Raw genomic sequence first — 144,179 nt, forward strand, 5'->3', positions numbered from 1 at the left:
CTCACACACGACTGTGTTGCATTATTACTGTCAGATCCAATATAGTAATCACAGCGTCATCTTTTATTTTCAGTCTCTTTGTCTGTGGGTGGGTTGTACCAACAGGGATTAAATTAAGCTCAATTTAGAGCTAAACTAGGATTTGTTGATAGGCTTTTCCCGCGATTTGGTTTAATGCATTTTAAATCGAGTTGTGTTGCACCAATTAATTTTAAACCCTCACACTCTGGCTCAATTCGCTTTATTTTTCATTTTTAGAAATAAACACCCCTCTGAGACCTGACGACACACTGTTTTTATCTCTGTTCACTCATCTGCATAGTTTAATTGTAGGTGCACTTTATTTTATTTAAACCTCCTCACATGCAAGTTTAAAATTACTCCATAATTGAGATTTAAATCTGAGTTTAATCCTAACCCAGGATTAAAGTTAATCTAACTTAAATATAAATTAAATCCAGGATCAAAATGATGGTTTAAATGCTTATTTTTAAACAAGGTTTAAAGTTTGGTGCAACAGAATTATTAGATAAACCTTGATTTAATCTAGATTTAAGATTAATCCTTGTTGGTGCAGTGTCTGTCAACTGTGTTTTGTTTCAAAATGAATATGCAGTAAAATTAAGCGATCTGGAGCTGCATTAAAAATAAAGTTCATGGCTTTGGAGCAAAAAAAACTAATATTTGATATAATTCACATATAGGCTAGGCTATTATGATTAAAACTGAGAACTAGTTAAAATGCTGTCAGTTCCACTCTATTTCCCAACAAGCCAAACATAGCCAACGTGGCTGGTCGAATTTGAGAGTAGAAATCCTTGTATATCAAAGCGGCTTGCCGCCAGCCGGCCGCGGTCCATAGGCGGAGGCAACCGCCAGAGAAAATGAAGCCGGCGGCCCGCCGGCTAGTCGGCCGCGGCATCTCGCAAGAAATGGGAGTGACGTATTCGGCGGCAAACGTTTCATCACCGCCAGCGGGACGCACCTATAGAAGCCAAAAAGAAGCCGTGCCGATATTTTTTGCTATCTGGGTGAATGATTCGTCACTCAGTCTGCATTCGCTCAAATAGTTGTAAAACGCGGGCTTTAGCGGTTGCTACGCACTTGATTATAGATAAAATAAGATCTCTTTATACACGTTGTGTTGTGTGTAACTTCACCCATACGCAGCAGTGATAGCTACTGGAGATTCATTTTACTGACTTGACGACTTTGAATTCCATTCAGTCATTTCGTTCATTTAGCCTACTGGTAGTTAAATATATTTTTTCAATGGCTAATTTCTCCGAACACGTCCACATATGTAATCTTTGATCATATTCCGAATTAGGAAGATGCAATACAATTGTTCAAGGTAATGAAAAAGCACAAGTTTTTCCAATAATGGAAGAATGTGTAAAAGTAAGGTATTTTGGGTAAAATAATATAAGTAATCATATAGTTTCTGTATTTTTAAAATGAACATATTTATTGAACAAAAATGAATTATTTTATGTATCAAAAATTTTACAGACTTTATTAAAGTGATTGTTTTGAACAAATTTAGACATTATTAAAAACATTATTTTCTTAAATCATACAGTGTAACATGGGAATAATGAAAAGCAAATTTTTCATTTGAATTAATGATTCAATGAATCAGTCATTAAGACAGACTTGGGCTGCCACCTAGTGGTGGTTTTAGACGAGCCTAAAACCAAAAAAAGCCCCAAAATTAGCAAGATATCTTCTTATCCTTGTCAAGAAAAATCCCTAAAAATATATGTAGCCTATATTTTTTTGTCAATATTGCATACCCCTAATTTGGCCTTCTATTTGTTTGTTTGGTCATGAAAATAAAAAATAAAAAAAACATTTTAGGCTACAAGAAATTTGGAACGATTTAAAGCCAGAATAGGTTTAGTCTATTTAAATATATCTCCTTCCAACCTACAGTAGGCTATTCCACAGTCAACACTTTTTGGGTGTATATAATATTTAAAAAAAAAAAGTCTTATTATATATAATATTAAAAAAATTGTAATCATTATTTTTCTCTCATACTTATATTCCATATATAGTAGTTATTGGGTAATTAAAACAAACATGATGACTAAAAAAAGAGAGAAATACATTTTAAATCTCATGTCGGAGTGACGGCTAGCCTAATACTTAGCCTATATGTAGCTCAATACAGTGCATAATAAACACAAAAATTAGATTATATTTTGTCTGGTAAACTATATCGTTACCAGGACCAGCAGCAAAGAGACACATGTGTTTTCTTTGAGCTTTAATAATTTTTAGAGTATAAAGCTATGAATTAATGTAGTTTAAGTTTCAATTGCAAAATCTAAGTTGTCTAATGGGACTTTTATTTTGAAGTGTAGCACCGCAGGCGGGATTTGCTGAGGGAAATGGGTGTAATCGCAAATATGTTTTGCATCTAATGAATACAAGTTCTTACTAGTAATAATACAATTGTAGAGCTCTATAACTGGAATTCTTACTAGTAAGAATTGCATTAAAGAGCTCTCTAATTGGAATTGTTACTAGTAAAAACTGAATTATAGAGCTCTACAATTCAGTTGTTACTAGTAAGAATACAATTGCAGAGCTCTATAATTCAATTAGAGAGCTCTCTAATCATAATTGTTACTAGTAATAATTGAATTATAGAGCTCTCTAATTGTAATTGTTACTAGTAATAATTGAATTGTAGAGCTCTTTAATTGAATTGTTACTAGTAAAAATATAATTACGACGAGTAACGCTGGAACGTTTTTATGCTGAAACGGCCTTCCATATTGTTACTAGTAAGAACTGAATTAGAGAGCTCTCTAATCATAATTGTTACTAGTAATAATTGAATTATAGAGCTCTCTAATTGTAATTGTTACTAGTAATAATTGAATAGCAGAGCTCTTTAATTTAATTGTTACTAGTAAAAATATAATTACGACGAGTAACGCTGGAACGTTTTTATGCTGAAACGGCCTTCCATAAATTTGTACTAGTAAGAACTGATTTAGAGAGCTCTCTAATTCAATTGCAGAGCTCTGTAATTGAATTAGAGAGCTCTGCAATTGAATTCTTACTAGTAATAAATGAATTAGAGAGCTCTCTAATTGGAATTGTTACTAGTAAAAACTGAATTATAGAGCTCTACAATTCAGTTGTTACTAGTAAGAATACAATTGCAGAGCTCTATAATTCAATTAGAGAGCTCTACAATCATAATTGTTACTAGTAAAAATTGAATTATAGAGCTCTATAATTGTAATTGTTACTAGAACAAATTAAATTATAGAGCTCTGTAATTTAATTGTTACTAGTAAAAATATAATTACGACGAGTAACGCTGGAACGTTTTTATGCTGAAACGGCCTTCCATAAGAGCAGACCATGAGAGATCTTTAGTGATGTGAACACCAAGGAACTTAAAGCTTTTGATCCACTCTCCACAGGTGTCCTGTCAATGGTGACAGGGTGTGTTCTCTCTCCTTTCCCCTGAAATCCACCACCAGCTGCTTGGTGTTGATGATGTTGAGTGTGAGGTGGTTCTCCTGGCACCAGTGTGTTTCTTGAAGCATCTCTCTACATTTACTCTTCCAATGTAGTCTAGAGGATTTATAAGAAAACTGTTACATACACAAGGTTTATATTACCTTTATTAACAGTATACATGCATGCACAGCCATGTGAATACTATTCTTGTTGCATTTTGCCATCAAATACCTATTAAACAGTTATCACCTGATATACAGTGTGTTTAAAGGTTTCATGTTTCTACAGGTCTCCAATTCTTTTTGGAATGAAACAGACTTTATACTTAATTTTGTTACTTTACTGAAATGAGGCAGCTGACAAATGTAGCCTCCAAAATGAGACACAGGTCCTGATAAAAACTCACCTGCCTGTAGACTCAGCTGCGTTCGAAACCGCATACTCTCTTGAGTAGGTAGGCTACTCATTTTCAATAAGTAGCCTACTTACTTAACGAGCGCTAAAAGAGTAGGTACTATGTTGCCTGATCTCGTTAAGTATGAATGCGATCAGCACTTTATGCACCTTGTTGACGTTATCATGTGACCTACGACGTTATCTCAAGCGCAACGAATTGAAAGATATGAGTGGCAGGTTTAATTCATCGATCTATAAATATCTTAATATTGATTAAACTTGCTAATTTTGTGGTCTTGTTGAAGAAACAGTTGCCCATTTATTTTGTGATATTAACCCTACTAATCTGACCCATTTTATCCTTTCCAAAACCCAAAATCGTGATCTCTTGGATATGTTGTTAATTTCTTTATTTTATATGCAAAAAATTTCATCCACAAGCAAAATTGGCCTAAATCTCCTTTATATTTACATTTTACTCCTGTTTCATCCCTCAAACTTATGAAATAACATTTTTATTGCATTATGATGAATTATTCAAAGATATCTAACCTTGTTATTGTTTTTTCTTTGTACATAATGTATGCAAACCCATGATATTTGTTTTATCATTATGATTGTTAAAGACACAACCATGTAATTATAAAATAAAAGATATGAGTGACAGGTGCAGTAACAGCTCAAAGCATCAGTAACTCCACAGCCCGACCTGTGCGGTTTCCCTCAGTGTCTGCACAGACATCTTTCAGCTGCTCGAAGATCTCACCTTTGGAGAAAACTGTTGATTTTACTGTTGACTCGAAAAATGTAAGTATCACTATTCAAAATTAAGATTACCCCAGATTAAATTGCATTGCTAGCCCACTAAAACACTTACAATAATAATGACAAATGCTGATCAATACTTAATTATATAACTTTTTCTTTTTTACTGAAAATTATATTGTTTTAGTAAAACAAGCAAAGTGCAACTTGTCATACTCATATGACATAGCGATGCATGAATACACACTAGACAAATGCAGCCGATGTGAATACCAATTTTCAGTCAAGCAATGAATAAATGCATTTAATAAAATATTTTATTTACTGACAACAATAGGAAACATGAATTAATGAGTAAAAGAATGAATAAAAGTAAACATCACAAATGAATAAGTCACCAACATGAAACAAAGCTTTATTCAAACGTTTTGTTCTAACAAACCATCACACATTTACAGGCGGTGAAGCCCACATCTGCTGCCATCTCAACACAGCTGTGCCAATTCTGTGGCTTTATGTTGATGAAGCAGTTGACCACGTGAACACCTTCGCCTGTCCTATAGCCGTCCCTCATGTCCCTCCTGAACCCCACAACCCTGAAGCAAGAGTGAGAACGTGTGGGACAATCTCTGACTGCTGATGTCTGCTCCAAACATCTGTGTGCCTGCTCTCCATCAGCATGACTACTTAAAACGTTTTACAATTCATGTTGTCAGCATCCCATTTCTTGCCATATTTAATTTAATATTTTTACAATTACATGCTATTTGTATTGTAGCTTTATGACTTTTGTGGTGTAGTGGGCTAAACACTGAACTGATAAGCAGAAGGTTTCTGCTTCGATCTCCGCAGCCGTCACCACCAGTGAGTCCTTGAGCAAGGCTCATCCACAGAAGCTCTGCAGCAAATGCACAGACATCAAGAAGCTTCAAGTGCTGAAATAACTCTGTTTGAAATTAAAATAAAATACAACTTAAGATTTAAATTGATGTTTTATTAATTTCTGTAGTATACTCAAAGCCTTTGATGACAGGCTTCCTTCATCACCCTCTCTCCAGTCTCCACCAGATAAACACACACGTGCTCTTCTGCCCCTGTAACATCAGACAACTTTCACGTTACCTGGATCTTAAACAACACCTTGATAAAAGCACAAAAGTTTATGTGCTCAATACTACATTTAAATGTTGAGGTAGTTGCTGATGTGTTAATGTTCCTCAATTCATCAACAGTACTAATGGACAAATAAAAAAGATAACTTATGTTTAGTTACTTTATGTAGATTTATTAACATTACTGACGTTCATGTAAAGTAAGCAGTGTTGACAACAGAACTCTACATTATAGCACACACACATCACTCTGATCAGATGTCTATTCATGCTGTGATGTCATCTGCAATACTTAACGAAAATGTTCCTGTCAAATGTTAAATAAACATTTAGGAAACGTCTATATTGCATATGGTTAAGAGTGCATTCACACCTTTTCTTTAAACAAACGTTTATCAGGTTCTTGTACACAGTTAAAGTAATGCTTTCAAGAAAACGATGATTAACAAATCTTCAGAAGTAGGCTATGTGTGCTTAATGAAGCACGACTGGTGCGTTAACTATATGAAAATTAAATGTTTTACAGCTATTTAATATCTTTAAAATATCAATATTTAATATATATTAATGTCTTAAAACCAACAGTTTCCTCGTCGGTTGTTAAATAGCCTATGTGAAATTGAAATACAATTAACAGCGGTTCAGTTTGTTGTACTTACACTTGAAAACAGCTGCGTCTCCGACATGTTCGAAAATGATGATTCCCCATGGCCTCATGGGATATTAAAGGCTGCGTCCCAATTCGCATACTATCCGTACTAAATAGTATTCGAAAAAAAGAATTAGTATGTCCCAAATCTTAGTATGTTGAAAAAAGTATTCCAAAGATTCCCGGATGGTTTACTCTTTCCGGTCAGAATCCGAAGTGCAGATCGATGCGCACTCTAATCGATGCGGCTGATATTGCCCACAACCCATTGCGAGATGGACGAGGATTCGATTAGAACTACAAACGCGGATAAAAAGTGTTAAAAAACTACAAACATGACGGTTACGCGAGTCTGACGGAGAGGATTAGATAAAGTGGTTTGAGTGAGCAATTATCAGTATTTAACCTGACGAAAAGATATTTATTCAATATTATCCACTATATTTCTCTTTCAGCGGCATTGAGAAATTTTGTAATGATACGTTTGGAAATTAACTTTTATTAACTTTGCAAACACATGAGAGGAGTCTCTGCATTAAAGACCCACGAAAGGCAGATCAACGAGCGACTACATTTCTCTCCGATACGGTAGGAAATTAAATTGAAAGTGGGGGATTTGAACTGTGACGATGATTGACAGGGCAGTTTAAACGGTGACGGGACGCGCGTAACAGAGTCCGTTAAAGATGACGAAGTAGTATGTCCCAAAGCTCGCATAGCCTACTCTTCTGCTACACACTCAAAACTGCAGGCGATGCGAGTCGCATCTCAAACAAGCCTAATTTCATTGGTTACAGTGACGGGTTTGTGACAGGTTTAGAGATCAGTAGGCTTGTTTGAGATGCGCCTCGCCTGCAGTTCAGCCGAGACTAGGCGGCTGCAGTGAGAGGAGGAGTGAAAAAAGTGCAGGCAAGCCGGGCAGTTCTCTCTTCTCGTAGTGGATCCGACACCTGCGAGATCAAAGGCGGATATCGCGGGATTCACACTCGTGCGCTTTGTTGCTGATAAACTGGATGTCATTTAACTCATGTTACTTTTATATGAAAATAAATATTATGAACAAGACACCCAAAGTTTTTGTTATTTATTTCCATTAGAAAGACGTGTTTATCAATCATTTTTACTTTAATTAGGCCTACATACCCAGATAACAATTTTTGGTTCCCAGAACAGACATCCTAACGTTCTCTATTGGTTAGCCAGGAAAGTTTTCTTTACGTAAATAGAACGTTCCCTGTTGGTTTGGAGAACGTTCCCCTAACCTTCCCAAATATACGTTCCCCTAACCTATTTACTCCGATATAATTTACCCTGCTGTGCGTCAGTAATCGTCCAGCAATGCCGCGTCCCATATGGTATAAGCGGCATGGAAAACGGATGTCTTCAAACCATGTCTTGTTTTGAACTTATTTAATCAATATAAATAATTCAAGCACATAAACCTTCATATGGAGGATTAAATAAAATTGAATTATGCATTAATATGCATTTCGTAACTTGTATTACTGACGACACCTAGCCTACTACCACAACCAGGTTTTACGTTTAAGTGCCAAATAACAATGACTTCAACACAATATGTGGTTTTAAAACATGAATTTTATTCACAGACATTAATAATGAATAAAGATTACTTTAACTGGGATAACTGCATTAGTTTCTTACCACTGAATTAACGGAACGTAGCCTACTTCTCTCTTCTGGTCAGTACCATAGACCGTAAAAAAAAATAGTACTGTTAAACCAAATCTCCTCGGTTATCATGTTGTCTTCAATTACTTGTCAAATCTCTGTGAAATCACACTATTTACACCGGTATATTTATTAATTATAACCCATTATTAAATAAAGATCGATAAACTAATGTTAGTTAGTCAGTAAAAACGAAATGACCGTTAATTTTTAAATTACGCGAGTGCGCGTCTTTCTGTGGATGACGAAAGAAAGCGCGTGCTGGAGAAGCGCGCGCAGATCAGAGACGCGCAGTAACGAAATATACAAATAAACCTGCGTATATATTATAAAAAAAAATTATCTAAAAATAACCTGCAGGGAACGTTCTGGGAAGGTTATCTTTAGGTTATAAAATAAACCCCAAAAATAACCTGCAGGGAACGTTCTGGGAAGGTTCTCTTTAGGTTATAAAATAACACCTCTAAAATAACCTGCAGGGAACGTTCTGGACTCAGGACTAGGCAACCAACTAAACGACTTTTATTGGTCCATCGTGACCAGCGCTGAGAAAAGTAACTGGAACCACATCGCTAAGCTTCTGCTAAAGCCCACTCATTTTCCACCGGCCTTTGTTTGATGCGCATTGATTCTAACTTTTATTATATTTATTTGGAAGGGAACACGAACACATCATATATATTTTTAGCACTTTATTACTAGTACATGGATAAAATATCACAGCCCAGACAGTACGTTTTTTACGTTACAAGAATTGCCCAATCAAATATCTCCTTATGGCGTCACACGTGTATAGCCGCCCTCATTGGCTAAGGAAGGACTTGTGTGGGCAGTGTACAGCACAGTTTGAATTCGTTCGTGTTCGTGAAAGAAGACTTCCTAACTACGACATTAAGTGCTGGTAAATATTATGTTATTTTTGTGTATTTTGACGATTTTGCCTGAAATAGAGAGAAAGTATATGGTGTCGCGCAGTCGCTGTTCATTTATTCATTTTAACAGTTGTAGTTTTGCATGCTTTGCATGTGAACTGAAGAATACGTTTTCGAAGGTTAATTTGAGATCGGCGCTTTACATTTACGTATTGGTTATTTACGGTTAACTTACCTACTTATATCGTGGATTAAACATTTTATGTGCGTTTGAGAATACTGTGATCTGCATCATTTGTCACGCGACCAACAGTTGCATTTGGTTTGTTGCAGTCTAGTGCTGTTGATCTAATATTGTGTGGCCATGCGGCACAATAAATCGGCACACAAGCGAAAGCCATCGACCCCCAGACGCAGATCTCCTCCTGCACCACCGTTAACAGCTAGAACCCGCCGCACCAGCGGACCCTCCGGTGAGCTCTCATATTGGACACTACAAACATGTATTCATGCAGTTTATGGAAAGGTGGGTTGGCTTAGTGGTTAAATGCAACTAGGGCTGCACGATTTGGGGAAAACATCTAATTGCGATTATTCTGGTTAAGATTGCGATTTAAAATGCGATTATTATTATTTATTTATTTATTTTTTACAAATGAAAAGTGTGTATACATTTTTTTGTTTATATATTAATGTGACTAATAATAATAATTATGATTATTATTATTGCTAAATAAAAATAAGAAATATTACTATTACAATAACATTCATTTTAAAAAATAGAGCATTTAAGAATAATTATAACAGTATAATAATAATATTTATATTTTACAGAAAACTAAAAATTATGGGTTACCTGTTAGTATGCAGACAGCCTATGACTAAAAATCATTAGAAAGGTCTAAGGATTTATTGTAAAAAACAATTATTATTATTATACAAATCTGTGCTTTTTATCTGTGATATTAATTTCTTAAAGTCTATGTCTTTAATATGAAATATGAGCCTCTTATGCATCCACTGTGGGGATTAAAACTATTGTACATTGAAGAAAAACATATGGATTGTCATATAAATTTATTTAGTGAGAAGTTTTATTTTTCTTATTTTCTACCCAAAAGTTTCATTCATACTGGAGGCCAGAGGGCGCCCTCGAGCAGAAACGGCACATTTGCGCCAGAGAAGTAATCATTTGTTTTCAGGAAATCCCTTACGAAATCCCTAATGTGAAGCTGGCGCTGTAGGCTGAATAAAACGAAGATAGAAACGCTTTGACTGATTAAACATTAAGATAATACTTCTGTGATATGGTGTATTGAGTTCTTCAAGCCTTCTCGGGTATTTTCATAATAATAAAAGCATGCAGTGCTGATTGACATTCTGTGATAAGCCACATCAGCTCGACTGATGTTTTAAATATGAAGTGAGTTAAAACGTGTTATTAAATGTTGTATTTGGTTGGACAACAGGTTTATGAATGCATTAGTTTGTGAAGATGTTTGACACGTTGCTTAAACTCGCAGTGCTTTCAGACGGAGCAGCGTTTACTCCTGATCACAGATCCGCTCTTCACTGACACGCTGGGCATTTATTTATTTAATTAAAATCGCAGCCTATGCGCTTTCATAATCGCACATAAGCCAAATCGCAATTGCGGTTCGATTTCGATTAATCGTGCAGCCTTAAATGCAACTGTCATTAGAGGGCTCTGATAATGTTATTATCCATGTTTTACACCAGCCATGTAAAAATTCAAGAGAGTAGCAATTTTATAGTTAGGCTAAAATATAACTCTATAATGTGATGTTAAGATTCTTCAATCGCAAGCAAATTTGTTCTCTGGTATAACTGGTGAGGGTTTTTTCTAGTGTGTATTCCATAAAGCAGGCTATGCTACATGCCTATGGAGTTAGGTTTGTGTTTTGTGACAAATGTTTTAAATGTAACTTTTCAAGAAACTAATACAAATATAAACAAAATACTCCTAGAAATTGAAATATAATTTGGCAGGCAAAATGTTTTACTGTTAAATACACTGCATTATTTATATTTACTAACTTTTTTCTTCTCTTCCTTTCACTGATTTGGATCTGAGTTTTTATTTACTCTTCTGAAGTTTTTGATTTTGCTCCCTGAGGCTGCGTCCAAAATTGCATACTCTATTTAGTAGGTACTTATTAGGAATAAGTAATTACTTCATGACCGCTAAAAAAGTATGTTCTATATCAGATGAATGTGTGAAGTATGAATGTAGGGTGTCTCTCAATCAGCTCCCTAGTTCAGTAGTCAGGGCACTGATCAGGGAGTCAGCCATTTTAAGGGCTGTTGCAAGCACAGAATCCTTCCAGTGCACTGAAATGTTCGTTCCCTAAAAAGTCCCACAATGCACTGCAAAACCCTGGGTAAATCGATGCTCACTATGTTCCCGGAAGTTCTGAAGCACACAACTTAAATCACGTGAGCCAACTCCCTACACATAACGGCCGATGAAGACACTCAATATATATATATATATAGAGAGAAAGCATTATTTTATTATATTTCAGGATAAACATACATCGTAGACAGGTAATGAACACAATCTAGCCAACATTTATAATTTATTTACAACTGTTGCAGGTATATGTAACAAGCAGGGATGGAAATTAACTTTTTTGTCCACCGGCCACTGTGGCTGGTGGATTTCAAAATCTACCAGCCACTTTGTGAAAATGAATACGACAAGCTCTACAATACTTAAGCAGTTTATTTAATCTCAAGTCTCAATGAAATACTGACATTTTCTCTTTCTCTCTTATACACACACAAACCATGAACTGATATACATTTCATTAAATGTAGGGCAGATTAAACAAAAAACTAACATTCCTCCCCCATCCCAGTCCAATTTACTCCTGCTCATGCACCTGCCTTTCAGAGGTGCTTTCCTGAGCGTTCTTCTTCCCCTCCATGAACTGTGGCCTTCTAGGCTGGATGCTAGTCTGATGCCAGAGCTGGATAGCAGGGGTGGGATCATAATTCTAAATAGAGGGACTGGATAGCTGGACAGTCAGTAGGTCACAGAGGCTTCTTGATGTAAGATGCGACCTCCAGTCACTTTTCACTAACTTCATTTGATTGAAGCCTCTTTTACAGTCTGCAGTAGAGGCTGGTACAGTGAGAATGAGGTCAACCAGGCTGAGGATGTCGGGGCACTGCGTTTGCAAAGACCTGTTGATTTCTGGCCAGGTCTTCATGTGGAGACTCTCTCCCGTATCATACAGTCTGGTCTTGAGAATGGTCCACTGATCTGGGATGAGATCAACAGCGAGCGACCCCTGAGGATGTCAGGATGCTCTGGAAGTGTGTAGTTAATTCCTCCACTTCTGATTCACCAAATTCTGAAAAGAGACGGACATAATGAAACAACATTGAGTTATATGCTTTCTAGGGCTATAATCTCCCAGTCGATTATTAGTCGATACGTTCTGGCTCGACCAAAATTCTGATTGGTCGATTTTTTTTTTTGCAGCGTTCATTTCATCAGTTTTGCCGTGGTCATTTCATCAGTTTGGCCGCGTTCATTTCATCAGGTGGAAAGCACTAATTGCTAATGGGGGTGTTTTCAGAGCACCCCTGTGCTGTCACAGATAACAGTCGGTCTTCAGAACACCCCCCTTGTTTTCACTTCTTTTGGATTAGCCCAACCCACTGGAGAAGAGAGACAGATTGAAGTACGCTACTTTGCTGTATAGGCCTATTATTTATTTAATTGTGAGATGCTGCGTCCCAATTCGCATACTATCCGTACTAAATAGTATTCGAAAAAAGAATTAGTATGTCCCAAATCGTAGTATGTTGAAAAGAGTATTCCAAAGATTCCCGGATGGTTTACTATTTCCGGTCAGAATCCGAAGTGCAGATCGATGCGCACTCTAACGGCTGATATTGCCCACAACCTATTGCGAGATGGACGAGGATTCGATTAGAACTACAAACGCGGATAAAAAGTGTTAAAAAACTACAAACATGACGGTTACGCGAGTCTGACGGTTAAGTGGAGAGGATTAGATAAAGTGGTTTAAGTGAGCAATTATCAGTATTTAACCTGACGAAAAGATATTTATTCAATATTATCCACATTATATTTCTCCTTCAGCAGCATTGAGAAATTTTGTAATGATACATTACATTAACTTTGCAAACACATGAGAGGAGTCTAAAGACCCACGAAAGGCAGATCAACGAGCGACTACATTTCTCTCCGATACGGTAGGAAATTAAATTTAAAGTGGGGGATTTGAACTGTGACGATGATTGACAGTTTAAACGGTGACGGGATGCACGTAACAGAGTCCGTTAAAGATGACGAAGTAGTATGTCCCAAAGCTTGCATACTCTTCTGCTACACACTCAAAAGTATGTACTTTTTCTTCACAAAAAGAGTACATACTTTTAGGACGTAGTATAAGTAGGCGAATTGGGACGCAGCCAGAGTGTTTTCCTAGTCAGTCCTCTTCTACCATGTCAACAAAGACATCAGCAGTGTCAGTGTGGCAGCATTCTTTTAAAATAGAAAATGGCAAAAAAAGTCAAATGCAAATTTTGCAAGTAATATTTTGCATATCACAGCTCGACGACAAACATGTCATATCACCTAAAAACGGTAAGCTAACTTGTCTGCGTTAGGTTGCCCCGTCTGTTTTGAGTTGCCCCATCCCTTTTGTTATTGTGCAAACTGCTAATTTATTTCTAGTATTATTTATTGGATTTGGGCACTATTTTTTTTTTTTTTGGAGCCTAATGCGTGATGCGCTGTGCCCACTGTTTGTATTTGTTTTGAGCCTATGCTTTATTTTTCAGTTATGCACTTTATTTTGTTTCTGTTCTTGATCTGGCTTGTTTAATAAATATTAATTTTTTATTAAAGTGGACGTGCCTTTTGTGTTTAAGAGTAAAAGCTTTAAGTTAATAGTCTATTCGTGTCTCAGCCGCGAAGCTGAGCTGATCCTATGTTCGAGCTGCACAGAGCGGCTGAAATGATAGTGTCTGTCAGTTATTATAATACATATGACAAAAACTGTTGTCTAAATTATGTTGCATATTCCTCAAAAGTGCTTGTGATGATATCACTAGAGGACAACATAGTAACAGTTACTATATTTTCGGAAATCATAGGCTATGATATTGTGCAGGTGCACGTGATGTAACGCTGTCAGAGCCGTCAGACTCATTTCAGTCCAAAATAAAAATGTCTAAAACAATTATACTGCAAATATGCTGTTATACTGCAATTAGCCTACTAGTTTTTTATGTTTATTTATAATTCATTTAGGCAGACAACAAGGCCAAAAAGTACTGCGCACAGTGCACAGCTAATTCATTTAAAGTTTTTTTTTCCTAATGTCATTTTTAGTCGATTTTTAGTCGAAAATTTCGGGACCTCAGTCGACCAAGATTTTCTTTGGTTGATTACAGCCCTAATGCTTTCATGACTTTGTAGATTAAATGTTATGTATGAACCTAAACCACATACCTTTAGAGCGATCTGTGTCAGGCCAGCTGTTCAGATTCACTAACTTTGTAGCCTGGAGAATCGCTATGGTCATGTCGGTGAAGCGACTTTGCAGACTCTGGCAGAGTTTGTCGAGCAGCTCAAACTTGGCCTTCATGACACGGTTTAGGACGCGGTCATCATTCTCGTGCTGCTTCATACAGGCTTTTAGCTTGGGCCCAGGTCTGTGGTACATTTACATTAGTAAGTTTATTTAAGATATTCAGCTAAGCATTAACACAACTTTTCAGTTCTCACTCTGACACTCACCTGGTTTTGTATTTTGTGAGCACTGTTTGGGTGGCTGTCAGGCAGCTGTGTACTTCAGCCACTGTGATAGCTGAGGTTTGAAGAGTCAAGAGAGAGGCTGCTGAGGTGAGTCAGGCAATCATGCATGAAATTGCAAAACATGAAAAATGCTGGATCCCAGCAGGTTTGGAAGTAGTGGCATTCATTTTCTGCTCTTCTGCACTGCATTCACCCCTTCAGCATCTGGTGACTGAATCTTTATACAAAATCCGTCAAATCAATAAAGAAAAGTAATTAGTCAATTTATAATTTTTATACAAGTGTTTTATAAGTGTAAGTTAGTTTGATTTATTAAATTACACTGAACAAATTCCTGACAAACGGACCTTACATTTTAACTTAACATTCAAGTTCTCTACACTGTTATTGAGCCTACATGGTCTAGGTGCTGGGTAAGTCCCTGGTAACCTCTCAAGAAATGGTCAATGGCCCTAAAGATGTGAGAAACCCACCTGGTGCCTCCAACCCTAGTTGGTACAAGGGGATTCTGGCCCAGAATCTTGAAGCGGTGCTTTAGGTTTGCCCTGTTGAGAGCACTTTTACAATAGAATGTATGCAGCCCTGACAGCACATTTTCAATCTGTTTTGCCATAGATCAGCTCTTAATAGCATCCTTGAAAGCTAGTTCCAGGCGGTGTGCCATACAGTGAATACCCAGGACGTGCATGTTATTTCCTCTCAGCCTGCTCGCTACTCCTTTTACGTGTCCCTGTCATCACTGACGCACCATCAGTTGCACATGCCACCAACTTGGCCTGCCACTCTTCTCCACAGACCTCCCTCATCATGGTATCTATTGCCTGAGCGATGTTCTCACCGTCTGCTTTCTCCACATCCTGTATCCCTACAAAGTGGACCTCCACCTTGCCTCGGTTGCACAAGCGTGTATACAGCATTTCATTTCCTGTTCCATAACGGCAGTGTCAGTAGACCTGTCAGACATAATTCTTCTGACCTTATTCAGCATTTAATCTAAAATCTACTATTCAACATTTCATAGACAAAAAAAAAAAAATACTTACTTGCATTGCCATTTGTAATCTTGAAATGGCCTTCCTTTTTTCGCGATTGCGTGGGCATTCCTAAACAGTATTATCATCTTATCCAATTGGGCCATCTTCAGGCTGGTAAGTGCCTTCATGGCAGCCGTATTTTCCGGGGCTACTTTTCCCTGTGCTCTCTTTTTTTTTGCCTGGATGTGGCATTTGGATGATTCGTGGCTTCCAGTTTTAGGTTTTTAGTCACAACAATGAAACTATTAGTTTTGGCATCTTCTGAAGCGTGTTGACGACATACTGAGCAGAACATTGTCAGACTTGTCTCGTCGTAAACGAACCAATCGCGGGACTCCCCACTGTCTGCTTTTCTCCATCGTTCTTTAAAAAACTTTTTTTGATCTTCGCCTCTTTGTCCACTGGCTCCTCCTGAGATGTTTTCTTTAAGGACCTCTTAACGCCTGCGATGTAACTGCACATTTGTTTTTAAGGTGTGCCTCCTCTAAAAGTGTCCGACGTCCAGGTGAAACCGTATGCTATTTTTATTTACCCGCCACGGTGGCTGGTAGGTGAAGCGAGTTTACCCGCCACAACACAAAATCACCCGCATTTGGCTGGTGGTGGGTGCTAATTTCCATCCCTGGTAACAAGTAAAGTATTTATCATAATGTACTTTAAAGGGTTAGTTCACCCAAAAATGAAAATTCTGTCATGAATTTCTCACCTTCATGTCGTTAGTATCCTGTAAGACTTTTGTTCATCTTCAGAACACAAATTAAGATATTTTTGATGAAATCTGAGAGCTCTCTGACCTCTCCATAGACAGCAATTTAATCACCTCTTTCAAGGGCCAAAAAGGTAGTAAAACACATAGTTAAAATAGTCCATGTGACTACAGTGGTTTAACCTTAATTTTATGAAGTGACGAGAATACTTTGTGTAGAAAAAAAACAAATAAAAATAACTTTATTCAACTATTTCTTGTAGTCTATGCCATAGTGTCATAGTCGCGAGTTTGCCCATCAGAGTTCAGTATACAGTAGGCATGTGCCGGTATCAAATTTTCATGTTGCGATTAATTGCTGAAGCTTTTATCACGGTATACGGTATTATCACGATATTGAAATAAGTTGCAAAAAAAGTGTTGTCATACTATAACAGGTTAAATCACTTTCTTATAACAAAAGAACCAAACATTTAAATACAATAAAGCAATACACAAAAATGTATAAAGTAAACAAATATTTAAAACAGATTAAAGTGCAAAAGAATTATAAAGAACAATAGGTATGCTGAAATATACATTTAACTAAGATTAATACATGCTTTAGAAGTATTTTTCATTGTCAGTTTGTTAATGAAGGAACTAATGTTAAATACTGGAGCCTTGTAAAGTGTGTGATTGAACAACAGTCAGAACATATTCAAACAATATCTAGGGCATGTCATTTAGTCCAGATTAAAATATAAAATGCAAGTTTGAAAATTAATAGCCTTAAGTCTTTAAGTATTATGTATTAGGTTATGTGATTACTGGGGAAACGGCTGCATTTCTGCTGTTCCGTCAGCGCCCTCTGCTGTCGAAGAATGAATGTGCACTTCAGCGCATCTCATTCCACCATGTGCTCGGCTCATGCACGGTCTATTTACATCAGTGCGTTCCTCTTTGACGTGTTTTTCATTTTAAACGGTTGATGGGTAAAGTATTCTTAAAATTCATTCTAAAAATCTGAATAATTCGTAATAAATAATTATTAGCGGTATTTTGAAGTGCCCACGATAACAATATTGTGCATGTTCATTATTGCGGTATATCGTATTATCGTTTACCGGCACATACGCATCAGACCATGTCTTCTTGCTGCAGATTGTTTGTGTGTGACGGATCGATTCCTGCCACTGTTTTGACTCCTTACACATTTTATAAACTTTTCACGAGTTCTCAGCTGGTCACATACCATCATATGCAGGCAATGCACAAACAACAAGCACATTTATCCCAGCGCACAGCATTGTTTTGGATGTTTGTTAAGTTCTGTCATAAAAGCTTCAGGGTTCAGTGATAAAAATGCCAATCTGAACGCTTATCGGACCAGGGGCCTATACCATGAAGCTGGTTTAGCTGGCTAGCCAGATATGTTTAAGCTTAGTTTGTGCCAATCCTGGGTTTTATGTACCATTTAAAGTGGTTTGGCTTTTAACAGTGTTCTTCTCCATAGTAACTTGCGCTCCACTGCTAACCTGCTCCAGGGCAGGTTATGTTCTGGATAAGAGATCTCAAACTGATATTGGACCAATCAGCTGTGAGCAAAGTGACACACCTCTGATGCAATAAAGTCACTCCCCGTGTTTCTACTCCAAATTAAAGGTCACTACATAGAAAATGTTTTTTAAAGACTAAAGCATCTGGCTTTTAACAATGCTTATTTATAATAATAATTTTGAATGGTTTATCTATCATTTATGTAATTATTATACCCTTAATCAATTACACATGTATAATTTTAGTTAATCAACCATTAGTTAAAATGAATATAAATAGCCTATATAAAGGTCAATAAACAAATAAGCTTTCAAATCAGTAAATAAAGCTATAAAAATTACATGTGAGCTTAAATGTTCAATTCTCTCTATATATCAACTAAACTAACTTCATAACTTTTACTTGCATTGACGTAATACGATTTTTCTTAAAGTTGTTACTTTCATAGACAGCTCTTTTCTTCTTGCTGTGTAAATTTGTTTAAAAATTCTTGATATTTTCCAATCATGTAATATTCTGCAGAAGAGAGAAATTAATCTTGCTGCTTCTCTCACAAAAAGTGAATCTCAGTTTCACTGATCCACAGCATGTGATTGGCTGTTCACTACTGATGTCACAGCTAAACTCCTAAAGCCTGAGTTGACAGAGAAAGCTGATGATCAGCATCATGGGACCAACACTAATCCTGTATCCCTGAGTTTGTTAAACTACCATCATGGTACATGCCCCAGGACTAAATGGTTTTTTGTTTTAGTCCGGACCAAACAAACCAAGAATACAGAAGTTTGTTGTGCATAACCTCTATTGCCCTTGTCCCAAAAAGCTGCACGATTTTGGATAAATTGAGAATCACAATTTTTTTGCGTAAAATTTAGATAAAACAAAATAACATGCAAATTAGAGGTTTGAGTTAATTGCTTAAAAATATTTTTATAATAAAAATATTTTAATTTGAATGAATCAGTGTGTCACGGAGTCTCTCATTCATAAAGTTTCGTTATTGGATGAATCAGTGTTTGTGAATAAATCTTTTAAATGGATGATTCAATGAGCACGTTTACATGCACATCAGTTTGCTGATAACTCACAAAATCGGTTTATATGTTTTCAGAGCAGCCCTGTTTCACAGGTAACAGACTGTCTTCAGAACACCCCCATTGTTTTCACTTCTTTTGGATTTGCCCAACCCACTGGAGTAGAGAGACAGATTGAAGAAGGCTAGTTTTCTTGTATATTATTTATTTAATTGTGAGCGTGTTTTCTGCTCTTGATCTGGCTTGTTTAATAAATATTCATTTTTTTTTTTATTAAAGTGGACGTGCCTTTTGTGTTTAAGAGTAAAAGATTTAAGTTAATAGTCTATTCGTGTCTCAGCCGCGAAGCTGAGCTCAGCTGAGCTCCTATATATTCGAGCTGCACAGAACGGCTGAAATTATACTGTCTGTAGGGCTGTGCAATTAATCGAATTTCGATTTCGATTTTGGCTCCCAACGATCACCAAAATAGTACAATCGAGAAAAAACGATTATTTTGCCATGTTCAGTTTTGCAAGAACACTCTTATTTTGTCTTGCGTTCTGAATGAAACGCGCACATCCGCCCCTCCAGAAGCCACAAACGTGACTCCACAAACGTGTGCATATCATCCGCTGGAATTTAAAAACTCGGCGCGAGTAAAGATGGCAGAAGGAGGGCAGTTACAGCAGCGTTTGGTGAGCAAAAAAGGCAAAACCAACTCCGTTGTCTGGGAACAGTTTGGCTTCGAGGAATCAGACGACGAGCAGAAACATGTATACGTGCAAGATTTGCTACATGGTAGTGGCTGCAACGCAAGGGAACACTACGAATTTGTTTAACCACTTGAAAATTAAACACAGAGTGACCTATGACAATCTAATAAAGAAACAAAAACTGACGAGAGCAGGGGTGCCGTGTAAAAGTCCTTTAAATAATTTTTTTTCCTTCATATTTTTTCAAATAATTCTCTCTTTGTAAACGTTGTTCAATGCATGCGAGTGCTGCCGTATGTTTGAATATGACCAGTAATTTTCTCTGTCATCACCCGGGTGTAGAGCCAGAAGACACAAATGAGAAGAGCGCGCGCTGTGAGAACATTTGTCTCAGGCCCTGTACACATGAACACGGGTATTTTCAAAACCGCAGCTTTTTCTACGCGGTTTGGCTGTTCGTCCACATGCAAACGCAGTATCCGGTTACTGAAACCGGACTTTTTTGAAAACTCCGGCCAGGGTGAAGTTTTTTAGAAACTCCGGTTACAGCATTGTCGTGTAGACGGTGAAACTGGAGATTTCGGCTTGTGAAGTCGAAATGTGCGCCGTTATCGCTTTTGTTTATACATGAGTGAGTCTATGCAATGGCGGACGTAACTTTTAATAACTCTGCTAACAGTGCTTATTACATATATACAGATACATGCGCAGTTATCTCATTGTATTGCAGAACAGAGGCGCCAGAATACAATAATACAACATAGTAAGGCAAGTGTGTGAAGCTTCAGTCCACTTGAGCCCTGCCCCTGTGTATACAGTTAAAACCGTGCTTGTGTGGACACGATTGTTTTTTAAAACGGAGGAGGAAAAACTCTGGTTATAAAAATACCCGTGTACGTGTGGACTAGGCCTCAGTGCACTCATCCGAGAGTGCGCACACGTCTCACAGCGCGCAAATATTGAGTTCACTTTCAAGTCTCGCTCTTGAACGGACAAACTCACACAAAACGTATGTCAACGTCCATCTTGATGAGTATCCTAGCAGACATAGTCTGAATATGCCTTAAGTAAACTTTATACAGTCGAGAAAGACGACGCAAATCCGAGCATTAGGTCTCAAAGGGGCAGTAACATCAGGTCTTAAAGGGGCAGTAGCCTTTACTGCTGTCTGTTTAATGTCAAACAACAAAAGACAAGGACATCACTCACTGCTCTTGATTGAATAGCTTTTGTAAGTTTAATAGGATTAATCTTTAATTTATGCACTCAAATATGCAATATTATTTTATATTTGATACATTTCTGTACCTGAAAACTAATGTTAGACGTACCTGACTTGAAAACTTGAAAAGCATATCTAGCCGAACCATATTGTTGATCTTATTTATTTGTGGTTATCATTTTTACTGGAATACTTTTATACTTTGATTTGAATATATGTTATATTCTTTATTTTAATAGTTCAAAAAGTACAACAAATGTTACAATTTCAATTGAATTGTTGAAAGGTGTCTTTTTAATAAATGCAACACATTCCCAAAGTCATGTGAAATAATCGTGTTACATAATCGTGATTTCAATATTGACCAAAATAATCGTGATTATGATTTTTTCCATAATCGAGCAGCCCTAACTGTCTGTCAGTTGTTATTATAATACATATGACAAAAACAATTGTCTAAATTGTGTTGCATATTCCTCAAAGTTCTTGTGATGATATCTAGTTGACAACATATAGTACTATATTTTCGGAAATCATAGGCTATGATATTGCGCAGGTGCACGTGATGCAAACCGAAGAAGAGTATTAGCAACATATCAGTGAGAAACTTGCGGCTCATATATTGTCCTCTCATGCAGTTACAGATGCAGCCTTTTGACTGCACCACTAGTACTTCTGTTGCACGAGATGAGAGCACTTTTATAATTTTTTGGGGGGGTAAAAAAAAAAACATTTACTCCTCCCTTACTGCAAAATGCTCGATCTGTCTGAATGCGCTTAAATCCACAGTAAGGACGTGTACATGCACACTTCAATTCACAGTTTTCTCGTGACGTCACACCGTCATAGAAATGTCCACCTGGAAGGCAAAACCAGGCTTTCCTCCATTGACCACCAGTCATTTTTACCAGCTTTGTAATAAGTATTAATGTAGTAAGACAGTGATATTAAAATTCAATATACACCTTATTGAGGATGCATACTATGTACAAGGAAGCAGATTAACACAATATAAATGCAATGTAAGGTTTCTCCGGTTTTCATTTCCATTGAAAACCATTACTAAGAAAACGCATTTTGTTCATATTCTGGGCTCATCTGTTCGCCTGTATATAGTATGCTGAAATGAATTTGATCTTAATATCACTGTGTTAGTACATTTAAGGAACTTTAAGGATGGGTTGCATGAATAAGTATAAAGTATCTGTAGCCTGGCGTCGGTTCATTTAAATCTAACGTAAGTTAATTCTACGAAGTTAATCTGTGTTTAAAATTAAGTGGTGCAACACAACTCAATTTAAAATAAAACCCATATCAACAAATCCTTGATTAGTGTTAAACTTTGCTTAATTTAATCTTTAGTGGTGCAACCTACCCTTAGTTTTTTTCATGTTAAGCGTTTTAGAACGTCCCGCTGTTTTTAGTGATTAAAATATTGCAGAACACAAGTGCCAACAACTTAAATTGTGTTCACATTTTTGTTTTTAAGATGGAAATTTTGTTTTTAAAGCTGCTGTCCGTAACTTATTTTCTGTTCAAGATTTACAAAAATTATATAATGAGAATGTACAACATGAATCCATTTTCCAAACCGTGTTTTTGTCTTACCCTGAATCATTAGGGTACACTTACAATAAGTGTTTATATTGGGACTATTTCAGACCAGACTGGTAGGAACCGCTGCGGATGAGCACAGTCCCTGCGTGACTCGCCATAGACATAAACTGAGAAAAGTTACAGACTGCACTCACTGCAGCGTGAAGATAGAAACAGTACTATGGCTGTTTTGCCCTCCAGGCCTCTGCGACAGTCATGTGACTGAAAACTATGAATAGATCCTTGGTGCTGAGACTTTTTATCATGAATGCAATAAATATTTTGATTTATAGATTTTAATCTGCGATGACATAAAGTTTAAATTAGCAGGTTTTAGCAGGTGGCTGTACTGGGTCTAGGCCTTTGTATTCATCTGGATGATGAAGCTGCAAATGCCCCCTCATAGTTGTAGTGCTGCTTTGATATGGGAACTCACTATCGCACAGTTTGCATACCACTTTATCCTTTGGCAAAACACCAGCAGCAGCCGATTGAAACTATAGGCGCATAAAATTGGTGGGAATTGACTTTTTAGCTTTCGCAATGCCTATTGTACTTTCGGAATTCCTTTTCTGCTTGTTTGTGAGTTTTGTTACATCGATCTTTTTTATTTGTTTAATTCGTTTAAAATTAATAGTGTACATATTTGGTTAAAATCGATTTCCTATTTTTGTTTTGTTCGAAACTTGTGTTGGTTGATCCGATCGATTGTGCTATCGATTTTCGAACGTAAAGTGACAGCCCTAATCTTCACCGTCAATAGCCGTGTGGGCAGCTCGGGTGACCCAAGTTTGAGTTCCGGCTCATGGACTGGCTTTCCTGATCCCATCCCCCCTTTCTCTCTCCCACTTTGCTTCCTGTCTAGTCACTGTCCTATCATAATAAAAAGGCAAAAATAAATCTTTGACAATAAATAAAAAATAAATGTTCGATAACCTGTGGCACTTTGTTTTCACAAGTTCACACTTACAAATGATCGAATGGAGTAAAAAAAAGTTACGTGTTTTTGGCATGCTGTCCAAGGGGAGGCTCCGAGCTTGGAATTTTCCCCAAACCCAGAGTACTCCCACTCGTATCCCCGGCTGAGAATAGGAACCAGCCAAGAGTGAGAATTCGGGGTGGCAGAGGGATAACAGAAAATAGTTAAGATAACTTGTTGAGTCGTCTACTCTCGAGCTAGTTAGATAGACGATTTGAACATGCTCATCCCGAACTTTGTTTATAAAACATTATTTGTCACACATCTTTCGAGATACAAATATGTAAGAGACTGACAATTAGCCGAACATATACTTGTTTAATTAGAGACACTTGGCCTTCATTTTAAAACCTTTATTTGAATGATACCTCGTTCTACAATATTTCTATGATTAAATCACTGACAGAGACCCCTCTGTAGACTTAAAAAATAAGCTTTTCCCTGTCGTAATTTAAATCACAGTACCCGACACCAGTTATTTTGCCACAAGATTTTCTTTTTTATTATTTTATATGCCAGCATAGGAGAGAGAATTTTCTGGGAAATGGTCTTCATTTCAGCTTTATCTATCTTTCTGGACACTGGATTTTATTGGCTACTTAACCAGAAAAATTAATTACATTACCAGAAAACAGGTTGTACATCTAATATACTTCGTGCTTGCACACAGCACAATATACCCTTAGATGTATGCATCAGTGGAAACATAGAGAAACTTGCCTTATAGAGAACTTGTGACTTGTCATATGCATGGTAGGAAAACATCATGCTTCACAATTCTTCCTTACAAGGAAGTCTTCAGTCATGTGCATAATTGGAAAGCTTATGCTACATATTCCTGTGTTCAAAATGATCTCCTCTCTGTGTAACCCTCACACTTCTGTGCTCAGACTCACTCTGACTGAATAATAATGATGCAATTGATTATGAATTAGGGCTGCACAATATATCGAAATACCGCAAATGTACATATCGCGATACAGCGTTTTTCCTGGGTCAAAAATGGTCTTCGGTGGTGTCTGACAGACATGGTCATCCACACACACAGTAAAAAAGTACCCTACCCACGTGATCTGTGAGCGCAATACTGACAATACATTTAAAATAAATGCAAAGAAACCGTTTGTAATTTTTGCCTATCTTATTTTGACATCTGATATTATGTATGATCTCTACCTTGATGTTTGTTTCTTTTGATCCTCATTTTTTACACTTTTTACTGATAATTGTTTTGGTATAATCATATCAATATTAAAAAGTAGCATTAAAAAATGTACAAATAGCCTAATTTTCTACCATATACAATTTTGTAAAATTATCAGCTAGCTAACAACTTTGTTCTGGTCTCACCTAACTCCAGTCTACACTAAATTATATTTCACTGCACATTGTCAACATAAATAAGCTGAATGACTGTGGATGATTAAACTAATTCCTACTATCCGCTCTTGCTAAATGGGGTAAGCATACTTGTGTTCTCGTTTCAGATGTTCTGAGTAAATGAATAAACTGATTCGTTCGTTCAGTGTGGAACGGATCAGTTGTTCTAACCAGTCGCTAAAATGATTCGATTCAAAGGAGTCATTGGTTCGCGAATCTTACATTAGCAGACGCGTTGCGTGCGAATCCCGTCTGTTAGAACATCGCGAAAGATTTGTCAATACAGAATACACTTCATAACAGAATATAATGTTTTCCCGTTTATTGAAACTTATGTTTATGTCAGCTGGTCAGAGAAAAGTCAATGTTTTTTGAGCGCAGTTCACACTCAGCGGGAATTCAAGGAAAAAAAATATCCGAATGCGGCACGTGCAACATGGATTCGGTCTTCCGACCTTTTGATTTTGATTAATATGTGAAATATGAACCAATATGTGAAATATGAGAAGACATCGACAGAAAGAGAGAACGGTCGCGCGGGGGAGGAGTTCTCTGCTCGTTCTCTGTCACTCATTTAACACTGCCATATCACACGTGCAACAGTCATCTATTCTACACTCATAAATCACAATAACTCATCAAATAAGGCTTTGGCGGGCCAAAAATTTGTCTTGGCGGCCGCCAAAAAATTTTCAATGCAGGAAAAACCCTGCGATATGCATATCGCAACGGCACGCAATATCTGAATGATTTTAAAAGGCTACTTCAGCATTGTGAAAAGTGAAAATGTTTTAGGTTGACGCATATATTAGAGAATGGACTGGGAACACGACTGTTACTTATGTAACTTGCTTGATGTTAAATTTTGCCAAAAACAACTCTTTGCAGTTTCGCCCTGTCTGACACACCGAAACGTGCGCACTAGCCACCTCTCTGAAAGTGTTTGATCCCTTCAGTTTTGTTTTGTCTAGTTACACACTCAAACTGTCAAATAAACACAGTTATGTCAAAATGGCTGTCTTGATGAGTTATGTAAATTCAGTCGGTTATACTTTTAAGTGAACGATATCAGTTGGGGAAAGAAACCGAATGCGTGTCAATAGGATCCTGGCCTTAGGTCTTAAAGGGGCTATATGCAACTTTTCCCCCAAAATAAACATAACCATAGCCTTTTTATTTTACCATTTATGACTCCAACATCTCCTGATGAGCATACTGACACCATGTCCGCTCACAGTGGGTGCACATATAAGCCTGTATCCTATTTTGCCTATTTTCTGGCGGGTAGGTTTTTTCCCGCGCTGTCTGCGGATGTGACGTCACCACCGCTGCGAGAGCGAGCAGAAAATAAGAGCAGTTCTATTTTTGGCCACAGGTGTCAGTCGCGAGTTTAAATTTCAGAAAAACGCATATAGCCCCTTTAAAGTGTTCCTACTAAATGAGCTCCTACTTCAGAGGAAGAGTAAAAACCGGCACCCACCATTTTGGAAACCAAAAAGAATCCGTGAACAGACACTGATTATAACCTCTATGAACATGGAAAACAGAGATGGAGATGGACCTCTCAACCTTTACGCTAAGGAGAAAATCCAACGCAACTTTGAGGGGATAATGTGAAACATGATTATGTATTTCTGCTCTAACACAGTTTCAGCCAATCTCATGTTAATCTTGAGTACCTACAGAGTAGTATTGCATCCTTCATATCTCAAAAAAGTTTTATTCGATTTATAAAAGACAGATAAACTGTACCGACACTTTCCGAACAGCCGAACTCGTGGAGGAGTGCAGTGGGCGGAGCTAAAAGAGACAGACACACCTATGACAAACACAGGCAGGTTACTGTCGTGTCGTAAACTCGTGTGCACACCCACAAACCAGGCCCGTTGCGACAAGGCAGACAAACCAAGCAATTGCTATGGGCCCCGAGCTGGCCTAGGGCCCCAAGACAACGACAGGTTAAGAATAAAATGAAACCACAAACTGTGTGAGCGCCCCTTTGATAGTCAATGCAGTAAAGTGCAATGACACTGTTATCGGGATCCCCCTTAAGGGGCCCCCTCTCAGTAGTCGCTGACAGCAGCCAGCCAACCACGCGATCTCTGCTGCGGCAAAATACAAAACCTCCTCGGCAGTTATCATTAAGCGGAATTTTATGCTTCAGGGGCCGGTTGCATAAACTGTTAAGACTAGTCTTACAAGTTAGACATACATTTTTTTTTCTTTAAGACTGTTCATAATTTTTTTAAATCAGTTACATAAAAACATAGACTGTCCTAATTTGACACAAAAAGTAAGACTGAATGCCACTTGCCTAACTGCTAGTGGCTCATACTAGATCTTAAGACACTGTCTTAACATAATGGCTTAGTTTATGCAACTGGCCCCTGGAAGCCAGAAAAGAAAAAAGAGAAAGGAAGAGGAGGATAAAAAAAAAACAAGATAGCGGTAAGTGCTAAATTACACTGGATAAAATAGCTCTACTTGTCTTGTACAAAAACGATGTAAGTTTGCAGCAGGTAGGCTAGCAAAAATATGTTTGTTTGCTATCGTTATCTGCCTGACGGCAAATGCTGCTTGTAACGAACAGTTAGTGCAAATTTTTTCTCGAACGGACGGAATATGGTTACATACTGTAATATGTTTTTTAACGGGATAAGGAAGACGCAGATCTGTTCCAGAATCACTGTTTATCGTATTTAATGACATGACATTGCTATAGCTTTTTAATAGGTTTTGATGAAAGTGGCATAGCATGCTATACTAATTATTAATTGTGCTATGCATAAATAACCTGGAATAGTTAATATAGCATGCTGTATTAACTATTATTATGAACATTATTTAACCAGAAAGAGGCAGAGGAACATGATTTTTTTCATAGCTTATCTTAATGTGCTAGTGTCGGGATATACAGTAGTGACAGTTTATGCAAATATTACATTATTTTTTAGTTAATTTTAAAGTTACCAATGGCTCTTGAACAATTACTTTATTCTGTTGCAATTTTTACACTGTTACATTTTGAAGTACTGTATCAGGACAACCCACATGTTTTACTGGTACTGTTTATTAACTATTTAACAAGGTATTAGTCATCTGTTGCAACTTTATAATAACCATCCAGATAATGCTTATAGACAGTTTACAAACCAACTAGTAACCCTTTAGTATTCCCAAAGTGTTAGGAATATCTGGTCCGTCTATCTATGTAATGTTTATAGATGTTTAAAAAATGGTTTCTTAAAGGATTACAAACATTTTTTAATGATACAGTGAGATTTGTGGGATGTACATCCAGGGCACGAAGCTCCCATTCCACCACATCCCAAAGATGCTCTATTGGGTTGAGATCTGGTGACTGTGGGGGCCATTTTAGTACAGTGAACTCATTGTCATGTTCAAGAAATCAATTTGAAATGATTCGAGCTTTGTGACATGGTGCATTATCCTGCTGGAAGTAGCCATCAGAGGATGGGTTCATGGTGGTCATAAAGGGATGGACATGGTCAGAAACAATGCTCAGGTAGGCCGTGGCATTTAAACGATGCCCAATTGGCACTAAGGGGCCTAAAGTGTGCCAAGAAAACACCCCACACCATTACACCACCACCACCAGCCTGCCAGTGGTAACCAGGCATGATGGATCCATGTTCTCATTCTGTTTACGCCAAATTATGACTCTACCATCTGAATGTCTCAACAGAAATCGAGACTCATCAGACCAGGCAACATTTTTCGAGTCTTCAACTGTCCAATTTTGGTGAGCTTGTGCAAATTGTAGCCTCTTTTTCCTATTTGTAGTGGAGATGAGTGGTACCCGGTGGGCTCTTCTGCTGTTGTAGCCCATCCGCCTCAAGGTTGTGCGTGTTGTGGCTTCACAAATGCTTTGCTGCATACCTCGGTTGTAGGGATGCGCGGTATACCGGTACTGCAAAAATACCGGTATATATTTTATTTCAAACGGTACGATATCATGATTTTGCTCATTTCGGTATATGCTGCTGTTCCGAAGTTCACCGCTAGGTGGCAGCGCGCTACCCAAACTGACGCGAAACCGGCAAATGTGGCAACAGAACAAGATGAATACAGCAGTTGAATCTCACTCAACACGCACAAAACTCATTAATAAAGACGAGTAGACGTGAAATTTGGAATTACTTTGCTTATAAAACTGCTGAAGAAACATCAAACCTTGCCAAGCATCTGCCACTTAATTCCTGACTTGTAAGACATTAAGAGATCGACAGGTGAGTGCATAATTCTAACGATCTAATTTAGACATTTTTCTTTTAACACTGATTAACGCACATACATAAGATCGTATCGTTTAAATATAAAGAAATCTCCAGCATTCGTTTCAACCAGTGACGTTTAGACCTCATAATATTTGCACGCATACTATTGCACTATTTACATCCGCGAAAGACATAACCAACTGTGTTTATTTAACTACTCACTAAAGATTGACATTTTGACATAATTTTGTGTGTATTTGACTGAGGAAAAACAACTTAATTTGGAATGCGCGAGCTCTTTAGGCTTGTGTGTGTGTGTGTGTGTGTGTGTGTGTTTGTTGTTGGCATGAGCGCAAAGAAAACTCTCTCTCTCAAAGAGCTCTCATCCCATATGTATTACGAAATGCTATAAAATCGCTTGCATGTTCAAATTGGCGAGGTTTAAAAAGACGTGGGCAGTGATTTCCGTCAGTTGTCCCGCAACGGAAGCGAAAGTGTTGAATCTGAGTGCGCAGATTGCTTTTATAGTGCAGGTGCGATGTCTTTTCAAGCCAGAAGCAATGGAGACGCGCAGTAATGCTGAAATTACTTACAAAAAAGTTTCCAAATGACTGATTGATGTGACAATCTTTGTTGATTAATTTAATAATAAACATTTGCGGTAATTTCCCGCTTCATAAACCCAAAACTTGCGAGAGTGAGCAAAATTATGCACAATACCCGCATCAAAATTCAGACCCTGTATGGTATCGATTTAATATCGGTACTTCGGTATTAGATTGTGGTACCGTACCGAAGACAAAATTGTGGTATCGAGCCATCCCTACTCGGTTGTAACGAGTGGTTATTTCAGTCAAAGTTGCTCTTCTATCAGCTTGAATCAGTCGGCCCATTCTCCTCTGACCTCTAGCATCAACAAGGCATTTTCGCCCACAGGACTGCCGCACACTGGATGTTTTTCCCTTTTCACACCATTCTTTGTAAACCCTAGAAATGGTTGTGCGTGAAAATCCCAGTAACTGAGCAGATTGTGAAATACTCAGACCGGCCCGTCTGGCACCAACAACCATGCCACGCTCAAAATTGCTTAAATCACCTTTCTTTCCCATTCTGACATTCAGTTTGGAGTTCAGGAGATTGTCTTGACCAGGACCACACCCCTAAATGCATTGAAGCAACTGCCATGTGATTGGTTGATTAGATAATTGTATTAATGAGAAATTGAACAGGTGTTCCTAGGGGTGGGCGATATCTCGATTTAAAATATATCGAGATATTTTTTAAACACGATATGGATTTTGACATATCGTATATATCGATATATTGTTTCTATTTAATTCTGATTCCGCCACTTTGCTTGTTTGCCTTCTCTGTGCTGTGCTCGCCCCCGCTCGCTCGCCCCTGCCTCCTTGCTTTTGTTTTCCCTTCCCCTCGCATGTTGTCATGGCGGCGTCTGCAACCAGCTCGGAGGCTACAGAACTCGTCTTAAAAACAACTGGCTCCATTATATGGAGATACTTCGGTTTTAAGGCGTCGGACGAACAGCAGACTGATGTCTACTACCATGAATGCCGACAGTTGGTTCTCAAACACTTGATCCAAGATACAGTTTGCCTAGGCAGCATTACTTTGCGAGACAAGAACTCCCGCGACTGTACACTACGGAGAGAGAGCGGCTTGCTTGCTGGAGAAGGTTACTTACTATGGCCTTGATTTGAGTTGTTTTATTTTTGAATGAAAATTCATTATTTGCATATTTGCGTTTTAAAGCCTTGCGCGTAGGGCACCATGCGCTTTCCCGAGCGCGCGCACTAAAAGCCTGTCAAACAAGTGATTACTGGACTAAATATTACTGCGCTGTCAAATACACACAAGGTTAACATAAACACAGTCGGTTATGTCTAAAGTGAAAGTAAAATCGGCTTGTGTCTGTATATTAGATGCGGGAAAGTCTTACATTGACAGCAGGGCAGCCTAGTGAATAGGCTGCCGCTTGTCCTTAAAGGGACAGTTCACCTCTAAAATGATGTCATTATTTACTCACTCTAATGTTGTTCCAAACCGGTATTAATTTCTTCTGTTGAACACAGACAGCTGATGGTAGCGATTGACATTCATATTATTTCTTCCTACAATGGGGACCAGCAACTGGTCCAACAGAAGAAAGAACTTTATTCAGGTTTAAAACAACTTGAGCGCGAGTAATCAATGACAGAATTTTCATTTGAGTGAATTATTCCTTTAGTGGTTAATAAAATAACAAAAGACAAAGACAGAATCACTCACGGCTCTTGACTGAAAAACTAATACAGTAGCTTTAATAAGAATCAATGTATATTTTATAGGGAAGTCTATGTAGTGTTTTATTTTTACAATTCAATTTCATACTTAAATGCTGCTGTACAGCTCTGAGCTGCCAGTGTAAATCTTTATAAATATATATTTATTTTATATTATACAGTACACTAGGAATGTGTACAAGGCTTTTTAAAAGTAAAGTTTTAAGTTTAAGTAAGGTTTTTCAAGTCTTAAGTAAAATAAAGTATTTTATAGAGTATTGCAATAAAGAAAATAGTATTTTTTCCTCCTTAAGCTGTTGCTGTTCGGCTAAGAATAGAATAGCAAAAATCTGATGCGACTAGCCATCAGAACCGAACCGAACCGAAAACCGTGGTAAAAAAAACCAAGGTATGTATTGAACTGTGGATTAACTGTATTGTTGCATCCCTACTTTGTTCCTACATGAACTGCCTACCTCTTTGCACTTCAATAAAAAAAAAGACTTTGTGGTATTTGGCATATTTGTTTTTGCAGTAGTTTTTGGGGGGTTATTTTTCCTGTAAAGATAGAGATATATATCGTATATCGAGATATAGCAAAATATATCGAGATATATTTTTTGCTCCATATCGCCCAGCCCTAGGTGTTCCTAATAATCCTTTAGGTGAGTGTATATGCTCTATATTAGCCTATATATTCATTATATTCTACTTAACCTGTTGGTGATGTCTGGATTATTTCATGCATGTTAAATAAATAAATACACTGTATAAATTATTATATTTCAACAACGAATTGGAGAAAAAAACTATTTTATAATTAGATTTAGAAGTTAATGCAAAAACTGCCTTATGTGAAGTTTACATGTTTGCATACAATGTGTTATTTGAGTGTTGATTTTATTATACCTAAAAATAAATAGCAACTGAATTTAGGCTAATAGTTTGGGCTCTATTTTGTTAACCTTTAATATTAAAGGTCCCATGGCATAATTTTCATTTTATGAGGTTTTTCAATATTAATAGGAGTTCCCCTAGCCTGAATATTGTCCCCAAGTGGATAGAAATGTTGATCGGTGTAAACAGAGTTCTGGCTGTCTTTCTCTGCCCTTGAGAAAATGACAGGCCAGACTAGCCAATCCTGAGGTCTCCTGTTTTGACGTAAAAACAGGAACGGTTACCTCCCTTTCCTCCGCCCAGAGAATTTGGCACACCCATGTGAGCGCTATATTTGTTTGTCCTGGAGAGATCACGGCTTTTAAACGAGCGAGGCATGCCAGTTTCTCAGTGTTTTGATGTACAAATGAAAACAGCAGTCTTTTTTCAGTTCCTTCTGATCTGTGATCAGTGATTTCTTATGTGTAGCTAATTATTTATTATTCGTGCACACGCAGCGGCTTCTCTCTCTCCCGACAGAACGGTGTTTTCTATCTTGTGAGTCAGTGTTTTTGTACGTCCTCGTCGCGTCTATCTGTTCTAAAATGTGCATACAGTCGTTTCTGCTCAACATCAGCAGAGTAACATCTTTAGAGATAAACCTCACGCACGCCGAAGCTCGGGCTGCACTGGCCGGTCGGCCTTCAACATCACCGACCCCCAGTACTGCATCTGGCCCACAGCGGAGTCGCCATACGCGGCGTGAGACTAAGCAGAAGGGGGGTAACGTTAAGCGTGAGCATATCCGGGCTAGCCAGCTTAGCCCCACAAAAAACTGGATTACATTCGATTACTGCTGTTGTGTCTTTGTTTGCGCTGTGTACTCACTGACACTTTTCATATGATAGGAACATATCTAAAAATAATGCTATAACCAACACTTACTTGTGGTACACTGCGTGTGTTACAAAGTTGGTAATAAGGACGAAGAGGGACTCGGTGTGACTAGGACTCGTGTTTATTCAGAACTCTCAGTTACAAACACAATAAACTCATGCTGACAGCGCTCTCATAACTCAGTAGTTACTACAAATAACTTTGTTAGCAATCGCTCCGTTTCTCTCTTGTACATTAGTGATGTCCGGTTCACGAACGAATCATTCTTTTGATCTGGTTCTTTTTAGTGAACCGAATCAGTTCACCAAATCGGACTGAATCGTTCTAAACGGTTCGCGTCTCCAGTCAGCACTGATTTACTAAAGTTACTAACTTTCTGACATGAGTGACAGTAGGGCTGGGCGATATGGAGCAAAAGCTATATCTCGATATACAATATACATCTCGATATCTTTATAGGAAAAATAACCCCCCAAAAACAAATATGCCAAATACCACAAAGTCTTTTTTTTATTGAAGTGCAAAGAGGTAGGCAGTTCATGTAGAACCAAAGTAGGAATGCAACAATACAGTTAATCCACAGTTCAATTTCTAGTTCGGTTCTTTTTACCACGGTTTTCGGTTCGGTTCGGTTCTGATGGCTAGTCGCTTCAGATTTTTGCTATTCTATTCTTAGCCGAACAGCAAGAGCTTAAGGAGGAAAAAATACTATTTTTTATTGCAATACTCTTTCTTTATTTTACTTAAAAGACTTGAAAAACCTTACTTAAACTTAAAACTTTACTTTTAAAAAACCTTGTACACATTCCTAGTGTACTGTATAATATAAAATAAATATATATTGTGATATCGTGAGAGGCTGCACAGCTCTAAGCGGGACAGTTCAAGTAGTGCAAGGACACAAAGTTCAAATATAACCAAGGATTTTATTAAAGTTCTTGGGAATCAACAGAAATTCAAAAGTGTAACTAAGGTTCAGGTTGATCTTCAACAGTCAAAACTTAAACGATGCCTCTTCTGATGGTGAAATCATTATCCCGATTCCCTTAGGTAAGTAAACAGTCTTTTTCAACCTTACTTCAATCAGCGCTGCAGCCCGTGGCCATTTCGGCCGTAAGTCCTTCAACTGTCTGGTAAGTATTTCCAACCTTCAGTATTCCTCGTGGAAACGATACTTGAGCGATCTGGTCCTCCTCTGCAAAGACCACAGCCTGAAGCTTGTCTCCCAAACCTCACACACATTTACTGTGTCTCTGATCCTTAAAAAGCCCTTCAGCTCATCAGACTCTGATCAGTCCCAGGTGTGCGGGAATGTGGTGTATTGAGGGGTGGAGTTCCCGATTCCACCAGCAGATGGAGCCATAGCTGTTTGTGGTTGCAGCCATCTCAGGGGAATGTAGCGCCCCTCCAGGACACAGCCTCTCGTGACATCACAATATTTATAAAGATTTACACTGGCAGCTCAGAGCTGTACAGCAGCATATTAGTATGAAATTGAATTAATAAATGTAAAAATAAAACACTACATAGACTTCACTATAAAATATACATTGATTCTTATTAAAGCTACTGTATTAGTTTTTCAGTCAAGAGCCGTGAGTGATTTTGTCTTTGTCTTTTGTTATTTTATTAACCACTAAAGGAATAGTTCACTCAAAAATGAAAATTCTGTCATTGATTACTCACGCTCAAGTTGTTTTAAACCTGAATAAAGTTCTTTCTTCTGTTGGACATAACATATTTTGAAGAATATTGGAAACCAAACAGTTGCTGGTCCCCATTGTAGGAAATAATAATATGGATGTCAATCGCTACTATCAGCTGTCTGTGTTCAACAGCATTAGAGTGAGTAAATAATGACATCATTTTAGAGGTGAACTGTGCCTTTAAGGACAAGCGGCAGCGTGTTCACTGGCTGCCCTGCTGTCAATTTAAGACTTTCACGCATCTAATATACAAACACACGCCGATTTTACTTTCACTTTAGACATAACCGACTGTGTTTATGTTAACCTTGTGTGTATTTGACAGTATTAGCGCAGTAAGATTTAGTCCAGTAATCACTTGTTTGACAGGCTTTTAGTGCGCGCGCTCGGGAAAGCGCATGGTGCCCTACGCGCAAGGCTTTAAAACGCATGCAAATAATGAATTTTCATTCAAAAATAAAACAACTCAAATCAAGGGCATAGTAAGTAACCTTCTCCAGCAAGCAAGCCGCTCTCTCTCCGTAGTGTACAGTCGCGGGCAGGGTTGGGCATCGAGAACCGGTTCCAACTTGGAACCGTTTAAAAAATAAACGATGCCATTGGAATCGTTTAGAAATTTTGTTTTCGATTCCGATCATCGGTTCCAAACGCGCAAGTTTTCGGAAGTGCTTGCCGCGCCCGTTTTTTCTGTTGCAGCCATGGATCACGGTAAGCGGCGCTCAAAAGTGTGGCTTTATTTCACTTAAAAAAAAAAAAAAACCTGGGTCGGCACAGTGCAACACATATGACAATCTTATTTCTTGCACGGGAGGATGCACTACAAATATGTGGTGTATAAATTAACGAGTGTAGCGTGTTTGAAATGCTGCGCAGGTCTGTCCTCCTCGGGCAACCCTGCGCTAACCAACGTTATTAAAGGGATAGTTCACCCTGAAATGAAAATAAAGCCTTCTTTTACTTACCCTGGTGTTGTCCCAGTGCCCTATGTCCTATGACATTTAAAATACTGTTCCTGCACGCGCTCCTTCCTATTATGGCAGTGAATGGCAATCAGCTAAAACATTATAAAAAATAAACAAATGTATCACGCAATGATACAGGGAGACGCGCGCCATATGGAAAGTGTTCAGGGGGCACACTATAAGGTTTTGTGAGAAAGAAACCATACAATTCAGTAAAAACACTGAGCTCGGCCGTTATTCTGAGCGCGCTCCTCTGTGTGCACTATGAGCCGTCAGCAGCCGCCGGCGCTCATGCCTACTATAATAACTCGCACTGTTGTCATTGCACCCAGGATAAGCACACACACACATGCACCATTTTGAGAAATCAAGCTCAATAGAAAATAACGCGATTCTCGTCTTTTCTATAACGTATATGATAAGAAATAATACTAATAATATAACCTCCTTAAGTGAATATTGTGTACCGGTTGTCATGACAATATTGCACGAGGCTACTGCGGCTTGGAGTGCGCACACACAGGAACACGCGCATTTGAACAACAGCTGGGTGAGTAAAAGATGGCTTTATTTTCACTTCAGGGTGAACTAACATTATCCCACCTCGTCATAATCAGGTAAGTGATTGTAGTGTAATAACAAAGCCCTTGACCAAATTGCGAATTGTGGTGAACAACAACGTTACTGAAATTATTTTTCCCCCTCGTAGATAAATGGAGCTATACACAAATTGCCCACGCTAGTAGCAGTCCTAATATGACTGTTGTTAATGCTATTGTTAAAGGGTTAGTTCACCCAAAAATGAAAATTATGTCAGTAATTACTCACCCTCATGTTGTTCCAACCATGTAAGACCTTCGTTCATCTTCGGAACATAATTTAGTATATTTTTGATGAAATCTGAGAGCTGTCTCACTCCTCCATAGGCTTTCAGAGGGAATTAAACTTGATGGCCCAGAATAGTAAGTAAAAACGTAATTTAAGGAGTCCAAATGACTACAGTGGCTCTGTATTAAGTCTATCATGCAACGAAAATACTTTTTGAGCGGAAAAACAACAAAAAATAACGACTTTATCCCACTATTATTGTTGTTCAATTTGAGCCTCTGACGAGAGTTTGCGGGAGTGCCACGACGCATGCGCGAGAACTGAGATTACGGCATTCTTCTTCTACTACTACTTGTTACTGGCTGCTCACTCTTTCGGAGTAGGGTTAATCTCAGTTCTCGCGCATGCGTCGTGGCACTCCCGCAAACTCTCGTCAGAGGCTCAAATTGAACAACAATTCGACAACAAGCCTATGGAGGAGTGAGACAGCTCTCAGATTTCATCAAAAATATACTAAATTATGTTCCGAAGATGAACGAAGGTCTTACATGGTTGGAACAACATGAGGGTGAGTAATTACTGACAGAATTTTCATTTTTGGGTGAACTAACCCTTTAAGCCGGGACTCGGTGTGAAACTCCATTCACCTTTGTAGCAAAGCAAGTGAAAATGCCAGCGGAGAAAGTCCCAAAACTAAAACTCATTATTGAATCAAAATACAATTTTCCTCTGTGAAATGAGCCTGTGACATGTCGTGACTCCACCCCTCAAAGAATCGGAATTGAGAATCGAAAAGAACCGTAATCTAAACTAAGAATCGGAATCAGAATCGTTCAAATCAAAACGATGCCCAACCCTAGTCGTGGGAGTTCTTGTCTCGCAAAGTAATGCCGCCTAGGTAAACTGTATCTTGGATCAAGTGTTTGAGAACCAACTGTCGGCATTCATGGCAGGAGACATCTGTCTGCTGTTCGTCCGACGCCTTAACCGTTTTAAGTTTTAAGATTAAGTATCTCCATATAATGGAGCCAGTTGTTTTTAAGACGAGTTCTGTAGCCTCCGAGCTGGTTGCAGACGCCGCCATGACAACACGCGAGGGGCGGGGGAACAAAAACAAGGAGGCGGGGGACGAGCGAGCGGGGGCGAGCACAGCACAGAGAAGGCAAACAAGCAAAGTGGCGGAATCAGAATTAAATATAAACAATATATCGATATATACGATATGTCAAAATCCATATCATGTTTGAAAAATATCTCGATATATTTTGAATATCGAGATATCGCCCACCCCTAAGTGACAGCCCCTCCGACTAGAAATAGACTAATAACCTGAAGTATATGCTACTAACTACAACAGTTCACTGAACTGAGATGTGATGAGAAGTGATCTCCGGTCCATCCGTCTCTCTGGCAGCAGCCCGTGGCTGCTCGTGCCTGGTAGACCTCGTTAAACCACGCCCCCTCTGCTCATTTCAAATGCAAAGATGTCAGCCAATCACAACAGTGGGCGTTTTTACTGAAGTCTCACAGCAGACACACCTCTTGAAACAGGGCATTCAGCCACAGGGCAAACATCAGTATTGAAAAAATGCCTTTTATTTCTAAATTATGACATTTTATGATGTAAAAATCATACTAACAATATAAGTACACCTCAGGAAACATGCCATGCCATGGGACCTTTAATGTGCAAGTAAGGGCTCCCTATATAATTTAGGGATGCACCGGTTGACCGGCCAAAAACCGGTTTCTTTGTATTTTTCTGCCGATTTATCCGGAAGTGCGCCCGCGTGCACATACGCCAATATTGCAATCATTCGCGAACATGTCACTTGTGTGTTACAAACGGAACCTGGATAACTGAGGGAAGACACGAGATCCGCTGAAGGGAATGAAGACAACAATCGCTTTCCTGCACGAGCTGAAGTTGCGCGAGCTCAGCACAAGTGCAGATAGTGAGCGTTTGTTCAGCTCAGCTTCTCACATGTTGGAATCGGATGAGAACGAAACGGACTAACTTGTGAAAAAGCCGAAATGCTTCTTTTTGTAGCCTAAAGAAGAACATGCATGCACTTTAGAAATGAAATACTATCAGTTCTGTAGCCTATAGGATGATCATTTATATTTGGTAACACTTTAGAATAATGGTCATTAGTTAACATTAGTTAACTACATTAGTTAACATTAACTAATAATGAACTGCACTTATAAAGTGTTTTTTAATCTTTGTTAATGTTAATTTCAACATTTACTAATGAGAGAGAACTGCATTATTAAAATCTTGTTAACATTAGTTAATGCACTGTGAACTAACATGAACAAACCATGAACAGCTGTATTTATATTAACTAACGTTAACAAAGATGAACAAATACAGTAAAAAATGTACTGCTCATAGTTAGTTCATGTTAGTTAATACATTAACTAATGACCATTATTCTAAAGTGTTACCTTTTATTTTACCTTAAAATTACATTGACTAAATTTGATTTAAAAAGCACCTGCTGTAGCATCTTAGTTTTTTTCGTTGCACTAAACATTATTTGATTTAACATTTTGGAACAATTATATACTTTGGTTTTATTGAATTTCACTGGTAAAGACTTTTTTTCTTTACACTGAATTTAAAAACAAATGCTGATTTAAGTAACATCTTTGTTTGGATTGCAGAATATGCAGTTGTTGCCTTTAATTTCACCTTTCAGCCTTTTAATTTCCAATTAAATTTCCTGTTAATTTCAGATTGCGGACTTGTTTTCATTAGCCAAAAGCCAATTTAGCCTGTTAAATACCAAAGAAACATCTTGTTCATGTATACTTTCATTACTTTATTGTGTAAAAAAATAAATCGGAAATCTGAATCGGCCAGTTTTCTTGAAAAAAATCGGTATCGGAATCGGCCATGTAAAATCATGATCGGTGCATCACTAATATAATTTACAGAAATATCTTCAATAAACTTTTAGATATAATTTAATTCATTCAAGGACAGACACTTTTTTTCCTTCTTCAGTAAACCACTGTTAAATCTAAAAAGATATATCGTGCCGATATTTGCGGTTTTTACGTGTATTGCATCGGCCTATACAAGGCTGCTGCGTTCGCCGATATTTTTTCCCCGGCATTATTTACAGACAGGCGTCCACAGGCAGCTCTGTGTTGCTGGAGACTGCCCCTCCCCCACTAGCAGAGCTGGGGAATCTTCTCTTCAAGACAACGATACGTTTTAAACTTTCAAAGCATCTTTTCACTGTTTGACTTAGTTGAAATATTGCCATACACTTTGAAAGTGGAAACACGTTGCTCTATATGTGCTTGCAACTATAGCTAAGCAAGTTTGTGCGTCCAAATAGAAAACGCAAATGCTGAATGCCTCGTCTATAAAACTGCTTTCCATTGTATTTAGGGAGCTGCAAATAGCTAAATTGTAGGCTATCCGTATGCGTACGGTAGCTGTTACGAACACTGGTCATAGGATTAAGTCAGGGGTGTCCAAACTTTTTTTAAAGGGGGCCGGATTCGATGTTGTGGACATACCCGGGGGCCGGTCCCTTTTCTATTTTCTATTTTCTATAAATATATAAATATAAAATTTATATATATATGCTTGAAACAAACTAAATTATCTGCCAATGGATTAGAAAAATAATCTTCCAAAATCTTCCTTAAAGCAGCACTAGGTAGTTTTTGCTCTCGGGCTCCCCCTACAGTTGTGAAACAATATTGTCCTCTACTACTGTCGTAAACTGTCATTCTACATCAGCGGATGCATCGCACGTGCATTTGTTGACATGACAACCATGATAGCCCTGAACACTGCCGGAGTTCACATGCAGGTGTTCTGCTTGCGTCGCGTGTGAAATGTCTTCATCCCAGGTACAGTGGCATATGTTTCAGCATGTCGTATGAATATAATTTCATGGGTTTTATTTTTTTCAAACGCCAAATGATCGCGATGCTCACGTTTACAAGCCAGCGTCATTATAGTAGCCTAGTCTATTGGTTACCGTTTTACAGAATCTATATGATACTACAGTTCAATGTTTGAGTGGTAGGTAATAACCATATATCGTCAATATTATAATATCAAGCTACCCTAGATGAATCTGCAAATTTGAAAAATCGATTTGCATTATAGCTTGAGGAAAGACAAATAAACCAATATCACAGACATGTTAGGTATCCTAAAATATGATTTTGTATGTATTACGTATTTTCTTGCAAGAATGTAGCCCCTCCTCCTTCAGCTCACGCCCGCGAGCAAACGCTGGCCCAATGTTGATCCTCGTCCTGCCTTTAATCCGATCACTTTCTCGTTTCCTCTTTTTGCTTTCCTCCGACAAAACCTTTGCTTTCTTATTTTTCTGTGCTGCTTCGGCCATGACTATAACATTTGGCAAACAAATGATAGTTTGGCTCACACGTCCGAATTTAAGGAAGTGGGGGTGGTGGTGGAAGTGACGTATATGCTGTAAAGCAGTCGAATTTTGTAGTTCTTTTTTTTTCTCGGGTTACTACCCGAAACCCGAAGTTTAAAAGTACGATTAAAAACGATACAGACCCCTTCAGGCTATGGCAGACGTGTCATTCAACCTATTGTAAGTCGATGTATCATCACAAGAGTTTTGAAAATATATTATGAAGGTTGAAAAGTTACCTAGTGCTGCTTTAAAGATTCCAAACAGAAACATTATTTTTTACATTATATTCTTACCCCATTGGCAGATATATTTGCTTGTTTTAAACAAAAACTCACTTCAATTAAATTTCCCAGAAAACAAGAAAAAATATCTAATGTCATTTAACTTATCTCGTAACATCTTGATTTAAGAATGTTTAGATATATTTAGACTAGAAACAAGACAAAAATACTAAATGACAGCATTTTTTGCAGTGCACACAAGGCAAAAAGTACATACATACATATATATATATATATATAATATAAAGAATGGTATTTAGTCTATATACATATAAATACAAATGCACAAAACTGCAAGTTTATGACAAAAAATTGTCTGCAATTTGGCCTTTATTACTCATTTAATACATGTCTACATTACAAATTAAATAAAATTAGATATATTAACCTACATTTCTGACAAATTACCGGTTACAGGTGATACCACAGTAAACACATGATAAATTCGAAATGAGAATTGTTGTTTGAAAAGTATTTTGAATTGGCTCAGCTGATTTGCACATCAGTGTTGTTTATTAAGTCAGCGCTGTTTAACTGTCTTCAAACTGTCTTGCTCTCCCTCCCTCGCGCATATTAATCAAAATCAATTGAGAATTGACACGATGGTAAAGTTCGGAAGGCCGAAGTTTCACGTGGAGCATTGGGAGGTTTTTTTCCTGAATTACCACTGGTGTTGCTCTACAAGAGATTAAGTTAAGTGCACCTAAGCATTAAATGACTAGGTTGTAAATAGTTGGTTAATTTTAAAATTAAGTATAGTACAGTCAGTGTGCACTTTATTATTCTGCTTGCTTGTTGCTACTGTGTGCAATAGTGTAATTATTTTATTTAAGCTTAAAGGAGCTGTATGTAGGACTGTGGCCAAAACTGGTACTGCAATCACTTTCAAATGACTGTAGAGCGGTGTATCCCCTCTCCCCCTCCCCCTGACTCGAGGTTGCCAGCTAGGCTGCAGGATCCAGCAGGAAGGTAGGCTGCTACAAGGAGCTTTCAATGGCAAGTGACGAGTCGTACACAGTAAGTTTTTTTTTCTTTCTGTTAATTATGTTTATGCTTCAAGAGCGATGTTTTGTGAAGTAATTATGAATCGCAAAAATTTACTAATGGCGATTAACCAAATAAAATCGTAAATATGAACGCTCGTATGTGACAGTACATTCCCACATGAAAAAATACTATAGTAAAATTACAGCAAAGCTAAATAACATTAGCAATGGTCATACAGGTCAACTTTCAGCATGTTTTGTCCACTATATATGCGAAGAACGAATGAGGAATAATTTTTACTGAGGTAACGTTAGGCTACTGTCTCAAATACGTTTACACAGTGCTAATAGGCGTGCTAATGTTGTTTTCCTCAGCGTCCCAGCATAATGACAGAGAAACGGGCTCTGATAATGCATTACTAATGTTAGCAATGACGACTCGCCGGTTTTATTTACCAAACAATTCCTTAATGTTACCTTTTCAATTCAATGACCCACCTCCTCCATCTGCGCTAACCTAACGTTACTTTGCACGAACATGCATATCTTTGTTCGACTGTCATGAATATTTGAAATGTCCATTTACATTAAGTACAAGTTAGCCAAACATAGATGAACCTTACCTGTCCAGGAGAAAATTAGCAACGTTGGCATCAGTCTTCAAATTATTCTCCGTTTTCAGCCGTCTCTATCTTTCAAAGGCATCTCAAATCCTTGTTTTATTTCGGACACTGTCACAACGTTTTTCTGATTCATAACGAGGTCGTTTAGGTTTCGTAAAGTTAGTGGTAACTAGAGCAGAGCTGGCAACCCGAATGCAGAAACACTACTGACTTTGTGATTGGTAGACAGGTGGAGGGTGGCGCTTCAGGCCAAAACACAACATGTCAACATCAACATCAGTTGAGGGCTGCAACTTCACTTTTAAAATGACAATATCTTGGCCGGACAACCGTTGTCAGTGATATAAATATTTGAAATTAACATGATTTCTTAATGTCTAGTGACATATCAGGGCCATTTTATGATTAATTGAAATTAGTGCTGTCAAACGATTAAAATATTTAATCGCGATTAATCGCATTAATGTCATAGTTAACTCACAATTAATCACAATTAATCGCACATTTTTATTTATTCTAAATGTCCCTTGATTTCTTTTTGTCCCATTATTTTTTCTTATTTTAATGCTCTTATCAACATAGAAAAGTGGATCGGCTTGCTTTGTTCAAATGTTTGTTTTATTGAAAACAACATTGGCATACTTTAGTGTTCGATTTCACACCAACATTCTCACTTGGAGCAAATAATCTCACACAATGTAACACTGCCCATCAATAAAAGGGTGAAACAAATACTTTGTTGCACAAACAGCCCCTTCAACAGCCCTTTCTAAGGGATCAAAACAGGGTGATACAAAATAAAATTACAAAGTGCACATGCAAGGTAAACTAGGACTCCGCCTATAGTGCAGTTAAACCAGGGGTCGCCAACTAGCGGACTCCGGTCCGAATCCGGACCGCGAAGCCTTTTGACGTAATGAAACAGTTAACGTTGCAATGCTCAGTTACTACGTTCAGACCCAGACGCGCGGTCAAGCATGCAGTGAAGAAGAGACTGATGGTGCGTTCACACCGGACGCGAATGACGCGACATGCACGCCGCTTAATCCGCGCCGCAGAATGTCTATTTGCGTCTTTGCATTGACTTAAATCACTCGCGCAAAACGCTTCATTCGCATCTGGTGTCAGAGCAGAAAGCAGCGCTCAAGACAAGCACTTTTAGTTGAAGACCCCTGAGTTAAACCATGGCTTAATACGTTTCTCATTTCGGCGTCTCACGCTTGCCATCCACGTCTAATCTTTTAATGGCCCAAACGAGTGCGGGCAGCCGCAGCGTGCCTGATGTTTTGTTTCCGGTCTAGCTACATCCGGAGTGGTGTTGTAGTTTTTCTAACGTTACTAGTTGTTGCAACAGCATGTGAAAAAACTACAAAGTTTGTTAGACCAAAAAGAACGTTAATCTCGCGATAAAAAAATTGACGCCGTTAAAATAGGTTTGCGTTAACGTCGTTAATAACGCGTTTAACTGACAGCACTAATTGAAATACATCTCTTACATACAGTTCCTTTAAATATTTGTTTTCAGAATTTGTTTTCAGAATTTTAATTATTCTTAAATATTTATTTTCAGCTCTGAACTTTTTTTGTTCTACCTTACCTGTTTTTACTATTTCTTAAGTATAGTTTTTTTTTTTTACTACAATAAATGTTCCTTTTTTAAATTGAGACTTGTAACGTTATCATGATCATTGTGTCATTTTTTATGATGTAAATTGAGGGAGCAAAAGCAGTATCGGCTCAAGAAAATCGGCATCCCGTATCGGTCATTGGCTAAGACTGATGAAGAAAAATCGGTATCGGCATCGGCACTAAAAAAAAATCTGTATCGGTCGATCCCTAGTGTGCATATGTGTTTTGATCTGTATAGAGGGGAAGGGAAGGAGGCCTTCACAGGGGAGTCTAGTTGACATGGTCCACCATCTGATCTGGATCCGGTAGACTACAGTAAACCTCGGGATAAACAGAGAGACTAACATTAGCGTAGATGCCATACTTTTTATTTTATTTATTTATTATTATTTTTTTATTATTTTTTTTGTATTTGAAATAACAACAAAATACAAAACTAAAATAGCAGCAAAAATACTGATAAGCTAAAAGGACATAAATACAGTAAAAAATATTTTAGGGTAATGTAAAACGAACATAAAATAAACCATAGCAGCAAATTATCACATAGAATAGTACATCTTCAGTTTGAAACAAATATTTTAAGGCTTGGGCTGTTTTACTCCAAAAGGTAACAGTATGTATTCTAGCCCCATTAATCCTTGTAGTGCTGCATTCTAAGCAAATAGAAAGCAGCCAGAATCTTTTAAGGTGCCAGGTGTAAACCATTGCTGTAAAATAGTAAAACAAACTAATGTAAACTTATAAGAAGAATCATCATTTAACAACATAAAACAGGGATCAAGGTCAAACTGCAACTTTGTGATGTTTTTGAGCACCTGGGGTCGTATTCCAGAAACTTTCTATCTTAGGTCTTAACTTAAGATATGATAAGTCAATTTAGGATTTTTCACAATTTTGTATTACAGAAGCAAATCTTAACTTGATTTAGGATTCTTATCCTATCTTACAATATCTCATCTTATCTGTAGTTAGGAAATCATAAACCGTTCCATCGAGTTCGGTAATCAACTGTCAGGTCTGTTACCAAGCAACCAACAACACGCAAACTGCTTCTGAGGTAAACCTAAAATCAAAATGGATAAACAAGCTTGTAATTCCAGTGTGGCAGAAATTGAAATTTTTATAAGCTCTGTTGAAAAGTTAAAGCCTGTTTTATAAATTGCCTTTTGCAAAAAAAAGTATAAGGCGTTAGTCACTTGAAGAATGAACTGGCATAAAGTTGGTTTGACATTATTAGACATTCGATATGTGCAAATTTAGTCTCTAAAGTTACATACAACATTAGTATACACATTTCTAATTTCAGTAGCATTTGAACAGCTCTCCAGCTTTGAACATTTGTCAGCTATGATGCACACATTTGACATATTCCGTTCAAATGCTATTGAAGTTAGAAATGTGTAGCTACCACCAATGTCATATGTAACTTTAGAGACGGTCCATAAATTTGTAAATATAGAACGTCCAGCATCAAACCAACTTTATGCCAGTGAAGAACGACCGGTAATACTCTGTGACAGCTCGTTGGCCTCTGTAATGTTGGTCGCAATTCGTCAACTAACTGCAGAATCGTGTCATGGAAGTCTGTAATTATTTACAAGCATTTTATCATCAAATCACAGCACATCCTCTGGGTTCTCCAAAAGTACCATCCTCGCTGCTCTTCATCTTATATAATTAATAAATGTAACACTCTCTCGAAAAAGGATATTTATACTGTGATTTTTACTGTTGGATTTCAAAAAGGTTTGAAGTTAGGACACCAGTGGGGTTGTCCTAAAGTTAAGACTGCTTTTAGGATTTTTTGTCGAGTTATGGTGCGTTCACACTGGAAGCGAATGACGTGATTCGTCTTAAGTCAATGCAAAGACGCGAATAGACATTCTGCTTTTAGAATATTCCGTTCATGTTCCCGTTTTACATGTTATAGAACATGGCTCGATTAATGGTATGTCATTACGTCCCCATGCCACACTACGCTGTCCGACGTCCAATCATAGCGTGACTTTCGTGGGTCTGTTAAAATCAATGGGCTCAGGCAACCCGCTGTAACTCTATCTGCGGGTGTCGTTGTTGGACAGTGTTACTTTAAAAAAAACGAGTGATTATATACACACACACACACACACACACACACACACACACACACACACACACACACACACACACACACACACACACACACACACACACACACATGTTTGTTTTTGTGAAATGTGAGGACATTCCATAGGCGTAATGGTTTTTATACTGTACAAACCGTATTTTCTATCCCCTTACACTGACCCTGCCCCTAAACCTAACCCTCACAGGAGACTGTGCAGTTCACTTTCTGTGAAAAAAAACTTGTTCTGTGTGATTTATAAGCATTTTGAAAAGTGAGGACATGGGGAACGTCCTCATATTTCACCAAATGTGGCGCCATAGAGGAACAAAATGAATACAGCAGTTGATTCTCACTCAACACGCCCAAAACTAATTAATAAAGAGAGGATTGATGTGAAATTTGGAATTACTTTGCTTATAAAACTGCTGAAGAACCATCAAACCTTGCCAAGCATCTGTCACTTGCCATTCCTGTCTTGTATAAGACATTAAGAGATCGACAGGTGAGTGCATAATTCAAACGATCTAATTAAGTTAGACATTTATTTTCTTTTAACACTCGTCAACGCACATAAGATCGTATTGTTTAAATATCATGAAATCTCCAGCGTTCGTTTCAACCAGTGATGTTTAGATTTCGTCAGGTGAGGGGCTGACGGTATATCAATTTCGATTTCAGTATCAATAGCCTACTGTACATATAAGGAAATAAGGATATGTACGTTATTAACATTTTAAAATTTCTCATTTAAAGAAATCTAGTGTTTGATCATATCTAAATATTTATTAAAATGCTAAACTGCAATACTTTTTTGAGCAACTAGATTAGATACATGTATATTGATTAAAGAGCCATAAAAGGCACCAGTGGGTAATGGCATTACAAATGGAAATTATTATTTTTCGAGCCACAAAAATGCCTCTAATTTTCCTCTTTGAATAAGAATTCTCTAATTTAACATTAATTACTATACTAATTGTAATATAAATAAGAAAAATATTAGAAGAAAAATATTTTAAGTGGTCGTTAATGGACCATAATTATTGCACAAATAGTATTTAGTACCAAAATATCTCAAAATATTCAATAAATATTATTGAACTAAAATATAGAACATTTATTCAATTGAAAAATAGTTAAGGTGTATGGTCACATTTGACCATCAATGAGTATGAGTGTGACCAATTAGTAGGAATACCTGAGGGCTAAATGCAACATTATTAACATTTAATGTTAATGTTTTTTATTGTATCTCCATCACTCTCCATTATAAAACGATCCTGGTTGACGTAATAATCAATGCACACTATGCTGTACTGTTTACCAAAACTTGCTGCAAACACCTGTAAAGTGGAGCTGTTGTGTATCAAGCCATTCAAATGTATTGACACAGAGAAGAAGTAGAGAGCTCCGTGAAGCACGTGACTGCGCGCGCCACCGGGAGATGAGAGAGCATGTCGCAATTCCGTTTTTCAACACTCTGGCTTTAACGGTTATGCCATATTAATAATAATAATAATAATTAATTACATTTATATAGCGCTTTTCTAGGCACTCACTCAAAGCGCTTACCGGTATACATAGAAGGGGGGAATCTCCTCAACCACCACCAATGTGCAGCATCCACCTGGATGATGCGACGGCAGCCATATTGCGCCAGTACGCCCACCACACACCAGCTGATTGGTGGAGAGGAGACTGAGGGATGATACCAATCGTGTATATATATATATGGGGATGATTAGGAGGCCATGATGGACAGAGGCCAATGGGCAAATTTTTTTGGCTAGGATGCCGGGGTTACACCCCTACTCTTTATCGAAGGACATCCTGGGATTTTTAATGACCACAGAGAGTCAGGACCTCGGTTTAACGTCTCATCCGAAGGACGGTGCTTGTTACAGTATAGTGTCCCCATCACTATACTGGGGCGTTAGGACCCACACAGACCACAGGGTGAGCACCCCCTGTTGACCTCACAGGGCTCGACATTAACGCTTGTCCGGGACAAGTGGATTTTTTGAAGGGGCAAGTGAAAGAGAATTTTACTTGCCCGACGGACAAGTGTCCTGATAAAACATCATTAACAAAAATAACTAGAGAATCACCCAAATGCAAGAATGATTCTGCATTCATTACTGTAAGTGCCGATTGACAGTGAATGATAATGATGTATAATGAACTGACGGTAACTAACGCACTGTTGACGCTCGCGCAGCCTCTCCAGGAGAAATCGAGACAAATGTCCACCGCTCACACAGAGAAACTCAGTTACACTGCGGTAAACATGTAGAAATGTGGAGTTTATTTATATTTATAACATTATACAGTTGCAACGTCACATTACCAAGAGTGCTGTTTTCCTGAATAACATCACGACTGAAAATGACACTGATTTCATATGACAGTTCCATAAACAATGATTGACATTAAGTAACTTACATTTTAGATGCAATATTGAATGTTTTTGTTCTATTTCAGCAGCGAAAATAGTTCCAAAAGATCACAGCAGAACGCGTGTCACAGCAACAGCATGTTTGTGATTGATTCAGCGTTTTGAATGAATCGATAGAATCAAAGATTTAATGAACTATTCGTAAACGACTCCCTCATTCTTGAATGAATCAGCCGTTTCAATGAATCGCTCATTAAGACGGTCACCTGCTGCCACCTACTGGTGCTTTAGTTTCATCTTTCCAACATTTCTTATTTGTATATTCAAAAAATATTTAAAACAATCTCATAACATTATTTAATGCAGTTGTAATTTTTCAGTGTAAATTATTTAATATGACTGGTAACAGCCAGTGTCGTCTTCTAATTTAATTTATTGATCCAATTTAAGAATATAAAAGGAAATCTGAATCATAGCCTATATTTAATAAGATTAGGGGAAAAATGCCCTTTATAAAAGGTAAAAATATCACAAATATGCATATGTCAAAGCTGTTTCAGTCAGTCTCATGCCAATCTTGAGTACCTATAGAGTAGCACTGCATCCTGCATATCTCCGAAAAGTCTTTATTTTTATTATAATTATAAAAGGAAGATGCGCTGTTCCGAGTCTTTCCGGAAAAAGCCGTGCGGCTGGGGGCGTATCGTGTGGGCGGAGCTAAAGAATGTCGAGCGCGCGCCGCTGTTACTGTGTTGAGTGCGTCTGAAAGCTGCGTCATCCCTAAAAGCGGGGAAAAACTTTATTCAACATAAAAAATGGCTTTTAATCAGATACAGCCATACATCTATGATCCGGAATCAGACCCAGAGGCTGAAGTTGAACAGGAGCAGCAGCAAAAACGACTAGAGCAGGACGTCGACTATGTGGTATAAGTTACACTAACTATATAATATGCTTAGCGGCTTGTGTTATTTAGAACACCATGTCAAGCGCGAGTGTTACAATGTGTGTGTGTGTGTGTGTGTGTGTGTTTACGCGTGGTTTGTGAAGACATGATTTGTAGTAAGCGGACTGGTTTTGCGCGTCAGGCTAGTGTTTACATAGAAAGACATGGAATAGTAGCGCATTTGAATGAAGAACCGCGCTTATTTAGTTCAACATATTTCCCCATTCTTTGTGTATTGTTGTTTGGAGTGCTTTTACAATACACAAACATACACATATAGTGGCAAGCTAAACAAATGTACACACACTATACATCGCATGCTCCATTGATCAATACGTGATCATGTTTGGGCTTGATGGGCATAGGCAAAAACAGACATTTGAAGCAGTCAAACCTGCGGTTCCAACGTTGGGACCTTTATCGTTGGGACCGCTCCATCCTTCAGTATTAGGCGATCTGAAAATCCGGCGTCGAACTGGGCCTTGTTTATAAAACAATCGGCACCGAAATGCAGGGAACAGACATAAATATTTGCGCAACTCAGTTGTTGATCCGGAAAACCAAATTCCATCTGTACGAGCCAGCGCTCTGATGGGCGTAGCCTATTGCTTTCACGCTCTCTCTCGCGTGCGCTCTTCCGGTAGAATTGTCCGTACGGCCCATACAAGGAAATTCCGCCCTGTTGACGTTAAGCGGACCCATGATCGAAAAAAACTTTCCGAAACTTATGACTAACAGGAAGTACTAATTTTGGCAAAGAAATACTCCCATTAAACGTCCACCTTAGCTTATGAAACGGTGTCCATGTTTAGCATGGGAATCCAAGTCTTTAACAGTGCCAAAAGATCAGTATGCATGAAACAGCATTTCACCCCCCCTTTAAGAATAAATTTTATTTACAACACACAAAAAAAATCTTTTTTTTTCCGGACAAGCAAATTTTTTACTCGGACAAGTGGATGACAGATTTACTTGTCCGAAAAACAAGCACGTGAACAAGCTTAATGTCGAGCCCTGCCTCACTAACACCTCTACCAGCAGCTACCTAGTTTTCCCAATTTGGTCTCCCATCCAGGTACTAACCTAGCCTGGGAAAACCCAGACAACTTCCGGCAAATTTAGATTTGCTCTGCAAGTAGTCTGGCAAAGAGTCCATTCAAACCCATTTCTAAACCCTAGAAATCGCGGCACCAATTAGAAACGTTGGGGCGGGCTTTACACGATGACGACAGCGCAGCGACGTTGAAGGAGCAGATTTGCCGCTGCTGTGGAGCATCAATCGTTCGAATCAGCTATCGCGTCTGTTTTAAGCGATTTAAACTTCTCCTTTTCGTTAAAACCCGAGCAAAGAACAACACTCGAATCCTTTATATCTAAAAAAGATGTTATCGCTGTCTTACCGACTGGATTCAGCAAAAGTCTGATACCAGCTTGGCCCTTTGGTGGCTAAACGAATGGGTCTTAGCGAGAGCCCTCTGGTAGTGTTAATGTTTTACAAAATATAGTTTTAAGTCCTTTTCAGGAGTGAATGAAGTTGTTTAAAGCTCAAATCTGTGGTTTATTTATAAAGAGAGCGCCTTTTTTTAAAATTTGATCTGCCGTTTTCGGAGTTGTGAGTTCCAGTGGTTCAGCGGCGCTCAATCGATCATTGAGCCCGCCGAGAGGCGCCTTTCCTCGGCCAGTCCTTCTGCCGTCTGCCGCTGGCTCTGATGTCTCTGTAGTGGTTAAACCGTCTCGTCTTGTGTAGATCTAACGGCTGATCTTTGCTCTCATTAATCTATAATTTGTTCCTAGACAGATCGTTTTGTCTGAGGGCAAAGTGAAGTTTCATAACTTAATATTTTTAAGATATTAAACTTTACCGTTGTAGTCTCGTAGCGCTGACTTTGACTGAATTGCTTTATTTATTGTATAGCTTCTTATACCTTTTATTTATACTTTTATAATTGCTATTGATGATCACACATAAACTGACATTTAACAAAAAGAGACTGGGTTGTGTTTTGTCATATTTAATTTATTACAGTGATAATCATAGCCTATATTATGTGTGTGTGTTTTTTTAAATGTAAACGAAAAGAGGCTGGGTTTTTTATATTTCGTTTTGTTATAAACATGCATTGAAGATAATATGCATTGCCTGCACTACATATACAAATATATACTGAGTGATACTGTCAAGAGCATAGTAGGCGGACTAGTGTCCTCCCGTCCCCGGGAGTTCGTTCTCCGGAGTCAAACTTGGTAAGTCGGACGCAAGTCAGAAGTTCGCGTACAAAATATGTCATAAAACACCACTGCCTCATTTCATAAAAAAATAAAAATTAAACATAATAATAATAATAGCCACACGAATGTGGTTCAGGCAACGCGTAGCTAGGCCTACATTGATTATCTTATATATTTATAATAAAACGAAGTATAAAACACCCTGCCTCTTTTCGTTTACATTTTAAAAATAATATATTAAACATTAATATGAGGTTTAGGTAAGGTGACCAGATTTCTGAAATGGAAACCGTTGACATTTCCTATTTGAGAACACAAGTACAGACAATGACGAATATTGAGAGACGCCAGAGTTTCTGTGTCGCTCTGCATACGTCATCTCCCTCATCGCTCTGATTGGTTTTAGGTCTGTCCAATTGCGCCGAGAGGCATTTGAGCGACGCCCGTCATCAGGGGTGTGGGAAGTGGGGTGGTTTCAAAGGATTGCAAATGCAATGCAAATTTTAGTTCATTTTATTCATTTTTAGAATTGTATTATTTATTTGTAATAAACATTTTAAGTGGCCCATTAAAAAGTATTATTTATAAGTTGAATTATGTTTTTAAAACATACATGAGGTCATATTGTGACTGTTGCGGTGTGTGCGTTGAAAGAACTATTTCTGGAGATTCCGTTCATCGCCTCCGCCTCCATGTCATTGTCTGTTATAGGCTATTTGCTTATTATTTATTAAATCCAGGCAATTTGGTTGATAAAACATAGATTAAAATTAAGATACAATTTATACAAAACGAAATTCACTTTAAAGAAAGGCTTTCAACAAAACAAAACGTATTGAAGTGTTATTGAACTTTGCTGAAGACCCCCGTCTTCTGACATTATGCATCTTATGTGTCCTGTTCACTTTTCAATGTAAATGAAATACAAAAATAACATTATCATATTTAAACTGAAACTAATTACGTGTTTTAATGGCTACAAGTATAGCAGGCTACAGAGAAATGTCATGTCGGAGCAGGATTTGAGCGCACGTCATCTTACCGCTGAACGGTTTGCTCACATGCTCTGTTAAGGTAGGCAGGTCGCTGTACAAGCTCGTTTATTGTATATGACTGTGTAAACCTTTTATTTGAAGATTTAATGTAGGCCACAGTCCATTGCATTACGATTGCAAGAAGAATCAATATTGTGAAAAATGTGATTTGCAGTCAAATGTCCCGGTGTGTACGCTGTTTAAACAAGTGTTCTCACCGATATATTTGTTGTTCTTTCGTGTTTTATAGACTCGATTTGGGCTGTAAACAACCAAAGAAAATATTGGTCGACTGAAGTCCTGAAATTTTCGACTAAATATGACGTTAGGAAAAAAAACTTTAAATTAATTAGCTGCACACTGTGCGCAGTACTTGGTAGCCTCTTTGTCTGCCTAAATGAATTATAAAAAAACATAAAAAACTAGTAGGCTATTTGCAGTATATTAAATCGTTTTTGACCTGATTATTTTGCACTGAAATGAGTCTGACACACGAGTCTTTCGGCTCTGACAGCATTGCATCACGTGCACCATCATAGCCTATGATTTCCAAAAATATAGTACTTCTTGTTTACGGAGTTAGAGCGAGGAGATTCAAGAAAATGGCGGCGAATATAAATCCAGCACCTTCATGCTTAAAAGTTTACCGTTTCATATGAGAAAACTGGGTGCGTCTCAATCAGGTCCTGGTTCAGTAGTCAGGGCACTGATCAGGACATAAGTCAATGGGCTGATCCCTGATCTGAGCCCTGACTGAACTAGGGAGCTGAATGAGACGCGCACCCTCTATCATATCCAAGCGGCAACCTCCCGCAGTTTCTCTTGAAGCCAATACGGAAGTGTCTCAAACTGCCATTCATTGACTGACCGCTAGGGACAGGATCCAGAAGGGAGCAGAATCTCATTGAGCCCCATGTTAAAATGGCCAACTTTAGAGCAGAATAAAACATGTTTAGAGCCTGGTACAAATTGTGCTTTTGGTCTATACGGCTCATTTTGCCCTTCATGACAACTGTGAGGGGGGTGAATTTTTTTATAACTCATTCGTTTACATTATATAAAGCCTTAAAATTCTGCATAATTAAGGGCGTGGCCACTTAGAGTGACAGGTGGATAGCCATTTATCTGCTGTCTGTTAAGGCCAATTTCGTAGCCTACGCCGTAATGAGCATTTATACTTCTGCGCTGTTGTCTGCGTCAATGTGCAATTACACATGCAGACGCTAGTAGGCAGTGTCCTCGGGCATGTTGGTGTAATCAAGAGAACAGCCGAAGAAGAAGCAGCTTGTTGTGTAGCATCTGTACATTCATGTCGGATTATCAGCAGCAGTGAGAGAGCGGCTTTTCTTGCAGCTTGAGTTGTTGTATCTAATACAAATTAAGCATCTCTATTTGATTAGTAAAGTTAAATAAGGCGATCTGGCGCTGGAATGTGTTTGTGAAATCATGCTGAGCTCGTGGCCGCTGTTTTCAGCAGCGGTGGCTCGAGCAATCGATTGCTGTTGCGGAGACTTCATTCACGAAATATACCCTAATGTGTCCCTGTTCTTGATATACAATTACTGATTAACATCTTTGGTTTTAATGAGAAAATAAATAAACTATACTCAGCGGATCTATGTATTTGTTTACTACCATAAAGAATCGCTGGACTGCAAAATATTGTGTTATAGCAGACGTAAGGAACTATCATCCAATTTCTGGACACACACACACACACACACTCCTATCGCAGATTTTTTATTTATTTATTGACCTGAGGGAAGGGGTTCTGGCAGACCAATCACAGCGCTTGCGGTCCGCGTAGAATTGACGCGTTGTTACATTTTTGGAGAGGTGCGCGTCAGGCTACGGCGTAACCAACGCGTCTATGCGTAGGGTACGCCGTACCCTCTGCGTGCACTCGACGCAGAAGTATAAATTGGCCTTTAGTCATCGCGTCACTTAAGCTCTGCCCACGTCCCGCCTTTTTGGCCATTTTCTGTTATCCGGGAGTGACGCGCGATGACGCGCTGCCAAGATGGCAACGGCCGGCTCGTCCCTACTTTGCGCTTCAGAACGGCTCATCAGAATCCTATGGGTGACGTCACTGACACTACATCCATATTTTTTTACAGTCTATGGTCATATCATGAACACAGACACTGGTATTCACGGCAACCCGTCAAAATAAAAGTTCGGTTTAACGTGAAGAGATTGACTACAGATTGTAGCCTACAGTAAATTTAGCTACATCTCTATCTAATAATAATACGTCTCTACTAATAATAATAATAATTATGAAATAAATAATAATAATAATTATATAATTATTAATGGTAGCTTATTTTTCACTTGATCTTTCATTTATAAACAATGTTTACTTTTAAACAGCAGACAGCCTTTACATGTTCATGTATTATTTACTTATGATTATCATCATATATAATAAAACATTTATTTAAAAAAAAATAGTGGTATTGTACCGACTACTGGACCTACTACTATACTCTTTCAGGTGTAAAACAGTTTGGATAGTTGTTAATATGAGAATTATGATGCATTATTTAAGAGTTTTAAGTATTGTATAACATGAGTAGCTCTCTGTTACCCCTTTTCCACCAAGGCAGTGCTAGAGCTAGATCGGAGCCAGAGCCTAGTTTCAAATCGGTTCTTTGTGTTTCCACACCCAAAGCCCCAGCTCAGAGCCAGGAAAAGTGGTTCTTAAGTAGCACCAAAACATTGCTGGGCTAGAACAGGGCTAGAAGTAAGAACCGATTACGTCAGGCTCTGGGGGCGGGGTCAACAAGACAAACACAAACTTGAGATTCGCCATTGTTGAAATAGCAGCTAATGGAGCTAACAGCTGCTGCTCGTTTGTAATCTCCGTCTATACAAATTACGGCGAACTGCATGAATGTGTGGGATTCGCTGTGTTTTCGTTGTGTTTTGATGCCGATGTAGGATCGTAAAGCCATGTGAATCAATAGTAACGCAACGTTTGCTTTGTTGATGGAAGGCGTTCGCAGCGGTGCTGTGCAGACCAATCGCCGTATGATAACGAGTCCAGCGAGAGCATATGACTCATGCTTTTGATTCACTCATACGTTGTTTTTTTCATACGTGGATCGGTCTGCGCAGCGCTGATGCATCTCGAACAAGCCTGGTGTGTGTTTGTTTCCCGCTGCCCAGGGTTTCCAGGTTTTCACAACAAAACCCGCCCAAATTGCTACTCAAAACAAGCCCAATCGCATTTCAGGGGGGCTTCCCCGGTAAAAATCACATTTGGGGGTAAAATATGTGGGGGTTTTTTGGCATGGTTGCCTACTAAAATTCGCATTCCCGGGGCTAAATATCACATAATTGGGGTGGCTTCAACCCGCAGACATGAAAAACTGCCCGCGGCAAAACCGCGGACTTTGCAACACTGCCGCTGCCTCGCTAGCGTTGCTGAGAGAGATGAGACGTATACAGTGACGTAACATGGCTCTGTTGTGGCTATCAGAGCATGTGGAAAAGCAAACGGTTCTTAGAAGGCTCCTCAGTCGAACCAACTATGAACTGGGACTAGCTCTGGCTCTGAACTAGCTCTAGCACTGCCTTGGTGGAAAAAGGGTATGTGACTTTCATTTTTAAAAAGTAGCTCTCAAAAGAAAAAAGGTTGGAGACCCTTGACTTAGACAAAGCATCGCGGTTTGCAAGCTGTGTGACACAAACGTGAACTACTCTGGGAATACTACCAAGTGTCAGTGTCAAGCTAAAAAAGCTGTCGAAGAAACTGTTCAGAACAGGCCACTTGCTGCAATTTTTAAAACTCCACTGTTAATTGCAATACTGCACTTTATTTACTTTTCAAAGGCTTGTAAGCTCAATTAATGGAACTAAATTTCAATAAATGGAACTAATTTTCACAAGACATCTTTGATTCATTTTGTCCAGCATTTGCAAGCTGTAGACTCTCTGTCCAGTCAGAGACATATATTGTGTAATTGATGATTTTAGTTTTCAGTTCAGTTAATTCAATCCAAGTAAATGAAACACTCACAAGATGTCACCAAAATCACTCTGTCCCCTTTAAATCTTTCAGAAAATTATGTAAGTGTATCGAATTATATCGAATCGAAACGTATCGTTGGTTGAATATCGTGATATATATCGTATCGTGAGCTGAATATCGTGTATCGTATCGTGAGATTAGTGTATCGCTACAGCCCTAGAAGACAGACTGTTACCTGTGAAACAGGGGTGCTCTAAAAACACCCCCATTAGCAATAAGTGCTCTCCACCTGATAAAATGAACGTGGCAAAACTAATGAAATGAACGCGGCAAAAAAATCAACCAATCAGAATTTTGGTCGAGCCAGAACGTATCGACTAATAAAGCGACTAATCGACTGGGAGATTACAGCCCTAGACTCGATATAAACAGTATAATTTCGTTATTTTACTAACCCAACTAATGCATCCGCGCTTTCTATATTCCACGTGAGGGAAAAAAGCTTCCTTCCACTTAAGAAAAGTTGTGTTCCTTTAAGCACTTTTTATTTTAATATATATCTCTTTACATAAATATTATTTTCTACTTAAAAAAAAAACAATAATTTAGTTATTTTTCTAACCCAGGTAATTACTCATTGCGTGCACTTTTCTCAATCCGTTATGGAGCTATTCAATTTTGATTTTTCATGTTTTTTTAACGTTCGTTCGAGTAGTTCAAATTACTCTAAAAATACATTGTCTGCTGACATTTAAGTATTTCACTGCACTTTAACAAGAAATCTTATCTTAACGGCCTATGTGCAATATTTTTTGTTCATTGTTGTTCAGTTGTTAAGTCGTTTGAAATAAAGCTGCTTTTACTTTTTGACTGATTGTTCTGTTCGGATCTATACAGCCTATGATTATAATATAGCAATTTGTTATTGTATTATTATAAGTATAAAATAAATTAACATTTATGAAAAAAAAAATGCTTTAGCCTGATGATGCCGTTTTCGCCATGGCTCATGTGAATTTGTGAATGTAGGGCTAGGTTGATCACCTTGCAATTAAATTCTGAAACTACAAGTAGTTTTGTCGTCTTTAAAAACTTTTTTCACTGAAGAGTAACTCATTTTTAAATTTTAAAAGCATGTGGTGTTGCACTCGCAGTATGCGGCACATAGCCTGCGAGTGCAACACCACGCGCTTTGATGTTGATGTGAATAAGGCTAAGTAGAATAAGTACAATTAATGTAATGATGATAATAATAATAACTATGATCATAATATTTATAAACTGCATAAAACATAATATAAAAAACTGCAAAAAACGTGCGGGTGTTGAACCCTCTTACCGGGAAAAGTGTCCCCACGGGTGCAACGCCCATGAGCAGGTCGTAGCTTGTCCATTTTATCGTAAAGGTCCCATGGCATGGCATTTTTCTATTATTTTATAATGTTTCCTGAGGTGTACTTATATTGTTAGTATGATTTTTACATCATAAAATGTCATAATTTAGAAATAAAAGGAATTTTTTGAATACTGATGTTTGCCCTGTGGCTGAATGCCCTGTTTCAAGAGGCGTGTCTGCTGTGAGGCTTAAGTAAAAACGCCCACTGTTGTGATTGGCTGACATCTTTGCATTTGAAATGAGCTGAGGGGGCGTGGTTTAACGAGGTCTACCAGGCACGAGCCTGCTGCCAGAGAGACGGGTGGACCCGAGTTCACTTCTCATCAGTTCATAGTCTCAGTTCAGTGAACTGTTGTAGTTACTAGCATATACTTCAGGTTATTAGTTTATTTCTAGTCGGAGGGGCTGTCACTCATGTCAGAAAGTTAGTAACTTTAGTAATTATGGATCAGCGCAGACTTGAGACGCGTAACGTTTAGAACAATTCAGTCCGATTTGGTGAACTGATTCGGTTCACTAAAAAGAACCAGTTCAAAAGAATGATTCGTTCGCGAACCGAACATCACTAATGTACCAGAGACGGAGCGATTGCTAACAAAGTTATTTATAGTAACTACTGAGTTGTGCGCGCTGTCAGCATGAGTTTATTTTGTTTGTATCTGAGAGTTCTGAATAAACGCCCAGTCCCAGTCACACCGAGTCCGTCTTCATCATTATTCTACCAACTTTGTAACACACGCAATGTACCATTACAGCTGTCGAGATGAACGAGTTACGAGTAAGTGTTGATTATAGCATTATTTTTAGATATGTTCCTATCATATGAAACGTGTCAGTGTACCATTGTACCATTACAGCTATCGAGATGAGGGAGGTAACACAGCGCAAAAAAGACAACAGCTGTAATCGAATGTAATCCAGTTTATTGTGGGGCTAGGCTGGCTAGCCCGGATATGCTCACACTTACCCCCCTTCTGCTTAATCTTGCGCCGTGTATGGCGCCTCCGCTGTGGGCCAGATGCAGTACTGGGGGTCAGTGATGTTGAAGGCCGACCGGCCAGTGCAGCCCGAGCTTCGGCGTGCGTGAGGTTTATCTCTAAAGATGTTACTCTGCTGATGTTGAGCAGAAACGACTGTATGCACATTTTAAAACAGATAGACGCGACGAGGACGTACAAAAACACTGACTCACAAGATAGAAAACACGAAAACACCGTTCTGTCGGGAGAGAGAGAAGCCACTGCGTGTGCACGAATAATAAATAATTAGCTACACATAAGAAATCACTGATCACAGATCAGAAGGAACTGAAAAAAGACTTCTGTTTTAATTTGTACTAGAGCCTGACCGATATATCGGCCGATATTAGGCTTTTTTCAAACTATCGGCATTTATGATGGCCGATAAATGAATATAAAAAAAAAAATAAAAAAAACAGACGAAACACCGCTCAAACACATTGAGTGTTGGCGTTTCATAGTTTGTCCGCCAGAGGGCACTCTACAACGTGCCGGGTTGGCAACACCAGCTGAGTGCTGCATTCACAATCACAACACAACGGTGATCATCCGTCAAGTGCATGTAAGTTGGCAACGAGACATACATTGCTTGAATAACAATTAAAAAAACATCCCCATCAGTTCTCTTAACTCAAATAACATGACAAAATTTGTAACTGCTAAAATTTGTAACTGCCAAGTCCAGTTTTGCTGTTACATGTAAGCCAAGAGAGCTGGTAATTACGCTAGGTTGTTGACTGACTTAGTTTACTTCGGACAATGTGACTGAATAAGATGCATTTCTTTAATAGTTTGACAGCATGAGACGTATCATCTCTCCCCTGCCCGTTATTTTGAAAAAATATACATATTTCTAAATTATGACTTATCATAGACGCTAAAGGCCAATTTATACTTCTGCATCGAGTGCACGCAGAGGGTACGGCGTACCCTACGCATAGACGCGTTGGTTACGCCGTAGCCTGACGCGCACCTCTCCAAAAATGTAACAACGCGTCAGTTCTACGCGGACCGCAAGCGCTCTGATTGGTCTGCCAGAACCCCTTCCCTCAGGTCAATAAATAAATAAAAAATCTGCGATAGGAGTGTGTGTGTGTGTGTGTCCAGAAATTGGATGATAGTTCCTTACGTCTGCTATAACACAATATTTTGCAGTCCAGCGATTCTTTATGGTAGTAAATAAATACATAGATCCGCTGAATATAGTTTATTTATTTTCTCATTAAAACCAAAGATGTTAATCAGTAATTGTATATCAAGAACAGGGACACATTAGGGTATATTTCGTGAATGAAGTCTCCGCAACAGCAATCGATTGCTCGAGCCACCGCTGCTGAAAACAGCGGCCACGAGCTCAGCATGATTTCACAAACACATTCCAGCGCCAGATCGCCTTATTTAACTTTACTAATCAAATAGAGATGCTTAATTTGTATTAGATACAACAACTCAAGCTGCAAGAAAAGCCGCTCTCTCACTGCTGCTGATAATCCGACATGAATGTACAGATGCTACACAACAAGCTGCTTCTTCTTCGGCTGTTCTCTTGATTACACCAACATGCCCGAGGACACTGCCTACTAGCGCCTGCATGTATAATTGCACATTGACGCAGACAACAGTGCAGAAGTATAAATGCTCACGACGGCGTCGGCTACGCGCGTAGCCTACGGCGTACACTCGACGCAGAAGTATAAATTGGCCTTAACCACAAAGCTAGCTAATGCCATGGCTATCAGTGGGAGACCGCTAACATTAATGCTTCTTGGAAATCACAACAAACTTATTCTGTCTAAATAAAGTAACGATTACTCTATTTATAACTAGTATATTTGTAGTTCCAGTCCCTGCATTGTAAATCATAAGTTAAGCACGTGAGGAGTGAAGGAAAGTATGTGACTTCGTTCAGACGCCACATTAACGAGTCAAATAATGGATTCACACGAGTCATCATCAGTAGTAGATTTTAGAAGGCAGGCAGCAAATGATGATTGAAAATGATTTGTTGTAGATTGATGGATAGAATTAAAAGAGTGCATGTAAAGGGATAAGCAAGTTGACATTGTAATTAGGTAGCTCATATATACTGTATATAGTTTATATTTTGCTGTTGTTGTTATTTATCAGAACTTCTAGAACTTAACTGAATATTTTTCTTGCTCAAAAGTTATATTTATAAAGCTTACCACATCTATTAATACTGGTAACTTTGATTTTTTGTTATTGTGTTTTCGTCCAAACGACTTTCAGTTTCATATCTTAAGTTTGTATTTTTATAAATTTTATTTATCAGAACTTTAATATATTTTTATGTTCCTCTGTTCTGTTGTGACAATAAAACAAACAAGTTTATTTTTAAACAGCATTTGCATATTATTTTGGAGAGGTTGAGTTATCATGAATAACTACAAATAACTAATGTAAGGGAAATCTGTTTAAGTGTTTTTTACGCGTTTCTGTTATTTTATTTATTTATTTAATTTTAATATATATCGGCTGATATATCGGAATATCGGATTTTTAAATGACCAAATATTTGTATCGGTATCGGCCTTAAAAATCCTTTATCGGTCGGGCTCTAATTTGTACATCCAAACACTGAGAAACTGCCAGCATTCACTCGTTCACAAGCCATGATATCTCGAGGATAAATATGGCGCCAAATCCTCTGGGCGGAGGAAAGGGAGGTAACCGCTCCTGTTATGACTTCATAACAGGAGAATTCAAGATCAGCTTGTCTGGGCTCTCATTTTCTCAAAGGCAGAGAAAGACAGCCAGAACTCGGTTTACACCAATCAAAATTTCTAGCCACTTGGGGAACTCATATTAATGTTGAAAAACCTCATAAAATGAGAATTTCATGCCATGGGACCTTTAAACGAAGCCAATTCACCAGCATACGAACGTTCACCTATCAACAGGTTTTTCTGTTTGGCCGGTGACCGCGCACGCATAGTGGTGAAGTGGCTGTTTGAATTGAACACAGAATCGATTATGAATTTTTGAGAATCGATTCAGAATCGTTGGATAACGAATCGCGATGCATCAATGCATCGACCATTTTTCCCACCCCTAGCGCGTATCCGTATGCGCATCCCGTGCACAGGATGATGCGCTTGAAGCAACAGTCACAGCACGCCACTCCGTCCGCATTGAAAAGTTCAACTTTAAAACACAAAGGGATGATATATCTATGCATGGTGTATCTATCTATGCAATATTTTATTGAGCTGTTTCTTTTAACAGTTTAACACTTCAGTTACCGTGTGTGAAGAACAACACAATCTCTAGTCCAATGTTGTGATCTAACAGACACCCGGTAGAAAGTAATGTTAACACGATTTACAGCATTAAACTCCAGCAAGAAAAAGTCAAGTTATGCAAAACCATAGAGCTTTATATTAAGCGTAATAACAGGAACACTGAATCATCTTGGAGAGTTTCATCGTGTTGATTGTCGTAAACCAAATGCGACAGTTTAAAGCTGAATGGAGAAAGGCTGACAGACGCAGCGGAGGGAAGCATTCGCGTGAACTTGAATTTAATGATTAAATATTCATCTGTACCTCACATTAAACTATGGAATGGCTTCAGAACATTTTATATGGTGCACGAAGAATAGTTGATGATGCTTTATAATGTTTTTGTACCTTTTGTGGGGCACTGGGGCTTAACAATAACACAGAATATTATACGTAGTGCTGGGCGGTATACCGGTTCATACCGAATACCGGTATTAATTTTCTTTATGATATGAATTTTGATGATACCGCAATACCGGTATATGTCGCTTAAACAACGTTCGGAACGCGGCGCAGCGCGTCATCGTTCGAGAGGGGACCCATTTCATTGATGCACTGTAGTAAGAGCAGTCAGAGCACAGTTGAGATCGCATTACAGCACAGCCTATGGCTGTATCCTATACTCTCATTCATTATTCCCTACGTTATCACTTTATTTAAAGAAGTGAATGAAAACGTGCGTGAAGTCGGACAACCGTTGTGTGTACATCGGCTGTACACTCGTTATTGCGGTGCAATGGGATAGAATGAGTGCACTCAATAACGTCCACTAAGGTTTCGGACACCACTACAAAGCGCTGTGCCCTCCAAATAATGCTATATTTGAGGTTATGGGAGCGATGTCGGATTCAGCTCTTGATTATAGTTGAGAATTCAAACTACACGCGGTGCGCGGTTTCTGCACGGAGCGCTGCGATGAGTTTAACAACGCTCACCACATGGATCATATAGCACTGATATAGACCGGAGGGAGTGTGTTTAAAATTTTTATGGACATATTTCAAAAACTCTAGTGCTATAGACATGAACCAGAAGTGTGTATGCGCGCATATTTCATCACGTCTTATTAAAATGAAATGCACTGATTACACTGATAACCTATGTCTGATCACGAACGCGCTGACACGATGGATTATTCAAAAGACGATGTAAGTTAATAAATAAACTGACAATTCAAAGAAGAATGGGCCAAAAAGTAACTGCTTTATTCTTTCTGTGTTAAACTGATGTGTGTCATTCGTTCCGAGAGTCCTGTTAAATGTATTGCTAATATCCGCATTTCTCTTCGTTTTGGCAGTTTGTTGTTATAGAGGGTTCCATTTTTTAAATGCTTAAGGTGCCCTCAACTCAACTTTTAATATTCAGGTGTCTGTAAGTATGATTCTGAGCGTGTTGCAGGTCTGTGTTTTATTGTTTGTTGTCTCTCCACAGCATCATTTTGTTAACCTGTAGACCTATTAACTCTAGTGTGGAATTTTTCTACAATATTCACTCGTCATGACAGTAAAACAGGGTATTCTAGTCAATCTCTTGCAGTATTTCCTCTCTCAATCAGTAGAAAATGTGATTAACACCCTGTCATGCATAGGGGAAAAAATACCGTCATATACCGTGAAACCGTTATAATTTAGAAAAATACCGTGATATACATTTTTGGTCATAACGCCCAGCACTAATTATACGCACAGTATCGGATTTGGATCGGCCCTGTCTGATCGATACTTGATCCGGCAAATAATGGCGGATCGGAGGTTTATCCCTATGAGGGACTAGCCGAGGAAAGGCTGCTCTCGCCGGGGTTAACGAGCGCAGAGCGTTGCTGATCGCTTGGATCTCAACTCCGAAAACGCCAGATAAAATGTTCAAATTGGCACTCTTTTTATAAATAAACCACAGATTTGAGCTTTAAACAACTACATTATCACCTGAAAAAGTCTTAAAACCACGTTGTTACACATTAACCCTATAGGAGCTGTTTTGGGGCCCTTTAGAAGTTGACATGCTCTTACATTTGTGCTATTTTCATTTGCTTATAAACATATTAATGGCAAAAGTGTAATTACACTGTATTCAGCTCAAACTGGGCTGCCATAATATGCGAGCAACATGTACATGCTTGTATTTTTGAGAGAAAAATTTTATGCATGATTTTTGAAAAAACTAAAATTTGTAGAGATGTTCTGATACCCTTTCTCCCTTACCGATACCTATTCTGATACCTGGGCTCAGGGTATCGGCCGATACAGAGTATTGATCCGATACCTGTGTGTCTCTGTATATACAGCTGTATATACTACTAGCCCTGTATGAATTGCTAGAATTATTTTATGGTGTGCTTCAGACTTAACCCTTAATAAAACATGAACAAATACATGGTGAACTACTGTATTTATTACAGTATTTGTATTATCTGTCATGCATTTGACAGTAATATTATTTATTTTTCTTGAGAGAAAAAGAACTTCAAATGCAGCCACAAATCTAACACTGAAAACTGAAAACTTTTGTAAAACTTTTGTAAACTGTATAAAACTAAATGTAGGAATATAAAAAAAGGAATATATTAATCAGAAAATAATCTCTTTACAATAAAACAAGTGAAAAATAAGCAACCAAATAAGCTACCAAACTTTTATTTTGACGGGTTGCCGTGAAGATATCTGAGTGTCAGTGTTCCTTATATGACAGTTTTCACAAATGAAACGGTAAATTCTCATGAAGTGACAGTTTATGCGTTCGTGTCCTCATATAGTGACCATAGACTGTAAAAAAAAATTAAAAATGGACGTAGAAACTGGGGGAGGTTGCCGCTTGATAGTGACACATGGCAGAAATTACAAAGACAGCAAGCGTCACGCACGTGTGCGCGCGCGGGCACCCGCCATCCACACAGATACGAAATACTGCTAAACAGCGGACATAACGCGTTAGCAGTAGGCTTTCATTTCTTCTTCGCTGCTCTAAACAGTGGTTGGCACACAGGAAGCACAACTTCCTGTGTTTGCAAGGCATTCTGAGCAGCGAAGAAGAACCGCGCAGTGGTTAGGCAAAGCTTGCGGTCATAACTAGGTCTTGTTTAAGAAAATGGTATCGGATCGGTACATGGGTTCAAGTACTCGCCGATACCGATGCCAGAATTTGTGATGGTATTGGTGATATTCCCAATATTAGTATCGGAACAATTCTAAAAATTTGCTTTAAAATTAAGGCCTCAAAACACTTTTGAATAATGGGTGTTGTTGCCAAGAGTTTTTGCTTCAAACTGATGTGAGAATCATTGAGCTTACTCATTCAGATAAAACAATACACTGATTAAAAAATGGTAAGACAGTTTTTCACCAGTATGCGAGGAGGCATGATAGCTAATGAATAATGATGGATATCACCTGAGAGGACAAAAGAACATAATAGCCCGCATAATGAGCTGCATAATGAATGAGCTTCATACCTGACAGAGAGCAAACAAATGCTCTTATTTAGTTGAAATTGTATCTAGTAAATGCATCTGTTTTTTAATGTTTAAATATTTAGACTAGAAACAAGACCAAAATTACTAAGAGCAGCATTTTTTATTAATTTTTTTTTACAAGTTATGTTTTTGAAAGTAGTCTCATGCTTAAACATACAATTTATACAAAACGAAATTCCCTTTAAAAGAAAGCAATTCACTTTCTACAAAACCAAACTCCAGAATAATTTATTTAGAATGTAGTCAACAAAGGCCTATTATATTTTAAATTATCAAAAGATTTGACTACACTTAAAAAAATGCTCTTATTTAGTTGAAAATTGTACTTATCTAGTAAATGCATCTTGATTTAAGAATGTTTAAATATTTAGACTAGAAAACAAGACAAATGACTAAAAGCATTTTTCCTAAATTTTTTGTACTATTTTTTGTTTTTAAAAGTAGTCTCATGCTAATTTTTTTAAATAATAAATCATTAAAATTAAGATACAATTTACACAAAACGAAATTCACTTTAAAGAAAGCAATTCTCTTTCTACAAACCAAAGACTCACTTTCTACAAAACAAAACTCCAGAATCATTTCTGACAAACTTTGATATTAAATTAAAAAAATACCATTAGGCTATAATATTTAAACATCAATATGAAGCAAAATACGTTTGACTGGTACTATATTTATAGCATCTGAGCAGACATTTGTGAATAAAAGCTTTATTGATCTGACACTAGGCTCTTTTACAATAAACACGTTATAATCTGTCCAAAACAAGCCAAATAAATCTTGTCTGGCCAACTCCAAAATCATCTTTGTTCGAATAGCCTATTAGAACGATTTCAATCTGGGTTTAGATCTGGACACCGTACAGAGACAGCTCTTGTCAGTGTTCTCAATGATCTCCTTGTTATAGCTGACTCTGGGGCTTGTGGCATTCTGGTCATGTTAGACCTTACTGCTGCATTCGTTACAATTTGTCATAGTAAATTATTGGACAGATTACATAAGTGGACCGGTCTGTCTGGAACTGTGTTAAACTGGTTTAAATCTTACCTCTCAGATCGTTCCCAATTTATCTACGTAGGTTCGAACAGATCTCAGACTGTTCCTCTGAAGTCTTATTAATTGGCACTCCTTTGAATGTCAGTAAATGTAATGATTTTAAAATCTCAGTAGACAACACTCAATTGTCCTCTTCTGGTCAGGTTAGAAATTTGGGCGTGATTTTTGATGCCCAGCTAACTTTTAATTCACATTTTAAAAATATAACGAAGGTTGCTTTTTTCCATCTGAGGAACATTGCGCGTATTAGACCGTTTCTCTCTAGGCCTGATGCAGAGAGGCTTATCCATGCCTTTATCACGTCAAGGCTTGATTATTGTAACGCTCGGTTTGCTGGTTTACCAGCAAACTCTATTAAGAGGTTGCAATATATACAGAATTCTGCCGCACGTGTTTTGACTCATACATCCTCACGCCATCACATTACACCTGTGCTCCAGCAACTTCATTGGCTTCCAGTTCAGTCGCGTATTGATTTTAAAATTCAGATTTTAACCTATAAAGCAGTACATGGGTTGGCTCCAGATTACATCTTTGATTTGGTTACTCCTTCCATTCCTGCTCGCTCTCTCCGTTCTGCTGGCTCTCTCGCTCTGTTGCAGCCTCGTTGTAAATTTAAAACTATGGGGGGAAGGGCCTTTTCCTATAAGGCGCCGAAGCTATGAAATACATTACCCGCGTTTATTAGGGATGCTGCTTCTGTGGATTGTTTTAAGAAACTTAAAGACACATCTTTTTAGTCAAGCTTTTAATGTATAATGTATAAATCGTGCTCATTATTGCAAGGTTTGATTGTTTGATTACTTTGTCTGTATGCTGTAGCGCTTTGAGTCTGAGAAAGGCGCATTATAAATAAAATGTATTATTATTATTGTCTAAACAGTCTTGCGTGTATGACATTTAATGTTGCAACAGGATTCATATTTAAACAGTCTTTTTGCATTTAATATTCGCAGGTGCTAACTAGGGCTGGGCGATATATCACATGACATTGTTAGGCGCATCTCGTCAGTAAAGCCGGTTCCTTGATTAGTAGTAAATCTGCTTTCAGATAGAGCGGCATTTACTACACAGAGCCGTAGTTCACTAACAAGCTGAGCCATATCGCATTAATTATCACTGACATATCGCCTGCGATAATTAATGCGATATGGCTCAGCTTGTCAGTGAACTACTGCTCTGTGTAGTAAATGCCGCTCTATCTGAAAGCAGGTGATGGCGATTTTTAGAGATGCGCCTAACAATGTCATGCGATATATCGCCCAGCCCTAGTGCTAACAGAATAAACTGACCTTACAATCAGCGGCGGAGTCCTTTGTTCTTAGAAATGAACAGCTTTTCATGAGCAGAATAAATCCAGGATTATTCCTCAACGTCTCAAAACGATGTAGCTGAAGTAAGGTTACAGCGCTTCAACTAGATGTTTGTATGAGTTGATGTGTGGGCATCGACTCTGGATCGTCCGTATTTGAATCTCAATAGAAAGTGCACTCCATGGGCGCATTAGCGGATAATGAAGTGGCTTGCGGGTGACTGACATCTAATCGCTTTTCAAACAGATTACATAAACACAGAATATGTGTTTTCGATTTGGTTTACATTGTTTAAAACCTGACATTTCAGCGTTTCTTTAGACATGTCTCATGTTTGTGAGACAAGTATTCACTAAGCTAGAGTTCCTTTTCTGAAGACTATCTGAATGAACGTCTTTGACAGAGAGGCTGCAGATCGCGCATCATGTTTGTTTTCTTTATTTTGCAAAAAGCAAAACATTTAGTTTTTATTGTGACTGTACACAAAAAAATTGAAACTTAACAGATTATAATGATGTATAATACTTGCCTGAATGATTAAAAAACGACAGTTATTTGAGTCTCTTTGGCACTGATAAGAAGAAAAAAAACCCCGGCGCGACCGCCGACTCGAGGGGGTTAACAGTAGAATTTTAACCATAATGGTGCGTTCACACCGGACGCGAATTAATCGTGCTATTCGCGCGAAGTTGGACGCTTGAACATTGAGTTTACTCGCTTCATTCGCACGTAAAATTCGCTTCATTCGCACGGAAAATTTGCTTCACAACAGATGCAAATTCGCGTCATGGGAGGGGCTTCTGCCAGGTGGTTTGTCTCGTTGAGAAATGGCTGACATGGGCTGTGTTTACACGTCTTTTCTGTTAAAATTCTACTGTTAATGTGTGACAAAACGTAGTTTTAAGACTTTTTCAGGCGATAATGTAATTGTTTAAAGCTCAAATCTGTGGTTTATTTATAAAAAGAGTGCCTATTTAAACATTTTATCTGGCGTTTTCGGAGTTGTGAGATCTAGGCGATCAGCGGCGCACCGCGCTCGTTAACCCCGGCGAGAGCAGCCTTTACTCGGCTAGTCCTTCAGTCATTTGCCGCTGAGTAAAAAAAGTATTTGAACACCCTGCTATTTTGCAAGTTCTCCCACTTAGAAATCATGGAGGGGTCTGAAATTGTCATCGTAGTTGCATGTCCACTGTGAGACATAATCTAAAAAAAAAAAAATCCAGAAATCACAATGTAGGATTTTTTTAACTATTTATTTGTATGATACAGCTGCAAATAAGTATTTGAACACCTGAGAAAATCAATGTTAATATTTGGTACAGTAGCCTTTGTTTGCAATTACAGAGGTCAAACGTTTCCTGTAGTTTTTCACCAGGTTTGCACACACTGCATGAGGGATTTTGGCCCACTCCTCCACACAGATCTTCTCTAGATCAGTCAGGTTTCTGGCCTGTCGCTGAGGAACACGGAGTTTGAGCTCCCTCCAAAGATTCTCTATTGGGTTTAGGTCTGGAGACTGGCTAGGCAACGCCAGAACCTTGATATGCTTCTTACAGAGCCACTCCTTGGTTATCCTGGCTGTGTGCTTCGGGTCATTGTCATGTTGGAAGACCCAGCCTCGACCCATCTTCAATGCTCTAACTGAGGGAAGGAGGTTGTTCCCCAAAATCTCGCAATACATGGCCCCAGTCATCCTCTCCTTAATACACTGCAGTCGCCCTGTCCCATGTGCAGAAAAACACCCCCAAAGCATGATGCTACCACCCCCATGCTTCACAGTAGGGATGGTTTTCTTGGGATGGTACTCGTCATTCTTCTTCCTCCAAACACGTTTAGTGGAATTATGACCAAAAAGTTCTATTTTATTCTCATCTGACCACATGACTTTCTCCCATGACTCCTCTGGATCATCCAAATGGTCATTCAAGATTCAAGATTCAAGAGTTTTATTTGTCACATACACAGTTATATACACAATATACAACTGGCAGTGAAATGTAAACAGGTCCGCTCCATGGACAGTGCAAATAACAGTTACAAGAAATTAAATAGAAATAGAATAAAATTAGAATAAAAAGTATTAACATAAGTAGAATTATAAATAAATCAAGTAAAAGATAAAAATAGGAAATAAGATAAAAATAAAAATATAAAAAATATGTGGATATGATAAGTGAGATAAACTGTAGACTTAAAAATAAGTGGTTAACATAAAATATATAATATGTATATATAAAGAAGTATAATGTGCAAGGTTTATTACAGGTTGTTACGCAGTAACAATAGGGACGTAAAGTGCAGTGCAATTGCAGTATGTGGATGTTAATGTTAAAAGACTGTATGTTTATGTGTGTGCGGGGGTGAAGTGAGTCACGTGACTGAGTTCAGGAGTCTGATGGCCTGGGGGAAGAAACTCCTCCTGAGTCTTTCAGTCTTTGCCATCAGGCTACGGAAGCGCTTACCAGATGGCAGCAGGGTGAAGTGAGAGTTTGCAGGGTGATTAATGTCTCTGATGATTTTAGTAGCTCTACCTCTGCAGCGTTTGGTGTAGATGTCCTGCAGAGACGGGAGAGCTGAGCCTGAGATGCGCTCGGATAAGCGCACCACTCTTTGCAGGGCTTTGCAGTCGTGACTGGTGCTGTTCCCGTACCACGCTGTGATGCACTGAGTCAGGACACTTTCTATCGCCCCTCGATAGAAAGTTTTCAGGATGGCTGGTGAAACCCTGAATTTCCTCAGCTGGCGCAGGTGGTACAGTCTTTGCCTGGCTTTTTTCACCTGTGTCTGGATGTGTGTAGTCCAGGTCAGATCCTCGGAGATGTTCACACCCAGGTATTTGAAGCTGCTCACTCTCTCTACCGGTGTCCCGCTGATCATGAGAGGGGAGTATGACCGATGCTGTCTCTTCCTGAAGTCCACAATCAGTTCTTTGGTCTTGTTAACATTCAGAGAGAGACAGTTGTCCTGGCACCATGATGTCAGTTGCTCCACTTCGTCCAAGTATGCCGTCTCATTGTTGTTGGAGATGAGACCCAGGACAACAGTATCATCAGCAAACTTGATGATCGAGGTGGAGCTGTGTGTGGACAACAGTCATGGGTGTAGAGAGAGTAGAGCAGGGGACTCAGCACACAGCCCTGTGGAGCTCCAACACTCAGGGTGATGGAGGTGGAGGTGAACTGGCCTACTCTCACCGCCTGGGGTCTGCCAGTGAGGAAATCTTCAATCCAGAGGCAGAGAGAAGAATTCAGGCCTAGATCCAGGAGTTTGTGTGTTAGCTTAATGGGAACTATGGTGTTAAAGGCTGAGCTATAGTCAATAAATAGCAGCCTGACATAGTTCCCACTTTTGCTGTCGATGTGAGTGAGGCAGGAGTGAAGGACGTGAGAAATGGCATCTTCAGTCGATCTATTGGGACGATAGGCAAACTGAAGAGGGTCCAAAGTGTCAGGAATGGAGGAGCAAATGTTGTTTTTAATGAGTCTCTCAAAGACCTTCATGACTAAAGATGTGAGAGCCACTGGACGATAGTCATTTAGGCAAGAGGGTTTACTGATCTTAGGTACAGGGATGATGGAGGATCGTTTGAAGGAGGTGGGGACAACAGATGTAGCAAGGGACTCGTTGAATATGGATGTAAAGAGCCCTGCGAGCTGATCAGCACAGGACCGCAGAACACGACCTGAAATACCATCCGGCCCAGCAGCTTTCCTGACATCCACACGTTTGAGTGCCCTCCGAACCTCGTCCTCCGAGACAGAGATCACGTGACTGTTGCTGCTCTGAGGGACTCTCTCTGACGCGTCACTCGCCGGAGTCGCGCTGCCGCGATTACCATCAAAGCGAGCGTAGAAAGAGTTTAACTCGTTCACCAGCAACGGATCAGCTCTCACCTCTGCAGAGGATTTAGTTCCAAAAGCACAGATGGTTCTCAGTCCCTGCCACATCCGCCGGGAGTCGTTGAGTTGGAAATGAGATTCCACTCGGTCTTTATAGCGGAGTTTTGCGGCTTTAACGGCGCGCCGGAGGGCGTAACATGAAGCTTTGTACTCCCTCATATCCCCCGTTTGGAGACCGGCATTGTAAGCGGTGGTGCGCGAGTTTACTGCAGTGCGAATTGAACTGTCCACCCACGGTTTCTGATTAGGGAAGGACGTTATAGTTATTGTTTGTGTGGCTTGCTCTGTCAGTGTATTGATAAAGCAGAGCGCCACTTCTGTGAACTCGCTGACGTCTTCAGAACTCGCGCGGAACATGTCCCAGTCGACGTCATCAAGAGCTGCCTGTAGCGTGATCTCTGAATGGGATGACCAGCGTTTGACTTCCCTCCTCACCGGGGGCTCTTGAACGAGCCTTTGTTTATATTCCGGTGTGAGGAAAATGGCGGCATGGTCCGATTTGCCAAAAGCTGGCTGTGAACGAGCTTTGTAGGCGTTCTTGAACGGAGAGTAGCAATGATCCAGTGTGTTTGCTCCTCGTGTGGGACAGGAGACATGCTGGTGAAAGTTTGGCAATACTTTCTTTAGGTTTGCTTTGTTAAAATCACCCGCGACGATGAAAGCAGCGTCGGGGTGCTTGTTTATGAAGCCGCTGGTCACATCATGGAGGGCTGATAAAGCCAGCCCCGTGTCTGCTTGTGGTGGAATATAAACGGCAGTAGCGATGACCGAGGAAAACTCCCTCGGCAGGTAGAAAGGCCGGCACATGAGAGTTAAATGTTCCAAGTGAGGCGAGCAGGATCGCGAAAGAATGGAGATGTTCCTAGGATCGCACCATTTCTTGTTTATCATGAAACACACTCCACCGCCTTTAGATTTCCCGGCCTCGGCTGTTCTGTCCATCCGAAAAACAGAGAAGTTCTCGGACGGCGTCACGGCTGTATCCGGGACCGCTGGCGTGAGCCATGTTTCGGACAGACAATAGATGTTGCAGTCTCTCATGTCCCGTTGAAAACTTATCCTGGCTCTAAGATCGTCCATCTTATTCTCCAAGGATTGGACATTTGCGAGCAAAATGCTCGGGAGAGGAGGACTGAATGCTCTTTTTCTCAGTCTGTTGCGGATCCCAGCGCGTTTCCCGCGGTGTTTTTTGAATCTTCGCCGTCGACTCGAGTGGCCATTGTTCAACTCGGCGTCCCGGCGAATCTCAGATGGAAGATTGGAGAAAGTGTCCTGAAACAGGTCAGTGTAGCGGTAACCAATTTCCAGAAGTGTTTTGCTGTCGTAACAGATCAAAGCAGATGATCCGTTGGAAAAAATAGAGAGTAAAAGAGAGTAGAATAATAAATAAAAGCAAAGTCTTAGCGGAGCGACCTGAACGGCGACCGAGCACGGCGGCGCCATCTTGCAGACTATGGCAAACTTGGCAAACTTGGCAAACTTAAGACAGGCCTGGACATGTGCTGGTTTAAGCAGGGGAACCTTCCGTGCCATGCATGATTTCAAACCATGACGTCTTAGTGTATTACCAACAGTAACCTTGGAAACGGTGGTCCCAGCTCTTTTCAGGTCATTGACCAGCTCCTTCCATGTAGTTCTGGGCTGATTTCTCACCTTTCTTAGGATCATTGAGACCCCACAAGGTGAGATCTTGCATGGAGCCCCAGTCCGAGGGAGATTGACAGGCATGTTTCGCTTCTTCCATTTTCTAATGATTGCTCCAACAGTGGACCTTTTTTCACCAACCTGCTTGGCAATTTCCCCGTAGCCCTTTCCAGCCTTGTGGAGGTGTACAATTTTGTCTCTAGTGTCTTTGGACAGCTCTTTGGTCTTGGCCATGTTAGTAGTTGGATTCTTACTTGCTGGTTACCGGGGAGCGGACGTGATGGCGCCTGTGTGCTGGGCTTGCCGTCTGTCGCTCTTGTGGTTGCTTGTCTGGTTGTCTGCTCTATTTTTAAATTGCTACACGCTTTTAACCTACGACCGCCAAGCACTTTTGGATATCCGCAACTCGGTTGCGACCACATTCTCAAACTCTTACATTTTAGAGGTGGACTGCTCTTTTAACAAGACTGATGAGTCGTCCACGGGTCATATTCGCCAGTGGCCCCTCAGCGTCCTGCGGAGAAAGCGAAGGAGGAAACGAGGAAACCGCGGAGGTTACATCGTGAAGCTAAAAGCTCACCTGCGTGCTGGTTTTCTCTCGGATCCTTCCCACGAATCACTTCACGGCGGTTCTACTTCCTGGCGCCCGCGGGACATGGCATACTGGTGGCTTCGTCATGTTCTCCCCGTGCACCCGAGTTCTGTTTTTCGTTCCGGTCTCTACTGCACCGGCCTCGGCTCCAGACATCGGGGGGTGACTCACAGTAATCTGTGCACGCTGAAAAGAGCGTCCTCATCGCCTGCTATTATCCCTCCACCGAAGATGGCATTATTAAATGCCCGTTCTGTGGTGAACAAGACCTTCTTACTAAATGACTTTAACTCAGCTTACAACTTGGACTTTATGTTTATCACAGAGTCCTGGTTAAAGTTGGTGATCTAACTCCGTTTTCTGAACTGATCCCCGCTGACTGTACATTTTTTAACTCTCCTCGTCCAAGTGGACGCGGGGGTGGCATAGTAACTATCTTGAAGAACTCTCTCTCTGCGCGCTGTCGATTGGTCCCTGGAACTGCCTTTTCCAGCTTCGAAGCTCAGTTTCTTCACTTGGACTGGAACGGTCCTGTATGTCTAGTGGTGATTTATCGTCCCCCGCACTCCCCTAAGGACTTCTTACAGCATTTCACAGAACTGATTGGCAATATTGCGACAAATTACGACCGCTTCCTATTGGTGGGCGACTTTAATATTCATGTCTGCTGTCCGTCTAACCCCCTATCACATGAGTTTCTTAATATTATCAATGCTTTTAATCTCTCCCAGTGGATCAGTGACTCTACACACATTTTGGGTAATACGTTGGACCTTGTACTCTCTTATGGGTTTGATGTGACTGATGTTGTGCTCTCAGATTTTATGATATCTGATCATAAGCCTATATTATTCACACTATCCCTTCCAGAGCTCTCTCATTCTCCTAGTACAACTGTAAGTCTTTCTCGCTTCTACTCTCCTCAGTTTAGCACAAATTTTAACTTGTGTTTTGATGAATGTTGCTCACAATTGAACTTGGATCAACCATTATCTGACTTGGATGCTGATCAACATCTGAGCCTCCTGAACTCTGCCTGACTTATGGTAGCAAATGCAACTGCCCCCCTTAAGCCTCATAAACAGAAAACTAAATCTATACTGTGGCAAAACTCTGCTACCCGTCTCTTAAGACAAAACGGCAGGAAGGCAGAATGTAAATGGAAACAAGACAGGCTGTAGAGCCCCGCCGATAAAGGATTTTTAAGACCGATACCGATACAAATATTTGGTCACTTAAAAATCCGATATTCCGATATATCAGCCGATATATATTAAAAATAAAAAAATAAAATAACAGAAACGTGTTAAAAAACACTTAAACAGAATTCCCTTATACATTAGTTATTTGTAGTTATTCATGATCCCTCAGCCTCTCTAAAATATGATAATGCAGTTTAAAAATAAACTTGTTTGTTTTATTGTCACAACAGAACAGAGCAACATAAAAATATATTAAAGTTCTGATAAATAAAATGTATAAAAATACAAACTTAAGATATGAAACTTAAAGTCGTTTGGACGAAAACACAATAACAAAAACAAAAAATCAAAGTTACCAGTATTAATAGATGTGGTAAGCTTTATAAATATAACTTTTAGCAAGACTGGAAAAAAAAATATTCAGTTAAGTTCTAGAAGTTCTGATAAATAACAACAACAGCAAAACAAACTATATACAGTATAAATATAAACCACCTTATAATTACAATGTCAACTTGCTTATCCCTTTACATGCACTTTTAATTCTATCCATCAAGCTACAACAAACCATTTTCAATCATCATTTGCTGCCTGCCTTCTAAAATCTACTACTGATGATGACTCGTGTGAATCCATTATTTGACTCGTTAATGCGGCGTCTGAACGAAGTCACGCACTTTCGTTCACTCTTCACGAGCCTAACTTACGATTTACAATGCAGAGACTGGAACTACAAATATACTAGTTATAAATACAGTAATCATTACTTTATTTAGGCAGAATAAGTTTGTGTTTTTCAAGGCGCATTAATGTTAGCGGTCTTCCACTGATAGCCATGGCATTAGCTAGCTTTGTGGTTAGCGTCTATGATAAGTTATAATTTAGAAAAATGTATACTTTTTCAAAATAACGGGCAGGGGAGAGATGATACGTCTCATGATGTCAAACTGTCAGACTATTAAAGAAATACATCTTATTCAGTCACATTGTCCAAGGTAAACTAAGTCAGTCAACTGTAACCTAGCGTAATTACCAGCTCTCTTGGCTTACATGTAACAGCAAAACTGGACTTGGCAGTTACAAATTGTCATGTTATTTGAGTTAAGAGAACTGATGGGGATGTTCTTTTAACTGTTATTCAATTCAAGCAATGTATGGCTCGTTGCCAACTTAAATGCATTTCGCGGATGATCTGTGTTGTGAATGCAGCGCTCAGAGCGCTGAAGCTCAGCATGACTCTGCTGGATCAGCTGGTGGTGTTGCCAGCCGGCACGTTGTAGAGTGCCCTCTGGTGGACAAACTATGAAACGCCAACACTCAATGTGTTTGAGCGGTGTTTCGTCCGGTTTTTTTATTTTTTAAAAAATATTCATTTATCGGCCATCATAAATGCCGATATCGATAGTTTGGAAAAAGCCTAATATCGGCCGATAATACTCTAACAGGCTGCATATCTCTCTTCAAATGTTCAGAGACTCTCTTACATCCTACCAGACTGCAGCCAAGTCTGCAAAAGCTGCATACTTCTCCAACCTAATTGAAGCTAATCACTCTAAACCAAAGGTTTTGTTTTCAATTATTCAATCTGTGACCAATCCTTCTGTGAACACCCTGCCTGTGGTTTCTGATGCTCTCTGTGAAAACTTCTTGAGATACTTCAGTGACAAGATTAAGAACTTAAGACTTGATGTCTGTCCCACCTTAACGTTAGCCAATTCTCCAATCATGTCAACCGCCTCTGCATTTTTGGACGCTTTTGAACCCGTCAATCTCCAGGAATTGAAGGAGGTAATTGACAATCTTAAACCCTCATTTTGTCCTAGTGAAATTATTCACCCCAAATTTTTTTTATTAATTATTGATTCGATTGGGCCTGGTCTGTTATCTCTTGTTAATAAGTGTCTCCAAACGGGCTCTGTTCCTGCTGACCTTAAAGTCGCTACAGTTACTCCTCTGCTCAAGAAGCCTTCTCTGGACCCCACCAGAGCCATAGAGAGAGAGAGTTGCGACAACGGAAGTTCAAAACGCTTGATAGTCACGTGATTCATGTAGACCTCGAATAGTTCCAGGAAGTGCTTTGACGGGCAATTCAAATTGATAGTCACAGTGACAGAACTGCGATTTTTGGTAATTAATAGTCAATAAATGCATTGATTTTCAATCATTTTATTACACATCAACATGTGTATGTAGCATGATTATGTAGTTACAGCGATGTTGTTTTTAAAATATACATTTTTTTTTTGATGATAAATAATCTACACAAGCAGGCTTTAATGTACAAGTTATTTTGATTAAGATGTGCTGATAATTTAAAATCTTACTGATTAAACGTCTTACCTTTTAAAAGTGCATCACAAAGGTCTGTTCTGCTGTAACTCTATGGCGCGGCTGCTACTTCCGGGAACTATTGAGAGTCTCCACGAGCCGCCATTGCTGTAAAAAAAAACGTTCCATTGGAGTCTATGGAGTTGTCGCAACTCTCTCTCTATATGGCTCTGGACCCCACTGTCCTAAAAAAATTTCGCCCCATTTCTGTTTTGCCTTTTATTTCAAAAGTTTTAGAGAAAATTGTGCTGAATCAACTTCAACACTTAATGACTAGCAATTCTATTTATGAGGTTTTTCAGTCTGGCTTTAAGTCTGCGCACAGCACTGAGTCCGCCCTTCTGAGAGTTGTAAATGACATCTACATCTCCACTGACTCTGTGGTTCTTATTCCTTTAGATTTATCAGCTGCTTTTGATACCATAGACCTCTCCTTACTATTATCTAGACTAGAGTCTTGGGTAGGTCTAAAAGCAAACGCTCTGAAATGGTTTCATTCATACCTATCTGACAGAACATTTTTAGTGAAATTGGGTAACTTTTCATCTTCCGCCACTCCTCTGACCTGTTGCCTTCCTCAAGGCTCTATTTTAGCTCCCTCTCTATTCTCTTTGTACATGCTGCCTTTGGGCTCTATTAAAGAAAGCATGGTGTGTCCTTTCATTTCTATGCAGATGACACTCAAATCTATCTTCCAGTAAAGAAAAATAACTCCACTGCGATCACCTCTTCTCCAATGTTTAGAGGAGGTTAAATTATGGCTAGCCCAGAACTTCCTCTTCTTAAACGAGGACAAGACCGAGGTGATTGTATTCAGTCCAAATGAAAACTCTCAGTGTATAAGCCCTGAGCTAGAAAGTTTATCCGCTTTTAGATCGACACGGGTGACGAACTTGGGTATTATTTTTGACAGGCTTTTAAAATTTGACAGACATATCTCCTCTGTTGTGGGATCCAGTTTTTATCAGCTTCGTCTACTGTCAAAAATTAAAAACTTTCTCTCCCCAAAAACACTCGAAATGGCTGTTCATGCGTTTGTTACTTCGCGTTTAGATTACTGCAATTCCCTATATTGCGGTATATCTAAATCTCAAATTGCGCGACTTCAGCTTGTCCAAAATGCTGCTGCCAGACTGCTTTCAAAGTGTCGTAAACATGATCACATCACTCCGATTCTTAGATCCCTTCACTGGTTTCCGATTCGTCAGAGAATAGACTTCAAAATTCTCCTCTTTGTGTATAAATCCCTACATAAAGCTCCTGTCTATTTATCTGAACTCCTTCACTCCTATACTCCACCCAGAAGCCTCCATTCTTGTGATCAGGCTTTGTTGGTCGTTCCACGCGCTAGACTAAAGCGTAGAGGTGAGCGTGCATTTGCGGTGGCAGGGCCACGACTTTGGAATACCCTGCCTTTAGAGATTAGGCTGGCCCCTTCCTTGTCTATTTTCAAGTCCCTGCTAAAAACTTTATTTTCCTTAGTGTACTGATTACGGTGATATGAACTTTTCTATAGGTGGTTTTTATATTTTTATGTGGTTTATTTATTTTTATTTTTATGTATGTGTGATATTCTTGCTCTTCTGTAAAGCACTTTGGTGCATCTAATTTAGGATAATAAATGGAGTTGAGGTGGACATTTTAAAGGCAGACTAACAGGTCTTTGAGGGTCAGAATTCTAGCTGATAGACAGGTGTTCAAATACTTATTTGCAGCTGTATCATACAAATAAATAGTTTTTTTTTTTTAGATTATGTCTCTCACAGTGGACATGCACCTACGATGACAATTTCAGACCCCTCCATGATTTCTAAGTGGGAGAACTTGCAAAATAGCAGGGTGTTCAAATACTTATTTGAACACCCTGGCATTTTCGTCCATAGGACTGCCGCATACTGGCAGATATATTTGCAAAATCCCAGTAACTGAGCAGATTGTGAAATACTCAGACCAGCCCGTCTGGCACCAACAACCATGCCACGCTCAAAATTGCTTAAATCACCTTTCTTTCCCATTCTGACATTCAGTTTGGAGTTCAGGAGATTGTCTTGACCAGGACCACACCCCTAAATGCATTGAAGCAACTGCCATGTGATTGGTTGATTAGATAATTGCATTAATGAGAAATTGAACAGGTGTTCCTAATAATCCTTTAGGTGTGTGTGTGTGTGTGTGTGTGTGTGTGTGTGTGTGTGTGTGTGTGTGTGTGTGTGTGTGTGTGTGTGTGTGTGTGTGTGTGTGTGTGTGTGTGTGTGTGTGTGTGTGTGTGTGTGTGTGTGTGTGTGTGTGTGTGTGTGTGTGTGTGTGTGTGTGTGTGTGTGTGTGTGTGTGTGTGTGTGTGTGTGTGTGTGTGTGTGTGTGTGTGTGTGTGTGTGTGTGTGTGTGTGTGTGTGTGTGTGTGTGTGTGTGTGTGTGTGTGTGTGTACATGTTTTTCTAGCCTGGTGGGGACTTCAACCTGACTGTAGACAGACTCATGGGGACTCGTGTCACCGTGGGGACCTAAATTGAGGTCCCCATGGGCACAAAAGCTTTTATAAATCATTCAGAATGAGTTTTTATGAAAATGTAAAAATGCTGAATGTCTCCTGTGATAGGTAGGTTTAGGGGCAGTGTAAGGGGATGGAAAATACGGTTTGTACAGTATGAAAACCATTACGCCTATGGCGAGTCCCCAGAAGGATAGCGCACCAGATGTGTGTGTGTGTGATTCGAATCCATCAGAATACGGGTGTAAAAGCTGCGGTTTAAGACTAAGCTCAGAATGGACCCAGAATTGTTAGAGAGAGAATATTTTCTCCCACCCCTATTGTATAGTATGACCAACAAAATATTAGATTAAACTTAAATTGTTCTGTTGCATAGTGTGCCAAGTTGATTTTTCCTCAGAGCTTCAATAACTGAATTAAGTTTTTGCTCCAGTAAAAAGGGTCTAGCATCACTCCTGTATTTCATTATAATGAAATATATTTTTCATATTGTGAAATTATCATATACATAATTAAATTAATTATGTTATTGGTCATATCACCCACCCCTACCTGCTTCAGCTGCTTCCAATGTAAAGTGTGAAAAGTGAACCTGTATGTCAAAGCATCAGCTAAATAACTGTTTTTGTTTTGTTTTTGCTGTCTGTACTAGAAGCATCCCCACGGAAGAAACACAGATTTCGCCCTGGCACGCGAGCTCTCATGGAGATACGCAAATATCAGAAGTCTACTGATCTGTTGCTGCGCAAGGCCCCATTTTCGCGACTGGTACTACGGTTCTGTCCATCATTCAATATTCAATTCTGACCCCATGACAAGCCTTTTACACCTAATTCTAAACATGAACAAGCTATTATTGTGTAAATGTTTTTATTTTTCCTGACAGGTGCGAGAGGTGTGTCAGACATTTAGTCGAGATCACATGATGTGGCAGGGATATGCTCTAATGGCTTTACAGGAGGTAGGTGTCGATTTAAAAAGCATTTATTTTGCATTTACATTGTATTATAAAATGTATAGTTCTTGGATGGGTCCATTATTGGTCCATGGCAATAGGTCCTAGTATATCTAAATCACTGCACTCTACTCATAGAGGCCAACTATTATTTATATATATATATATATATAGTGTTTTTTTATTTGTTTTTTTTTAGTTTTTAAATGAAAATGTGTGTCTGTGTAAGGTGAATGTCAGCAGTGGTGGAAAGAGTACTGAAAAAGCAGGTAAAAGTACTGCTACTTGTCAAAAAATGTAGTGCTAGTAGAATAAAAGTACCTGCCCTAAATACTACTCAAAGTAGGAGTAAAAAGTAGCCCTTTTAAAAGTACTCAAGAATAGTGAGTAGTGAGTATTATGCTATGAATGTTATTCCACCTTATACCCTGCAAATTAAAAATGTAGCTTATAGGGGTGTAAAAGGCCACTAGATCTCGCGAGACTAAACGGTGACAATTTCTCGTCGAGGTTAAAAGTTGTCTCGTGTCATATTGTCATGACCTCATGACGGAGTGTGAGGGTGATGTGAAGTTAGGATAGAATATGCCAAAGCTACGTTTACATTATGCCTCAACTCTAGTTTTGCTTTTTAAAGGAATAAAAACAATTTAATTCAGGTGGATAACAGTCACTTCAATTCCATCAGCTCATCCTGTTCTGAGCTGTTCCGAGTCGTACATACAGGGAGTGCAGAATTATTAGGCACGTTGATTTTCTGATCATATTTTTTTTCCAGGCACATTTGACCAATTCCAAACCACAGTAATCCTAATAACTACTATTAATTTAGTATTTAATAATGTATAAGTGATATATAATTGTTCATGAAGGCTGGAAATGAAAATCACCTTATATTCAGGTGTGCAGAATTATTAGGCATGTTTTCTTTTACAGATAAATTGAGCCAAAAAAGAGATTTAACTCAGACTGAAAAGTCAAAAAGTATTAAATGCCCATGAGAAGGATGCAATACTAATGCAATACTAGACATTGCAGTTAAGGCATGACCATTGGACAGTGAAATGCTCGTTGGGTCAGCAGGGTCAGACAAAAACAGGTGGCGAAGAAAAGACACCTGTTAACTGCAAAAGAATTAAGAATTAAGGTGAAGAATTAAGGGTGAAACCATCAGGAACCCTTTAGTCTCCAGCGCCACCATTTTCCAGAGCTGCAACCTACCTGGAGTCTCCAGAAGTGAAGGTGTCAGGATCTCAGAGACTTCAGTTAGGTAAAGAATCCTAAAAAATGACCCCACTAGATAAGAATCACAAGCTGAAGTGAAATACATGAAGAAGGTTTTTTATAGGCTTTATGGACAGATAGGTTGAGAGTGACTCTTGAAGGACCAGCACCACATCCTCTAGTACCACTGTTTGAAGAATTCATCTTCCAGAATCTGGCAGTACGTTTTGGGAGTTCATTTTTAGTCCATCTCTGCAAAACGGACTTCAGGATGGACTAAAATGAACTCCCAAAACGTACTGCCAGATTCATGGTCATGCCTTAACTGCAATGTCTAGTATTGCATTAGTATTGCATCCTTCTCATGGGCATTTAATACTTTTTGACTTTTCAGTCTGAGTTAAATCTCTTTTTTGGCTCAATTTATCTGTAAAAGAAAACATGCCTAATAATTCTGCACACCTGAATATAAGGTGATTTTCATTTCCAGCCTTCATGAACAATTATATATCACTTATACATTATTAAATACTAAATCAATAGGCCTAGTAGTTATTAGGATTACTGTGGTTTGGAATTGGTCAAATGTGCCTGGAAAAAAAATATGATCAGAAAATCAACGTGCCTAATAATTCTGCACTCCCTGTATATATATATATATGTGTGTGTGTGTATATATATATATATATGTGTGTGTGTGTGTATATATATATATATATATATATGTGTGTGTGTGTGTGTGTGTGTGTGTGTGTGTCACACACACACACACACACACACACACTTTGGATGTTGTTGGACATGTGATCCTGTGAGTAACAATGGGCAGACCTAGGCTTCGTGAAACACTGAAACAGCTGAAGCAAATGTGCCATATTGTGTCGAAGCTTCGAAACAATTTGACACCCGTCTCCACGTCGACCCCTGCTGGTCAGAGCAGTGTAAATGCAACAAAAACCCATGCCAAACATACATAAAAACACCTTTTACAAATCTATTGCTAATGTTTTTTTTTTATAGTAAAATCACTCAAATGCAATTACCCAATCATCTAATAAAATGAAAGATTAAATGTGTTCTTTTATAAATTGCCAGGGCTTGTTTTGTTTTTTCCATGGATGGCACCGATAAACCGGCCAATACGAGACTTTTAACTACTATTATTCCTTTTAATTATACTAATGTCTAATTAAAATGTCTGCGAATGTATAAAACTGATCAGAGATCAGGTTAAACCCACAGACACTTGTTTAATGGTTCTCAGCGACTCCTCATGATTCATGCGTTCACAGAGATTTTTGCACCCTAGCGGTGAACCATTGACGTTGCCTTGTTTGCTGAAATCACGTGACATGCCAGTTTGATACATGTTAAGAACCAATTGATTCGAAACAGAACATTCGTAAAGCAGTTCATGAAGCAGTGTTTTGAAATTGTCATCACTACCTGTGAGTATAAAAGCTTGTAGAAAAAGTGTTTAATTATTTGACGAAGAGCCTGTGTTGCTCGAAACATAACCTGTGTGTGTCCACTATAAAAAAAAAGTGCGTAATGGAGTAAGTGATGCTGACTTTTTTTCTGTATTTTTGTGGCTTTATTCATTGCCATTAGTGATTTTTTTTTTTTCATTGCATTGACTGCACATTTCACACTACCAGTTAGCTAGCAACATACTAGCAATTAATCATTTACAGTATGTTATAACTGTTGCTCTTTCATGTGCTTTCAGGCTGCAGAAGCATTCATGGTCCGTCTGTTTTCTGATGCCAACCTCTGTGCTATTCATGCCAAGAGGGTGACATTGTTTCCACGTGACATACAGCTTGCCCGGCGAATCAGAGGTGTTGAACATATGTAAAGTTGGATATTCTCTTTTTTGGGGGGGTGGATTTGATGAATTTCCTTCCACTTTGTATATTTCCTGTTATGTAATCTTTTATTTCAGACATCAACTCAGATGTTAAAACAGTTGCATATTTGCAACCATTGAAATTTAAACTAAATGTTTGTATGTAATGGAAGTTTATTGGTGACAAATTAACTAATTTTGGAAAAAATTTCTTTAGAATTGTAATATAAACATTTTATTCTGTGTTGTAAAATTACAAAGATTGTTCTTTTACTGAGGATGTTTGTTGTTAATAAATTGATGTTTTGTAGTATTGCTGATTATTAAAATATTTGTGAATTTGAGAACTTTTGAGAAATTTTATACATTTATTGGGTTTGGATATCTTCACACTTCCAGGTACCAAATTATCAAAAGTTAATTTATACAACAGTTAAATTCAGTCCCTTTATCTGCTTAGATACAGCCCTGTGATGTTCCAACCGGTCCAACCTGCCAACCAGCTCCAACCTGTCTCAACACACTTGCCAGTGTTCTTAAATATTTGGTGTCTGAGATATGTGGTTGCACTAAGTGGAGCATATGCAAGTTTCCTGTTATGTGTTAAAGGTTAAATCTCTCTAAAAATTGGGGGATGCGAATGATGATGGCTGATTAGAATATAAACGCCTCACTTTAAATGTACATTTTTAATTGCCAGTTCTTCTTCCTCTCTATGGGCTATGATGACTATGCTTCACATGTTATATTCAAGCATGTAGTTATGATACTGCATATTTGAACTCTTGCTAGGGACTTGAAAACTGAATTTCCCTATTTTTGAATTGTCACTATTGGTATATAATACAAGTTTGCTAAAGTCAACAGATTTAGCTTAAAGACATACCCATCTCTGTCTAAAAATAAAATAATGATTGCTTCAATATTCAAGTCAATTTACCCCCCTGTAATTTGGTTACAATTTTTTTTTATTTTGACACCCCTCCAAAATAGTGGTACTTCAATAAATATTAATTAATGGCATTTAATAATTTTGGATTTAAAAATGAATAAAATAATTAATCATAAATAAAAATGAGCCAGAGAAGTTTCCGAAATGTAGCTGATTTGACACAGAATGACCCTTTTTCCATTTATATCTTTAATAAAGATAACACTATATGGAACTGGTATAGATTCACTATAGTGAGCAAATACACATGAAGGAAAGCCATCCTCTAGATGGCAGCAAAGCTTTATGAGAAACAGTGGTGAACTGTCTAATTGTCACTCCAGGTTACAGTCTACATTAAATGTAAAGTGACAAACTGCATTACTTTGTTACTTTTTATGGAAAGTAAATGGTACATTTCCTTGGCGTTACTTTTTCTCATCTGGGCTGGGCTCAATTTTTTTTTTTTATAAAAAAATTAAAAAAAGTAAAATTTTTGGCAAATGTAAATGGCCTTTCACACCAAAAGTGAAATGAATAAGCCTCAGCAAATTCACGCATGTACAGTAGGGGGTGTAGCTAAAAAAAAAAAAAAACGTTTTGCTCTGCTGCCATTTTGGATTGCAGAAGAAGGTTCAACTATCTTACTTCAGCAATAAAAAATTTAACACATGATGTTTATCTAAAGTAATTTTTGCTTATTATTATGATTGAATTGGATGATCAAAGGTCAGGAGCAATGACATTGGTTAATAATGTGAGATTAAATACATAAAGTATATTTCTGTCAGGACCACTATCGTCAAAGATGATTTGCATATACTATTTAGCATATAGTTTGGATTGCCGGTATGGTTCTGTTCTGGGCAAGAACTCCCTGCGCATCCATGCAACATGGATAAGAGCAGGGAGAGCAGCAATAACCCTCCTATTGCTGGGTACACACCAAAAGATTTTTTTACATCTTATAAGATTTTTTCAAAATGTGATAGACCACACACATGAGGACAAAGGGCCCTATCTTGCACCCAGCGCAATTGACTTTGTACACCGACGCATGTGTCATTCCTATTTTGCACCCGCGCAAAGCGCGCTTTTCCCTCCACAGAAGCACGTCGCTAAACTAGTGAATGAACTTGCGCTACCTGGGCGGTTCAGCGCAAAAAAGGAGGCGTGTTCCGGCGCAAACAATCCCTGGTGCTATTTTGCTGTTTCATTAAACAATTGCGCCACTGACCAGAAAAAACCTAGTCTAAAGTCAGTGGCGCGTTGCGCGTTGTTCATTATGCTATTTTAAGGGCGCATGCTTGACCATAATGTATAGCGTGCACAACGCGCATACACTTTGCTCATGTAATCTACACAGATGCAACAGTTATTTTTGCAAATCATAAATTGTTACACTAAAAAATATTAACACATGAGATGACGGAAATCATTGTGGTGTGCCACGAAGATGTGAAAAAATAGGCATAAATCTAGCTTACAAATTATTCAGGCTAATTGTAGTCTAATAATTAAGGAGACCTGTTTGCCCAATAGCAACTTCTGGCAAGACATATATGTATATAAGGACATCTAACAAATTGGTTTGTCCGTCAAGAACCAGGAAAAAAAATCGGTGAGAGTGGACGCAGCGATGTCCTCTGCTGGCGTCAGGTCCTGAGTAGAGGCAGATCCACCTCCCGTTACACGGCGTGCCCGATTGATGCTGGCAAGCTTGGACTTTCCCCGTCTTCTGATGTCATTGTAGCGCTTGCGGCACTGGTGCGACGTCCTGGGGATGCCAGCTGATGAAACAATTGTGGCTATTTCCTCCCACGCCTGTTTAACCGACGCTATTTTGGGTGGGTTTCTCCCATCCCCATACAACACAACTTCTCTGTCTTTCACTGCTCTTACAAGAACATCAGTCTCCTCGGCTGTGAACCGCTCCTGGTGTGCGCCTGGTAAATACGCCATAATAATAGCAATCCATAATGGAACTCGCGCACCTGCTTTTACAGGGAATGTTGGATGACGCTCTGATTGGTTTATTCACATTACGCCCAAACCACACCTATGAATAATGAAGCTACTTCAGACCAACCCATTTTAGATTTGCGCCGGGCGCAAGAGCCATTTATCCCGCCGGGAAAATAGCAACAGCGCCGAGACCCGCCCACAAAGTTACTTGCGCTTCGCGCTTTGACACTTGCGTTTCAGATCGTTAAAATAGGGCCCAAATAATCCTAGATTTAACCGTTTTGCTCCTATAGTATGTGGTGCAGGGCTGTGCAGAGAGTTCTTCATGGGCAGGGGCTCAAATGTATACTCATCAAGCCTGCATTTATTTAATCAAAAATACAGAAAAAACAGTAGCTTAATATTGTGAAATATTATTACATTATATTCTTTTTAACTTTTTATTAATCAAAGAATCTAATCAAAGAAAAGAGTAAAACAGTTTCCATCATTGACATTAAATCCTCATATTAGAATGATTTCTGAATGATCATGTGACACTGAAGAGTGGAGTAATGATGCTGAAAATACAGCTGTGATCACAGAATTTAAATTATATTTTAAATTACTTTAAAATAGAAAACCATTATTTTAATAATATTTCACAATATTGCTGTTTTTTATAAATGCAGGCTTGATGAACATAAGAGAGTTCTTTCATAATGCTGCATAATATTCAAAAATGGTAATATAGCTAATAAAGTCCTTTCACGTAACCATTTCGCCAGCCTACACTTCACATAATAGGCCTGTAGGTACCAGTGGCACTTGGGTTTTGTTAACTTTGATAGTTTCATGAAATGGTAAACGGTGTATAAATATACATAAATACGTGTTAAGTGAATTTAACACTTACCATTGATGCGACTTTTGCTGCTGCATGGTTTTGTTTGTTGTCAGTTAAAATCCATTTTGTCAGTGATGCAATTTATAAAATGAGACAAACCGCAGGAAATCGTTCCACAAACGTTAGTTCGTCTGTCCATGTAATTTTCAACCGATTTATGAATAAGAACAGAAAATTACCGCTTCACATCGCCCAATGGAATTTGAACTTGCTTTGCCAGATCACGATTGGTTGGTGTACATGACAAACGGGCATTGGTGAATTGTGTAATACTTTAAAATATATAATATATAGATTTGTAATTAAATCAACACATTAGGTGATTATGGATGAAAAAAAAAATTTGGTATACTTTTTTCCAGTCAATCAAAACGCACGCAACCCATAGCAACCATAGACCGTAAAAAAATAGATAGCAACAAATAGATAGCAATAAATAAATATTATGATACTAAAATATAGAACATTTATTTAATTGAAAAATAATGTAAAAAGGTGTATAGTCACATTTGATCACCTATGAGTGTGAGTGTGACCAATTAGGAATACCTGAGGGCTAAATACAAGAAAAACATTAACATTAATGTAACAATGTTGCGTATATCATCACTCTCCATAATAAAATGATACTGTAAAAGTAGTTGACGTAATAATCAATGCAAACTACGCTGTACTGTTTACCAAAACTTTCTGCAAACACCTGTATAGTGATATGAAGCTGTTGTGCATTCAAATGTATCAACGCAGCTTTGTGTGGAACTATTGAGCGCTCTGTGAACCACGTACGTGAGAGTGGGCGCCGCCGGGAGATGAGAGCATGTCGCAACTCTGTTTTTCCACGTTTCTGGCTGTAACTTTTATGCCACATTAGCGCCAGAACGCTATATTTATTGTTTGAATTTCGTATTCAATTTTAAAAGCTTAGACTTTCAAGTTTCATATCAAAAGCAGGGTTGAGAGAAAGAGAGAGAGACGCATGAGTGACAGAGAGATTGAGAGAGAGAGCAGGGAAAGGAAATGAACGAATACGCTGCGTGTTTTAAATAGCGTTAAAAAGTTAATGAATAACAACGAGCAATATGTGGCGGCCAGTTGATTCTGTGGCGCACCGCCACTAATTAGTCTATGTGTGGGAAACACTAATGTTACAGAGTGAGTAATGGTTAAAAAAAAATTTTTTTTTAAATAATTGTTGTCCTCAGGTGTCTCTTGGAAAATATATATTATTCTCTTTGAAATTGCCTTATTAAATAAACTTTAAATCATTGTTTTTATAGTCAGAGTTATAGTCAGTTCATGACTATTTCATCTCTCAGCATGCTTTCGGATTGAATATTATTTCATTTCACGTGAGTGTGCGCGCGTTTGTCCTCGGGGTTCCCCACACACATCAGGATTTCTGATCGTAAATATTCAACATGTTCTTCCGAGCAGGTTCGGACACTCTTAACACACTTCACACCACAGGAAAATCTGATAAGATAATCTTGAGAACCATCAAGATAATCGGGACAAAACTAGGATTGTCGGAAGGGGGGAAATCGGCCCAAAATCAGCCCGATTATCTTTTGGTGTGTACCCAGCATTAGGGAAAACAGAACGGAACCAACATAATGTATTGCAGATATCATTAATGTTTAAAATGTAGGCTACAAGTAGCCTGTTCAGGAATTTTAGTCTGATTCAAAGAATCAAATCAGAAATCAGAATATCAGATCCTGACTGACAAGTGAGGGGTGAGCTGGGGGTGGACGAGGGAAAATGAGCTCTGGAGAAACGCGATAGCATCTGATAGTACTGAGGAGCTATATATATATATGTATCTGATAGACGTCGTATGCCTAGGTAGACATGACGACCAGGTGACGTAGCCTACAGCTGATGCGCGTTGACTAAGGTGATCTGCCAGAACTGACGCTATGCTTGATTTGATTTGTGTAATTTAACATTTAAATATTGCAGGTTTGCGTTTCACTGTTTTTATTCATTTTGAGGAATAAACAATCTGTTTTTGTGCAAGTGAGATTGCAAAGTGCAAATATAGCCTAGAACTACAATAACCATCATGTTTACAAAGCACACACAATTGTTGTCACTTCCACCGATCATTCTCTAGTCGAGCTACATGCCCAGCCCATCTGTGCTTTTTCTTGGCTGCCTCTGTGAATTGCATCTTTCACCTTTGACATCTCTTTACGTGACTTTGAGCATTCTTTGCATCTGTTTTAGTTACAGACCACGTCCATTATGGAATGCCAAGTCTGACAGAATTAAAAATAAATAAATAAATATACAAAGAAATGTAAAAAAAGCATATAAATACACATAGAAAAGCAAAAAATCTAAAATAATTATACATTTATTTCGTTATGTATATATTTATTTTTTCCACATTTATTTATTCTTTTATTTCCACATTTATTCATTTCTACATCTCTTTATTTTTACATTTCTTTGTCTGTAAGGTAATGAGGATATATATATATATATTTTTTTTTTTTTTCAGGATTTACCTTTATATATTCAGAGTTATAACTATACACTCACCTAAAGGATTATTAGGAACACCATACTAATACAGTGTTTGACCCCCTTTCGCCTTCAGAACTGCCTTAATTCCACGTGGCATTGATTCAACAAGGTGCTGAAAGCATTCTTTAGAAATGTTGGCCCATATTGATAGGATAGCATCTTGCAGTTGATGGAGATTTGTGGGATGCACATCCAGGGCACGAAGCTCCCGTTCCACCACATCCCAAAGATGCTCTATTGGGTTGAGATCTGGTGACTGTGGGGGCCATTTTAGTACAGTGAACTCATTGTCATGTTCAAGAAACCAATTTGAAATGATTCAAGCTTTGTGACATGGTGCATTATCCTGCTGGAAGTAGCCATCAGAGGATGGGGACATGGTGGTCATAAAGGGATGGACATGGTCAGAAACAATGCTCAGGTAGGCTGTGGCATTTAAACGATGCCCAATTAGCACTAAGGAGCCTAAAGTGTGCCAAGAAAACATCCCCACACCATTACACCACCACCACCAGCCTGCACAGTGGTAACCAGGCATGATGGATCCATGTTCTCATTCTGTTTACGCCAAATTCTGACTCTACCATCTGAATGTCTCAACAGAAATCGAGACTCATCAAACCAGGCAACATTTTTCCAGTCTTCAACTGTCCAATTTTGGTGAGCTCGTGCAAATTGTAGCCTCTTTTTCCTATTTGTAGTGGAGATGAGTGGTACCCGGTGTGGTCTTCTGCTGTTGTAGCCCATCCGCCTCAAGGTTGTGCGTGTTGTGGCTTCACAAATGCTTTGCTGCATACCTCGGTTGTAACGAGTGGTTATTTCAGTCAAAGTTGCTCTTCTATCAGCTTGAATCAGTCGGCCCATTCTCCTCTGACCTCTAGCATCAACAAGGCATTTTCGCCCACAGGACTGCCGCATACTGGATGTTTTTCCCTTTTCACACCATTCTTTGTAAACCCTAGAAATGGTTGTGCGTGAAAATCCCAGTAACTGAGCAGATTGTGAAATACTCAGACCGGCCCGTCTGGCACCAACAGCCATGCCACGCTCAAAATTGCTTAAATCACCTTTCTTTCCCATTCTGACATTCAGTTTGGAGTTCAGGAGATTGTCTTGACCAGGACCACACCCCTACGCATAAACGCATAAATAATAATAATTTGGTGTAAATATAATCTCTAATATTGTCTCTAATGAGAATATTGCTTGATAATATATTTACAGTGTTCTATCAGCTATGACACATTTAAATCTAGCATATTTTGTGTAAGAGCCCAAACAGTATCCTAGTGAAGTAATGCATATCAATATTTTCAAATGATTTGACAGTTTGTTTTATTAAATATATAAAATCCAAAAGGTGTGCATCATACCTTACACCTAGATGAACACTTTACAGTCAGTTTGATGACTAACCCATTCTCTTTAAATGCTATTTAAGTTGGAAACGTGTATACCAATGTATGTAACTTAAGAGACTAAATTTCAGAGGCACATTTTTTAGAGGCAAAAACTAAATTTGCTTATCTCGAACGTCAAGCAAACTTTATGCCAGTCATATCAGATGCGGTGTGGTTCTGCTCTATTTGTTTGTAACTATTTTCTCTGCTGAAATAGAATAAAACCAGTCAACCACGGTATGATGAACGAATCTCCTGCATACATCGCATGTTCATCTCCGCTTTGTGTGCAGATTTCAATGAGCGCGCTCTGAACAAAACTCCGGCTGATCTGAACGCCTCTGATTATTAGACTTTGCTTTCATAAACTCATTAGAAACACGTGTGATTTGTTATAATTGCATTGCGCATATTACAGCGACTTTCTTCTGGCATGTTCTGCAGACAGGGTGACCATCTTCGTTTAAGTTTCCCTCTGGTTGGACAGGATTTACCGCGAGTTTTCAAAATCGTGATAATCACACGCGGTTTTAATGATAATTAAATTTTAAACGATATTACAAACCGGCAGTACATTTTATTGTGGTTTATCGTGAAACCGGTAATCGTTTCATCCCTAAAACATATTAAGTATTCTGTCCATTTTATCACGAAATTCAAACGATAAAAAACCTTGCTCAGTTGCCAAGCTCAGTCGGGGTGCCAGTTCGCCTCTGACCAACGAACAAACGGTGTATGATTATGATTCAGGCAAAATTACAGGTCAGAAGTCATATTAGTTCAGAATATTTGTCCAGCTCCATCTGACTGAAGATCGGAGTCATCACGCCAGAGATGGGTTTGTTGAGGATGTCGTGCTGATGAGGCCTTCACAGAGGAGAGTTGACACGGTCTCTGCAGACACTTCAGGGATGTGTTGGTCATGTGATCAGGATATGGCCCAAATCCTGCTGACTGCTAAACCTCGGGAAAGACAGAGAGACTAACATTAGCGTAGATGCCATTCTTTTTATGATGTAACAAGTACATCAGGTGTTATGGGAAGTGTTCCCGGTTCCGGCAGACCTAGTTAACACAGCCTAAACAATCATTTAACTGATTTGAATAATAGAAATTGATAATGTTCTATGTGTATGCCATAGTAAAGAGATGTGTTTTAGTCTAGATTTAAACTGACAGAGTGTGTCTGCTTCCCGAACAATGCTAGGAAGACTGTTCCAGAGTTTAGGTGCTAAATAGGAAAAAGATTGACCGCTTGCAGTTGATTTTGATATTCTAGGTATTATCAGTTGGCCAGAGTTTTGAGACCGCAATAGACGTGATGGAGAATAATGCATTAAAGGGCATATTGCAGGTTAGAGACCCCAGTGAATCAATGTATAGAAATATAATTAGGAACAATATTTTCTTTGAAATATATTTATAAATACGCTACTAAGGCTTTTGGAGTTGTTTTTGTGAGACAATTTTACTTCCACATCTAAAAATGCCAAAACCGGAAGTGTCGTAACGGGAGGGAGTGCAGTGAATTTCAACGATAGGAAAACGTCTCGGTTACATATGAAACCTTGGTTACCTGAGTAGGGAACAAGACACTGAGACCGTCACTATGGGAACGCCTTCGGTGTGACGAATGTCTGAAGCCCTTATACCATCATGCCAATTGATTGGCCAGTGATGCTTAGCACCGCCCCAAGAATACGTCACGTATGCTTCATATCAGTGTGCTAGGCATCATATCATCAGATTTCAAAGACGAAGGAAGCTACTACTCGAAGAAGGGAATGGCCGGAATCGCAGAGTCTCGTTCCCTACTCAGGGAACCAAGGTTACATACGTAACCGAGATGTTCCCTTTCATAAGAGAGGACCAGCCTGCCGCAACACAAATTTCCTCCAAAATAACAGCCTCTTTAAAGGGTAACTAAATCCCTGCTCAGAGCTTAACTCCACCCACTGGCAATTTTCAAAAAATGCTGGAAAAGTGGGCAGAGCCCGGCGGACACAGAGGTGACGAACCGAGGGCGGGGCTGAGCGGAGGGCGTGCACCTGAGACCCGCAGTGACGGATTGATTGACAGCTGTCTGACTCGCGAGTCGCAGAGATGGAGAATGACTGGAGTGACGCCAGCTTTGCAACAGAGCGGTCATTTCTCCTACCTTCACCTGAAGTGGAGGAGGGTGGATTGTCTGTAACAGACACAAACCCGGAGCCTTATCAATGCGAGCCGTTGCTCAAACTGCGTCCAGCGAGGCTACCCGAAACCGCGAGTATTGATCTCCTTTCGGATGCTGCAAAAGCTCTCCTGGGCGAACTTGCATGCTTTACCCTCCACCTGTCCGCCAGCGAAGCTTACCCATCTGATACAGCGAGTATTGAGCTCCCATCTGATGTCGGCGAGAGCTTCCTGGCCGGGTGTTCCAATTCTCCTTTACCGAGCCGTCAGCCGATAGGACCCACTCCCCTGAAGCCAGAAAATGCTCCTGGTGGAGGCTGGGTGGGCCCCCTCGGTCAGTCGTTTCTTTTTAAATTGCGTCGCCCCGTCTATCGGTCAGTAGGGCTCACCTGTCTGTCGTCACGAGTATTGATCTCCCCGCCAGATGCGGCCTGAGCCTTCCTGACCGGCCGTTTCAAACAACGCGCCCTCCGTTTACAGCCAGTAGGGTGTCCCTCTGGTTGGGCGGAATAAATCATGTGCTCCTCTTTTTCGACCGGTAGGGCTTTTATTCCCCGTCCAATACAGCGAGCATTGGCCTCCCATTGGATGACGCAAAGGCCTTCCCGATCGGTCACCCCAAATTCTGTCTGCTCCACACTTACCAGCCAGTAGGGCCCGTTCCGCCAGGTGCTATGAGCTCCCGTCAGAGGCAACACGGGTTCTCCCGGCCAGGTAGTTCCTGAACATGCTGCTTCTCATTTATCGGCCGGTAGGGTTTTTCCATCTGATACAGCGAGCATTGGCCTCCCATTGGATGTTGTAAAAGCCTTCCCGACCAGTTGCCGCTCCTCATTATCGGCCGGTAGGGTTTTTCCATCTGATACAGTGAGCATTGGCCTCCCATTGGATGTTGTAAAAGCCTTCCCGACCAGTCGTTCCAAACCATGCTGCTCCTCATTTTCGGCCGGTAGGGCTTTTTCATCTGATACAGTGAGCATTGGCCTCCCATTGGATGTCGTAAAAGCCTTCCCGACCAGTCGTTCCAAGCTATACTGCTTTTCATCATCGGCCGGTAGGGTTTTTCATCCGACACAGTGAGCATTGGCCTCCCGTTGGATGTTGCAAAGCCTTCCCGTCCAGTCGTTCCAAACCTTGCTGCTCCTATTTTATCTGCCGGTAGGGTTCTTCCATCTGATACAGTGAGCATTGGCCTCCCATTGGATGTTGCAAGAGCCTTCCCAAACCGTAGTTCCAACCATGCTGTTTTCATTTATCGGCCGCTAAAGCTTTCCATCTGATACAGTGAGCATTGGCCTCCCATCGGATGTTTCAAAAGCCTTCCTGACCAGTCGTTCAAAACTAAGGCTGCTTCCAGCCATCAGCCAGTAGGGCTCGTCTGCCCAATGCTGCGAGCAGCTCCCATCAGAAGCAACAGGCCCTCCGGGCCAAGCAACCAGGCTCATCAAAACGCCAGCCTACCAATTATCTGCGTATTTGGGGGGGTTTTGGTGGCTGTCCCCTGTTTTTGCATTTTGGGGGGTACTCTGGGTTCGGGCAAAATTCCAAGCCCGGAGCCCTCCCCCGGACAGCACGCCAAATACGCATAATATTTACTCTATTTAATTTGATGTAAGTGTGAACTCGTGAATTGATGTTTTATAAACAAATTTCGGGAGGAACACATTCAGGAAATTAAAACTGTTAAGTGGAGCAGACCCAGATAATTAAACCTAATTGAACACAAGAGGAGCTCATTAAAAAATCAACGATAGGAGGTGTATATAGACTGCCGATTTACCTTCCTGTCGTTGACTGTTTCTTAGCATCCCTCCACCACCCCTTCTCCTCACTTAATTAAACTCACATAAGACATCAAATTAATATATGTAGTCTAGTTCTAGACTATTTCCATCACGGGGGGGTACTCTGGGTTCGGGCAAAATTCCAAGCCCGGAGCCCTCCCCCGGACAGCACGCCAAATACGCATAATATTTACTCTATTTAATTTGATGTAAGTGTGAACTCGTGAATTAGGAGATATAGAGCGTCAAAGTAGTCATAGCCATAAAAATGACCAAAACATGCAATTTGTGTTTATTGCTGTAAATGATAGATTATACCAAGGGCTTTGAGATGCAGTACTCAATTTTTCATTTATAATATTATAAATACTGAAATTAATGATTTTATTGACGCTACGTTTTATTATTTTGCACCAAAAAATACCGGACGTGGGCTTCTTAAATATTGATTTGAACCGTTTCTTTGTTTACTTTGGACACAGAAACAACTCCTGATTCTTATATCATTCGGTTCAGAAACGTGTTTTTTACAATTACAAAGTGCAAACAGACCATAATATCAATCCACACGACCAAGGATCAGATCAGTGTCGGGAAAGGCAAGAAAACGGCGACTTAAGCCGGGTTCCGATTTCTGTGTGGATTTCTTTGTGTCATCACTGACATTTCAGGAACAGTTTATTTGTTTCCTAACTCCACCTTCTGCCTACACATTCATCTAATTTTAAAGACATTTAATGGCTGCTAAGTGTCTAAATAGTTTGTTTTTTTGATGCTGAGGCACTGAGTTTATGAATTCGCTCTCTGACAGGGCGGCCGTGGCAAGCGAAGTGCAAGGAACAGAACAGCTGATAGTTTAATTAATAAGGATTAATATAGGCCTACTGTTTTTTGTAGGCTAAATAAAGAACCCGTAGTATATATTAATATAAAAAAGTTGCGTGTGTCCTTCGGAAGCAAAGCTCTTGATGTTTTGGTTTCGGTTTTTAAACCTATACGAATAGAACATGCATGAATGAGAACATAAAGTGCAGGACGTGCTTTATAGGCTAAAAGAGTTATTAAGCACAATAAGCCATGAAAAAATCCTAATGAATCATAATCTAATCGAATTGTGAGACAAGTGAAGATTCACAGTTATGACTAACTATCTGCACAAAGTTTGAGACTGACCTGTTAACTTGTTAGGGCAGTAGGCCTAGTCCTGGATTTACTCCAAATGTTACACAGTGAGATTTTCTATGGATGTTTTATATATTAATGGATATATATAGGCCTATTAATGACATTTTCTACTGAGATTTAATTTTACTAATAAAGTTATAGCCTACAAATCATTAGAGTGAACTGACTTGGTAAATCAAGCTCTTGTGGTGCCCCCATTTGTTTCAACGTTTCACGCTTTTTGGACATGCACATCATAATAAATAGACTTGTTTTACAAAACTAAGAATTTTCCCATAAATGTGTCCTATATCACTGAAAATGGGAGAATCTTAGCTTTAATGTGGTATATGGCACATTATCAGAATAATAATGGTTACAATGTTTTACAATTTCAAAAATAAGCTTGATTTTAAAATTGGAATTTCTCAAAATCATGATTTTCTGAGACCGAAATTCAGCTAACTTTTGACATTGTCTTACTCAGTCAATATTAAAGCTATCAAGGTTATATTTTCACAGAATGTTCTTTACATTATGTAGGATGATTTTATGTATAAAAAAGCGAATGACAAAAAAATGACTTTAGCTGGGTTTTCACAGACAGGGTCACATATCACATGGAACCAACCCAACCGATATAGATATTATACCGCAAAGTGATGATGTCACTGACCATTACATGGTAACTTGCATACTGCGTTCTGCTGAAATCTGTCATGTTGCGCCACGTTATCGCCCAGGCAGAACAATCCTTCCAACCACTATAGATAGATTCTCAAATAGCTTACCTGATCTGTCTCAGCTGCTCAGTGAACCCAAACAAACAGATGAACTAGAGGAAATGACTAGCAGTATGAGCACCATTTTCTTTAGTACATTAGAAATTGTTGCACCAATTAGATTAAAAAAGGTTAGAGAGAAAACTAAAGCACCATGGTACAACAGTGCTACACATGCTATCAAGAGAGAAACTCGTAACTTAGAGCGTAAATGGAAACAAACTAATTTAGAGGTCTTTAGAATCGCGTGGAAAGATAGTATGTCACGTTATAAAAAGGCCCTAAAAGCAGCCAGGGCTGAGCATCTCCGCAAACTAATAGAAAATAACCAAAATAATCCAAGGTTTTTATTTAACACCGTGGCTACACTAACAAATAAACAAGCATCGCCTGAGCAAAATATTCCGTTACAGTTTAGTAGTAATGATTTTATGAATTTCTTCACTGAGAAAATAGAAAGCATCAGAAACAAAATTGTAAATGTACAATCTTTAATGATGTCTTATGATTCAACCTCAATTAATGCCCCTCAAGAACTACTACACCGCTTTACAACTATAGGACAGGAAGAGCTAAATAAACTTATCATTGCATCTAAACCAACAACATGTTTATTCAATCTAATACCCACTAAACTACTGAAAGAGTTGTTACCTGTAGTGGAAGAGCCTCTTCTCAATATTATTAACTCGTCTTTATCTTTAGGTCATTTTCCAAGAATATTCAAGTTAGCAGTCTTAAAACCTCTCATTAAGAAGTCACAATTAGATCATAATAACCTAGCAAATTACAGACCCATTTCAAATCTTCCATTTATGTCTAAAATACTAGAAAAAGTTGTGTCTGCGCAATTGTGCTCTTTCTTGCAAGAAAATAATATCTATGAAAAATTTCAATCAGGATTCAGGCCGCATCATAGCACAGAAACCGCGCTCGTTAAAATCACAAATGATTTACTTCTAGCTTCTGATCAAGGCTGTATCTCAATACTAGTTCTACTCGATCTTAGTGCTGCGTTCGATACTATTGATCATAAAATACTCTTAGATCGACTTCAAAATTACACTGGTGTTCAGGGACAGGCATTAAACTGGTTTAGACCGCTACCATTTTGTCTGTCTAAATGGGGAAAAATCAAAGATAACGTCAGTAGACTATGGGGTGCCGCAAGGATCCGTGTTAGGCCCTCTGCTATTCTCAATATATATGCTGCCACTTGGTAATATTATAAGAAAACATGGAATTAATTTCCACTGTTATGCTGATGACACTCAATTATATATTTCATCACGACCAGATGAAAACGCTAAATTATCTAAATTGACAGTGTGTGTTGAAGATATTAAACTGGATGACGTGTAATTTTCTGCTATTAAATTCAGATAAAAAGGAGGTATTACTTATTGGTCCAAAAAACTGCCCACAAAACCTCTCACAATACAACTTTAACTTGGAAGGATGTCCTGTCACTTTATCCACTACAGTAAAAGACCTGGATGTTATATTAGACCGCAACTTGTCTTTGGAAAATCATATTTCATATGTTACAAGAACGGCATTTTTCCACCTTAGAAACATTGCTAAGCTACGTAACATGCTATCTATTTCTGATGCAGAAAAGTTAGTTCATGCATTCATGACCTCAAGACTAGATTACTGTAATGCTTTATTAGCTGGTTGTCCTGCATCATCAATAAACAAGCTACAGTTAGTCCAAAACGCAGCTGCTAGAGTTCTTACAAGGTCAAGAAAATATGATCATATAACACCAATTTTATAATCTCTACACTGGTTACCTATTAATTTCCGTATCAATTACAAAGTATTGCTACTGACCTATAAAGCCCTAAATGGTTTAGCTCCAGTGTATTTGTAAAGATGAAGTAGAGGCAGGCGGATCCATCTGCAGAACTTTATTGAATAACGTAATGAAGCAAGGAATCACTGACATAAACCACAAAGGAAACACGTAGCAACATGCAGCGTGGCAAAACAACACTTCACAAAGAACAAAGAACAAGGCAGTCCAGATAAAGGGTGGATAATGATAAACAGGTGGATGTGAGGATACTGAATAGACAACCAGACAGGGCTGGGAACTAATGATAGCAGAGGGGAATGATGGGAATTGCAGTTCTAGAACTCAGGTGACAAGGAGCGTGTGAGACCGGAGAGAGGTGAAGACGCGCGCTCAGTGACAGGCGTGCGCTCCGTGACAGTATTTAACAGATCTTCTATCGCCCTACAATCCATCGCGCTCTTTAAGATCACTAAACTCGAGGCTTCTGGTCATTCCTAGGATATCTAAGTCCACTAAAGGAGGGAGGGCATTTTCACATTTAGCTCCTAAACTCTGGAATAGTCTGCCTGATATTGTTCGAGGTTCAGACTCGCTGTCCCAGTTTAAAACTAGATTAAAGACGAATCTCTTTAGCCAAGCATTCACATTATAATTACCTTTTATACTACAATTAAATCGGATCAAAAGCATTAATATTCTGAACAGCAGCTATGCTAATTATTTCCCATCTGCTTTTCTGTTGTTATCTCGGGACACTAGTCCCGAGGTAAATAGTTTGTCAGCTCCAGTTTGTATCCAGCCTCTCATGGAGACTTCAGATGCCCCAACACCTGTGATGAGACGACTCGACGCCTGTGAAGAGAAGACTCAACGCCAGCGTTGTTATGGCCTAAATTAATACATAATTAACTTTTTCTAAGATTTTGCTTTAACATTCTCTTTCTAACATTTTTCAATGTACATTTATGAAATGCACTTTTTGTAAAGCTGCTTTGAAACAATGTGTATTGTGAAAAGCGCTATACAAATAAATTTGAATTGAATTGAATGTTGGAAGACCCAGCCTTGACCCATTTTCAATGCTCTAACTGAGGGAAGGAGGTTGTTCCCCAAAATCTCGCCATACATGGCCCTGGTCATCCTCTCCTTAATACACTGCAGTCACCCTGTCCCATGTGCAGAAAAACACCCCCAAAGCATGATGCTACCACCCCCATGCTTCACAGTAGGGATGGTATTCTTGGGATGGTACTCATTATTCTTCTTCCTCCAAACACGTTCAGTGGAATTATGACCAAAAAGTTCTGGTTTAAGCAGGGGAACCTTCCGTGCCATGCATGATTTCAAACCATGACGTCTTAGTGTATTACCAACAGTAACCTTGGAAACGGTGGTTCCAGCTCTTTTCAGGTCATTGACCAGCTCCTCCTGGTAGTTCTGGGCTGATTTCTCACCTTTCTTAGGATCATTGAGACAGGGTTTTGGTTTCCTTGCCACTGTTGCCTCTGGCTTGGCGTGCTCAGTTGGGGACACTAAATTTTTCAACTAAACATCGAAATAAATCTAAATAATAAACTAAATTAACCATTTAAACTAAATTACTGATCGAATTATTGATCTAAAGCCCACACTGTCACTGTATGATAATTGAAATGAACTGATGACATCAGTGTTTTTTCCAGAATGGCTATACAGCTGAATAAAATTATGCTGCATTATTTTCCTGTTTAACACTGTAAAGCTGCTTTGAAACAATCTACATTGTTAAAAGCGCTATATAAATAAAGTTGACTTGACTTCGACTATAACTGAATATTGCCATGTAGAGTCATCAGGTCAGGACTATTATCAAACATGTGAAGTTTGAGGCAGATCGGACATTGTATACCTGAGTTACAACAACTTCCTGTTTAATGCCGTAAATCACATACAGTAGCACGTATCCACGTGTTGCAAGATTTATTGTGTTTCTAGCATGTTTGGGATTTCATGGCATATTTAAAAGTGTTTCTGGGAGTGAATTGTAGTATAAAGCATGCCATTTCCTGTTGCCAGCAGGTGGCGCTATGACTAACTGAATATTGGCATGTAGATGGGTTTAGGTCAGGATTCTTATCAAACATGTGAAGTTTGGGGCAGTTCGGACATTGTATGCCTGACTTACTACAGCTTCCTGTGTCATGGCGAAACATCCTGACTTTGTCAGGCCACCACGGACACGCCCTTCAGGGAAAACTCAAGATCTTCACAATATAACATCACCAAGGCCTTTAGATTAGACTGACCAAATAGGATGTTGATTTGGTTACATCTCAATGAGGAGTTCATCACAGTGTTAAACATGCCATTTCCTGTTGCCCACAGGTGGCGCTATGACTGTCACTGAATATTGGCATGTTGATGTCTTTAGGCAAGGACTCTAATAAAACATGTGAAGTTTGGGGCAGATCGGACATTTGTATGTCCCAGTTACAACAACTTCCTGTTTCATGGCGATACAACAACATTTCTGAGGCCGCCACGGACACGCCATTCAGTGAAAACTCAAGATCTTCGCAATTTAACGTTGCAAAGGGCTTTAGATTAGACTGACCAAATATGATGTTGATCTGATAAAATCTCTATGCGGAGTTGATTAAAGTACAACATCTGGAAATGGGAAAATTTGCAACAATTTAGTAAAGAAAAATCAAAATATCTCACTTCCTGTTGGTTTTCAGATGTTGTACCAGGAGACTTTTTTGTAGGTATTGGGCTGTTACATGTGTCTACCAAATTTCATACCTGTACGTGAAACGTAGCGGGAGGGGCACTTAGTTGAAATGTTGTAGATGGCGCGATGGAGCCATTTTGCCACGCCTAAATCTGAAACTTATTTGTAGATGTCTTCAGGCCAGGACTCTTATCAAACATATGAAGTTTGTGGCAGGTTGGACATTGTATGCCTGACTTACAACAACTTCCTGTTTCATGGCAAAACATCAGATTTTGCGAGGCCGCCACGGACACGCCCTTCAGTGAAAACTCAAGATCTTCGCAATTTAACGTTGCAAAGGCCTTTAAACTAGACTGACCAAATATGATGTTGATCTGATTAAATCTCTAGGCGGAGTTAATTAAAGTACAACATCTGGAAATGGGAAAATTTGCAACAATTTAGTAAAGAAAAATCAAAATATCTCACTTCCTGTTGGTGTTCAGATTTCGTACCAGGAGACTTTTTTGTAGGTATTGGGCTGTTACATGTGTGTACCAAATTTCATACCTGTACGTGAAACATAGCGGGAGGGGCACTTAGTTGAAATGTTGTAGGTGGCGCTATGGAGCCATTTTGCCACGCCTAATTCTGAAACTCATATGTAGATGTCTTCAGGCCAGGACTCTTATCAAACATATGAAGTTTGTGGCAGGTTGGACATTGTATGCCTGACTTACAACAGCTTCCTGTGTCATGGCGAAACATCAGATTTTGTCAGGCCGCCACGGACAAGCCCTTCAGGGAAAACTCAAGATCTTCACAATATAACATTACCAAGGCCTTTAGATTAGACTGACCAAATATGATGTTGATCTGGTTACATCTCAATGAGGAGTTAATCACAGCGTAAAACATGCCATTTCCTGTTGCCCACAGGTGGCGCTATGACTGTCACTGTCACTGAATATTGGAATATCGATGTCTTCAGGCAAGGACTCTAATAAAACATGTGAAGTTTGGGGCAGATCAGACATTGTATGTCCGAGTTACAACAACTTCCTTTTTCATGGCGAAACATCAGATTTTGCAAGGCCGCCACGGACACACCCTTCAGGGAAAACTCAAGATCTTCGCAATTTAACGTCGCAAAGGCCTTTAGATTAGACTGACCAAATATGATGTTGATCTGATAAAATCTCTATGCGGAGTTGATTAAAGTACAACATCTGGAAATGGGAAAATTTGCAACAATTTAGTAAAGAAAAATCTAAATATCTCACTTCCTGTTGGATTTCAGATTTTGTACCAGGAGACTTTTTTGTAGGTATTGGGCTGTTACATGTGTGTACCGAATTTCATACCTGTACGTGAAACGTAGCGGGAGGAGCACTTAGTTGAAATGTTGTAGGTAGGGGTGCACCGATCCGATATTAGGATCGGATATCGGCCGCGATACTGACAAAATAGCTGGATCGGGGATCGGAAAAATTAACAGATCCACAAGCCGATCCAGGTGTTTTTTTCCGTCGCAGCAGAACCTACGTCATTCGTCAGCTTCACGTGTGTCGCATGCTAGAAGGGAGCGAGCCAGAGAGTCGGCTGTGTGGAGGAGATATTTCACGCTTGCCACGCCAACTAGTTCGTCGCTGTTTCGAGGGTATTACTGCAAAGTCAGGGTCTTTCCTGCATTGACATTTTTTTGACGGCCAAAGCCTAATTTGATGAGTTATTGTGATTTACGAGTGATGTAGAACAGATGCTGCGCTTGTGACTGAGTGACAGAGAGACCGATCTGAGAGCTCCTCCCCCGCGCGCGCTCTCTGGGTCTTCAAAATAATCAGTGTTCGCTCTCATATTTCACATATTAATCCAAATCAAAAGCTCGGAAGACCGAAACCATGTTGCACGTGACACATTCGGACAATTGTGTCCTTGAATTATCACTGGGTGTGAATTGCGCTCAAAAAACATTGACTCTTCTCTGACCAGCTGACATAAAGCATACTTTCAATAAGCGGGAGACAAATTATATCCAGTTATGAAGTGTTTTCTGTGTGTTGACATCTTTCGCGATGTTCTAACAGACGGGATTCGCACACAACGCGTCTGCTAATGTCCGATTCGTGACCTAATGACTCCTTTGAACCGAATCATTTTAACGACTGGCCAGAACAACTGATCTGTCCAACACTGAACTCATGAACTCAGTTTATTAATTTACTCAGAACGCAACTGAAATGAGAACACAAGTGTGCTTACCCATTTTAGCAAGAGTGGGTAGTAAGAATTATTTTTAATTATCAACAGTATTTCATCTTATTTCTGTTGACAATGTGTAGTAAAATAAATAGGCCTAGCCTACAATCATTTAATCTGGAGTGAGGTGAAACCAGAACAAAGTTGTTATTAGCTAGCTGAAAATTTTTATTAAATTGCATATGGTAGAAAATTAGACTATTTGTTAATTTGTAATGCTACTTTTTAATATTGATATGATTATATACCAAAACAATTATCTGTAGTGTAAAACATGTTTGGTAACTGTCAGATTACTATTGTATGTTTGACCAATACACTGTTTTTTGTTTCCACTGCTACATTTTATTTATTTAAAGAAGTTAGATTACATTCTATTTTAGATTTGAATGCACAATTGTTTTTTAAATAAATAAGAATTCAACACCTTACATACATCTGTTATTTTGTCTTAGTTATGTTTAGTTAGTAAAGTCTGGTGCCTTTAGTCTCTTCAAGGAAGGTATAAGGTGGAAGATATACAGTTTATTATTAATTCAACAATATATCGGATCGGTATCGGGTATCGACAGATACACAAAGCCCAGGCATCGGTATCGGTATCGGGACTGAAAAAGTCGGATCGGTGCACCCCTAGTTGTAGGTGGCGCTATGGAGCCATATTGCCACGTCTAATTCTGAAACTTATATGTAGATGTCTTCAGGCCAGGTCTCTTATCAAACATGTGAAGTTTGGGGCAGATCAGACATTGTATGTCCGAGTTAACTTCCTTTTTCATGGCGAAACATCAGATTTTGCGAGGCCGCCACGGACACACCCTTCAGGGAAAACTCAAGATCTTCGCAATTTAACGTCGCAAAGGCCTTTAGATTAGACTGACCAAATAGGATGTTGATCTGACTAAATCTCTAGGAGGAGTTTGTTAAAGTACAACGTCTGGAAATGGCACATTTTGCAACAAAAAATTAAAAATATCTGACTTCCTGTTGGTTTTCAGATTTTGCACGTAGAGACTTTTTTGTAGGTATTGGGCTGTTACATGTGTATACCGAATTTGATAGCTGTACGTGAAATGTAGCGGGAGGGGCACTACGTTAGGTGGCGCTGTCGAGCCATTTTGCCACGCCTAATTCTGAATACCATAACAGACGTACATTTTCGCCAATTTGGATGCGTGTAGAAAGTTTTGTGAGTTTTCGAGCGTGTTTAGGCCCCCAAAAAAGCGATTCATTTGGGAGAATAATAATAATTAAAGCTGCGAGCAGCGATGACGGGCCCAAGCCGGTGGCACCGCCACGCCGGTGGCATCAGCTTAACTGTGCACGGCAGGCAATATGCATTTAAACAGGAGAATATTTTAGAATCGCTCGAATATGCCACATTTACCGCAGCAACTGGTGCCACTATCACCACAAGCCACACCCATGATGTAATTTAAATTTAGATTAATTTTAATGCCATAGGATAAAATAGATAAAAGTTATCTTTTCCTGCTCAAAATTTTGTAAGTCCAGAAGGCCAGTATTTAATTCAAGGTGTTTGTCGTTCTTTTTTACTTATTCACACTAAAGTGATAGTTTTTTGTGATAGTCCATGATACGAAAGGGGTAAATTATCATCATCCAGAGAGAAAGGCACACACACAAACTCACAGGGTGAGAAAGACCCCCCCCCCACACACACACACACACACACACGTGCTCGCACACACACTCAAACACACTCACACACACACACACACACACACACACACACACACACACACACCAGTGATGCGCGGGTTGATCCAAAATGAGCGGGTGCCCGCGGCCACCCGCGGTTACCCGCGGTTACGAGTCATCCAAAAATATTTTTAATGATATTCGGGTCACGGTCGGTCGGATCGTCAATAAATCCTTATTTACCTTTTGAATGTTGAGCGTTATTAACTTTTGAATAAATGCTGACGCGGGACAAAATGCCCGATTTCCCAAAACGTTGAACTGAGCAATGCCATTGTACCATTTTAATAGGCTACTTTTAAACGCATTTAAAGTCAGTTTTATGTATTTTCTGAGAGGGGGCGGGATTTTTGTTGGGAAAGTCGGGGGAGAGACGCACACTTCGATTAGACTGGATAAACACATGCAGCATCTTAATTGTTAAGAAAATTTAACGAAATAAATGAATAAATCAAGCCTGTATTACATAACACTAGGCTATATCATACAGCATTCAGAAAAATAACAGTTTGCGCTCCTAAGGGCTTTCACACTTTTCCAAATGTTTTCCAAATGTGGGCTGATGAATTCTTCAAGCCGGGTCGAAACATAAACATCGCGTTCATCAATAATATGCATCTGGAGCTGAAATGGAAAATGATGGGCCGCCTCAAGAACTTCCTGCTCTCACTGCTGCACCTCTGAGCGCACCACGCCAGGGCCTGAAACATTTTCTCAATGGCCCAATGAGCTACGATGAGCATTTACTACTTTTAAAAAATGCGGGTCAGGAAGCGGGTCGGGTACAATATTTTCTTCTTTTTTTTTGCGGTCCGAGTTGCGGGCGGGTTAGTTGAAAACGTCGGTCGGGTGCGGGTTGTTTATACATTGAACCGCGCATCACTGACACACACACACACACACACAGGGTGAGCCTGAGAGTGAGGGGGGAGGGGAAGGACTGAGAGAGAGGCACTCTGCACATTGAACAAGATTCACAAGATTTTAACCACAAAAATAAATAAAATCTAAATGGTGGGAGAAAGTTTTTTTTTATTTCACTCTCTGAAAAAAATATTTTGAATATATTTGAAATCAATATGTGTGGTCCAATACAAAAAATAAATTACAAAATTAATAAATTAATAAATTGAGCCAAATCACAGAAACAGCAAAGATGATTTTAATATCAGTGTCAGGTAAGAGTAAGATGCGTGTCTACATTTTATGGAAGTTTATTATAAATAGCCACTTTTATAAAATCATGTGAAATTTATGTTTTAATACATTTATATTATATCAGTAAATAATTAATTTAAAGACATATGCATCATCCGTGATCTTGGCGAACACATCACATGACGTTTTTATTTCAAGTGAAAGTTATTTGTGATAGCCTATTTAAAAAGGGTTAAATTATCATCATCAAGAGAGAAAGTCACACACACACACACACACACACACACACACACACACACACACACACACACACACACACACACACACACACACACACACACACACACACACACACACACACACAGTGATAGAGTGAGAGTGAGGGAGAGGGGAAGGACTGAGAGAAAGGCACACACACAAACTCACAGGGTGAGAGTGAGGGGGAAGGGGAAAGACAGGCAGAGGGCATTCCATAGACTTAATGGTTTTTATTAGGGGTGTAATGATTCGTTTTAACAACGATACCATTCGTATCACGATTTGAGGTTGTCGATACGATTCAAGGACTATATTGGTTAATTTAGAACGATACGATCCGAAACAATTCAGTGACTTGAAATAGATTCAGTAACTTTTTAGCCAAAAATTGTGTGACTGAAATAAATATCTGGATACTGGTCAGTGTAGGTGAAATTTCCAAGATTCCTGTTGTTTCTTGTAAGGGAATCCGGTATATCAATTAATTATGGATATAAACAAACAAGTAAACAACAATTAATGGCAAATGCATTAAAATTTTATTTGAATAAAGTGCAACCAACAGTTTAGGTTGAATTAACAGGAAGATAACCTTTTCTGCTCTCATTTTCAATATTCAATACATATTCAATAAAAGCACAGTAAGTGCAACCAACATTTCAACAGTAGGTTAACCTGCTACTTCTGCTTTTGTTTTCCAACATAAAAATATTACAATATTAATATAAAAAATAAAGTGCAACTAACTTCTCTTCAGGTTTAATTAATAGTAAGTTTACCTGCTACTTTTGCTGTTGTTTTTCAACATTAAAATAATACAAATACAATATAAATATCAAAAATAAAGTGCAACCAACATTTCTTCAGATTGAATAAACTGGCCTGCTACTACTCTCAGTTTAATAAACAAACAATATTTAACAAAAGATAAAATGTAACCAACTACTCTTCAATGACTCTACAGATTTCTTTTTCAAAAATATCACCAAGTGTTCTGACCTCAGAACACTTCACTGTGCGTTCACTATGTCTCCAGCAGTACTAAAAACTCACACTGGCACACTGGTGTCAGGAATGCACAGGTAACAAGCAAGGGTTGAAAGTACAGGTAGCGCTTTCTCCTGGTGGCTTGATAATTTCTCGCTCGTTGGCTTCTCCTCTGCCATGCGCTATGCTATGTTTTGTTTTCTCAAGCCCCGTTCACACCGCCAGCGACACGCAGCGACAAAGCGACACGATCCCATTAATTTCAATGAGCGCTGCTGCTGGTGCGTTGCGATGATGTCACAGATAGGCAGACTGAATCGAGTAACGTTTAACGCCTTTATCATTAAAAGTGCTAAGAAAAAACATCCATATAAAGTCTGACGTGCTTAAATCCAATGCGTTATTTCCTATGATCGATACAATCGATTGATTACCTTTTAAAACGATGTTAGATCGATATATGTCGTCCGGAAGGCCAACTTGCCGAGCACAGATCGATGTAGTTCGATCATAGGAAAATAAATCGATACATCGATGTAGTAGATGAATCGTTACACCCCTAGTTTTTATACTGTACAAACTGTACATTCTATCCCCCTACACTACCCCTAAACCTACATATCACACACACACACACACACACACACACACACACACACACACACACACACACACACACACACACACACACACACACACACACACACACACACACACACACACACACACACACACAGGGCCGTTTGAAGAAATTTGGGGGCCCCAAGCAAAATGGACATAGAGACAGTGCAAATACTGTTGTTGCATATACTGTCCATAAAATTTGAAAACATTTGCAAAAAACACCACTGTATCATTAAAAAAAAATTTGTAAACCTTTAACCATTTTTAAAACATCTATAAACATTACATAGATAGACGGACCAGATATTCCTAACACTTTGGGAATACTTAAGGGTTACTAGTTGGTTTGTAAACTGTCTATAAACATTATCTAGATGGTTATTATAAAGTTGCAACAGATGACTATAATACCTTGATAAATAGTTAATAAACAGTACCAGTAAAACATGTGGGTTGTCCTGATACTGTACTTCAAAATGTAACAGTGTAAAAATTGCCACAGAATAAAGTAATTGTTCAAGATCCATTGGTAACTTATAAAAATAATGTCATATTTGCAAACTGTCACTACCGTATATATCCCGACACTAGCACACTAAGATAAGCTATGAAAAAAATAATGTTCCTCTGCCTCTTTCTGGTTAAATAATGTTTATAATAATTGTTAATATAGCATGCTATATTAACTATTCTAGGTTATTTATGCATAGCATAAATACTAGTTAGTATAGCATGCTATGCCACTTTCATAAAAACATATTACAAAGCTATAGCAATCTCATGTAATTTCGTCTGTTCGAAAAAAAAAAGTTGCTCTAACTGTTCGTTACAAGCAGCATTTGCCGTCAGGCAGGTAACGATAGCTAACATAAACATATTTTTGCTAGCCTACCTGCTGCAAACTTACACCATTTTTGTACAAGACAAGTAGAGCTATTTTATCCAGTGTAATTTATCACATACCGCTATCTTGTTTTTTTTCTTATCCTCCTCTTCCTTTCTCTATTTTCTTTTCTGGCTTCCTGAAGCATAAAATTCCGCTTCAAATCCGAAGATTTTGTATTTTGCTGCAGCAGAGATCGCGTGGTTGGCTGGCTGCTGTCAGCGACTACTGAGAGGGGCCCCTTAAGGGGGATCCCGATAACAGTGTCATTGCACTTTACTGCATTGACTATCAATGGGGCGCTCACACAGTTTGTCGTTTCATTTTATTCTTAACCTGTCGCTGTCTTGGGGACCCAGGCCAGCTCGGGGCCCCAAGCAATTGCTTGGTTTGCCTGCCTTGTCGCGACGGGCCTGGTGTGTGTGTGTGTGTGTGTGTGTGTGTGTGTGTGTGTGTGTGTGTGTGTGTGTGTGTGTGTGTGTGTGTGTGTGTGTGTGTGTGTCAGTGTCCTTTGATTAGCTGACATGAGACGCATCCACACAGACAGGACACTGACACACACACACACACACACACACACACACACACACACACACACACACACACACACACACACACACACACACACACACACACACACACACACACACACACAGACAGGACACTGACACACACACACACACACACACACACACACACACACACACACACAGACAGGACATTGGCATACAGCGCGCTCTCTTGTGTCTTGTCGCGCTTGGAAGCATTTACATGAATAGGAGCGTGATCATGTAACGCTAAGCAAAAATGGATATAAAAACGGACGCTGCGTTATTTGCCTTAAATATTTTTAATGCGTTAAGCTTCCGTTTCACGTTGACCGAGTTTGGTGGAGATTGAATAAATCGCCTACGAGGAGAACGTAAAAACTCAGACCCTGAATTATACAAATATTCACGTTCAAACAAAAACTTTCTGTGAAAAAAAGACACTTATAAACAGACACTTGTAGAAAATAATGTGAATTTTTTTAAAAAATAAATTTGAACTATGTCAGTAAATAATGAATTTAAAGACAAATGTGTCAAAAGTGATCTTTGCAAACACAGCACATGACCTTAAAGCACATGTATAGAAAACACACTCACACTCCTCTGTTTTAAAAAAGAGTTCTGTCTGAATGAGTACATGGAATCACGGCTGTCAGGTGATAAGATAATTAGTCCAGAGATGTTTTTTCAAGAATTACTTTTTGTAATTGCAATTTTTTTTAACTATCCACTCACCTAATTTAATATATATTTTTGTTATAGCTTATGATTATATATTTTTATTTTATTGCTCAACAGTAGTTCTCATCGCCGATGAGGTCTTTAAATGTTTTGAGAAGGTCTTAAAAAAGTCTTAAAAAGGTATTAAAATTTACTTCAGGATTCCTGCATATACCCTGCATATGCATCATACGTGATCTTGGCAAACACAGCACATGACGTTTTTATTTAAAATTAGAAAGTTTTAAATTAGTTAAATTAGATTAGTTAAATTAGAAAGTTGTCCGGCTCGAACAGAACAATATATGTACGGGGACACATGAAATGTCTACAAATGTATGTCCTCAGAAATCACAGAAGCACACACACACACACACACACACACACACACACACACACACACACACACACACACACACACACACACACACACACACACACACACACACACACACACACACACACACACACACACACACACACACACACACACACACACACACACACACACACAGAGAGAGAGAGAGAGAGAGAGAGAGAGAGAAACAAGTTTTTTTTTTATCCTGCTTCAAAACTAACACAATGCTGCCATCTTGTGTTCATTGAGGGAAGGGCAGCACACACGGGCACAATACATTATACAAATAAATATTTATAAAATATATATATATTCATCTGAAAAATAGTACAGTCATTTTAAATTAATCTAAGTTCAATTACCAAACATACAATCTTAATTTAATTTAAATCAAAATATTATTTTACAAGATATGAGACAATTTCTGTTCCCCTTTTTTTGTCCTTATTTAATCCCTCGCCATGGCAACACCGTTTGAGATATCCAATATTCGTTCGCATTTTAGCATCTTCCGTATCTTTGTTTCATGTTGACCGAGTTTGGTGGAGATTGAATAAATCGCCTACGAGGAGAACGTAAAAACTCAGACCCTGAATTACATAAATATTCACCTTCAAACCAAAATATCTGACTTCCTGTTGGTCGGAGCTAATGACTGTAAATTAGAAAGTTGTTCGGCTCGAAGAGAACAATATATGTACCGAGTTTGGTGACTGAAGATAAAACTAATCCCCCCACTTTTGTCAAAAGGTGGCGCTAGAGAGCCCCTCATCCCCGCCCGTTTCTGAGGCTTTGTCCATGTGTACTGACTGACATCTCTGATGTGTGTGTTGAGTTTCAAGCAGTTTCAAGCAATTTCAAGCATGCTAAGAGCCTCAGAACAGCCAAAAGATTATTAAACTTTGACACGTTGCCATGGCAACAGTATTTGAAATTTCAGGAATCCATTTCATACGTCTCTATCTGTCATGTTTTCACATTATACTGATGAAGTTTGAAATAAATCGGGTCAAAATAAGATGGTGATTCAAAGCATTTTTGAAAGTGACACACTTCCTGCTGCCAGTTGGTGGCGCTATAACTTTGACTCACAAAAGTCATATCCATGTGATCGGCTTCTTACAACAAACACACAGCTGAAGTTTCATCCAAACCAGTCAATGTTTGCACAAGTTATAACACACTTCCTGTTTCCCTTTTCTCGCCATAAATTCGTTGCTTCGCCACGGCCAAACCATTTGAGATATCAAAAATCCGCTCGCAATTTAGCATCCTGGATATGTTCTCTTCATGCTGACCGAGTTTGGCAATGATCGAAACAATGGCCTCGGAGGAGTATATTAAATTCCAGAGCATGCGTTTTCCGAACAACCCATAATAGCTCACTTCCTGTAGGGCTGACGCATAACTTAGAGCACGAAAGTTGTTCGGCCTGATGAGATCTATATGTGTACCGAGTTTCATACATGTATGTGCAAGTGTGTTTGATATATGGACCAAGTTTTCAGACCCCACTTTAGGGGGCGCTGTCGAGCCCCCCTGCCACGCCCGGGTACCAGCTTCAGCCCGGCTCTGATGGCCGCGCATTCCGACGCCCGTGCGAAGTTTCAAGAGTTTTCGAGCATGTTAAGTGCCCCAAAAGTACCCGAGAAGTCGAAAAAAAAATAAAAAAAAATTAAAGCTGCGAGCAGCGATGACGGGCCCAAGCCGGTGGCACCGCCACCCCGGTGGCATCAGTTTAACTGTGCACGGCAGGCAATATGCATTTAAAATGGGAAAACATAAAAGGACTATGTCAAAGTCATCTGAATTCACCACATTAACTGCAGCAGTTGGTGCTGCTATGACCACAAACCACAACAGCCACATCTATGAGATCAATTAAATTTATATGAATTTCATGTCAGATTATGTCAAAGGTCAAATTGGAATGAGTTCAGAATACCATTCGAATGCTGATGTTGTTTTATTCTAACACTTCTCTTCATGTGTTTTTGAGCTACCTTAGCTACCGTTTGTGCACCAATCTTATGCACCATAAAACATGCTTTCATTTCAATATGGGTGGTCCAATAAATTTCTTTTAATAAAAAATGTATAAATGGAGCCAAATCACAGAAACTGCAAAGATGATTTTAATATCAGTGTCAGGTAAGAGTAAGATGCGTGTCTACATTTTATGGAAGTTTATTATAAATAGCCACTTTTATAAAATCATGTGAAATTTATGTTTTAATACATTTATATTATATCAGTAAATAATTAATTTAAAGACATGTGCATCATACGTGATCTTGGCAAACACATCACATGACGTTTTTATTTCAAGTGATAGTTATTTGTGATAGCCTATATGAAAGGGTTAAATTATGATCAAGAGAGAAAGTCACACACACACACACACACACACACACACACACACACACACACACACACACACACACACACACACACACACACACACACACACACACACACACACACACAAACACAATGATAGAGTGAGAGTGAGGGGGAGGGTAAGGACTGAGAGAAAGGCACACACACAAACTCACAGGGTGAGAGAGAGACCCCCCCCCCTCCCCACACACACACACAGATAGAGAGGGGGAAGGGGAAAGACAGGCAGATGGCATTCCATAGACTTAATGGTTTGTATACTGTACAAACTGTACATTCTATCCCCCTACACTACCCCTAAGCCTACATATCGCACACACACACACACATACACACACACACACACACACACACACACACACACACACACACACACACACACACACACACACACACACACACACACACACACTACCCCTAAACCTACCATCACAGAAAACATTCTGCATTTTTACATTTTTATTAAAAAATTGTTTAATATGCTGTTAAAGCTATTTTGATTTACGGGGACACATGAAATGTCTTCATAAACCATGATTATGTTGTAATAAACACCCCTCCACCTATATATGTTATATATATATTATGTTATATATACCATATACCATATATACCAAAATAATAAATGTTATATTTACCCATGGCCTTCCCTGTTATACAGAAATGTAATAGTTATCAAACCTTCCTTAACTGCATAAATAATAAATGAAATATAGATGAATCATCATTAAAGCTACAATTTTCTCTATTCCCGTTGTTCTTTGATGAACATTAATGACAGGCATCATCAGTGCTCCTGTCACTTTAAGAACAACCGCGGATCTCACGCGCGGTCCCGCGCATCTCATTTCCTCACAACTCTTTAAAGTTCATTTAAGACGTTATTTAACTAATTTAAGACTCTAATATGAGAATACTCAAAATCCTCTGTGTTATTGTTTGTTCAAGAGCAAAAGAGAACTCTATGTGAGCAGGAAACTGACGCGAGTCTATCTATGCGTCGAGTGTGTGTGTGTGTGTGTGTGTGTGTGTGTGTGTGTGTGTGTCAGTGTCCCTTGATTAGCTGACATGAGACGCATCCACACAGATAGGACACTGACAGACACACACACACACACACACACACACACACACACACACACACACACACACACACACACACACACACACACACACACACACACACACACACACACACACACACACCGCAGCATAGCCATACAGTTTAAGTTCACCCACACTATATATTAATAAAAAGGTTTACAGTGCAAATACTGTTGTTGCAAATACTGTGCATAAAATTTGAAAACATTTGCAAAAAACACCACTGTATCATTACATTTTTTTTTAAACCTTTAAGTAACCATTTTTTAAACATCTATAAACATTACATTTACATAGATAGACGGACCAGATATTCCTAACACTTTGGGAATACTTTAGGGTTACTAGTTGTTTTGTAAACTGTCTATAAACATTATCTGGATGGTTATTGTAAAGTTGCAACCGATGACTATAATACCTTGTTAAATAGTTAATAAACAGTACCAGTAAAACATGTAAACAGTACCAGTCAAACATGTGGGTTGTCCTGATACTGTACTTCAAAATGTAATAGTGTAAAAATTGCCACAGAATAAAGTAATTGTTCAAGATCTATTGGTAACTCATAAAAATAATGTCATATTTGCATAAACTGTCACTACCGTATATCCCGACACTAGCACATTAAGATAAGCTATGAAAAAAATCATGTTCCTCTGCCTCTTTCTGGTTAAATAATGTTTATAATAATTGTTAATATAGCATGCTATATTAACTATTCCAGGTTATTTATGCATAGCATAAATAATAGTTAGTATAGCATGCTATGCCACTTTCATCAAAACATATTACAAAGCTATAGCAATCTCATGTCATTCCGTCTGTTCGAAAAAAAAGTTGCACTAACTGTTCGTTACAAGCAGCATTTGCCGTCAGGCAGGTAACGATAGCTAACATAAACATATTTTTGCTAGCCTACCTGCTGCAAACTTACACTTTTTTTGTACAAGACAAGTAGAGCTATTTTATCCAGTGTAATTTATCACATACCACTATCTTGTTTTTTCTTATCCTCCTCTTCCTTTCTCTTTTTTCTTTTCTGGCTTCCTGAAGCATAAAATTCCGCTTAAAATCCGAAGATTTTGTATTTTGCCGCAGCAGAGATCGCGTTGTTGGCTGGCTGCTGTCAGCGACTTCTGAGAGGGGCCCCTTAAGGGGGATCCCGATAACAGTGTCATTGCACTTTACTGCATTGACTATCAATGGGGCGCTCACACAGTTTGTCGTTTCATTTTATTCTTAACCTGTCGCTGTCTTGGTGCCCCAGGCCAGCTCGAGGCCCCAAGCAATTGCTTGGTTTGCCTGCCTTGTCGCGACGGGCCTGCACACACACACACACACACACACACACACACACACACACACACACACACACACACACACACACACACACACACACAGACAGGACACTGACACACACACACACACACACACACACAGGACATTGGCATACAGCGTGTTCTCTTGTGTCTTGTCGCGCTTGGAAGCATTTACATGAATAGGAGCGTGATCATGTAACGCTAAGCAAAAATGGATATAAAAACGGACGCTGCGTTATTTGCGTTAAATATTTTTAATGCGTTAAGCTTCCGTTTCACGTTGACCGAGTTTGGTGGAGATTGAATAAATCGCCTACGAGGAGAACGTAAAAACTCAGAAACTGAATTATACAAATATTCACGTTCAAACAAACTTTCTGTGAAAAAAGACACTTATAAACAGACACTTGTAGAAAATAATGTGAATTTTTTTTTTTTATAAATTTGAACTATGTCAGTAAATAATGAATTTAAAGACAAATGTGTCAAAAGTGATCTTTGCAAACACAGCACATGACCTTCTGTAAAGCACATGTATAGAAAACACACTCACACTCTGTTTTAAAAAAGAGTTCTGTCTGAATGAGTACATGAAATCACGGCTGTCAGGTGAAAAGAATTGTAACTCAAATGTCATTTAGAAAATTAGTCCTGTAGTGATATAGTGTCATAGTTCATGTCCACATTAACCACTACGTTGTAATATCAGTGTAATACCCATGTCATCATACACATTTGTGTCCTCATGAATCACATTAACAAGCACACATACAGAGAAAGGGAGTTTCAAAAATAATACAACACTGCCACCTTGTGGTGATAGAGGGGAGGGCACACAAACAGCCAAAAACATTATTAAACTTTGACATGTTGCCATGGCAACATTTTTTGAAATATTAGGAATCCATTCATATGTCTCTATCTGTCATGTTTTCACATTATACTGATGAAGTTTGAAGTCAATCAGGTGAAAATAAGATGGGGATTCAAAGCATTTTTGAAAGTGACACACTTCCTGCTGCCAGTTGGTGGCGCTTTAACTTTGACTCACAAAAGTCATATCCATGTGATCGGCCTCTTACAACGAACACACAGCTGAAGTTTCATCCAAATCATTCAATGTTTGCACAAGTTATTACACACTTCCTGTTTCCCTTTTCTCGCCATAAATTCGTTGCTTCGCCACGGCCAAACCGTTTGAGTTATCAAAAATCCGCTCGCAATTTAGCATCCTCTGTGTCTTGACTTCATGCTGACCGAGTTTGGCACTGATTGAAACAATGGCCTCGGAGGAGTATATTAAATTCCAGAGCATGTGTTTTCAGAACAACCCATATTAGCTCACTTCCTGTTGGGCTGACACGTAACTTAGAGCACGAAAGTTGTTTGGCCCAATGAGGTCTATATGTGTACCGAGTTTCATACATGTACGTGCAAGTGTGTTTGATATATAGACCAAGTTTTCAGACCCCACTTTAGGGGGCGCTGTCGAGCCCCCCTGCCACGCCCGGGTACCAGCTTCAGCCCGGCTCTGATGGCCGCGCATTCCGATGTGTGTGCTAAGTTTCAAGAGTTTTTGAGCATGGTAAGAGCCCCAAAAGTGCCCGAGAAGTCGATAAAATAATAATAATAATAATAATTAAAGCTGCGAGCAGCGATGACGGGCCCAAGCCGGTGGCACCGCCACCCCGGTGGCATCAGTTTAACTATGCACGGCAGGCAATAGGCATTTAAAATGGGAAAACATAAAAGGACTATGTCAAAGTCATCTGAATTCACCACATTAACTGCAGCAGTTGGTGCTGCTATGACCACAAACCACAACAGCCACATCTATGAGATCAATTAAATTTATATGAATTTCATGTCAGATTATGTCAAAGGTCAAATTGGAATGAGTTCAGAATACCATTCGAATGCTGATGTTGTTTTATTCTAACACTTCTCTTCATGTGTTTTTGAGCTACCTTAGCTACCATTTGTGCACCAATCTTATGCACCATAAAACATGCTTTAATTTCAATATGGGTGGTCCAATAAATTTTTTTTAATAAAAAATGTATAAATGGAGCCAAATCACAGAAACTGCAAAGATGATTTTAATATCAGTGTCAGGTAAGAGTAAGATGCGTGTCTACATTTTATGGAAGTTTATTATAAATAGCCACTTTTATAAAATCATGTGAAATTTATGTTTTAATACATTTATATTATATCAGTAAATAATTAATTTAAAGACATGTGCATCATACGTGATCTTGGCAAACACATCACATGACGTTTTTATTTCAAGTGATAGTTATTTGTGATAGCCTATATGAAAGGGTTAAATTATGATCAAGAGAGAAAGTCACACACACACACACACACACACACACACACACACACACACAATGATAGAGTGAGAGTGAGGGGGAGGGGAAGGACTGAGAGAAAGGCAAACACACAAACTCACAGGGTGAGAGAGAGACCCCCCCCCCCCCCACACACACACACACACACACACACACACACACACACACACACACACAGATAGAGAGGGGGAAGGGGAAAGACAGGCAGATGGCATTCCATAGACTTAATGGTTTGTATACTGTACAAACTGTACATTCTATCCCCCTACACTACCCCTAAGCCTACATATCGTACACACACACACACACACACACACACACACCATAGCTGTCAACCCTCCCGTTTTTTCCGGGTTTCTCACGTATTTTAGCTCTTTTCCCGCTGTCTTCCCGTTTTAGTATTTTCCCGTAAAATATCCCGTATTTTTACGTTCTGATTGTGTTAACTCAGAACACGCAACTATCTGGTTTAGTGCCAGAAGACGCGAATGAGAAGTCGCGCGCACTGTGAGAAAATTTTCCGTGCACTCATCCGAGAGCGCGCACACGTCTCTCAGCGCGCAAATATTGAGTTCTCTTTCAAGTCTTGCTCTTGAATGGACAAACTCACGCAAAAAGTATGTCAACATATTGATGAGTATTCTAGCAGACATAGTCTGTATATGGCTTAAGTAAGCTTTATACAGTCCAGAAAAGACGACGCATATCCGAGGTCTTAAAGGGGCAGTAGCCTTTACTGCTGTCTGTTTAATGTCAAACAAAAGACAAGGGCATCACTCACTGCTCTTGATTGAATAACGTTTGTAAGTTTAATAGGATTAATCTTTAATTTATACAGTCATATATGCAATGTTATTTTACATTTGATCAATTTCTGTACCTGAAAACTAATGTTAGACGTACCTGAAAAACCTGAAAAGCATAGTTTATTTTATTAGTATCTTTGCTCAATAGTATTTATTTGTGCTGCTGCTTGTATTTAAATGATTTGTTCTTATTATTTTCTTTTGTTTTATTTGACAGTAGTCCTTTTTTCCCTGAACATAGCAAATACTGAACCGTACCGAAACGGTGAACCTTAAACCGTGATACAAACCGAACCGTGAGCAATCTGTACCGTTACACCCCTAGCGTAACGTATGATAAAATGACTGAAAAAAGGTTGGGAAACACTGGCTTAGGCTACTATCGAAGAAGAAGAAGAAGACAGTTGCAGCCGCGGTTGGGAGGAAGAGGGAAAAAGTAGCGGGAAGTAAACTTCAAGGAGAGTATAGTAATAATAAATGATAATAAATGGAATAAATAAATAATAAATGAAAATAATAAATGTTATATTTACCCATGGCCTTCCCTGTTATACAGAAATGTAATAGTTATCAAACCTTCCTTAACTGTATAAATAATAAATGAAATATAGATGAATCATCATTAAAGCTACAATTTTCTCTGTTCCCGTTGATCTTTGATGAACATTAATGACAGGCTGACTCCACAAAATGACTCTAATTTGCCTCTTTGAAAAATAATTCTCTAATTTAACCTTATTACTATACTAATTGTAATATAAATAATACAAATATTAGAAGAAAAATATTTTAAGTGGTCATTATTGACAATAAATATTGCACAACTAGTATTTAGTACCAAAAGATCTCCTCAAAATATTCAATAAATATTATTGAACTAAAATATAGAACATTTATTTAATTGAAAAATAGTTAAGGTGTATGGTCACATTTGACCATCAATTAGTATGAGTATGACCAATTAGTATGGAATACCTGAAGGCTAAGTACAATAAAAAACATTAACATTAATGTTAACATTGTTGCATTACTCTCCATTATAAAACGATCCTGTATGGTTGATGTAATAATCAATGCACACTATGCTGTACTGTTTACCAAAACTTGCTGCAAACCCCTGTAAAGTGGAGCTGTTGTGTATCAAGCCATTCAAATGTATTGACACAGCGCTAGAAGTATTGAGATTTCTGTGAAGCACGACTGCGCGCGCCGCCGGGAGATGATAGAGCATGTCGCAACTCCGAATGGTTTTTCAACACTCTGGCTTTAACTGTTATGCCATATTAGCGCCAAAACGCTATTTATTGTTTGAATTTCGCATTAAAACTTTAAAAAATGTAAAAGCTTAGACATTGTTTAATATCAAAAGCAGGTTTGGCAATTTGGCGTGAGATTAAGTTGGGCAGCGTGAGAGCGTGAGACAGAGCCTGAAAGCGTGAGTGTCACGCCAAATGCGTGAGAGTTGGCAACCCTAGGCAAAAGAGAACTCGATGTGAGCAGGAAACTGACGCGAGTCTATCTATGCATCGAGTGTGTGTGTGTGTGTGTGTGTGTGTGTGTGTGTGTCAGTGTCCCTTGAATAGCTGACATGAGACGCATCCACACAGATAGGACACTGACACACACACATACACATACACACACACACAGACAGGACACACACACACACACACACACACACACAGACAGGACACTAACACACACAGACAGGACACTGGCATACAGCGCGCTCTCTTGTGTCTTGTCGCGCTTGGAAGCATGTACATGAATAGGAGCGTGATCATGTAACGCTAAGCAAAAATGGATATAAAAACGGACGCTGTGTTATTTGCGTTAAATATTTTTAATGCGTTAAGCTTCCGTTTCACGTTGACCGAGTTTGGTGGAGATTGAATAAATCACCTACGAGGAGAACGTAAAAACTCAGACCCTGAATTATACAAATATTCACGTTCAAACAAAAACTTTCTGTGAAAAAAAGACACTTATAAACAGACACTTGTAGAAAATAATGTGAATTTTTTTTAAAAATAAATTTGAACTATGTCAGTAAATAATGAATTTAAAGACAAATGTGTCAAAAGTGATCTTTGCAAACACAGCACATGACCTTCTGTAAAGCACATGTATAGAAAACACACTCACACTCCTCTGTTTTAAAAAAAGAGTTCTGTCTGAATGAGTACATGAAATCACGGCTGTCAGATGATAAGAATTGTAACTCAAATGTGATTTAGAAAATGAGTTCTGTAGTGATATAGTGTCATAGTTCATGTCCACATTAACCACTACGATGTAATACCAATAGCCATGTCATCATACACATTTGTGTCCTCATAAATCACATAAGCAAGCACAGAGAGAGAGAGAGAGAGAAAGGGAGTTTCAAAAATAATACAACACTGCCCCCTTTTGGTGATAGAGGGGAGGGCACACAAACAGTCAAAAACATTATTAAACTTTGACATGTTGCCATGGCAGCATTATTTGAAATATCAGGAATTCATTCATATGTCTCTATCTGTCATGTTTTCACATTATACTGATGAAGTTTGAAGTCAATCGTGTGAAAATAAGATGGTGATTCAAAGCATTTTTGAAAGTGACACACTTCCTGCTGCCAGTTGGTGGCGCTATAACTTTGACTCACAAAAGTCATATCCATGTGATCGGCCTCTTACAACGAACACACAGCTGAAGTTTCATCCAAATCAGTCAATGTTTGCACAAGTTATTACACACTTCCTGTTTACCTTTTCTCGCCATAAATTCGTTGCTTCGCCACGGCCAAACCGTTTAAGATATCAAAAATCCGTTCGCAATTTAGCATCCTCTGTGTCTTGACTTCATGCTGACCGAGTTTGGCACTGATTGAAACAATGGCCTCGGAGGAGTATATTAAATTCCAGAGCATGTGTTTTCAGAACAACCCATATTAGCTCACTTCCTGTTGGGCTGACACGTAACTTAGAGCACGAAAGTTGTTTGGCCCGATGAGGTCTATATGTGTACCGAGTTTCATACATGTACGTGCAAGTGTGTTTGATATATAGACCAAGTTTTCAGACCCCACTTTAGGGGGCGCTGTCGAGCCCCCCTGCCACGCCCGGGTACCAGCTTCAGCCCGGCTCTGATGGCCGCGCATTCCGATGTGTGTGCAAAGTTTCAAGAGTTTTTGAGCATGGTAAGGACCCCAAAAGTGCCCGAGAAGTCGATAAAATAATAATAATAATAATAATTAAAGCTGCGAGCAGCGATGACGGGCCCAAGCCGGTGGCACCGCCACCCCGGTGGCATCAGTTTAGCTGTGCACGGCAGGCAATAGGCATTTAAAATGGGAAAACATAAAAGGACTATGTCAAAGTCATCTGAATTCACCACATTAACTGCAGCAGTTGGTGCTGCTATGACCACAAACCACAACAGCCACATCTATGAGATCAATTAAATTTATATGAATTTCATGTCAGATTATGTCAAAGGTCAAATTGGAATGAGTTCAGAATACCATTCGAATGCTGATGTTGTTTTATTCTAACACTTCTCTTCATGTGTTTTTGAGCTACCTTAGCTACCGTTTGTGCACCAATCTTATGCACCATAAAACATGCTTTCATTTCAATATGGGTGGTCCAATAAATTCTTTTTAATAAAAAATTTATAAATGGAGCCAAATCACAGAAACTGCAAAGATGATTTTAATATCAGTGTCAGGTAAGAGTAAGATGCGTGTCTACATTTTATGGAAGTTTATTATAAATAGCCACTTTTGAATGTGAATGTGAATGTGAAACATGTGAAATTTACGTTTTAATACATTTATATTATATCAGTAAATAATTAATTTAAAGACATATGCATCATACGTGATCTTGGCAAACACATCACATGACGTTTTTATTTTAAGTGATAGTGATAGTTATTTGTGATAGCCTATATGAAAGGGTTAAATTATGATCAAAAGAGAAAGTCACACACACACACACAATGATAGAGTGAGAGTGAGGGGGAGGGGAAGGACTGAGAGAAAGGCACACACACAAACTCACAGGGTGAGAGAGAGACCCCCCCCACACACACACACACACACACAGATAGAGAGGGGGAAGGGGAAAGACAGGCAGATGGCATTCCATAGACTTAATGGTTTGTATACTGTACAAACTGTACATTCTATCCCCCTACACTACCCCTAAGCCTACATATCGCACATACACACACACACACACACACTACCCCTAAACCTACCATCACAGAAAACATTCTGCATTTTTACATTTTTATTAAAAAATTGTTTAGTATGCTGTTAAAGCTATTTTTATTTACGGGGACACATGAAATGTCTTCATAAACCATGATTATGTTGTAATAAACACCCCTCCAACACACCCATTTCTGAGGCTTTGCCCATTTCCACTGACTGACATCTCTGATGTGTGTGTTGAGTTTCAAGCAATTTCAAGCATGCTAAGAGGAATTATACAAATATTCACGTTCAAACCAAAATATCTGACTTCCTGTTGGTCAGAGCTAATGACTGTAAAGTAAAAAATTAACTAATTAATCACATTTTTTTCTGTAATTAATCACGATTAATCGCAAGTTTTTAATATTTTAGGTTTGTAATATTTTGATATTGTAATAATTTCAGTTACTCTCCAAATTAATTTAGAAACAATTTAAAGACAGCATATTGTAAATATGTGTTGTATTGTCATTTTTATGAATGAAGGCCAGTATCACTGATACTAAATTCTCTATGAAACATTAATGACGTTACATTACAGTATAACTGAAAGCTCCCAATTTCAACATTTATTAGGCTTTAAAAAACAACTTTTAATTTAAGTGAACTTAAAAAAATCTTTACATAAACCCAAAATAATAAATGTTATATCTACCCATGGCCTTCCCTGTTATACAGAAATGTAATAGTTATCAAACCTTCCTTAACTGCATAAATAATAAATGAAATATAGATGAATCATCATTAAAGCTACAATTTTCTCTGTTCCCGTTGTTCTTTGATGAACATTAATGACAGGCATCATCAGTGCTCCTGTCACTTTAAGAACAACCGCGGATCTCACGCGCGGTCCCGCGCATCTCATTTCCTCACAACTCTTTAAAGTTCATTTAAGACGTTATTTAACTAATTTAAGACTCTAATATGAGAATACTCAAAATCCTCTTTGTTATTGTTTGTTCAACAGCAAAAGAGAACTCGATGTGAGCAGGAAACTGACGCGAGTCTATCTATGCATCGAGTGTGTGTGTGTGTGTGTGTGTGTGTGTGAGACGCATCAACACAGACAGGACACTGACACACACACATACACACACACACACACACACACACACACACACACACACACACACACAGACAGGACACACACACACACACACACACACACACAGGACACTGACACACACACACACACACACACACACAGGACACTGGCATACAGCGCGCTCTCTTGTGTCTTGTCGCGCTTGGAAGCATGTACATGAATAGGAGCGTGATCATGTAACGCTAAGCAAAAATGGATATAAAAACGGACGCTGTGTTATTTGCGTTAAATATTTTTAATGCGTTAAGCTTCCGTTTCACGTTGACCGAGTTTGGTGGAGATTGAATCACCTACGAGGAGAACGTAAAAACTCAGACCCTGAATTATACAAATATTCACGTTCAAACAAAAACTTTCTGTGAAAAAAAGACACTTATAAACAGACACTTGTAGAAAATAATGTGAATTTAAAAAAAAAAAAAATTTGAACTATGTCAGTAAATAATGAATTTAAAGACAAATGTGTCAAAAGTGATCTTTGCAAACACAGCACATGACCTTCTGTAAAGCACATGTATAGAAAACACACTCACACTCTGTTTTAAAAAAGAGTTCTGTCTGAATGAGTACATGAAATCACGGCTGTCAGGTGAAAAGAATTGTAACTCAAATGTCATTTAGAAAATTAGTCCTGTAGTGATATAGTGTCATAGTTCATGTCCACATTAACCACTACGTTGTAATATCAGTGTAATACCCATGTCATCATACACATTTGTGTCCTCATGAATCACATTAACAAGCACACATACAGAGAAAGGGAGTTTCAAAAATAATACAACACTGCCACCTTGTGGTGATAGAGGGGAGGGCACACAAACATCCAAAAACATTATTAAACTTTGACATGTTGCCATGGCAACATTTTTTGAAATATCAGGAATCCATTCATATGTCTCTATCTGTCATGTTTTCACATTATACTGATGAAGTTTGAAGTCAATCAGGTGAAAATAAGATGGGGATTCAAAGCATTTTTGAAAGTGACACACTTCCTGCTGCCAGTTGGTGGCGCTTTAACTTTGACTCACAAAAGTCATATCCATGTGATCGGCCTCTTACAACGAACACACAGCTGAAGTTTCATCCAAATCATTCAATGTTTGCACAAGTTATTACACACTTCCTGTTTCCCTTTTCTCGCCATAAATTCGTTGCTTCGCCACGGCCAAACCGTTTGAGTTATCAAAAATCCGCTCGCAATTTAGCATCCTCTGTGTCTTGACTTCATGCTGACCGAGTTTGGCACTGATTGAAACAATGGCCTCGGAGGAGTATATTAAATTCCAGAGCATGTGTTTTCAGAACAACCCATATTAGCTCACTTCCTGTTGGGCTGACACGTAACTTAGAGCACGAAAGTTGTTTGGCCCAATGAGGTCTATATGTGTACCGAGTTTCTTACATGTACGTGCAAGTGTGTTTGATATATAGACCAAGTTTTCAGACCCCACTTTAGGGGGCGCTGTCGAGTCCCCCTGCCACGCCCGGGTACCAGCTTCAGCCCGGCTCTGATGGCCGCGCATTCCGATGTGTGTGCTAAGTTTCAAGAGTTTTTGAGCATGGTAAGAGCCCCAAAAGTGCCCGAGAAGTCGATAAAATAATAATAATAATTAAAGCTGCGAGCAGCGATGACGGGCCCAAGCCGGTAGCACCGCCACCCCGGTGGCATCAGTTTAACTGTGCACGGCAGGCAATAGGCATTTAAAATGGGAAAACATAAAAGGACTATGTCAAAGTCATCTGAATTCACCACATTAACTGCAGCAGTTGGTGCTGCTATGACCACAAACCACAAAAGCCACATCTATGAGATCAATTAAATTTATATGAATTTCATGTCAGATTATGTCAAAGGTCAAATTGGAATGAGTTCAGAATACCATTCGAATGCTGATGTTGTTTTATTCTAACACTTCTCTTCATGTGTTTTTGAGCTACCTTAGCTACCGTTTGTGCACCAATCTTATGCACCATAAAACATGCTTTCATTTCAATATGGGTGGTCCAATAAATTTTTTTTAATAAAAAATGTATAAATGGAGCCAAATCACAGAAACTGCAAAGATGATTTTAATATCAGTGTCAGGTAAGAGTAAGATGCGTGTCTACATTTTATGGAAGTTTATTATAAATAGCCACTTTTATAAAATCATGTGAAATTTATGTTTTAATACATTTATATTATATCAGTAAATAATTAATTTAAAGACATGTGCATCATACGTGATCTTGGCAAACACATCACATGACGTTTTTATTTCAAGTGATAGTTATTTGTGATAGCCTATATGAAAGGGTTAAATTATGATCAAGAGAGAAAGTCACACACACACACACACACACACACACACACACACACACACACACACACACACACACACACACACACACACACACACACACACACACACACACACACACACACACACACAATGATAGAGTGAGAGTGAGGGGGAGGGGAAGGACTGAGAGAAAGGCACACGCACACACACACAGATAGAGAGGGGGAAGGGGAAAGACAGGCAGATGGCATTCCATAGACTTAATGGTTTGTATACTGTACAAACTGTACATTCTATCCCCCTACACTACCCCTAAGCCTACATATCGCACACACACACACACACACACCATAGCTGTCAACCCTCCCGTTTTTTCCGGGTTTCTCACGTATTTTAGCTCTTTTCCCGCTGTCTTCCCGTTTTAGTATTTTCCCGTAAAATATCCCGTATTTTTACGTTCTGATTGTGTTAACTCAGAACACGCAACTATCTGGTTTAGTGCCAGAAGACGCGAATGAGAAGTCGCGCGCACTGTGAGAAAATTTTCCGTGCACTCATCCGAGAGCGCGCACACGTCTCTCAGCGCGCAAATATTGAGTTCTCTTTCAAGTCTTGCTCTTGAATGGACAAACTCACGCAAAAAGTATGTCAACATATTGATGAGTATTCTAGCAGACATAGTCTGTATATGGCTTAAGTAAGCTTTATACAGTCCAGAAAAGACAACGCATATCCGAGGTCTTAAAGGGGCAGTAGCCTTTACTGCTGTCTGTTTAATGTCAAACAAAAGACAAGGGCATCACTCACTGCTCTTGATTGAATAACTTTTGTAAGTTTAATAGGATTAATCTTTAATTTATACAGTCATATATGCAATGTTATTTTACATTTGATCAATTTCTGTAGGCCTACCTGAAAACTAATGTTAGACGTACCTGAAAAACCTGAAAAGCATAGTTTATTTTATTAGTATCTTTGCTCAATAGTATTTATTTGTGCTGCTGCTTGTATTTAAATGATTTGTTCTTATTATTTTCTTTTGTTTTATTTGACAGTAGTCCTTTTTTCCCTGAACATAGCAAATACTGAACCGTACCGAAACGGTGAACCTTAAACCGTGATACAAACCGAACCGTGAGCAATCTGTACCGTTACACCCCTAGCGTAACGTATGATAAAATGACTGAAAAAAGGTTGGGAAACACTGGCTTAGGCTACTATCGAAGAAGAAGAAGACAGTTGCAGCCGCGCGGTTGGGAGGAAGAGGGAAAAAGTAGCGGGAAGTAAACTTCAAGGAGAGTATAGTAATAATAAATGATAATAAATGGAATAAATAAATAATAAATGAAAGTAATAAATGTTATATTTACCCATGGCCTTCCCTGTTATACAGAAATGTAATAGTTATCAAACCTTCCTTAACTGTATAAATAATAAATGAAATATAGATGAATCATCATTAAAGCTACAATTTTCTCTGTTCCCGTTGTTCTTTGATGAACATTAATGACAGGCTGACTCCACAAAATGACTCTAATTTGCCTCTTTGAAAAATAATTCTCTAATTTAACCTTATTACTATACTAATTGTAATATAAATAATACAAATATTAGAAGAAAAATATTTTAAGTGGTCATTATTGACAATAAATATTGCACAACTAGTATTTAGTACCAAAAGATCTCCTCAAAATATTCAATAAATATTATTGAACTAAAATATAGAACATTTATTTAATTGAAAAATAGTTAAGGTGTATGGTCACATTTGACCATCAATTAGTATGAGTATGACCAATTAGTATGGAATACCTGAAGGCTAAGTACAATAAAAAAACATTAACATTAATGTTAACATTGTTGCATTACTCTCCATTATAAAACGATCCTGTATGGTTGATGTAATAATCAATGCACACTATGCTGTACTGTTTACCAAAACTTGCTGCAAACCCCTGTAAAGTGGAGCTGTTGTGTATCAAGCCATTCAAATGTATTGACACAGCGCTAGAAGTATTGAGATTTCTGTGAAGCACGACTGCGCGCGCCGCCGGGAGATGATAGAGCATGTCGCAACTCCGTATGGTTTTTCAACACTCTGGCTTTAACTGTTATGCCATATTAGCGCCAAAACGCTATTTATTGTTTGAATTTCGCATTAAAACTTTAAAAAATGTAAAAGCTTAGACATTGTTTAATATCAAAAGCAGGTTTGGCAATTTGGCGTGAGATTAAGTTGGGCAGCGTGAGAGCGTGAGACAGAGCCTGAAAGCGTGAGTGTCACGCCAAATGCGTGAGAGTTGGCAACCCTAGGCAAAAGAGAACTCGATGTGAGCAGGAAACTGACGCGAGTCTATCTATGCATCGAGTGTGTGTGTGTGTGTGTGTGTGTGTCAGTGTCCCTTGAATAGCTGACATGAGACGCATCCACACAGATAGGACACTGACACACACACATACACATACACACACACACACACACACACACACAGACAGGACACTAACACACACACAGACAGGACACTGGCATACAGCGCGCTCTCTTGTGTCTTGTCGCGCTTGGAAGCATTTACATGAATAGGAGCGTGATCATGTAACGCTAAGCAAAAATTGATATAAAAACGGACGCTGTGTTATTTGCGTTAAATATTTTTAATGCGTTAAGCTTCCGTTTCACGTTGACCGAGTTTGGTGGAGATTGAATAAATCACCTACGAGGAGAACGTAAAAACTCAGACCCTGAATTATACAAATATTCACGTTCAAACAAAAACTTTCTGTGAAAAAAAGACACTTATAAACAGACACTTGTAGAAAATAATGTGAATTTTTTTTAAAAATAAATTTGAACTATGTCAGTAAATAATGAATTTAAAGACAAATGTGTCAAAAGTGATCTTTGCAAACACAGCACATGACCTTCTGTAAAGCACATGTATAGAAAACACACTCACACTCCTCTGTTTTAAAAAAAGAGTTCTGTCTGAATGAGTACATGAAATCACGGCTGTCAGATGATAAGAATTGTAACTCAAATGTGATTTAGAAAATGAGTTCTGTAGTGATATAGTGTCATAGTTCATGTCCACATTAACCACTACGTTGTAATACCAATAGCCATGTCATCATACACATTTGTGTCCTCATAAATCACATAAGCAAGCACAGAGAGAGAGAGAGAGAGAAAGGGAGTTTCAAAAATAATACAACACTGCCCCCTTTTGGTGATAGAGGGGAGGGCACACAAACAGTCAAAAACATTATTAAACTTTGACATGTTGCCATGGCAGCATTATTTGAAATATCAGGAATTCATTCATATGTCTCTATCTGTCATGTTTTCACATTATACTGATGAAGTTTGAAGTCAATCGTGTGAAAATAAGATGGTGATTCAAAGCATTTTTGAAAGTGACACACTTCCTGCTGCCAGTTGGTGGCGCTATAACTTTGACTCACAAAAGTCATATCCATGTGATCGGCCTCTTACAACGAACACACAGCTGAAGTTTCATCCAAATCAGTCAATGTTTGCACAAGTTATTACACACTTCCTGTTTACCTTTTCTCGCCATAAATTCGTTGCTTCGCCACGGCCAAACCGTTTAAGATATCAAAAATCCGTTCGCAATTTAGCATCCTCTGTGTCTTGACTTCATGCTGACCGAGTTTGGCACTGATTGAAACAATGGCCTCGGAGGAGTATATTAAATTCCAGAGCATGTGTTTTCAGAACAACCCATATTAGCTCACTTCCTGTTGGGCTGACACGTAACTTAGAGCACGAAAGTTGTTTGGCCCGATGAGGTCTATATGTGTACCGAGTTTCATACATGTACGTGCAAGTGTGTTTGATATATAGACCAAGTTTTCAGACCCCACTTTAGGGGGCTCTGTCGAGCCCCCCTGCCACGCCCGGGTACCAGCTTCAGCCCGGCTCTGATGGCCGCGCATTCCGATGTGTGTGCAAAGTTTCAAGAGTTTTTGAGCATGGTAAGGGCCCCAAAAGTGCCCGAGAAGTCGATAAAATAATAATAATAATTAAAGCTGCGAGCAGCGATGACGGGCCCAAGCCGGTGGCACCGCCACGCCGGTGGCATCAGCTTAACTGTGCACGGCAGGCAATATGCATTTAAACAGGAGAATATTTTAGAATCGCTCGAATATGCCACATTTACTGCAGCAACTGGTGCCACTATCACCAAAAGCCACACCCATGATGTAATTTAAATCTAGATTAATTTTAATGTCATAGGATAACATAAATAAAAGTTATATTTTCCTGCTCAAAATTTTGTAAGTCCAGAAGGCCAGTATTTAATTCAAGGTGTTTGTAGTTCTTTTTTACTTATTCACACTAAAGTGATAGTTTTTTGTGATAGTCTATGATACGAAAGGGGTAAATTATCATTCCGAGAGAGAAAGGCACACACACACACACACACACACCACACACACACACACGTGCGCGCACACAATCAAACACATACACACCCAGGGTGAGCCTGAGAGTGAGGGGGGAGGGGAAGGACTGAGAGAGAGGCAATCTGCACATTGAACAAGGTTCACAAGATTTTAACAACAAAAAGAAATAAAATCTAAATGGTGGGAGAAAGTTTTTTTTATTTCACTCTCTGAAAAAAAATATGTTGAATATATTTGAAATCAATATGTGTGGTCCAATATAAAAAATAAATAGAGAAAGTCACACACACACACACACACACACACACACACACACACACACACACACACACACACACACACACACACACACACACACACACACACACACACACACACACACACACACACAATGATAGAGGGAGAGTGAGGGGGAGGGGAAGGACTGAGAGAAAGGCACACACACATATTTACAGGGTGAGAGAGAGAGCCCCCCCCCCCCCCCCCCCCCACACACACACACACACACACACAGAGAGAGTGATAGAGAGGGGGAAGGGGAAAGACAGGCGGAGGGCATTCCATAGACTTAATGGTTTTTATACTGTACAAACTGTAAATTCTATCCCCCTACACTACCCCTAAGCCTACATATCGCACACACACACACACACACACACACACACACACACACACACACACACACACACACACACACACACACACACACACACACACACACACACACACACACACACACACACACACACACACACACACACACAACCCCTAAACCTACCATCACAGAAAACATTCTGCATTTTTACATTTTTATTAAAACATTGTTTAGTATGCTTTTAAAGCTATTTTGATTTACGGGGACACATGAAATGTCTTCATAAACCATGATTATGTTGTAATAAACACCCCTCCAACACACCCATTTCTGAGGCTTTGCCCATTTCCACTGACTGACATCTCTGATGTGTGTGTTGAGTTTCAAGCAATTTCAAGCATGCTAAGAGCCTCAAAAACAGCCAAAAGATGATTAAACTTTGACACACTGCCATGGCAACAGTATGTAAAATATCAGGAATCCATTCGTATGTCTACATCTGCCATGTTTTGTCATTATACTGATGAAGTTTGAAGTAAATCGGGTGAAGACAAGACAGTGATTTAGCATTTTTGAAAGTGACACACTTCCTGCTGCCAGTTGGTGGACACACACACACACACACACACACACACACACACACACGTTTGTTTTTGTGAAATGTGAGGACATTCCATAGGCGTAATGGTTTTTATACCGTACAAACCGTATTTTCTATCCCCTTACACTGCCCCTAAACCTACCCATCACACACACACACACACACACACACACACATACACACACACTGCCCCTAAACCTACCCATCACAGGAGACTGTGCAGTTCACTTTCTGTAAAAAAAACCTTGTTCTGTGATTTATAAGCATTTTGAAAAGTGAGGACATGGGGAACGTCCTCATATTTGACCCTCTTTTTGTAATACCTATGTCATACCCATGTCATTATACACATTTGTGTCCTGATATTTCACAAAAACATGCCCACACACACACACACACACACACACACACACACACACACACACACACACACACACACACACACACACACACACACACACACACACACACACACACACACACACACACACACACACACACACACACACACACACACACACACACACACACACACACACACACACAAACCCCTTAAAGCTATTTCATTTATGGGACACAGGAAATATTCTCATAAACCATGTTTTCATTGTAATTTGTAGTATATTTTTAAAGCTACTTGGTTACATTTTAATAATACATTATTTAGTATGTTTTTAAAGATATTTTTATTATGTGGACACATGAAATGTCCTCATTAACCACTACGTTGTAATAACAGTGTAATACCCATGTCATTATACAAATTTGTGTCCCTAATAAATCACATAAACAAGCACACACACACACACACACACACACACACACACACACACACACACATACACACACACACACACACGGAGAGAGAGAGTTTCAAAAATAACAACACTGCTACCTTTTAGTGAGGGGAGGGCAGACAGAGAATAAATATTCAGAAGAAATATATTAAATAAAATAAATATATTGATCTGAAAAATAGTATGATTATTTTAAAGCTATTTGGTTACATTTTAATAAAACATTGTTTTAGTATGTTTTTAAACACACACACATACACGTTGTAATACCAGTGTAATACCCATGTCATTATACAAATTTGTGTCCTCATAAATCACAAACAAGAGAGAGAGAGAGAGAGAGAGAGAGAGAGAGAAACAAGTTTTTTTTTTATCCTGCTTCAAAACTAATACAATGCTGCCATCTTGTGTTCACTGAGGGGAGAGCAGCAGACACAGAGAATTTCTGTTCCCCTTTTTTGTCCTTATTTAATCCCTTGCCATGGAAACACCGTTTGAGATATCCAATATCCGTTCACATTTTAGCATCTTCAGTATCTTTGTTTCATGTTGACCGAGTTTGGTGGAGATTGAATAAATCGCCTACGAGGAGAACGTAAAAACTCAGACCCCGATTTAACCAAAAATTTACCTTCAAACCAAAATATCTGACTTCCTGTTGGTCGGAGCTAATGACTGTAAATTAGAAAGTTGTCCGGCTCGATGAGGTCAATATATATACTGAGTTTGGTGATTGTAGATGAAACGAAGCCCTTCACTTTTGTCAAAAGGTGGCGCTAGAGAGCCCCTCATCCCCGCCCGTTTCTGAGGCTTTGTCCATGTGTACTGACTGACATCTCTGATGTGTGTGTTGAGTTTCAAGCAGTTTCAAGCAATTTCAAGCATGCTAAGAGCCTCAGAACAGCCAAAAGATTATTAAACTTTGACACGTTGCATAATACTTCTCACCACGCTGGGAATATAATGTAAGATAATAGTTTTAGCTGGAATTGTTAAATGTTCAAATCTTCATTTGAGATCAACATGGCTTTCTCACTCAGTTCTCTAAGTTCAGTTTGTTTTTCCCTGCACTTCTTCCTGCACGATCACATCACGCTCACCGGAACAACGTCCTTAAAGGGGCAGCACCCAACATCAGGGATTACCAGTCCACACACACACACACACACACACACACACACACACACACACACACACACACACACACACACACACACACACACACACACACACACACACACACACACACACACACACACACACACACACACACACACACACACACACACACACACACACACACACACACACACACACACACACACACACACACAAATCCCTGAAGATATGGAATGTTTTTTTTTTTATCCTGTTTCAAAACTAACACAATGCTGCCATCTTGTGTTCATTGAGGGGAGGGCACACACAGGCACAATACATTATACAAATAAATATTTATAAAATATATATATATTCATCTGAAAAATAGTACAGTCATTTTAAATTAATCTAAGTTCAATTACCAAACATACAATCTTAATTTAATTTAAATCAAAATATTATTTTACAAGATATGAGACAATTACTGTTCCCCTTTTTTTGTCCTTATTTAATCCCTCGCCATGGCAACACCGTTTGAGATATCCAATATTCGTTCGCATTTAAGCATCTTCCGTATCTTTGTTTCATGTTGACCGAGTTTGGTGGAGATTGAATAAATCGCCTACGAGGAGAACGTAAAAACTCAGACCCTGAATTACATAAATATTCACCTTCAAACCAAAATATCTGACTTCCTGTTGGTCTGAGCTAATGACTGTAAATTCGAAAGTTGTCCGGCTCGAAGAGAACAATATATGTACCGAGTTTGGTGACTCAAGATAAAACTAACCCCCCCACTTTTGTCAAAAGGTGGCGCTAGAGAGCCCCTCATCCCCGCCCGTTTCTGAGGCTTTGTCCATGTGTACTGACTGACATCTCTGATGTGTGTGTTGAGTTTCAAGCAGTTTCAAGCAATTTCAAGCATGCTAAGAGCCTCAGAACAACACTGCTACCTTTTAGTGAGGGGAGGGCAGACAGAGAATAAATATTCAGAAGAAATATATTAAATAAAATAAATATATTGATCTGAAAAATAGTATGATTATTTTAAAGCTATTTGGTTACATTTTAATAAAACATTGTTTTAGTATGTTTTTAAACACACACACATACACGTTGTAATACCAGTGTAATACCCATGTCATTATACAAATTTGTGTCCTCATAAATCACAAACAAGAGAGAGAGAGAGAGAGAGAGAGAGAGAAACAAGTTTTTTTTTTATCCTGCTTCAAAACTAATACAATGCTGCCATCTTGTGTTCACTGAGGGGAGAGCAGCAGACACAGAGAATTTCTGTTCCCCTTTTTTGTCCTTATTTAATCCCTTGCCATGGAAACACCGTTTGAGATATCCAATATCCGTTCACATTTTAGCATCTTCAGTATCTTTGTTTCATGTTGACCGAGTTTGGTGGAGATTGAATAAAACGCCTACGAGGAGAACGTAAAAACTCAGACCCCGATTTAACCAAAAATTTACCTTCAAACCAAAATATCTGACTTCCTGTTGGTCGGAGCTAATGACTGTAAATTAGAAAGTTGTCCGGCTCGATGAGGTCAATATATATACTGAGTTTGGTGATTGTAGATGAAACGAAGCCCTTCACTTTTGTCAAAAGGTGGCGCTAGAGAGCCCCTCATCCCCGCCCGTTTCTGAGGCTTTGTCCATGTGTACTGACTGACATCTCTGATGTGTGTGTTGAGTTTCAAGCAGTTTCAAGCAATTTCAAGCATGCTAAGAGCCTCAGAACAGCCAAAAGATTATTAAACTTTGACACGTTGCCATGGCAACAGTATTTGAAATTTCAGGGATCCATTTCATACGTCTCTATCTGTCATGTTTTCACATTATACTGATGAAGTTTGAAATAAATCTGGTGAAAATAAGATGGTGATTCAAAGCATTTTTGAAAGTGACACACTTCCTGCTGCCAGTTGGTGGCGCTATAACTTTGACTCACAAAAGTCATATCCATGTGATCGGCTTCTTATAACAAACACACAGCTGAAGTTTCATCCAAACCAGTCAATGTTTGCACAAGTTATAACACACTTCCTGTTTCCCTTTTCTCGCCATAAATTCGTTGCTTCGCCACGGCCAGACTTTTCGAGATATCAAAAATCCGCTCGCAATTTAGCATCCTGAATATGTTCTCCTCATGCTGACCGAGTTTGGCAATGATCGAAACAATGGCCTCGGAGGAGTATATTAAATTCCAGAGCATGCGTTTTCCGAACAACCCATAATAGCTCACTTCCTGTTGGCCTGACACATAACTATGAGCACGAAAGTTGTTCGGCCCGATGAGATCTAAATGTGTACCAAGTTTCATACATGTACGTGCAAGTGTGTTTGATATATGGACCAAGTTTTCAGACCCCACTTTAGGGGGCGCTGTCGAGCCCCCCTGCCACGCCCGGGTACCAGCTTCAGCCCGGCTCTGATGGCCGCGCATTCCGACGCCCGTGCGAAGTTTCAAGAGTTTTCGAGCATGTTAAGTGCCCCAAAAGTACCCGAGAAGTCGAAAAAAAAAACAAAAAAAACAAAAAAAAAAACAAAGAATAATCTGAGGAAGAACAATAGGGCTCTGCGCCCTTTCAGGGCTTGGGCCCTAACGAGCAGCGATGACGGGCCCAAGCCGGTGGCACCGCCACCCCGGTGGCATCAGTTTAGCTGTGCACGGCAGGCAATAGGCATTTAAAATGGGAAAACATAAAAGGACTATGTCAAAGTCATCTGAATTCACCACATTAACTGCAGCAGTTGGTGCTGCTATGACCACAACAGCCACATCTATGAGATCAATTTAATTTATATGAATTTCATGTCAGATTATGTCAACGGTCAAATTGGAATGAGTTCAGAATACCATTCGAATGCTGATGTTGTTTTATTCTAACACTTCTCTTCATGTGTTTTTGAGCTACCTTAGCTACCGTTTGTGCACCAATCTTATGCACCATAAAACATGCTTTCATTTCAATATGGGTGGTCCAATAAATTTTTTTTAATAAAAAATGTATAAATGGAGCCAAATCACAGAAACTGCAAAGATGATTTTAATATCAGTGTCAGGTAAGAGTAAGATGTGTGTCTACATTTTATGGAAGTTTATTATAAATAGCCACTTTTATAAAATCATGTGAAATTTATGTTTTAATACATTTATATTATATCAGTAAATAATTAATTTAAAGACATGTGCATCATACGTGATCTTGGCAAACACATCACATGACGTTTTTATTTCAAGTGATAGTTATTTGTGATAGCCTATATGAAAGGGTTAAATTATGATCAAGAGAGAAAGTCACACACACACACACACACACACACACACACACACAATGATAGAGTGAGAGTGAGGGGGAGGGGAAGGACTGAGAGAAAGGCACACACACAAACTCACAGGGTGAGAGAGACCCCCCCCCCCCCCCCCCACACACACACACACACACACAGATAGAGAGGGGGAAGGGGAAAGACAGGCAGATGGCATTCCATAGACTTAATGGTTTGTATACTGTACAAACTGTACATTCTATCCCCCTACACTACCCCTAAGCCTACATATCGCACACACACACACACACACACACACACACACACACACACACACACACACACACACACACACACACACACACACACACACACATAGCTGTCAACCCTCCCGTTTTTTTTCCCGTTTTAGTATTTTCCCGTAAAATATCCCGTATTTTTACGTTCTGATTGTGTTAACTCAGAACACGCAACTATCTGGTTTAGTGCCAGAAGACGCGAATGAGAAGTCGCGCGCACTGTGAGAAAATTTTCCGTGCACTCATCCGAGAGCGCGCACACGTCTCTCAGCGCGCAAATATTGAGTTCTCTTTCAAGTCTTGCTCTTGAATGGACAAACTCACGCAAAAAGTATGTCAACATATTGATGAGTATTCTAGCAGACATAGTCTGTATATGGCTTAAGTAAGCTTTATACAGTCCAGAAAAGACGATGCATATCCGAGGTCTTAAAGGGGCAGTAGCCTTTACTGCTGTCTGTTTAATGTCAAACAAAAGACAAGGGCATCACTCACTGCTCTTGATTGAATAACGTTTGTAAGTTTAATAGGATTAATCTTTAATTTATACAGTCATATATGCAATGTTATTTTACATTTGATCAATTTCTGTACCTGAAAACTAATGTTAGACGTACCTGAAAAACCTGAAAAGCATAGTTTATTTTATTAGTATCTTTGCTCAATAGTATTTATTTGTGCTGCTGCTTGTATTTAAATGATTTGTTCTTATTATTTTCTTTTGTTTTATTTGACAGTAGTCCTTTTTTCCCTGAACATAGCAAATACTGAACCGTACCGAAACGGTGAACCTTAAACCGTGATACAAACCGAACCGTGAGCAATCTGTACCGTTACACCCCTAGCGTAACGTATGATAAAATGACTGAAAAAAGGTTGGGAAACACTGGCTTAGGCTACTATCGAAGAAGAAGAAGACAGTTGCAGCCGCGGTTGGGAGGAAGAGGGAAAAAGTAGCGGGAAGTAAACTTCAAGGAGAGTATAGTAATAATAAATGATTATAAATGGAATAAATAAATAATAAATGAAAATAATAAATGTTATATTTACCCATGGCCTTCCCTGTTATACAGAAATGTAATAGTTATCAAACCTTCCTTAACTGTATAAATAATAAATGAAATATAGATGAATCATCATTAAAGCTACAATTTTCTCTGTTCCCGTTGTTCTTTGATGAACATTAATGACAGGCTGACTCCACAAAATGACTCTAATTTGCCTCTTTGAAAAATAATTCTCTAATTTAACCTTATTACTATACTAATTGTAATATAAATAATACAAATATTAGAAGAAAAATATTTTAAGTGGTCATTATTGACAATAAATATTGCACAACTAGTATTTAGTACCAAAAGATCTCCTCAAAATATTCAATAAATATTATTGAACTAAAATATAGAACATTTATTTAATTGAAAAATAGTTAAGGTGTATGGTCACATTTGACCATCAATTAGTATGAGTATGACCAATTAGTATGGAATACCTGAAGGCTAAGTACAATAAAAAACATTAACATTAATGTTAACATTGTTGCATTACTCTCCATTATAAAACGATCCTGTATGGTTGATGTAATAATCAATGCACACTATGCTGTACTGTTTACCAAAACTTGCTGCAAACCCCTGTAAAGTGGAGCTGTTGTGTATCAAGCCATTCAAATGTATTGACACAGCGCTAGAAGTATTGAGATTTCTGTGAAGCACGACTGCGCGCGCCGCCGGGAGATGATAGAGCATGTCGCAACTCCGTATGGTTTTTCAACACTCTGGCTTTAACTGTTATGCCATATTAGCGCCAAAACGCTATTTATTGTTTGAATTTCGCATTAAAACTTTAAAAAATGTAAAAGCTTAGACATTGTTTAATATCAAAAGCAGGTTTGGCAATTTGGCGTGAGATTAAGTTGGGCAGCGTGAGAGCGTGAGACAGAGCCTGAAAGCGTGAGTGTCACGCCAAATGCGTGAGAGTTGGCAACCCTAGGCAAAAGAGAACTCGATGTGAGCAGGAAACTGACGCGAGTCTATCTATGCATCGAGTGTGTGTGTGTGTGTGTGTGTGTGTGTGTGTCAGTGTCCCTTGAATAGCTGACATGAGACGCATCCACACAGACAGGACACTGACACACACACATACACATACACACACACACACACACAGACAGGACACACACACACAGACAGGACACTAACACACACACAGACAGGACACTGGCATACAGCGCGCTCTCTTGTGTCTTGTCGCGCTTGGAAGCATGTACATGAATAGGAGCGTGATCATGTAACGCTAAGCAAAAATGGATATAAAAACGGACGCTGTGTTATTTGCGTTAAATATTTTTTATGCGTTAAGCTTCCGTTTCACGTTGACCGAGTTTGGTGGAGATTGAATAAAATCACCTACGAGGAGAACGTAAAAACTCAGACCCTGAATTATACAAATATTCACGTTCAAACAAAAACTTTCTGTGAAAAAAAGACACTTATAAACAGACACTTGTAGAAAATAATGTGAATTTTTTTTTAAAATAAATTTGAACTATGTCAGTAAATAATGAATTTAAAGACAAATGTGTCAAAAGTGATCTTTGCAAACACAGCACATGACCTTCTGTAAAGCACATGTATAGAAAACACACTCACACTCCTCTGTTTTAAAAAAAGAGTTCTGTCTGAATGAGTACATGAAATCACGGCTGTCAGGTGATAAGAATTGTAACTCAAATGTCATTTAGAAAATGAGTCCTGTAGTGATATAGTGTCATAGTTCATGTCCACATTAACCACTACGTTGTAATACCAATAGCCATGTCATCATACACATTTGTGTCCTCATAAATCACATAAGCAAGCACAGAGAGAGAGAGAGAGAGAGAGAGAAAGGGAGTTTCAAAAATAATACAACACTGCCCCCTTTTGGTGATAGAGGGGAGGGCACACAAACAGCCAAAAACATTATTAAACTTTGACATGTTGCCATGGCAGCATTATTTGAAATATCAGGAATTCATTCATATGTCTCTATCTGTCATGTTTTCACATTATACTGAGGAAGTTTGAAGTCAATCGTGTGAAAATAAGATGGTGATTCAAAGCATTTTTGAAAGTGACACACTTCCTGCTGCCAGTTGGTGGCGCTATAACTTTGACTCACAAAAGTCATATCCATGTGATCGGCCTCTTACAACGAACACACAGCTGAAGTTTCATCCAAATCAGTCAATGTTTGCACAAGTTATTACACACTTCCTGTTTACCTTTTCTCGCCATAAATTCGTTGCTTCGCCACGGCCAAACCGTTTAAGATATCAAAAATCCGTTCGCAATTTAGCATCCTCTGTGTCTTGACTTCATGCTGACCGAGTTTGGCACTGATTGAAACAATGGCCTCGGAGGAGTATATTAAATTCCAGAGCATGTGTTTTCAGAACAACCCATATTAGCTCACTTCCTGTTGGGCTGACACGTAACTTAGAGCACGAAAGTTGTTTGGCCCGATGAGGTCTATATGTGTACCGAGTTTCATACATGTACGTGCAAGTGTGTTTGATATATAGACCAAGTTTTCAGACACCACTTTAGGGGGCGCTGTCGAGTCCCCCTGCCACGCCCGGGTACCAGCTTAAGCCCGGCTCTGATGGCCGCGCATTCCGATGTGTGTGCAAAGTTTCAAGAGTTTTTGAGCATGGTAAGGGCCCCAAAAGTGCCCGAGAAGTCGATAAAATAATAATAATAATTAAAGCTGCGAGCAGCGATGACGGGCCCAAGCCGGTGGCACCGCCACGCCGGTGGCATCAGCTTAACTGTGCACGGCAGGCAATAGGCATTTAAAATGGGAAAACATAAAAGGACTATGTCAAAGTCATCTGAATTCACCACATTAACTGCAGCAGTTGGTGCTGCTATGACCACAACAGCCACATCTATGAGATCAATTAAATTTATATGAATTTCATGTCAGATTATGTCAAAGGTCAAATTGGAATGAGTTCAGAATACCATTCGAATGCTGATGTTGTTTTATTCTAACACTTCTCTTCATGTGTTTTTGAGCTACCTTAGCTACCGTTTGTGCACCAATCTTATGCACCATAAAACATGCTTTCATTTCAATATGGGTGGTCCAATAAATTCTTTTTAATAAAAAATGTATAAATGGAGCCAAATCACAGAAACTGCAAAGATGATTTTAATATCAGTGTCAGGTAAGAGTAAGATGCGTGTCTACATTTTATGGAAGTTTATTATAAATAGCCACTTTTATAAAATCATGTGAAATTTATGTTTTAATACATTTATATTATATCAGTAAATAATTAATTTAAAGACATGTGCATCATACGTGATCTTGGCAAACACATCACATGACGTTTTTATTTTAAGTGATAGTTATTTGTGATAGCCTATATGAAAGGGTTAAATTATGATCAAAAGAGAAAGGCACACACACACACACACACACACACAATGATAGAGTGAGAGTGAGGGGGAGGGGAAGGACTGAGAGAAAGGCACACACACAAACTCACAGGGTGAGAGAGAGACCCCCCCCCCACACACACACACAGATAGAGAGGGGGAAGGGGAAAGACAGGCAGATGGCATTCCATAGACTTAATGGTTTGTATACTGTAAAAACTGTACATTCTATCCCCCTACACTACCCCTAAGCCTACATATCA

At 38.9% G+C, this 144,179-nt stretch overlaps 1 protein-coding gene across 3 annotated transcripts; it reads left to right on the forward strand.

The window, feature by feature from the left end:
• Window positions 1–8,914: 8,914 nt before the first annotated feature.
• cenpa (histone H3-like centromeric protein A) lies at window positions 8,915–85,477 on the forward strand. Of its 3 annotated transcripts, none has more exons than XM_079829359.1 (5): window positions 8,915–9,001; window positions 9,306–9,445; window positions 81,757–81,872; window positions 81,991–82,065; window positions 85,013–85,477. In XM_079829359.1, the coding sequence occupies exons 2-5, from the start codon at window positions 9,337–9,339 to the stop codon at window positions 85,139–85,141; spliced, it is 429 nt and encodes a 142-aa protein (XP_079685485.1). In that variant the 5' UTR covers window positions 8,915–9,001; window positions 9,306–9,336; the 3' UTR covers window positions 85,142–85,477. The 3 variants fall into 3 exon arrangements, with proteins under 3 accessions (XP_079685485.1, XP_079685486.1, XP_079685487.1); XM_079829360.1 differs by having other exon boundaries at window positions 8,951–9,001; window positions 9,311–9,445; window positions 85,013–85,217; XM_079829361.1 differs by having other exon boundaries at window positions 8,955–9,001; window positions 81,760–81,872; window positions 85,013–85,217.
• The last annotated feature ends 58,702 nt before the right edge of the window (window positions 85,478–144,179 follow it).

Source organism: Gobio gobio (genome assembly GCF_949357685.1).
Source record: "Gobio gobio genome assembly, chromosome: 11".
Taxonomy (NCBI): domain Eukaryota; kingdom Metazoa; phylum Chordata; class Actinopteri; order Cypriniformes; family Gobionidae; genus Gobio; species Gobio gobio.

Excerpts from the sequence above, each read along its gene's own strand:
- cenpa (XM_079829359.1), top strand. The coding sequence starts at position 9,337 with ATGCGGCACAATAAATCGGCACACAAGCGAAAGCCATCGACCCCCAGA. Across the intron at positions 9,446-81,756 it reads CCGCACCAGCGGACCCTCCG|AAGCATCCCCACGGAAGAAA; the intron begins GTGAGCTCTCAT and ends TGTCTGTACTAG. Across the intron at positions 81,873-81,990 it reads AGGCCCCATTTTCGCGACTG|GTGCGAGAGGTGTGTCAGAC; the intron begins GTACTACGGTTC and ends TTTTCCTGACAG.